This window comes from Panicum virgatum, chromosome 7K, assembly GCF_016808335.1.
Source record: "Panicum virgatum strain AP13 chromosome 7K, P.virgatum_v5, whole genome shotgun sequence".
NCBI classification, from domain to species: domain Eukaryota; kingdom Viridiplantae; phylum Streptophyta; class Magnoliopsida; order Poales; family Poaceae; genus Panicum; species Panicum virgatum.
In genome coordinates this window covers 28,040,057-28,182,583 of record NC_053142.1, presented here as the reverse complement: position 1 = coordinate 28,182,583, position 142,527 = coordinate 28,040,057, and the positions used below count along the sequence as shown (strand labels likewise).

The 142,527-nt window shown below is 45.8% G+C and overlaps 9 protein-coding genes and 1 non-coding gene across 14 annotated transcripts; 5 read left to right on the top strand and 5 right to left on the bottom strand.

Annotated features, from left to right (window-relative positions):
* Positions 1–44,880: 44,880 nt before the first annotated feature.
* Positions 44,881–54,948, bottom strand: LOC120640739 (disease resistance protein RGA2-like). Of its 3 annotated transcripts, none has more exons than XM_039916658.1 (7): positions 54,640–54,948; positions 53,974–54,179; positions 53,035–53,862; positions 48,882–48,970; positions 48,175–48,276; positions 45,665–48,072; positions 44,881–45,253 (listed from the first exon to the last, which is right to left on the bottom strand). In XM_039916658.1, the coding sequence occupies exons 2-6, from the start codon at positions 54,092–54,094 to the stop codon at positions 45,670–45,672; spliced, it is 3,543 nt and encodes a 1,180-aa protein (XP_039772592.1). In that variant the 5' UTR covers positions 54,095–54,179; positions 54,640–54,948; the 3' UTR covers positions 44,881–45,253; positions 45,665–45,669. The 3 variants fall into 3 exon arrangements, with proteins under 3 accessions (XP_039772592.1, XP_039772591.1, XP_039772590.1); XM_039916657.1 differs by having other exon boundaries at positions 44,881–45,264; positions 54,623–54,947; XM_039916656.1 differs by having other exon boundaries at positions 44,881–45,264; positions 54,640–54,947.
* An 8,815-nt stretch (positions 54,949–63,763) lies between these two features.
* On the top strand, positions 63,764–64,335 carry LOC120640738. Its single transcript, XM_039916654.1, has one exon. The coding sequence runs from the start codon at positions 63,880–63,882 to the stop codon at positions 64,087–64,089; it is 210 nt and encodes a 69-aa protein (XP_039772588.1). The 5' UTR covers positions 63,764–63,879; the 3' UTR covers positions 64,090–64,335.
* A 340-nt stretch (positions 64,336–64,675) lies between these two features.
* On the top strand, positions 64,676–64,749 carry TRNAV-CAC. Its single transcript has one exon. It is a non-coding gene; the product is annotated as a tRNA-Val (tRNA).
* Positions 64,750–76,229: 11,480 nt separating this feature from the next.
* On the bottom strand, positions 76,230–77,740 carry LOC120640737 (5-pentadecatrienyl resorcinol O-methyltransferase-like). The gene is made up of 2 exons (XM_039916653.1): positions 76,776–77,740; positions 76,230–76,660 (listed from the first exon to the last, which is right to left on the bottom strand). The coding sequence occupies exons 1-2, from the start codon at positions 77,613–77,615 to the stop codon at positions 76,364–76,366; spliced, it is 1,137 nt and encodes a 378-aa protein (XP_039772587.1). The 5' UTR covers positions 77,616–77,740; the 3' UTR covers positions 76,230–76,363.
* Positions 77,741–78,899: 1,159 nt separating this feature from the next.
* On the bottom strand, positions 78,900–85,142 carry LOC120640736 (probable DNA primase large subunit). Of its 2 annotated transcripts, none has more exons than XM_039916651.1 (20): positions 84,862–85,142; positions 84,671–84,732; positions 83,572–83,675; positions 83,390–83,471; positions 83,239–83,298; positions 83,061–83,115; positions 82,688–82,707; positions 82,502–82,585; positions 82,355–82,419; positions 82,036–82,084; positions 81,907–81,954; positions 81,705–81,794; positions 81,561–81,620; positions 81,420–81,479; positions 81,126–81,200; positions 80,965–81,050; positions 80,277–80,370; positions 80,084–80,191; positions 79,900–79,978; positions 78,900–79,287 (listed from the first exon to the last, which is right to left on the bottom strand). In XM_039916651.1, exons 1-19 carry the CDS (start codon positions 85,010–85,012, stop codon positions 79,946–79,948), a joined length of 1,386 nt encoding a protein of 461 aa, XP_039772585.1. In that variant the 5' UTR covers positions 85,013–85,142; the 3' UTR covers positions 78,900–79,287; positions 79,900–79,945. The 2 variants fall into 2 exon arrangements, with proteins under 2 accessions (XP_039772585.1, XP_039772586.1); XM_039916652.1 differs by having other exon boundaries at positions 78,991–79,282; positions 84,862–85,012.
* Positions 85,143–85,718: 576 nt separating this feature from the next.
* Positions 85,719–86,873, top strand: LOC120640735 (B3 domain-containing protein Os04g0386900-like). 2 transcript variants are annotated; one of them, XM_039916650.1, is made up of 3 exons: positions 85,719–85,958; positions 86,059–86,250; positions 86,338–86,873. In XM_039916650.1, the coding sequence occupies exons 2-3, from the start codon at positions 86,068–86,070 to the stop codon at positions 86,641–86,643; spliced, it is 489 nt and encodes a 162-aa protein (XP_039772584.1). In that variant the 5' UTR covers positions 85,719–85,958; positions 86,059–86,067; the 3' UTR covers positions 86,644–86,873. The 2 variants fall into 2 exon arrangements, with proteins under 2 accessions (XP_039772584.1, XP_039772583.1); XM_039916649.1 differs by having other exon boundaries at positions 85,723–85,958; positions 86,048–86,250.
* A 149-nt stretch (positions 86,874–87,022) lies between these two features.
* LOC120640734 lies at positions 87,023–90,898 on the top strand. Its single transcript, XM_039916648.1, has 4 exons — positions 87,023–87,305; positions 87,410–90,106; positions 90,190–90,339; positions 90,407–90,898. Exons 2-4 carry the CDS (start codon positions 87,410–87,412, stop codon positions 90,668–90,670), a joined length of 3,111 nt encoding a protein of 1,036 aa, XP_039772582.1. The 5' UTR covers positions 87,023–87,305; the 3' UTR covers positions 90,671–90,898.
* An 896-nt stretch (positions 90,899–91,794) lies between these two features.
* Positions 91,795–94,335, top strand: LOC120640733 (protein MIZU-KUSSEI 1-like). The gene has a single exon (XM_039916646.1). It carries the CDS (start codon positions 93,235–93,237, stop codon positions 94,069–94,071), a length of 837 nt encoding a protein of 278 aa, XP_039772580.1. The 5' UTR covers positions 91,795–93,234; the 3' UTR covers positions 94,072–94,335.
* A 37,448-nt stretch (positions 94,336–131,783) lies between these two features.
* On the bottom strand, positions 131,784–132,962 carry LOC120640074 (agmatine hydroxycinnamoyltransferase 1-like). The gene has a single exon (XM_039915966.1). It carries the CDS (start codon positions 132,960–132,962, stop codon positions 131,784–131,786), a length of 1,179 nt encoding a protein of 392 aa, XP_039771900.1.
* Positions 132,963–135,421: 2,459 nt separating this feature from the next.
* On the bottom strand, positions 135,422–138,817 carry LOC120640732. The gene is made up of 3 exons (XM_039916645.1): positions 138,680–138,817; positions 137,178–137,375; positions 135,422–136,991 (listed from the first exon to the last, which is right to left on the bottom strand). Exons 1-3 carry the CDS (start codon positions 138,713–138,715, stop codon positions 136,860–136,862), a joined length of 366 nt encoding a protein of 121 aa, XP_039772579.1. The 5' UTR covers positions 138,716–138,817; the 3' UTR covers positions 135,422–136,859.
* Positions 138,818–142,527: the final 3,710 nt, after the last annotated feature.

Sequence of the window (142,527 nt, the reverse complement as noted above, 5' to 3'; positions counted from 1 at the left end):
TTTGAAAGAACTGAATGCCGGGTTGTTACCTTATTCAGCTCGTCGGGCTATCAGTTCTTGGCAGAACAAGCTTGGGTACCTGTGACGGAACCGCCAAATTAAATCTCTAAATTAAGTATAATGACCGTCATTTGAACACATCGGGCGCATTAACTTAATGGTTTAATTTGACGGTCCTTTTTCAACCCACGTCCCGATCGAAACAACTCTGGCAGTCCTACGCGAAGACGGACGCAGATGATACAAGCACGACAAATACTTGAAAATACAAGAGGTGACATACCATAATAAACAATGAGTTTTACAAACCGAGTTCAATACACAAATAGCTTACATAATGTATATAAATCCACTAGTTTACAAACTTTACAAAAGAGAGCCAAGTTCAACGGAAAATAATCTACACCTACTTTACTCTACTGGTTCAACCTTTACACCACCGGTCAGACCGGTGCCCATGGAATTCCCCACGTAGCCACCGGTCAGACCGGTCCAACCAGAACAGACGGGTTACACAACAAGCCCACGCTTGTGCAACCCCGCGCCCTCCTAGCCTACTAGTCTCGGTCCACCACTTCCCACCCCCTGCATCCCGGCGGATGAACTTGATACAGCAGGGGCAGAAGTCGACGTCGGGGTGTCCTGAAATACATTTTTGGGTGGCAACATACCCTGAGCAACTAATGCTCCGCAAGACTTACCCGACCAGTGGGTATACTTAGCCCACATATCTAGACATGCAAAGCTTTCTGGCTGTAGTTTATTTTGTAGAAAATCAACTAAAAGTAGATCCTTATTTTTCATATTTTAGCTCAGTATTTTGTATGGTAACCTTCATCTAATATTTGCCTCCTAACTGGAACAATCATGGTGGAACATTATATAATAATCTAAAGTAATTCTCATCATGTATATCCATATCATCCACATTCCATCTCATTACTACGATGCGGTGCTGCGATCAAGGTGCTCATATCCGAGAGCGACTGACGGCAAATCGATTCGATTTAAACTTGCAAGGTGAACCTAACCAACACGGCACGCGTATGCCCCGTCGGACCACACGCACCAACCATTCCCTTCCCCGTCTCGAACTATAGGAACCAGCCCAACGACATATAGTCAGCCGAGCCCTACATGAGACCACCAAAAGTAAACATATGCAACCCTTTTCTCCGCGGCCACTCAACTACCCTAGGAGTTGGGTGCGGGTTCCTGTACTTTTGAAGCAAGGTAGTACTCGGCTTACCGGTTTCGACTACCTCCTAGTCCCGGCATGCGGCTAGTACAATTCAAACATGATCAGCAGGGCCAGACAACGGACGGTCCTTAACCGACACAGACGGAGCTTGTCGGGTGGTAAACCCAGCCGGGTGGCAGAATGCACCCGTCTAAGCCCTGAGGGAGAATGAACTCGGGGGGTAGCTAGGATTAGTCCGATCTAGATGCAAGAACACGATGAACACAGAAGGTTTAGAGTGGTTCGGGCCGCCGGAGCGTATTACCCTACATCCACTGTGTGTTGTATTGCCTGTGCTCACAAGAGATTGCTCAAGAGCGGTTCTAACTGGTGAGCTGAGAGTGTGAGGGAGAGAGTCTGAGTCAACTTGTCCTGAGACTAGCGTGTGCTCCCCTTTCATAGTCAAAGGGAGGAACGTACATAGCGGTTGGGACCCCGACAGGTGGGCCCAATGTGAATGTATTTAAATAACATAACGCCTAGCGCTATTATGGTGCAACGCCTGGGGAAGATCTTATTCCGAGATTTCGCTGCCTCGTCCTCACGGATGTACTGACCGGCGCAGACCCTCCGATCGGCGTGGTCTTGCCCTGTCATGTTGGTGCGGCGTGTGCAGCTAGCCGGGTAGGCTGCGCCACGCATGCTGTTCATGCCGCGTAGCTTGCGGCGTAGGCGGCATGATGGAAAGGGCCATGCCGTCGCATCCATTTAATGCGGCAGACTAACGTGCACCGCGCGCGCGGCGCCTGTGGCTGCACTGTGCACCTTGGTAATACGCGACCAACAGTGGAGTCTGGCAAAGCATGCCCCGTGCTCTGCAGCGACAGAGCACGCCTCAGCCTCCCGCATTAAATGCGGTGGGTGGGCGAGTCTTCCGGCGGAAGACTCGTGCCCGCGCATGCGGACACGTGGCGGCTCCGGACCCCTCCTAGGTGAAATGCTAGTTCTCCGCACGCCGGGGGGTTCGGATGGCATGGGGGTCCGGGGACCCCTGGCTACCTGCGCGGGGCGCTGTCTTCTCTGGGACACGTGGCGTCACCGGACCCTCCCCCGAGCAGAGAGCAGGTCCGGGGCCGCTGGTCTGGCGAGGTGGACTCCAGACCGCATGGTCCGGCTGCTCTGCTCCTCAGCGCGTAGTTTAGGATAACTACGCGAGTCCTTGCCCAAACACAGTAGGAGGGGGTACCCCGGTCCCGGAGTACCGACAGTGGCCCCCGGGCCCACCTCGGGAGAGGCTACGAACCCGAAGGTGGGGCCACTACTGTGACCTTGCTTCGATCAACTTGGTTGCTTCCGGCGCTCGACTATGCGCGTTGTAGGAGTCTTGTCCGGCTTCGACCATCCATCGGATTTCTCACTGCCTCATCACATCGCAACGGCTCACTGACTCGTGGCCCCCACACATAGTTGTACACCTAGTCACGCGAGCGACGCTCATCATTGTTGCGGTCGGGGTAAATGGAATTTTTACCACCAGCGCAGCTCCCAAAAAGTCTGGTCTTTCCAGCGCTTCATGCGCGCACGTCAGTTCAGCTTCCGCCTCGCTTAGTGCGCGGGCGACGGTTCAGATCCCGCTTTTTCACACCTTCACTTGTTACCCGCGTCTCATGATAGGTGGGCCTGGGCCCCTCTATCATGGACTAGGCATCTAACTCAAGGTATGAGTGTCGCTTGACTTCCAGCGACGGTTTCGGGGCGCGCCGGATTGGTCAGGCTTTATTAAAGGACTGTGCTGCTGAACGCGGCTTCCTTTTCGAATTCGCCTTCTTCCTTCCAAGCCCTTGTGCCCCTTTGCTTTCGAGCCTCCTCGCCCCTTGCTCTTCTGCACAGATTGTTCCTCGCCTCCACAGCAAAATGACGTCCCTCGTCCATCCCCGCCGTTTCCAGACCGAGGCAGAGCTAAACGTGGTGCGCCGCCTGCTTGGGTGGAGTCCACGGGAGACCGCCTGGGGAATTCGAGCGGGCTCGGTTCCCCTCCACGATCTGCGCATCGGGGAATTTGTGTTGTTTGTTTCGCACATTTCCACCGGCGTAGGGCTGCCGATTTCTCCGTTCTTCCTGCTGCTACTGGAGGATTTCTGCCTCCAGCTCCAGCATCTCACGCCCCACTCCATCCTCCTGATGTCGATCTTCGTCCACCTATACGAGATGTTCGTGGGGGTGCAGCCCTGCGTCATCCTCTTCCGCTACTTCTTCGTCCTGGTGAAGTCCGGGAAGAGCAAGGATGAAGTCGGGGCATACTACTTCCAGACAAGGAACGATCTGCAGACGCCCTACATCCCCGGCCTCACTGGCGGAAAGTTGGAGGATTGGCGCATGGAGTGGGTGATCGCCACCACCGACGCCAACGAGCGCCTCGTCATTTAGTGAAGTGAAGGAAGTTTCAGCCACTTGACCACCGAAAATACCTAAATATTTAGTTCAAAAGATAGGACAGAAAAAAATGAAGGAACTGAATGCTGGGTTGTTACCTTATTCAGCTCGTCAGGCTACCAGTTCTTGGCAGAACAAGCTTGGGGCACCCTGCTACCTTAAGCCTCTGAACGCTGGTCAGCGCCGTCAGCCCGTCCACCGACGAGAGCTCCTTGCAGGACCTGATCTCCAGCTTCTTCAGCGCTGGGAGTGCTGCGGACGCCGGCAGGCCGAACGACTCGACGCCGTGGAAGCCTTCGATTTTCAGAGACACCAGGGACGCGAGCTCCGGGATGTCGGGGAGCTGGTGGCCGCAGTGGAGAACCAGCTCGGTCAAAGAAGGGGCGCAGGGCAGCCTCTTCAGGTCCGGGCACCTGCTGATGCAGACCTTGCGCAGGCGAGGGCCGCAGTCGCCTTCGGACGCTTCGAACAGCTCTTCTAAACCGTACATCTCCCACAGGTTTAGCAGCTCAAGAGATGGGAACTTGGTTACGCCACATGTGTTGTTGGTTAGCCTCTTCACGTCGTACATCTTCCGTACGCCCAGGAACTTGAGTGATGGCAGCTGGGCAATGGCAGGGAATTGGGTGCAGTTGTAGCAGCTGTCCAGTGTGAGTGACACTAAGTTGGGCAAGGAAGAAGATCCCTGCATCCAAGCAGGGAATAAACTTCCCTCATAACCTCTAATTGCGAGCTCTTGCAGATTGGTGTGCGGCTGGAGGCTTTCAAGCACCTGCTCAGCCATATTTTCTGCGTCTTCGTCTTCGTCTTCATCGTCAATGTTTATGCCACCATCGTGCCATTGCAGTGTCAAATCCTTTTAGGTGATGCTTATCCTTCAGGTTAGCCTCCTGAGTCTTGCTGCCAGTTTTGACATTTTCAAGTCCTGAAAGCTGAAGGCAACCCCTCAGATTGCGCAAGTTTCCCAGCTCACTGACCGAGCAGTGTGATGGGTGACTGCTTGCATGGAAGACAGGCAGTGTCCGGAGCTCAGTCAGCTGTGCTACTCCTTGTGGCAATTGAACGTAGCCGAGATCTTTGGTCACATCAAGATGGCGAAGCTTAATCAGCTTCTTTGTGTCCCCAGGTAATTCAGTGAGGAAGCGGCAGTCTTTTGCTTCCAGTGTCTGAAGATTGCTGAGGCAGCAGAGCTCAGATGGCAGAGCCCTGATGCTTGTGTTGCTGACAGATAAGTACTGCAGGTAAGGCTAACAATGGACTCTGGAAGCTCTTCGGTGTCAGTATGGCTCAGATCCAGCGTCTCTAAGGATGTGAACTTCGGAAAGAAATCGTCTAAACCCACAAGATTTAAGGCGGGAGAAGAAATCTTGTACGGCTGCCACTCAGGCTGCACCACCAGGAATGTTTGCAAATCCTTCAACTCTTCTGTTTTGGACCTCAGTTCAACAGTCTGAAATTGAGAGGAAACGAGCGACAAATGAAGAATATTTTCAGATATGCTGGTCAGGAGATCCTCAGACTTGAAATGTTAAGTATCTATTACATCGTTTTTATGGATTAAAACATGTTGCAAAATGGCTAGATCTTCAACATCCTAAACGTGGCATCTACCTCTCTAAAACTTCCGAATGTGCCAAAGGGAAGAATCTGTTAAAGGAGAAAGCGAGCAAGTTAGTGTTGCATATCCTGTCTTTTTGGTGTGTCCACGGTATATTTTTGATCTGAGACATGGTTGGATCGAAGAGATTTCTAATCGGGTCGAAAGAAGCTTATCATCAAGATCAAAGATATTTTTAGCTGCGAGCTTTGCCGCATTGCTACCAGACCCTGAAAGGCTTTATTTATGAGTATTGTCTCATTCAACGCTTTGTAAGTTCTTTTTTTTTTAGAATATGAAAAGTTCCAGCCTTCATAATTCACAACTTTGCCGTGTGCCCAACGTAAGACACACGACAAATATGGTCTTTGCCGTGTGCCCTATATTTGCCGTGCGCTGTTTCTTTAGCACACGGCAAATAGTGTCTTTGCCGTGTGCCCGATAAACAGCACACGGCAAAGCATGAGGCACACGACAACTATCATGTTTCCGGTAGTGATAAAGTTTAGTCGTCTTCCTTTGTTTTGGAATCTACTAGAATAGACATTGTAAAACCCTAAATTTCAAATCAGGAACCCAAATAAATTTAATTAGTTTTGTTATAGGCCGATAAGGTTTTATTTGCTTTATCTTATATTTTAGAGCATTTATCGAGAACTAAATAATTTATTTAGCCTTAAAATAAATATAAGGAAAATAGGTTGTGAGCATTCATGCCGCTTTGCATCTTTTAATTGTCTGTTGTTCAACTTGAGTTTGAATTTCTTGAATTCAAATTTAATTTGAAATTGTTTGAATCAGTTTAGAAAATGGAAAACCTTTTCTTCTCCCTTCCTTCTTTTCAGCCCAGCCGGCCCGTTTCTTTTCCTCTCTCGACCCAGCCCGTCATCTCTCTCTCTTTCACTGTCGCCTGGGGCCGCCCGTCAGGGGGCGTCCCCTTCCTCGCGCCTGACCAGGACTCGGAGCAGAGTCTGAGTCCGGCTGCCGCCCGCCATCCTCGGGGGCCTTCCTTTCGGTGCGCACGCCGAGACCCCTTGCCCCCCTATAAAAAGAACCCGAGACCCCCCCTTAAACCCACAAACCCGCAGCCGCCGCCTTCGCAAACCCTAGCCCGCGCCGCCGCTTTTCGAGCTCGAGCCCGCCGCCGTCGCGCCGCCGTTCCGCTTTGTTTCCTCGACGACATCGCCGCTCCGGAGCTTCGCTGTGGTGAGAGGAACCTCGCCGACCCCCTCTCTTTTCCTATCTCGCCTTCTTGCCGGCGCATTAGCTCGTCGGAGCTAGCTCGCCGCCCCTCGCCGCCGCATTTGCTTTCCGCCGCCTCTGCTCATCGCGCAGATCCCGCTAGCGCGTTCGCCGCTTCGCGCTCTCTCTCCCCGTCCCAAAACCCGAGCCAAACCAAGCCCGGATGGCCAATTTGGCCAACGCCGGTGAGCCCCGCTGCCGCAAAACCCGCCGTCGGCGTTAGCGCCGCCGCCCGCACCGCCCCAACCCTTCTCAGCCGTCAGATCTAGATCTGACCACCCAGATCTAATCCAGCCCCGAGTCAAACTTCCAGATACCGGTCAACCTTGGCCTTTTTGCAAAAGATCCCCTCAAGTTTCTATAAATCAACCCGCGGTCCAAGCCTGTAGGAAAGTATTTCCAAAATAGCCCTGTTATTTATGTTTTCACCCCTAGAATCTTCTAAAATCTAACCCGCCATCCTAGGAGTTCTTTTTTACACCCTAGCCCCTGAGTTTTTATACAAAATTATGTTTACTCCCTCGGTCTCTTTCTGTTTTTCAAATAAACCCCTAGAGCCTTGTTTAGGCCATAACTTCACCGTTTTAAATCTGTTTTCAACGATTCTTGAGCTCACGCGATCCTTGTAATGTGTAGAATAGTTTTATACCCTCGTTTGGTACTGTTTATATTGTTTGGTATACTGTTTCTTATTTTGTTGCATGTGTTTGTTTGTATGTGCTCGTGTGAAGTGTAGACAACGCGCCATTCGAGGGTCTACAAGAGCAAGACTTTGAAGACGCCGATCAGCAGCAGCGTTTCGAGGAAGGCAAGTGGCCCCTTGATCATACCTTGTCCCCAAATCAATCACAAGTTATTCACATTTACTTTATTGCATGCATGTGTCTATAATATGATGGGAACCTAATTAAGGATTTTACCTAGATTGTTTATCCATGCCTTGATCAAACCGGGTTCTATAATTAAGTTGTGTAGTATTGCTAGTTGCTTATACATAGATCATGGTTAGTGATACTTGATACAAATGTTACACATGTTACTTCATGTTCTAAGGTTAATGTTGTTAAGCAAGATCATATGATTAATTGGAACATGGAGAACCACCCAGGAAAACAGTACAACCACAATACTATATGGCTCTGGTCTTGGCTAAGTAACTAGATGAACTATATGTGGTGTTGGGGTGGCTAGTTTGGTGGTGTTTGGGCTTGTGTCGTGGAGCAGGTGAAGGAAGCGGCGTCTTCTGAGGGACTGCAATTGTTGGGACCAACACTTACATATAGGGATTCTTTGGAAAGGCCTCGTAGCGTCCCTATGCAACCATACCTTGAAAGTGTGGTATTGTGTCTGATCAATACATGCGTGGTTGGGTTCAAAGTTCTTCGGGACTTTTACGCGAATTGTGGGAAAAGTGTACAACCTCTGCAGAGTTAAAACTAACCGGTTAGCCGTGCTCACGGTCAAGAGCAGCTTGGACCCTCACATGATAATTGAACTTGAAGATGATCTAAATCGATGCTTTATTTATGTTGGAGATGATTACTTATGATATTGATGGTTACTTTATATGCTTATTCTTGGGATTAATGGTATAAACTTACATGTAGATAATGCTTGCTTAATAAAACTTGATTAATTAAAAGTGCTTATCGCGGTTAAACCATGTCAGCTATTCCTTGTTTCAGCCTTGCATGTAATATATAGATGTTTTCTAGCCACTTGTTGAGTACCAACCATAAATGTACTCACCCTTGCATAACGCTGTTCAGACCAACATAACGACTGCCCAGAGTACCTAGAAGACTTCGAAGATTTCTAGGTGTATGTCTCCCAGTCGACTGCCTGTGCTAGAGGATTCCGCTGTTACTCCGAGACTCTATTTATTCGCTTAAGTTTAAGACATTCGGTTATGTAACAGTCTTTAATACTCTCTTTCGTTTTGACATTTTTATGATATTCGCTTTATTGTCTATCGTATGTGTGTAAACTGATCCTGGCGTACATATGAGAATACATTCGGTTTTCTTCATGAACCGGGTGTGACAGACATGCATACGTGCGGCAGTGGTTATAAAAGAAGTTCAGTTTGTTAAGCACATTCAATTTTGTTAGAGCAAGTGAAGGCCTACTTATCTCTGTAACTTCAGACCATAAACAGGACTTCTGTAACTTAACTGTTGTTTGCATGATCTTTGATGAAGACCCGACTGTTGGCTCACTGAATTAATTACTTGCTCATGCTATGCAAGTCCACAAGCATAACCTCTTCGGATGCTAGTCCGTTCTGAAGAAACGTACGTTATCTAGGCTCAATTAATCCAAGAGTTACAGACTATCAGACTCAACTAATCACGCTCACACACACGCGTGGGCATACATCAGCAGCAGTGTTTTTTTTTTTTTGGTGGTCGTGAGAGTTTGGAAAGTTGGGCAAGAGCCATGGCCGTCGGCAGCAGCTAGCAGCATGCAGTCGATCAGTAGCACTTCCTCCGGTCATCTGTCATGCGCTCGCGCCAAAGCTGCTCCTGCACCCTCGATATGTACAGCGCTCGCGCGGCGGTCCACGTCGGTTTCGCTGCCGCCGGGCGCGGCGCCGTTGCCGACGACCTCCACGGCGACCACCATGGACGGCGGCAGCGGCGGCGCCGCCGACAACACCGTGGTGGCGGCGGGCTGTTGTGCCCTTACGCCGGCGGGCTGCTGGGCCGCCTGCGTAGCGGCGGGTGCCACCTGCGCCGGTTTCCGGGGGTAGAAGGGCGGCGTCGCCGCCGGCTTGTGCTTGATGCCTGTGTGGCGCGCTTGCAGAAACCAAAATCCATTGCAATTTTAGTGGTGTTGGTTTGTGTGGTGTAGGCTGGAGGCATCACGTTCCTCCTGACTATTTATAGCAGCCTTGCGAATGGCCCGTAAACTGCACGAGCGTGCGGGGTGGTAACAGATCATGTCTCTTCACGGGCAGCTCTTATATAACTTCTGTAACATGAATAAAATATGTATCTATAAATTCTATTAAGGGTTCAAACTAGATTCAACATTTAAAAAAAAGTTCAACATTTGAAAAGAATAGATTCAGCATTTTCAAAAACACATACGTCAACATGTTGAAAAATACTACTTTCAACATTTTTTACAAACTGTTTCAAAAATAGATTCAATATTTATTAAAACCTAGATAAACATTTCTTTTCAAAATGGATTGCTTTACCGGCGGCAGCGTAGGGGAAGGAGTCATGGCGAGCGGGGCTGGCGGCAGCGGGCAGGGCGGCGGCGGAGGAGCATGCCCCACGTGCAGGGCCAGCACAGAAGGCGGCGCGAGGCAGCTGGCGATGCACGGCGAGGCCACAGGGCAGGCGTCGGCGGCGGCGTGCCGAGCAGGTGGAGGCGCAGCGAGGTCGAGGTGCATTGCGGGGAAGCACAAATGAAGGGTGTAGGGGAGGGATAAGGTTTGGGTGGAGAAGATCCAACGAACCTAGGCCAGCCTCTTCACAATACAACTTGACTCTTATATAATTTAGCTTAAAATTATATAAATTAGAGCATGGCTCTTTTAAGACCCCGCTTTTAGATAAATTATATAAATTAGAGCATAGCTTAAAACTAAATTTTAAAATGCTTTACCACGCCCTAAGCGTGTCACGTCTAGTATACAAGTCGTTCATATAGTATCATAGAGAGTTGTTGAGGTGGGCCTGGCTCCAGAAGCATTGGTGTGCAGGACCAATATAATTCTGAATCGTATTGATCCTTCGTGTGCCATGATCGATGCTCGTGATCTTTATAGTGGTAATCCTATCCAATAAAACATTATTTTCAGTAGCCTGAAGGCCTGTTTTTTAATTATTGCAGTCGCGTGCTTTGTAATTGAGCTCTTGAATCGAGAAGCTATAATGTGTTTGTGCAAAACATAAAACCAGAAAACCCGATGGCTTTTGTCTGATTCCGCGTAGATTCTGCAAAATTCTTGAGTGTGATCGAACAGGTCATGGATGATTCTTGTGTGAACCCGTTTCTATATGGAGGACGGTTTCTAATTCCGAGACTGTACATGCAAGCTACGGGTCTCCTTTTTATATAAGAAATAAAACAAACAAATGAAACTGGAACAGGAACTGAAACCGAAGGTTCACATCCGAAATTCAGAGACATGTCAGGATTTAGAGGACTACCTGCATTTAAGAACCATAACTCATTCATAGGTGATAGCAACCGATGCTGTCATTTCTCCGGTAGCAATAATTGTGTTCTACTGTGATAGGGCTGGACCTGACTATGGGCGCCGACTCGATGAACTTCACCCAATCAGCACGAAAAATATTCGACCCAACATGAAAATTATAAAAAAGCAATAATCAGATTTTACCTGACCTGATCGGAACCTAACGCGATCAAGTGTCTGGCCGGGTTCAGGCCAAAAATATGGCCAGATAATTAGTTCGCCTTAAGGAGCCAGAGACTAGAGTAGCCCCTGTGTCACCTACATGCTAGGCATCGGGTAGTCTATCCCCAGCCGGACTGCCCTCCATTCTAGCGAAAGGGCGCCCAATAGGATAATAAAAAAAATTGTCAACTAGACGAGACAAATACATGAACTTCATCAGTTCAGCGTGGGTCAAAGAAAAACAAAGGTTAAATATATTTGATGATGGTATAGGTAACAGGTATTCCTAACCCGTCCGTCAATATCTAACCACCCGAGTCACGGCCTAAATAGGGCCACGAGATTGGAGGGCTTAAGTCGAGGCCCAACAACTTAAAAATGGCCCAACACGCTAGGGCAACCCATGCCTCGTCTAAAGACTCCGCCTCGCCCGACCCTCAACCTCAGGAAGGGTTTCCGCCTCGCCCAACCCCCGTAAGGGGGCGCCATCTTCCCCCAGTGGGGCCCACTCAGCCCACAACGACAAGTCTCCGAAAAAGAGAAAATGTCTCCAGTCAAAAGGCAGTCAACAGACATGGCTCCGAAGAAAGGGGTACGTGGGGTGGGAGATGGGTCAACCCGTGTCCTCCGGAAGGAGGCATGGCCTAGCCACCCCGCCTGACATCATCAACAGTGGACATGGTGACGTGCCCACGACAGGACACAACAGGTCGCCATGCCCCGCAGTTAACGACGTGTGCAGCAGCAAGAATGCCGTGCCTCCATACCGGCACGACTGGCACAGTGCCAAATATGGGAGGCGAACACCCTCCTGTCTCTGTCAAGACAGGTTCGCAGAGCCCACTGTAGACCGTAGGTAGTAGGTAGATGACAGGCGGGGGTCGGGAATCGTCCGGCTCCCATGCCTCTCCTTTTCTTCCCCCAAAGTGTAACTGTTCCTCCCTTGGATTATAAAAGGAGGAGACGTACCCAGTGGGGGTACCCAGTGGGGGATCTGATCCAACACACAGTTCACACACACATCATTCGCCATCTAGAGACTTGGAAGCCCCGCTCTCTCTTTCGCCCATGTGTAATCCATACTGCAAACTTGAGTGCAAGAGCACGAGAGTTTGAACTGGATATAGGGACGTTCTGCCCGAACCAATATAAATCTTGTGTCTCATCCTTGCATTATTATCCGATCTTGCGACGCGCGTACAAATTTACTTGCCGGTGATTTCCGAACACCACCGACAATATTTAACTAATGAGAGTTTAAAATGACTTGTCCTAGTATGCCTTGAAACGAACGACTATTTTACTTTACAATTTGCCCCCATGCAGCGTTTAGAACAATTTGCCCCACTTATCATGCCAAAACGTTTGACAAAAAGCAGGAGAGATTGGTTTCGTTAATATTTTTCACTAAATTCCCAATACTTATTACACCAGCAATTTTTTATACCCACCTCTTGTATCCACTTATTATTATTTTTTTGGCACACACTTTACTTTGCACATGCATTCATCCATAATTCATGTCATTATTTATTTTGGAAGGATAATAATTGACATAATTGTTTATGGAAGGAGAAGAAAGATGTGCATTATTTTTTAAAGTAAAATAAATAATATCGTTGCTTGATGAAAAAAATTATATACGTGCCATACATCTCCACTAGTACAAACAAAAAGATAAGAAATTTACTATTCAGTCATGCACGAAATTTAATCGTTGTTACCACCACCTGAGCATCAGCAGGCCACGCAGATAATGAACCAGCAGGCCACGCAGATAATGAACCAGCAGGCTCGCTCTCCCAGCAGACTGCGCCACAAGGACAGAGTCAGGGAGGGATGTCACCACTACTAGAAAACGGTCTTTGGTCACCGGCTGAGAAAGGCCAAATGCACCGGTTTCCCAACTGGTGCCCCGCAACCGCGATCATTGGCCTCTACTTAATACACTGGGTTTTTCAACCGGTGCCTTAGGCTTCTATTGGTACCGGTTGGAAATACCAACCGGTACCAAAGAGGCTTCCACGCTGATGTAAGGTGGCAGCCCCTTTGGTACCGGTTGGTATTTCCAACCGGTACCAATGATCTTTTCCTTTTTTTCCCAAATCCAGTTTTGTTTGTTATATTTATTACTATTTATTCTTTTATAATTGCTAAACGCACTCAAGCTCTACAGTACTCTACGTTCATTGGTTGTTCGTGTTCGTTTTCAGAGAATATTTGAAACTAACTAAAAGTGAAATGCGAGCATATAATTAAGATAATTAGATGAACTAATATATTTACAAATTTACAAACATCAAGACATAATATTTAAAAATATTTACAAATGTACAAGTCATGTTAGCCGTCGAACTACTAGTCCCCTCAGGATGTCGATGAAAGTCCGCTATCGATGTGACCGTCGTGGTAGAACTCGCCTCTAGGATCCAAGATCTCGTTCAAAATGATTAAGCATAGGACAAGGTGAATGACACAAAGTGGAGAAATAATATTGCAAGTGGACATCAAAGGCAAAGAAGGAGTGGTTCACATGATTTGGACGGTGCAAAGCATACAAGATGTACTGGACAGAAGCAAATAATTGCACCACGAAGCCACCAGAGAAAATTGAAGTGGAGAAGAGGGAAAAACACCCTAGGCCGGCCGGCCCCAAGGCCCTAGGCCGGCCGGCCTGGCCCCTATTTAAGCCCTCTGGTGCTCCCCTTTGGCAGGTATACTCCTCACTCAGTTCCTTGTTTATGTTCTTCAAGTTCTTTGCCCAGAAACATCAGTTAGAGCCCTGAAAAAATTCGTCCACCACAATCTACTCCAAAAATCTCAGAAAGTTCACCACAATTCCTAGTTTGTTCCACTCTTCGATATATTGTTCTCCCGTCGGCAAGAAACCCCCGGTGTGTTTGTTTTTGAGTGTGTGCAGCAAGGAGTCACCATGAGTGGCCTCATGAAGTTCATCGCCGGGAGGAGAAGGACACGTTCATCAATATCCGACGCATCGGCAAGTTCTTCGCGGAGGCACTCGGTCTCCGAGTCTCCGCGGAGCATGGAGGAAGACAACCCTGCACCGAGGAGCGACATGTTGCTCCTTGGTGGGATGAGAGACCCGAGAAGCTCCTCCATGAGATTCACCGAAGGAATGCCACCTCCTCCACGGCGTTCGACAAGGTCATCCGCACCGCCACCATACAAGCCCAAGAATTCAGAATATGGATTTATTATCTTGTCGAAGGAAGAAGAAGAAAGGCTCAAGTTCATGAAGGGAAGACTACGAGCAAATTATGATTTTGATGATGAAGCATTGGTGAAGCTGGGATTTCATCATGACATCTATGAGCTATTGGAGAACATCGGTTCGAAGTTATTTTCCGATGGTGTCACGGTTGATATGCAAGAAGCAGTGCCTTAGGCTTCCATTGGTACCGGTTGGAAATACCAACTGGTACCAAAGAGGCTTCCACGCTGACGTAAGGTGGCAGCCCCTTTGGTACCGGTTGGTATTTCCAACCGGTACCAATGACCTTTTCCCTTTTTTCCCAAATCCAGTTTTGTTTGTTATATTTATTACTGTTTATTCTTTTATAATTGCTAAACGCACTCAAGCTCTACAGTACTCTACGTTCATTGGTTGTTCGTGTTCGTTTTCAGAGAATATTTGAAACTAACTAAAAGTGAAATGCGAGCATATAATTAAGCTAATTAGATGAACTAATATATTTACAATTTTACAAACATCAAGGCATAATGTTTAAAAATATTTACAAATGTACAAGTCATGTTAGCCGTCCTACTACTAGTCCCCTCAGGATGTCGATGAAAGTCCTCTGTCGATGTGACCGTCGTGGAAGAACTCGCCTCTAGGATCCAAGATCTCGTTCAAAATGAATCCGGCGAGCTGCTCGCACATGGCGTTGATCCGATCAGTAGAGTAACATTCATCCCCCATTTGAGACATCTATCATTTAGGAAAAAAAACATTAACATTATGTGCGTTAGTACAATTATGAAAATATACTAGTGAACGGTTTGGACGTACTCTCGTTTCTTCATCTGTAGCCTTCCCGCATGGAGTCATGATGTGCAAGTAGTTTCATACGTAGTACCCGCACCAATCAGTTCCTTGTTGTTGTCTCGCACACTTAAGGAGAAACAAATAAATTACTCAATTTAGAACAATTTGGGATTATATACTTAACTAGACAAATCTTTATGAATGAACATACCGGATAATCCATGTTAACGTTCAGTTCGGGCCTCCATTGACCACGTCCTTTGTTATTTTTCACAAATTTTTTCCAAACTCTGCGCTCAAAGTTAAGTTTGATATTCAGGAATTGTTATTAACAGAAAAAAGATTTGATTGTGCAAACTGAACTTACCTGTTCAAGAGGTCTATGATATGTTGGATTGCGGACTTTGGATTTCTCATTGAGTCAAAGACTATAAGATTGCCGGTCTCTACGGAAAGTATAAGTAAAATCCAATGATAACTGCAGATATAGATAGGATATATACATAAATGTATTAGACAACTTAGTATTTATTTAGTAATATAGGTTTGAGTCGATCAAGGCTTACCCAAAGTTGTATGGTATGAATATATAGGATTTGTAACTTTGCCTAGTCAACGAATCGTACATGTTTTCGCACGTTTCCTTGTAACTTTCGTTGATCAATTTCTGGTTGACTAGCAAAGGAGACATGAAGCCGATCTGATGGTGCCATCCATGTTTTCGGCTTCTTTGGATCTCCTGTCTAAACGATGCAATAGAAATTTTATAATGCACACATATAATTATGTTCTTGTTAACAAAAAGTATTAATGTAGAGGTAAGTGATACTTACAAAACCCAAATGGTGATGATAGAGGCGTCGAGGGCTTGTCGATGGCAAATGTGATATAAATTTTGGAAGTACACCCAGAAGTCGTCCTCCCCGCGGAAGAAATCATGGTAAAAAATAATGCATATGAAATGGTGCAAGTTGAAGATGGAGAGCTTGATGAATTTTGGACAAAAATAGCAAAAAATGTCAACCGCCAAAGAAAGAATATAAGTAATGTTACCCTCCAAATATTCCACTCTTGGTTGAGCAAAAGAATTCTCGGGAGGATGAGAGAATCAAAGGTCACCGAGCAGGAATTAAGTTGGATGTATGCTGCATTGGTGAAGAAGCAAGTAATTGATCCCACCAACATCATGGTTGAAAGGTGGCTTTGTGAAGCATCATCTGGCACGGGAGAAGTTGGTTCGGGATGTTATCTCACAATGATAGCCCGAGCAATGAATCCGAGGTTACGAGTGATCCAAAAATTTTATGTCCCGGGAAGAGATATTGGGATTGATCATTTGAGGCAAGGCCATTATATCGGAGGAGATGAAAAGAAGGGATTTACTATTTCTGAGATGGATATTTCCCTCCCTGATCAAAGGCTGAAATTATTTGCAAGAGGGATGACTGATTGGCGAGTTGAAAATATTGAAAAAAAGGTGAAGAAATCAAAAAGAGGAAGGTTAATTGAAGGGACATCGGCATCGGCACAACAAGAAGACTTGGAAGTAAACCTTCCACTGCCAAGTTCTGCTTATTGGAGAAATGAATTTCAAGGTGCATCAAGTGGACAGGGATACCCGCAAGGATGGACGAGTCAATGGGAAGGAAGCCAAGAACAAGCATGGGGGCACGCTGCGGCGGCACCCCCACCGTTTAGCAACTACAGCTACCCACCCTCGTCATATTAAGGAGAGATGCCCGACCCGTCATTTGGAGCACAATATTTTGACCTCCCTCAACCAGAACAAGGAATGAGAATCATGGGTGCCTATGCGAGAAGAAACATGGAAGATATAGACACCATCCGGAGGCATACAACACAACTAGAAGATGGAACTGCAGGAATTGCATATCAAATGAGACTTCTAGGCCTGGCGCCACCGGAACAATTTAATGGAGGAGCATTTCAGCAGTATTATGATCGAGGATACAACGCAAGAGCCAATCAAGGAGATTGATCGACGGTATGACCATGAATAAAATGCTCGCACGTGTGGTTTGGATTTTCTATTTCTTTTCATTTAATTTCAGCATGTGTGCAAGCTTGTGTGTGCGTAGCAATTTTCCGTTTTATTTATTTCAGCATGTGTGCAATTTGTTTTCTTTTGTCTTCATCACCATGATAAATAAATGCATCACCTATGCTTTAATGTTATGGTTAGTAATGATGATAGAAAGTTTGTGCCATGTTAAAATATGATGATCGTTGCCGCTTTGTCTACTTTCTTGTGCTTGGTTTATGCATGATTAAACTAATGGTCTCTTTAACATGATCTGAAAATTAATTAAATGCCGGCTAATTCAATTGTGGAGGTTATGATAAATTAAGACCCATATCTTTTACTCTTGCTCTCTTACTTAAGCTTGTCAAGGAAAATTTAATTTGGATTTAATTCTGAGCTAACCTTGTCAATAATACCTTTTGCAATTGCTCTACCCTTCTACAAGTCTAAATGATATATTATAACAAACCATAGAGCAAGAATTATTTTTAGGTGAATTAATTCAGGATTTATCTTCTTTGGTACGAGACTAAGAAGCTGACCATTCCGTATTTTTGCATACCTATCTTTTGCTAGCCATTCTATCCATGCATTGTGAGTTTCTATACCGGGAACATCGCAAACCTCGCTGGATATCCACCCCTAACCAAAAACATCTTTTTGTGAAACACCTCCTTGACCACAACCTATATATTGAGTATATATTTATTTCGACGGCAAAACAGTGGAATCAAGAGCAAAATTCAGTAAAACATAAGCTTGGGAAGCATCAAAGAGTTGGCAGAAGAAAAATCCGAAGAAGTGGAGGCCTACAGGCAGTAGGCCGGCCGGCTCAACACCCCAAGGCCGGCCGGCCTGCCCCTTTTCCTCCTCTGTTGGCTTCAATCTTTCACGAGGAGATTCTCCCTTGAATTCCAAAATTATGTCCAGAGAATTGATAAAGGTTTTGTGCACTCACTCCATCAAGTTATCATCACTTCAATGCTTGAGGACAAGCAAAAGTTCAAGCATGGGAGGGAGGTGGAGTAAGTGCATTGTGTTGCCAGTGGTTCTGAGGAGCAAAAATAAAGAAATAAAAAAAAGAGGAAGAAAGAAAAAAATGAAATAAATAATGATGAAAAGCTCCTCGGTTCCGTTTGCTTCATTAAACTCCAGGTACTTTGAAGATTATTCTATACTCAATTATTCCAACCATGTGCAATCCAATAACAAGGACTTCAGTCGTGCCTTGGGATCAACCGTTACCATTTTCACATGTCCACCATCTAAAGTGTGTGTTCCATTCTCTCCCTCTCCACAAAGAAATTATTTTCCAATGGTATTTTTGACGAGTCTCGGTAAATCCATAAGAAGTATTTCTTGTTTTGATAATATCTTGATTATAATATCTTTCGTTAGAACTAACCTTTCTAGAGCTCCAGATAAAGCCTCACACATACATATGAGAGAAAGAAAGGAGAGAGTTCTAGCAAGTTTGAGAGACAAGATGAGCTGAAAGTTTCCATGAGCAAATTGCAATGAGGTTTGAATTATTGATCTTGGTTTAGCATTACTTATGGAACTTACTTTCTTAATCCTGAGACTTTTTTAATTTTGAGAGCATGTGCTTAATAATTGTGGGGAAGCATTTAACTTGTATCTACCTTCCACATTGAAAAAGCTGGTTACAACTTGAACTATTAACTGCAAAATATTTTTTGGAGCATTATGTTTTCTCGTGTATGATCAAGTGCAGGGATTAGATACTGAAAGACAGCGCTGATTTTTATCAAAGACTTACTCGAGGACGAGCAAGGTTTAAGCATGGGGGAATGTTGGCGCTCCTTAAGTATCCATTTTATCCACTGTTTAACTTTGATAATGGCATGAATTTAATACCAAAATCACTAACCATCCTAATCTCGGGCCAATTATTGGTCGTTTTCACGTTTGCACATATAATTTGGAGGTACTTCGTTTTTGCAGGTTTTTGACCAATTTTGGAGCATGAAATGGCAAGGCCCACGATCACGCGATGATACGAAGAATGACGAAGGCCAAAGCCCGAACAAAGAATCGAAGGCCATGATGATTAGAGGCCCATTCATGCACATCCACCCTCCAATGAAGCCCAAAAGACAAAGCCCACAAGATAAGATTGAGATGCTTCGGGGCTAAGCAAAGCAAAGAGATATTTAAGGAAGGATTTTCCATCCTATCCTTCTCCTCAAAGAAATCTCGAAGATAACGACGTCTAAAGGGGTGCAATCGTGGAAGACATAAACTCTAGAAGATTCCAGGAGACTTGGGGAGAAAGTTGAGCACCAGCCGGCGAAGGAAAGACCCAGGCCGGCCGGCCTAGGCTCATTGGGCCGGCCGGCCCAGCCTGTTTTTAGGTCGGTTCGACCTCCCCTTTGACCGAGGGTTCCCTGAGGCTATTTAAAGACCCCTCCCCAAGGTTCACGCAGAGATCAATTCGGGAGACGACGCCAAGGAGCAGAGAAGATAGAGGGACACCTCTCGGAGAGCCGAGGGCCGTGCTAGTTGTCTAGGGTTTGCCCTAACCGACGTGGGAACCTTGCAAGGAAGACCACGTCAGAGTTCTGGAGCTAGGATAATCAAGATCAAGGTAGGGCCCCGGTTGTGATCTTGTGATGTACTATCATTCATGGTGAAGTTATCTGTGTTTCCGAATGTTTAGCGACCATGTTTTCCTCTTTCGATTTCGTTCTTTTCTTTGGGTTCGCTTCATCCTAGATCTATTATCGAGATAGATCACCTAGCATGATCTTGTAGTCATGGTGGCTAGAGGTTCATGGCGGAACTACCAAACGGGGTTCGACTTGCTTCAGGGTATTTCGTTCAAAAGGGGGGCGTCGTGACAGTCCGTCTCCACAGAGTAGGCGGAGTATCGAGGGATCGGATTGGAGATTTTGGGTTTAAAGAGGCTTTTCATTGAGATTCACATCTATCTTACTTCACTTTATCTAGCTGGAACTACAACATATGCATGATCTAGGTGATCTAGATTAGTTATCTCTAACTTTCTCTTGCTACCTTCGGTGTTTGTCGTGTTTTTAATAGATTAGATTCGTTTTACACCATCTCACACAAAGGAATCTCTATGCTAGTAGATTGTTTCTTGTCTCTTTGGTTCCGTGGATTGATAAACCTTGGGGGAATACTCTGAGGGAAAAGCTACACGAAACCGTGCGCTTGCGGTATATAAATCGGGGGCGCTAAGGAGTGTCAACAAGCTTTTCTGGCGCTATTGCCGGAGAACCATCGATTTAAGATCCAATCTTACTTGCATTCATAAATATTTCTTGATTCAGATATTCCTGGCGTCCATCTGAGATTCCAAGGACGCAACCTTCTTGTTCATCTTTTCTTCTATGGCACGAAGTTTCTCTTCCTGTTCGGCTTTGCTCTTTCGGTGAGTCTTGTAAGAGGGATCTCCGGCCCAAGCAGCTTTCCATGGGACCACGCCGATGCCGCGGGCTCGTCCAGGCTGTTCCGGATTCTTTAATGCCCTTGTCAGCTCATCATTCTCCCTTTGAGGATGGAATGTTCCTTGTTGAGTCTCATCTATTGCAGCGACTAGATCGCGGGACACTTCTTGCATATGCTCGGGCACGACCAAACTTCCATCCAACTGGTTTAGTGTCACGCCATTAGCAAATAACCACCACTTGGATCTATCCAGCCAATCCCAAGTCGTCGGCCTGATGCCTCTATCTATAAGGTCCTGCTCCATCTTCTGTCATTTTTTAACTGACTTCTTGTACCCGCCAGCCCCAAGGTGGTGGTTGTACTTCTTATTTGCTGCATTCACCTTGGCTTGTTCGGATTTTTTTTGGGCTTCCTCTGATAGTTTGTATTGTTTCAACTCCTCCCAGTATGGTTTAACCTGAGGAAGATCGTCCCAGTTCGGCTCCTTGTCCTTCTTGATGTAATTGGTGTACAACTTCTTCTTGAAAGTTGCAAAGGCAAGGGCCATCTTTCTCAAGGCACATTTCTTCACAAGTTCTTAGTCAACTCCTTCAGAAAGAGTGAACATATCCTTGAGTTCTGCCCATAGCATTTCCTTCTGATGTGCAGGCACGGTGTGTTGCTGTTCTTCGGGTTTGGTCATTTTCCATAGTCTTGTGGTGATCGGAATTCTTGCCCGAACAATAACCCCACATTGGTTGACAAATTTTTTGCTAGCATCCTCTGGAGCACTTGGACAGCCCTCTGCGTCCACTTCTCTGACGACCTGTCTTCCCTCCATTTTCTTGGTTGGCCGGCGTCTCCCTTTTGACTGGCTCAACGAAGTCGATGCGGAGGTAGACTAAATTACAGAAAAGATATGTTAATCGCAAAACTAATCTACCGAAGTCACCATGCATATAGTTTTAAGATTCGTACTGGAACATGCTGCTGTTGATTGGGCGGCGGCGCAAAGTCATCATCTTCTTCATCGGCATCTCCATACATATTCAGGAACGAATCAGCTGTCCGAGCATCTTTTTCAGCGATTGGCTGGGTGGTGTTGGCCCTCGTATCTTCGTTTATTGCGTCCAACATGTATTGCCCGGCGGCCTGCTCATCACCGAAGGGGTCCATCCTTAACTGAAACCGTAAAAATGTGTTAGAGTATTTGTCCATCCTTAAATGAAGCAGGAGAATAAAATTCTTTGAACGAATATGCGTGTTTGAGAGAGAGTGTGTGTGTATGTTAGAGGGACAGAGAAAGAGAGAGAGTTAGTGAGTGTGTGTGTGAGTCAGTGTGTGTGGGTGTGTGTGTGTGTGTTTGTGTGTTAGTGGGACAGAGAAAGAGAGAGAGTTAGTGTGTGTGTGAGTCAGTGTGAGTGTGTGTGAGTGAGTGTGTGTGTGAGTGAGTGTGTGTGTGAGAGAGAGAGAGAGAGAGAGAGAGAGTGTGTGTGTGTGAGTGTGTGTGTGTATTCGAGGGTCGAGGGTCGACGGTCGATAGTTTATACAATTACGGTACGAACGGGGTCGAGGAACGGGGTCGAGGGTCGAGGGACGGCGAATGCGTTAGTGAGTTAGAGAGCGAATACAAACAGGTTCGAACTCGAGAATTAATTTAACTCAATCTAAATTACACATGCAATACAAGTACATCTAAATTACACATGTAAAGAAAAAGTAATAAAATTGACATGCGTCGTCATTACTCGTCGTTGTCGTCATTACTATCCGTCATTATACATTACACATTGTAAAAAATTATACATGAAAATTATCTAAAATTCTGAAAATTCTCTAAAATTATACATGAAATTCTCTAAAATTATATACTATATACATATATAATACAAACTAATTATACAGAAATTATTTAAATTCTATCTAATTATACATTATATAGTATATACATATACATAACAAACTAATTATACTAATTATACATGAAACTAATATACATAAATTATATACTATATACATATATACATATATAATACAAACTAATTATATAGACATTATTTAAGTTCTATCTAATTATACATTATATAGTATATACATATACATAACAAACTAATTATACTAATTATACATGAAACTAATATACATAAATTATATAATATATACCTAAATTATATACTATATACATATATACATATATAATACAAACTAATTATATAGAAATTATAACACACTAATATATAAATAAAACAATTAAGAAAAAAAAGGGACGGCGAGCGGCGGCGCCGCCATTCCTTACGTCGTCGGCGGGCGCGGGGGCACTGGTCGGCGGGCGCGGTGTTGGGGAGCGAGTCGCCGGCGCGGTGGAGGGGGCGGCGTCGAAGTGCTCGCCGGCACGGTGGAGGGGGGCGGCGTCGACGTCGGCGTCGAGGCGGGCGCGAGGGCACTGGTCGGCGGGCGCGGTGTTGGGGAGCGAGTCGCCGGCGCGGTGGAGGGGGGCGGCGTCGTGGTGCTTGCCGGCGCTGTGGAGGGGGGCGGCGTCGACATCGGCGTCGAGGCGGGCTGGGGAGGGCGATCAAGGACGGCGCGCGGCGTAGAGGCGGGCCGGGGAGGGCGACCACCGGAGAGGACGGCCCGACAATGCGCGGCGAAGGACGGCGGCACGACGATGCGGCGGGGAGGTAGACGTCGACGCAGTAGGGCGGCGGAGGCAATTGAGATGAGGACTTAGGCGAGGAAGACGGGGATGGAATATATAGGGAGGGCCTTTGGTACCGGGTGAAAACATCACCCGGTACCTATGGCAGCCTTAGGCACCGGTTGGAACCTAACCCGGTGCCTTAATAAAGCTTTAGGCGCCGGTTTCTGTTTCACCCGGTGCCTTAGGTCCCCAACGGGCGGGAATTGAAATACCCTTTGGCACCGGGTGAGGACAACAAACCGGTGCCTAAGGCTTTCTTTCCCTTTATTTGGACTGATGACCCGCTATGAATTGAAATCTCTAAATGGCGCAATGGTTTCTCAAAGTGTCTTTGGGCGCCGAAGCCGGGGTTCGACTCCCCGCCCAGAGCACCTTTTTTTTTTATGAAAAAAGCCTTTGGTACCGGTTGAAACTACCAACCGGTACCAAAGGAGTTTTCTTTTTCTCTTTTCCCCATTCAGTTTTTTATTAATTCTTTTAATATTCTGTGAATTCGGTAATTGCCTAATAATTATATTTTGTGAAAAATAAATCATTTATTTGCCTAGTAAATCAATTACTTGCCCAATAAATCAGATAATTGTCTAATAAATCATTTATTTGCCTAGTAAATCAATTAATTGCCCAATAAATATTATAATTGTCAAGTAAATCATTTATTTGCCTAGTAAATCAATTACTTGCCCCACTTTTTTTTACCCAAATAGGACCCTAAGGTACCGGTTGGATTTTCCAACCGGCACCAAAGGTTATCTTTTCTTTTACCCTTTCTTTTTCTCTTGTAAATCTATTAATTGCCTCATAATTCGTAATAAATCTGATATTTGCATAATAAATCTGATAATTGCCTAGAAAATTAGATAATTATCTAATAATTTAAATAATTGTCTAATAGTTAAAATAATTATCTAATAAATTTGTTATTTGCTCAATAAATTTATTAACTGCCTAGTAAATCATTCAACTAATTATTTGCACAATAATAAATCATTTAAATGTACAATAATTTTAATTACTACATAATAAATCATTAGGTGCATAACTAAATATTTTAATTGCATAATAAATCAAATAATTGCATAATAAATTATTTAAATGTACAATAATTTTAATTACTACATTATAAATCATTTAGGTGCATAACTAATTATTTTAATTGCATAATAAATCAAATAATTGCATAATAAATTATTTAAATGCAAAATAATTCTAAATACTACATGATAAATCATTTATGTGCATAACTAATTATTTTAATTGCATAATAAATCAAATAATTGCATAATAAATTATTTAAATGCAAAATAATTCTAAATACTACATGATAAATCATTTAGGTGCATAACTAATCATTTTAATTGCATAATAAATCAAATAATTGCATAAGAAATCTAATAATGTTCACAGAAAATATTAAAAGACATAATCATTCAACTAAGGGAATATTAACGATGGTTCGCTTTACAATCGTCCCTTCATTATGATCATGACGTGCGTACGGAGCCTCCTCTTCGGCTAAAAGAATACTTGTGTCAACCTCCACTGCGAACGGAGTCATATCTTCAACCTTATTGTATTCTTCTTCATCTGTGACATCGTCGACTCCCACAATTTTTCTTTTTCTTGCCAGAACAATATGGCGCTTTGCCTCATCTCCGGCACCTACAAAACTTGATTTATTCCTAGACTTGTCCTTTCTCGTTTTGCTAGACATGTCCTGCACATAGAAAACTTGAGTGACATCTTTAGCTAGGACGAATGGTTCGTCTCGATAGCCAAGCTCTTTGAGGTCTACCGTTGTCATTCCGTACTCGTCGATATCGACACCTTTTCCTGTGAGTTTAACCCATTGACAATGAAATAGCGGTATCTTCAACGGCCCATAGTCGAGTTCCCAGATCTGTTCAATGTAACCAAAATATGAGTTCGTTTGGCCACTAGAGTCGGTGGCATCTATACGGACACCACTATTTTGATTGGTGCTCTTGTTATCTTGGGCTCTTGTATAAATTGTGTAACAATTAATTTCATATCCTTGGTACATCAGGATTGAATTTGTCGGACCCCTGGCCAGCCAAGCTAGCTGCTCATGAATTTGATCGTTGGCCATGACTTCCTTCTGCAACCAGGTGGCGAATGTATCGTTATGATGTTTTGTAATCTATGTCTCAGACTTCAAAGGGTATATACTTCGCACAATTTGCATGTGCTCCTCCATGTATGGAGCCACCAAGGCTGATTGTTGCAGAACTGTGAGATGTGCTTTGCTCAACGTGGCATGATCTGTGGCATTTACTGATTTTCTTCCAAGTGTGCCCTTTCCAATCAGCCGCCCCTCATGACGTGATACTGGAATCCCAATTGGGCAGAGTTCTTCCACATAGTCAACACAAAATTCAATGACCTCCTCTGTGACGTAACCCTTCGCAATGCTTCCTTCTGGACGAGCCCGATTACGAATGTATTTCTTTAGTACTGCAAAGTATCATTCAAAAGGGAACATATTATGAAGGAAAATAGGACCGAGAATACCAATCTCTTTGACCAGGTGAACTAGAAGATGCGTCATAATATTGAAGAATGATGGAGGAAATATCATTTCAAGACTGACTAAACTTTGGACAACATCCTCTTGTAGCCTGTTTAAACTCGATGGATCGATTGCCTTCTGAGAAATTGTGTTGAGAAATGCGCATAGCTTTATGATTGTTGCTCGAACATTAGCTGGTAGAATACCTCTAAGTGCAATTGGAATCAATTGCGTCATCAACACGTGACAGTCATGGGACTTTACGTGTGCGAATTTCTTCTCTTTCAAGTTCAGTAGCCTCTTTATATTCGAAGAGTAGCCTGATGGGACCTTGATACTGTTCAAACAGTCGAACATACTTTGCTTCTCTTCCTTACTAAGAGTGTAGCACGCAGGACTTAGATAATAACGTCCTTTATCCCTTTTTTCTGGATGTAGGGCGGCCCGTTGTTTCATACGTTGAAGATCTTGCCGCGCTTCCAATGTATCCTTTGCCTTACCGTAGACACCAAGGAAACCTAGAAGGTTCACACAAAGATTTTTTGTTAGGTGCATCACATCAATTGCGTGGCGGACGTCTAAGACTTCCCAATAAGGTAACTCCCAAAAAATACTCTTCTTCTTCCACATAGTTGCACATCCGCCATCACTCTACACTAATTTGTTGTTGGGTCCTTTTCCGAATACTACTTTTATATCTTTGACCATTTCAAACATCATTTTCCCACAACGGTGCCTAGGCTTGGTACGATGATCTGCCTTTCCATCGTAGTGAGCATGCCTCCTCCTTAATGGGTGCTTGATCGGAAGAAATCGACGATGACCCATATACACGATCTTCCTACAGTGCTTGAGGTACTGTCGGTTTATTCTAAACAATGGGTGCATGCCCTATAACCCTTATTGGATTGTCCGGAGACGTTACTTAGTGCTGGCCAATCGTTGGTGGTTACGAAAAGCAATGCACGCAGGTTAAAATGATCCTCTGCGTGCGCATCCCACATACGAACACCCTCATCTTTCCACAACAATAGAAGATCCTCAATCAGTGGTTTCAGATACACATTTATATCGTTACCGGGTTGCTTCGGGCCGGGGATAAGCACCGGCATCATAATGAATTTACGCTTCATACACAACCAGGGAGGAAGGTTGTATATACAGAGTGTTACAGGCCAGGTACTATGACCACTGCTCTGCTCACCGAAAGGATTCATGCCATCCGTACTTAAGCCGAACCTTATATTCCTCGCTTCATTTGCAAATGTTGGGAATGTTCTGTCCACTTTTCTCCACTGCGACTCATCAGCGGGGTGTCTCAACATATTGTCTTGCTTACGTTCTTCTTTGTGCCATTGCATCAATTTAGCATTCATTTTGTTCATAAACAAACGTTTCAGACGTGGTATTAGAGAAAAATACCACATCACCTTGGCAGGCACCCTCTTCTTGACACGCATCCCCTCAACGTCGCCTGGATCATCTCGAGGGATCTTATACCAGCATGCGTTGCATACAGGGCATGAATCCAAATTTTCATACTCACCTCGATATAGGATGCAGTCATTAGGACAAGCATGTATCTTCTGTGCCTCTAATCCTAAGGGACAAACAACTTTTTTTGCCTCGTATGTTGTCTCCGGCAAGGTGTTACCCTCAGGGAGTAAGTTTTTTTATAAGTTTCAGCAACTCCTCGAATCCCTTGTCAGACAAACCATTTGATGCCTTCCATTGCAATAATTCTAATGTGGTACCCAACTTCTTTTGGTCTTGTTTGCAATCAGGGTACAACAATGTTATGTAGTCCTCCAACATACGCTTCAGATCTCTCGATTCCTTTTCTGTTTCGCAACCTTCCTTAGCTTCGCGCAGCATCTGACTAAGATCATCTTCTACAACGTATCCTTCAGTATCTTCTTCAGGCTCACCCATTGCAGTGTCGTTGAAAAAGGAATTATAATTGGCTGCAAAGTCAGGAATCCTGTCCTCTTCTTCTACATTATTATCCAGCACAATTCCTCTTTCGCCATGCTTGGTCCAAACATAGTAGTTCGGCATGAAACCACTATTGAACAAGTGACTATGGATGGTTCTTAATGATGAGTAATCCTTCTCATTCTTACAGAATTTGCATGGACAACGAACGAAACCGCCATACTTGTATTTCTCGGCCGCTTCTATGAATTCATGCACGCCATCAATGAACTCCTTTGAACGCCGATCGGCCATGTACATCCATTGCCGACTCATCTAGGTCCACAATACATTTATATACATCATTGTAGTGTACAAATAGTACATTCATACTATAATGAATTTGAATTCAAATATATAATTGATAATGCTTATAACTATAATAAATAGATACTATTCACTTATCAAATAAATTAAATGATAACTGCTTCTAAAAACCAATTGCTAAGTTATGGAGAAAAATAACTAACCTTTTTTGAAGAAAAAAAACAAAAATTCGCCTCCCCTCCCCTCACTCAGCTGCCATGAACAGTGAATTCACGGCAGCTTGGAGGGGGGAGGGCTTGGGGTATTTATAGGCGTGGCTCAAAGGTACCGGTTGGTGCTCAACAACCGGTGCCAAACAAAAGGCATAGGCACCGGTTGATGTGACTAACCGGTGCCTTTGTTGTGGGCACATGGCGGCACCGGGCCATGGCAAAATCTGGTGCCATTGTCCACCCTTTAGGCACCGGTTGGTTCCACCAACTGGTACCTATTCCTCATTGTGCTTTTGGTACCGGTTGGTGGCACTAACCGGTTCCTATATTGAAGTTTTGGTACCGGGTGATGCTTTAACCCGGTACCAAACACCTTACCTTTGATCGCCGCTGGCCAAAGGTACCAGCTGCTTTTGCAGCCGGTACTGATGCGTGGCATTAGTACCGGTTGCAACAGCAGCTGGTACCTTTGGCCAGGACCTTTGGCCTGTTTTCTAGTAGTGCACATTCGGTTTTAAAACAAAACTGAATGCATAACTATATGGAGGTTAGGATCAAGTTTCATACATATAGTGACTTTATTAGTGAATAATCAGTAACAGTATTACGAAAAGAGACTTTCAATAGTTAAAAGACTATCAGAGTTGATCGGCTTATTCTGGAAACGGAGGCTCCAAACTTCACAGGCAAACGACTGGGGGTTGCGTACATCTAGAACTCAGCATCATCTTTAACATACTTCACACCTTCTTCTTCTGAGCAGCCGTAAGTAAGAGTGAGTACACTTATGGTTGGTACTCAGCAAGGCCACAAGAAATAACCAGAATGTGATTTAAATCCATCTTCAAATTAAATTAATCATGTGAGGGTCCAGGCCGCTCTTGACCGCGAGCACGGTTGATATATCATTTTTAAACACTCTGCAGAGGTTGTACACTTTCACCACAAGTCGCATAAAAGTTCAGAAGAACTTTAGACCCAACCATGCTGTGCTAGCTAGGCATACCACACTTCCTTAGGTGTGATTGTATAGGGACGCTACGAGGCCTTTACAAAGATTCCCTAATAAGAAGTAGTCCGCTAAGGTTTCCGGAGCAGTAGCAGAGCATAAGCCTCCCTAATGGGCATAGTGCCTTAGCAAAGCCCACTTCCCAAGAGGACCGGGTTATACCCCATCAACCGCCGCTCCTCTTGCCCTTTCGGTAAGACTGCTTCAAACTAGAGTCTCTAATTAATTAGCCAAGACCAGAGCCATATAGTCCTTGTGGTTGTACTGTTTTCCCGGGTGGTTCTCCATGTTCCAATTAACACAAAATATTCTTGTAGATAAGCATAGATAGAAATATGGTTAGGACACTTGACTTTCTCCAACGTAAAGCTACTCTTACTGTTCTTCATGTCTTGCTCACTTGGAAAACTTGATCTTTAAGCTTCGAACGTTGATCCTTCTACTCGAAGCAATCATACAAAGCAAACAAACAAAAACAACTAAGAACAATACACCAATCATATAAAAGCTTTGAAAAAGTGTACTAAAAGATCGGGCTTGAATCTATGGATCACGCGAACGCAAAGAAACGCTGAGAACGGAACTAGGGTTGGAAAGCCACAGCTATCGAAAGATTTGAATTATAAAAGAAAACAGAAGAACTATAAGCTTTATTTATTTTATTTAGAAACTGCATGTGAAGGATATTTAAAAGAAAAATATCCCTCGTTGCAATTAATCATATTACATATTTGCATTTATAAAAAGACGATGTTAACTTAGTCAAATTTTATACATGGTTATCTATGTACAAATTACACTAATTAATCAATTAATTAGAAACGAAACCTGTGAGAGCATCTAAACGGGTAGCTTGATGATTCATGGTGAACTAAACAAATTATTTTGAAAATACATTTAAGTTGGCATTTAAGCATATTAACATCAATTATGAAAACCGAGGTAAACATCTAATTAACTTTTAATTAGAAAAAAACTATATGAGAGGATATTAATCAAATTAAATCTATATTTAATTTAAAAACAAGAACTACGGCACAACGACGCTACTAAACGATAGCTTATGCTAAAACAAGACTAACACAACAAGAACGAACGAAAACAGATCTAAAACGACGATTCTATGGGAGAAACAAGGCTGCAGAGACCTAAACGCGATTAACTATAGATTGCAGGGGCTAGCAGATGAAAATTTGCAAGACACAGAAACCGTGCTCGCAAAACAGGTAAAAGGTTGGGTTAGATATGCAAAAGAACATGGCTTCGGCTGGATTGAAAAGATGTAAGTTTTCAAGGGGTTTTCTGTAGATTTAGCAAGATACAACAAAAACAGAATTATTACATCTTTCACCAGGGACCAGACTGCAAAACCTGGGCCTTCTCCGTTGCTGGCGGACAGAACGAAGCTTCCTGTTGGCCAAAATGAAAAAATTGTAATATTAGGACTGCAAACACTGACCACTTGTAAATTTGTCACTCTCAGTGAATGACACGGTGGGACAATCTGTGTCTATGAAATATGGGGCCAAGGTCAATGTTTGCGGTCCCATTTTTGCAAATTTCTCGGCCAAAATTGAAGCGATTTAGACCATGTGAGAGCAGGGGAAGATGGGGATTTGGGAGATGACATCAAGGACGTTCCGTTCTGGGGCTTACCGGCGGCAAGTACTCACCGTGGTGCTCGGTTCTTCAAGATCAGGGGATGCGGCTCTGGTTGAGGCGCTACTGCAGCAGCAACAGGCGATGGGGAAGGGCGAGCACGAGGCAGGAGGAGGTGACGGTGCTCTGCCCTGCTTCCCTTCCTGGATGCCGGCGGCGCACTGCACAGAGGCGGAGCGCTGGCCTGGGCGACGCGAGGAGGGGACGGAGACGCTACAGCAGGGGTGCAGGGGCTCGGGCGCTTGAGGAGGCGGCGGCCAGTTTCGCGAGTAGGTCGCAGGCAGCGCAGCGGCGTCGCCGTTCCGTCAGACTGCAGGCGAAGTGGAGAAGCTTGGTGGAGAGAGGAGGCGTTGGCGAGGGCGATGGCGGAGTCGGGATGGTGGTGCGGTGGCCGGGCGAAGCCGCCGACGGCGAGGAGCGGGCACGGCGCTCCGGCGAGCAATCGCGCTCGCGTAAGAGGGGAAGGGAGCAGACCGGTGGCGACGTTCTGTTCCTGGTGAGCAGGCCTGGGCGACGCGAGGAGTGACCTGGGCGGCGAGGTGTGCTGCTGGTACGCCTAGTACGGCACCGGCGAGCAATTCCCGGCGAACAGAGGCACGATGGTATACATATCCATTTGGGCGTGCCGTGCCGGCCCGGCACGGCACGCGTGGGCACGGCACGGTTCCACCGTGCCCAGGCACGGCACGGCGAGACCTCGTGCCGTGCCGGCTTTTCTGCCCAGGCACGGCACGGTTAAGCTTAGATGGGCCGTGCCGTGCCTGGGGCACGGTCAGCCCGGCAGTGTCGTGTCGTGCCCGTGCTCAGGACACACAAGAGCTCAATCAACTCCAAATAATGCAATATAAACAGATTTCATATGTTCAAACTCAAGCATTCAACAATTCATGACCAAACTCCAAAATACCAAGCATAATCATTCAATCTGCTAAACTAGATCATCCAGTCATTCAAACCATCACATAACACAGAACAGTGCATCTCAAAATGTAAATGGAGCCTTAGTGCAATGCTGCCTCATTAAAAACCTTCATAGATAAAAACTCACACCTCGTGAGAAAACCGTAGGAAGGAAAAGAGTACAGCCAGCTCCTTAGTTCATAGTTCATTGTTCATAGTCCATGTCATAGTTCATTACAGTTACAGATACATTAATAAACATTAGATAGCCAGAATGGAAAGAGAGATTGAAGTTCAAGCTCTTTTGCCTCTTGAGCTGGATGGTTCAGTTGGTGGGCCCTTGTCTTTCTTCCTAGCAGCAGCATCAGGTCCACTGCCTCCTTCTTGCTCCTTTCGCTTGGTACCAGGTGATGTTTCTTTTTGGGACAGTCAAAACATCCTTAGCAAGTATAGATAAGATAGGATAAGTCTGATTATGGCGCTGCCACCAGTTTAGAATGTTGAAATCAGGTCTAAACTTAACCTCAGTGTCACTATCAAGGTAAGAAGAGAGCTCAGATAGACCTGAACTAGCTGATGTACATGCACCATTACCAGGATTACCTGCAAAAGCTTCCTCATCACCATATATATCATCCCAGGCCTCAGTTACCATACCAGAAACAGCTGTCAGTGTTGAAGTCCTCAAGCAAGCATCACCAAACTTGGACTCATAAACTTGAAACATCTTAGTTAACTTGCAACGAATAGATGATGGGTATCTAGCATAATCTTGACCATTAAGAACACTTAACTTCTGCAATACTTTATGAAACCCCCTCATCTTAGCTCTAGGATCAAGAATGAAAGCAAATGAATACAGGAGGGGTATCTCCCTCCAGTATTTGAGGAACTTAGTTTTCATAGGAACAACAGCGGTTCTTAGCAGTTCATGGTTCTCATATGCATTTAGATGCCTAGCAATTTTCAAAATATGATGCAGCATTAAGGGTGATGTAGGGTAATAAACACCAGATAGTGCAACAGTTGAGTCATACAATAATTGAAGAAAAGACAATAACTTCTCTACAATAGTCCAGTGACTAGGAGTCAGTAAAAAAGAGCCATCCTCTTTGCGAGGATGGTTTGTTTGAATCCACACAGAGAAGGTACTTTGATAAGGAACTAAATGCTTAAGCATCAGATAAGTAGAGTTTCATCTCACATCCATGTCAACTCCAAACTTACGAGGGCGGACACCAACACTCAAGCAATACTGTTTATAAGAAGCAATACGTTGATTGGAAGAATTCAAGAATGTAATAGCAGTCCTAAAATCTTCAAGATATGGTTTCAAACGTTTCAGGCAACTCTTAACAATCAAATTGATGATATGGCAAGCACAGCGCTGATGCAAGAATACAACAGCTAGATCATCTTCAATCCTAGCAGGTTTAGGCATCAAACTACCAATGTAACCAGAGAATATAGGTTTTAGAACATCTATAGCAATTTTGTTAGATGAAGCATTGTCAAGCACAATGGCAAAGATTTTATCAGTAATACCATAGTCACTTGCAACCATTTCAACACGCTCAGCAATGTTAACACCTGTATGAGCCACTTCTATAGGTTTTAGACCAAGTAACCTCTTTTCTAAACACCAATCAGGGTTAACAAAGTGAGCAACAACAGAGATGTAGTCCTCTTTAGCTTTACCAGACCAAATGTCAGATGTAAGAGCAACAGATGAAACAGAGTTTTTCAGGACATCAGTAAGCTGTTCAACACGGTTATTATAAAGGCCAATCAAGTCTCTAGCAGTAGTTTGCCTAGAGGACTTCACAAACCTAGGGTTATGAGCATTGGTAATGTAGTCCTGAAAAGCATCAGATTCACCAAAGCAAAGAGGCAGGTCTAGCCTAGCAATCAAACGGCAAAGCTCTGTTCTAGCAACAGAAGGAGAGTACTCCCAGTGCACAAAAGAACCATCAGCATTAAACTTAAGCATAGACTGAGTTCTACCGTGTCTATCCTTTTCCTTCTTAGCAGGGCAAACATCTAGGTGACGGCGCAAGTGCCCAGTACCAGAAGAGGATTTAGCAGACAAGGTATTCTTGCAGTGGTGGCATATGGCAGATACACGAACTTCCTTGCCTCCCTGGATCCCAGTCACCTCCTCAAAGTCTAGCCAGACTTTGGAGGATGGTTCCCTCCTCCTGGTGCGGGTACCAGATGCACTCGCCGCGGCCGTGCCCGTCGGGCTCGTGGATCCGGTGTGCGTGCCCGTCCCCATACCCGTCCCCGCGCCGGCGCCATCCACTTCGATGGCAGCATCTGCACTGCTACCCAGGATGAAGCGCCGGGCATCCTCGGCCTCGTTCTGCGCCTCAAGCTCCCGCTCCACCTCGTCGGCCTCGGCCTCGGCGGCAGCATAGTAGTCGTCGTCCATGGCATCATCTTCCATGGACATGGCCGCCTCCTCAGTCGGCGTATCCGGCTCCCTCACGGCCATGCGGCATCGGATCTATGGAAGAAGACCCATAGCCAACGACCTGCAACACAAGAGAAAGAAGAAAAACATAGAGGTTAGGGTTACTGATTTAGGGTTAGGGTACGAGACCTCGTGCGGAAGAGAGGGACGGGCGGACGGCTCACCTGCGCTGCCGGAGCACCAGATCCACCGGCGGTGAGGGAAAACGACGAGCGGAGCTTGGCACAGAACTTGACCAAATCGAGGTTAGGGTTAGGGTTACGGAGGCAGCGAGAGAGGAGGAGAGGGAAGAGGATAGAGCGAGGAGGGAGAGAGAGGGGTAGAGGATCAGAAGGCGTCGATGGCGGCTCGGCGGCGTCCGTCTCCACTCTCCGGCGAATGGCTAGGGTTACGGTGGGTGAGGCGAGGTCGAGCGAGGGAGACTGCGGGCGGCTCTGCTGCGGGGGAGGGGATGGCCGAATGGCTAGGGTTACCGTGGGCCGACCTGCCGGCCCAAGCATGGCACGGACCTCGTGCCGGGCCGGCACGGGCACGCCGCCTGCCGTGCCGGGCCGTGCTCGGGCCGTGCCTCGCCGTGCCGGGCCACGGGCCGCCCGGCGGGCCGGCCCGAAATGGACATGTATACACGATGGTGAGCGTGTTGGCGTCGAGAGGAAAAAGGAGGAGACGAGGATCAATTCTGTGCAATTTATAGGGGAATGGAAGCCTGGTAACGCATGGGAATTGGAGGAGCGGGCGTTACTACCGTAATTGCAGTAACTCTCCATCAATGCACGGTTTTCTTTTTTTGGAACGGGAATGGGACGAGACGGAGGTGGAGCTTGTGATGCGCCATCAATGGCATTCAACAGGGGTGTTGATGAGGAAAACGGAAGGAACGGAAGGAGGAGGTGAAGGGGTAGGCTGCGTATTGAAGAAGGAAGCACAGTGGGGAAGAAAGCGAGCGGGCACGGGAGCTGTGCAGGGAAAGCGGAGTCTCGGTGCAAAGGTGCAACAGCCGGAGATGGAAGACGAGTGGGGCATCGCGGCCGTCGACCGGGCGTGCGTGTGCGGCATGGTCGAGTTTCTTAACGACGCTTGGAAGAGGAGAAGGTAGAGTCGGCAGCAGCATAGCATACTGGAGCATGAGAGGTGCTGCGTGCTTCTGTTTTTATAGGCAGTAGGAAATGGTGAGCAGCTCACAGGACACTGGCAGACTCTGATGGATCATAATCGTGAGTGGAGGACAAGAACAGGAGAAAGAGTGGGTTCCGTTTTGCTACTTGGTGGGCATGAGTGATCCTAGAAATGTACGGCGTGCAGCATGCACGAGCCATTGCGGCGGTCAAGCAACACTAGAAGTCGTCGTGAGGTTGAATCAACAGATAAGCACATGTTGTGGTTTTGGCTTGAGGATGGATTTGTTTTGCATGAAGACGTACATGAAAGTCTTGGATGCTAGCTTGTTTGAGGCTGTATGCTGGAAAAGAATACGGAAACGTGCTCATTGTTTTGTTAAAATAAAAGCAAAGCACATGTATTGCACGGACATGCATGGTGTAGAAGGACTAACATGAACGTGACAGCTTGCATGCTGGTTTTATTAGCTGAGATTGAATGGCTCGACACAAGGAGAGAGAAATACTCCAAGGTAAGAACATGGTTGAATAACGGATTGACGTTTTAAATAAAGAAGTTAAACGATTGCATGGAAAAGAAGAATAAAATTTCAGTTAGGAAAATGAAGTAGAATTGTTTGGCTAGATAATGAAAAGATTTCAACGAGATAAAGATCAAGGAAATGATTTTGGATTACAAGCGGGAGTAAGATCGGAGGTAAACCTAATCGTATTTAGATTCATTTTTCATCCAAAATATTATGCAGCCAGCATGTATGCAAGACAAACAGAACAACCTCATTTAATTTAGAAACACAATCAATTATTTTCCTACAGTAAATTTCCTGTAAAGAAAACAAATGTTGGAAAATTTGAAAATTATGAGAAAATTATTATTTACTTTTTCTTTCTAATCACATCCTGAAATGCAACAATTTCAAGGTGTGGCAAGGGATCGCCAGAGAGCATGTGCCACCCTGAGAGCAAGGTTTATAGCGGCGCCGACCGCCGGCTGGGAGGGAGGCGGTGATGGTGGCGGGCCCCGCCAGCTCAGCCAATGGCAGCGGACGGAGGGCCTCTCCGCCGGCCTAAGCGGGCGCGGAGCGAGACGCCCGCCTCCGTCTCTCTCCTCGTCCACATCAGCTCCCAGCCCGTTCACCGCCGGCTATAATACATGCTATGATGGAAAGGAATACCTTTTCAAACCTATCTTCCCGTGGTGCCGCCCGTGCTGGTGCGTGTATGTGCGTTCGTTCTTGGATCAAACACATGCCCCCAGTGTTAGTATTGATCTCCACCGGGCCAGTCCAACGACTGGGCCAACCTTGACTCGCGTCCTGATCGGGGACGCCCAGCCCAAGATGAGGCTGGTGGACCCCCATCGCGCAGCCCTATAAAGTGGAGGTGGGGATTAGAGGCTCAAGTCACGAGGTTCACCCGCGGTCACTATTCCCCACCGTCCTAACCCTAATCCGATCTAGAGGGGCGATGCTACGGCGGGAAGTCCACCGATGCCAGCATCCTTGACACAGCGAGGACGTCCCCGATGCCGGACGCCACTGAGGGTCTCTGTGCCACGCCACCGTCATCCTGTACAACTCGTCCACAACTCCGTCGCTGGCATTCTGGACATCGCCGTCGAGCTCGTCGTCGACCCTGCAAGGTACTTTCTTCAAGAACCAGAGAATACTCCCATTGACCTACTCCTAGGCGATCTAAAGAGTCTAACAATGGTAACAGAGCCGATCTAGTGAGTAGATCGAGATGGGAAAAGCAGGATTCGTCCACGAATCGAGAAATCAGAGAAAAGAGAACAAATTGATCTCGAATCGAAAAAGCAAAGTGTAACCCTAACCCTAGATCAGAGAAAGGACGGCGAGGAGGGGGATCCTACCTGGGGCTCACCTCACCGCCGTCACCATCACCGCCGGCGTCGCTTGACGCCGTATGTCAAAGAAAAGACGAGCCACCGGCCGAGAACATCAAGCCACCGCGCGTGCCTCCTCCGCGGACTCGGCCCTCAGGGTACCGTCGCACAGTCCGCTCGACGGTGGCATGCTCAGCCAAGGGCGAGCACGCGCACCGGCGAGGGGACCGGTGGCGGCGCCACCATTTTCCTCCGGCCGCCATGGGCGGTCACCGCTCCATGCTTGCCTCTGTGCGGCGCAAAAGCAAGAGGAAGAAGGGGAGGCCAAGAAAACAGAGAGGAAAAGGGACCGCGGCCATGCGCCGGCGGCGCTGCTCCTCACCGTCGCCGGCGAGCCGCCGGAGCCGCCGGGACGGGCCAGGCCACCCCGCCGCCACCGTGTCGGTTTGAGCAGCAAGACAGGGAAGGAATGAAGGAGAAGGGTCGCTGGCCGCTGTTGGCACTCCTTAAGTATCCATTTTATCCCCTGTTTAACTTTGATAATGGCATGAATTTAATATCAAAATCACTAACCATCCTAACCTCGGCCCAATTATTGGTCGTTTTCACGTTTGCACATATATTTTGGAGGTACTTCGTTTTTGCAGGTTTTTGACCAATTTTGGAGCATGAAATGGTGAGGCCCATGATCACGCGATGACACGAAGAATGACGAAGGCCAAAGCCCGAACAAAGGATCGAAGGCCATGATGATTAGAGGCCCGTTCATGCACATCCACCCTCCAATGAAGCCCAAAAGACAAAGCCCACAAGATAAGATCGAGATACTTCAGGGCTAAGCAAAGCAAAGAGATATTTAAGGAAGGATTTTCCATCCTATCCTTCTCCTCGAAAAAATCTCGAAGATAACGACGTCTAAAGGGGTGCAATCGTGAAAGACATAAACTCTAGAAGATTCCAGGAGACTTGGGGAGAAAGATGAGCACGAGCCGGCGAAGGAAAGTGCCAGGTCGGCCGGCCTGCATTGGGCCGGCCGGCCCAGCCCTTTTTTAGGTCGATTCGACCTCCCCTTTGACTGAGGGTTCCCTGAGGCTATTTAAAGACCCCTCCCCAAGGTTCACGCAGAGATCAATTAGGGAGACAACGCCAAGGAGCAGAGAAGATAGAGGGACACCTCTCGGAGAGCCGAGGGTCGTGCTAGTTGTCTAGGGTTTGCCCTAGCCGACGTGGGAACCTTGCAAGGAAGACCACGTCGGAATTCTGGAGCTAGGATCATCAAGATCAAGGTAGGTCCCCGGTTGTGATCTTGTGATGTACAATCATTCATGGCGAAGTTATTTGTGATTCCGAATGTTTAGCGACCATGTTCTCTCTTTCGATTTCGTTCTTTTCTTTGGGTTCGCTTCATCCTAGATCTATTATCGAGATAGATCGCTTAGCATGATTTTGTAGTCATGGTGGCTAGAGGTTCATGGCGGAACTACCAAAGGGGGTTCGACTTGCTTCAGGGTATCTTGTTGAAAGGGGTGGCGTCGTGACAGGCCGTTGCCACTAAGTAGGTGGGGTATCGAGGGATCGGATTGGAGATTTTGAGTTTAAAGATGCTTTTCATTTAGATTCACATCTACCTTACTTCACTTTATCTAGCTGGAACTACAACATATGCATGATCTAGGTGATCTAGATTGGTTATCTCTAACTTTCTCTTGCTACCTTCGGTGTTTGTCGTGTTTTTAGTAGATTAGATTCGTTTTCACCATCTCACACAAAGAAATCTCTATGTTAGTAGATTGTTTCTTGTCTCTTTGGTTCCGTGGATTGATAAACCTTGGGGGAATACTCTAAGGGAAAAGCTACATGAAACCGTGCGCTTGCAGTATATAAATCGGGGGCGCTAAGGAGCGTCAACAGCCGCCGGCCGGAGACCGGAACCAGCCGTGTGCCGGCGAGAGCTGCCGGCAGCTGCAGCGCCGGGCTCGGACCGGTGGAGGCAGGAGAAATGGATGCTAGGGTTTGGGGGCAACCGGCTGGCGGGTTTTGCTCCCGCGAGGATGACGGGCGGCCGTCCGATACTGATCCAACGGCCAGGGACGCTTGGACCCAAACGGGCTGGGCTGCCGCCGAGCTAGGCCGAGCCAGGCTAAGAGCGGGTGCGCATGGGCCGCGCGAGCGCGCATGTGGGCCGCACGCGGAAGCGCAGCGCGCGCATGGGCCGCAGGCCGATTTCGTTAATTCGGGCCGCGCGCGTGCAGGTGCTGGGCCGCCAAGCCGCGACCTAGGCTGGGATGCCTGTTTGCACAGTAAAGATTAAGAATTAGTCATATTCTTTTTAAGAAGCCTGTTTCAATGATAGTTTGATGAATTTGATTATGTTTTGATCTCCTTTCAGTTTTGCACCAACGTGTAAATTGTTTAGGAGAATAAAAGAATAAAATAATGTTTCTCGGTATAGAATATTCAAGTTTCCGCTGCAAAGTAAAAGTTTCATCCTCTATTTAAATTAGAACCAACGGGACAATTTAAATAGAGGAGAAGAAATATATTAGTTTAAAGTTAATTATGATATTGTTATTTTCTGACCAACGTTGATGATAACAATATTATAATTTCATTGTGATTTTAAGTTCAATGTTAATTCTCTGACATTTTTTTTATCAAAGTGATCAATTTTTTAGAGAATGGAGAAAGACAAAGAAAAACTTGTGAAAGAAAGAAAAGTTCTCCGCTGCAATAAAGAAAGACTCAGATGAGTTTTTTCCCTGTGGGAAAAAGGTGCCTTTAAGTTTAAAGTTAAGAAAAGCTTCCGCTGTTGTATGTCAAAGAAATGATGTTTTGGCACCATTTTGCCATTGTAAGTGTCAAGTTGAGCATTAGTTTGCTCTTAAAAGAAAAAAATTTAAAGTTTATTATGATGTTGTCATTTTCTGACCAAAGTTTATGATGGCAATATTATAATTTTTCATTCTAGTCATGTGTTCTATTTCTGACCAACGGTGATATAGAATTAAAAGTAAAGGAAAGTTGTATGTTTTAATTTTGACCAACGTTAAATTAAGACATATAATTTTTCCCAAGTAGAGAGAAATTAACAGACAAAAGTTGATTGCGATCAACGCCACAGATAAAGTTTTGAGGTTACTCAGCTGTATAGTTGAGGTTAAGAAAGAAAAGTGCTGGTTCCATTCTAACTTTTAGTTGATATGGAAGAGATGCAACTATTTTCGAGAAGTTTTTGGTTTCTCTCACTAAAGTTTTATTGTTGTTAGATTTTCTGATTAAATTGGAACCAATGGGAAGATTTAATCAGAAAAGAAAGTATATGCGCATGTTTTAGTCATTGTGACTGAAATTTTATCACTATAAAGTGTTATCTTGTCCTTCAACAGTAAAGATAATGGTTGAAATGAGTTTGACGTACGTTCAATTTGACCAACATTGAATTAAACATGCGTTGCAAATGCCTTTGAAGTTTTATACCGCCTGTCAGAAAAGTTTTTGGCACTTGTGTCACTTATATCCTGCTTGACAAGAAAAGTTGTGAAGGCTCATGTGCTACTTGAGTATCACATAAAAGTAAAGAAGTCTGGGGGAGCTTTTAAAGTTATTCCAGCAATTCTCATGCACTACTATAGTGGCATGTTGGATAGTGACTTGAAAAGAATCGAAGGACAAAAAGAAAGTTATATGCGAACCAAGATTGCAAGCATGGCTTGCAAAAGTATAGCAAAATGAAAAACTTAATGAGTTCTTTAAAGTGCAACAAATCAAGAACTCTGAGGAGCTCTTGAAAAGGAACGAGAAAATGGTACTCCCATTATTTTGTATGACTTGGTCATATGAATAAAGTTCTAGTAATGAAAGGCTCCTCGTTCATAAGTGTTGAAAATAGTTTCGAAACTATGGCAACAAAGTTTCTGCCATATTTCGAGGGGGAGAAAGATAAGAAAGATTTTGAAAGAATTTCCTCTCAAAATTAATTCCTCAAAGCAAGGATGATCTATTAAAGTGAAGATGACCGAAAAGGGAGTACAACGGTCATAATGATGATACCCAATCATACCCTCAAAGTTAATTCCTGGAGTTTTTCAGCTCCAAATAGAACAAAAGAAAGTTGAGCCTCAAAGCAACTGAAAGAAAAGGTGGTGCTTTAAAGCACCCTATGAGGCTTGTGAAGAACAAACCCAAATTAAAGCTTGAGGTGTCCATTCCATCTTTGTAATAGATGGGATAATCTGGGGGAGTAAAGTATGTCGGGAAGTAAGTCTTGAAGAGAAGTGGGATGGTATGTTCACTCCTATAATTCAAGCACTACAATTGTCTCAACATATGTTTTGGCGTTGTATGAATGACAAAAATTGAGGTGTCTCATTTATTAAAGTGGTAAGAAGCCATGGAAGATGTCATAAGACCTAGAAGGTTCAAATTTGTTTTTGGAACGCAGAATAAGTTCCTAACGGAGCAAAGACAGTAGGTTATAATGGGTCTACAAAATTAAATGTGACTCCAGAGGGAACATGGAAAGTCGGTAAGCACGACTTGTGGCCAAAAGATTTATGCAAAGAAAAGAATAAGTTATAATGAGACATTTTTATGGAGTCTCATGAAAGGATTCTTTTAGAATCATAAAATGACATTGGTCATACTATTTTGAGGATTGTATCAGATGGATGTTGGAGCAATATCTTCTAATGGAGATTTGTACAAGAAAGTATATATACATGACAGAACTAAATGGTTTTTGTTGTGGAAAGAAAGAACATAGGGATACCATCTGATGAAATCAGATCACAGAATAGTGGTATCTAAAGTTTTATGAGAACAAAGAAAGTTTTGGGTTTTAAGTAAAGCTCAAGATGACAAATTGCAAATATACAAAGTTCAAAGTTGGGAAATTCCTTTTCCAGCAAAGTTCAAAGAAGGTTCTTATGACCTCTAGTTTTGATAAGAATAATCTTGGTGAAGAGTCATTCGCTCTATGAAAGGAAATTCACCGGGATAAAAAGAAAAGGGGGTATCAGGACTATCGCAGAGAGCATACTTAGAAAAGAGTTCTAAAGGTATATAGTATGCATGCGAGTAAGCCTACGCCTGTCCTATTGTCAAGGGTAATAGTTTTGGAATTTTCAGGATTCCAAGAACCGTTATATGATCGATCAAAAGAAAAAGGTTCCATGTGCTTCAGCTGTTGGAAGCAAAATTAGTGCTCAAAAGAATTTACCCTGACATAGCGCAAGTATCTAGGAGATTTTGGCAGAAGTCCAGTCCAGCAATAGATCACTGGAATGGAGTTATAGAATGTTTCGCAATTTTGCAAAATATTGCCAGCATCATACTAAGTAAGAAACGGACATGTACTCTCAAAAGGTTGTGAGTACAAAGAATTAAGTTTTGGTGAGCTGTTTAGTGAAGCCCACAGTAGTAGCTAACACTCGCGCTTGGAGATTTATTGTGAAAAAGCTCCAAAAGCAAAATAGTTGTGATATCGTGGGTCGTGTACCCAAAGTTTAGCATGATATGAGGCTGCAAGACAGGCAAAATAGTTGAGAAAACCTATACCCGGAATTGATAATGGTAGATAACAGCAATATACCATTCGAATGTTTTCACTCCTATGGCAACATATCAAGTGTGCTGACAAACACATTGACAATGAGTTATATGTTGCAAAAGAGAAAATCTAGAATCATATGAAATCATTAAGAACCAATGTATCAAGCAAGTGCTTGCGGATCCACTTACTAAAGGTCTACCGCCCAAGTCGACATGGGTTTTACGGGAGGCCTATGATTTCTGGATTACTAAAGGGCCCAAAGAAAGGTTAAAGTCTTGTTTCAATACAGAAAGGTACATTGTGGCTGTTAAGTCTGACGGTATCTAATAACCGTCATGATGAGGCACGCTCTACGTACTGATCTGCAATGAGATGAGGCCAATAGCAAAGCAACTAAAGAGAAAGTAAAGAGTTAAGTTTAAATTGAGAAATTTTAAAGTACAAAAGTGAGATCAAGGGGGAGAATGTTAGTATTGATCTCCACCGGGCCAGTCCAACGACTGGGCCAACATTGACTCGCGTCCTGATTGGGGACGCCCAGCCCAAGATGAGGCTGGTGGGCCCCCGTCGTGCAGCCCTATAAAGTGGAGGTGGGGATTAGAGGGGGTCATGAGGTTCACCCGCGGTCACTGTTACCCACTGTCCTAACCCTAATCCGATCTAGAGGGGCGATGCTGCGGTGGGAAGTCCACCGATGCCAGCGTCCTTGCCACAGCGAGGACGTCCCCGACGCCGGATGCCACCGAGGGTCTCTGTGCCACGCCACCGTCATCCTGTACAACTCGTCCACGACTCCGTCGCCGGCGTTCTGGACATCACCATCGAGCTCGTCGTCGACCCTGGACGGTACTTTCTTCAAGAACCAGAGAATACTCCCACTGATCTACTCCTAGGCGATAGTCTAACACCCAGCAGCGCACTTGCCACCGGGATTAACAAACTCGGCATGAACAAAACGTGCTCGTCGCCTCTGGTGGCGCCAGTCTGCACCTAGAAATTGGATGAAAGAAAGCAAGGTAAAGGTTGTTGGATTGCTGGCCACATTCAGTGGGCCGACGAATCTTGAGTCCCCGGGCACGTTTCACCTCTGACTGATTCTGCTTGCCTTCCAGCACAACTCAGTGGGATATTCATCATGGTCAGTGATGTGCTTGGCAAGCGATTCCTGGCTCTGAACAAGTAGTCACCGCATTTCCTGGGAGCCACCACGTGCTCCCTTGTGGTCTTGTCGCTGATTTCATCCATGCGACAAAAGGGAAAGGATGCGCAAGAGGCCAGCGGATCTTCTCCACCAGACGTGGCTCATGACTCAGGAGGCCAGGGTCCCAATTGTCCTCTCGAACGCACAGATTGAAGCAACTGACTTTGGTACATCCGTTGGAAGACGGGGCAAGTGACTTCTTCGGCTTGCTGGCACGGGCGGCGGAGGTTATGGATGCGGATGAAGCAAGTAGGTGAGGTTGGCCTGTGGCGGTGGCTCGGCATTGATGGAGATCTGGGAACGTGGGGCAATATTGCTCACCACAACGATACTGACAAAGGAAAAGAAACCGTTGCGTGGAATACTATGGTGGGTGTGGCGAGGCGTCCGCACGTGGTGTTTGTCTGAGGCAACAAGAGCGAGGTCAAATGGCAGAAGTGACGTGGCCCGTGCGTTGTGTTGTCGACTTGTTGTGGTGGTGACTGCGAGGCATTCTACGAGAGATCTGGTTTTTGGTGGTACTCCATCAAGTGGAGGATGGTGTTGCAGCGGCACTACAGTAGAAGGTCCTGCAAGGCGGTGGTCTTTCCAGTGCAATGCAGTCTGCATCTGTTAGTTCACTATCGACGCAGAGTGACGCCTAGAGATTCTTACCAACTACATAGGTGTGGATGTCTTGGTGGGTGCCACCGGCTCCGGTTTTGTTGCGATCGCCGCGTGGAGTAATTTCCGACCCGGCAGAGTTGTCTTTGGAGACGAGTTGTGCGGTTCGTGTCGATGCTCCAATCCGACCAGCTTGAATTATTGAGTAGTGTTGAGTTTGGCGTGTGTTGATGCCCAAATCCACCTCGCCGGTGGTGTTTCTGTTGTTCTCTTTTTTTATTGCCTGGTTATGGCCTTGCAAGAACATAATTCCATATCAATAGAAAATTACTCATTGGGTGCTGTTCGTTCAACGGAAAAAGAAAGCGATGTATTGTGTCGCCGTGCGCCAATTGATGAGCAAGAAGGCCAATAACTCGTCATTTGCTGGAACAAATTTGTCATATCAATAGGCCAATAGCCACATCAACAGTGCATATGGGACATTGCCGTACAATCCAAAGGAACATGGAAACAAGCACTGATCTTTTCTACTGACGAAGGAATTGAAATCGACCAAAGGCTTCACGCCCAACTTTATTGAAAGCTTAACACAAGCGTTATTACATTCGGTCGACCAGAGTACTGGGGTTGCCAGCTTCAAAGTTCAGAGGGGCTACTCACCCATGCTTTTACGGACGTAACAAGTTCAAAAGATTTTTAGATAAAGGAATATGAATATCCCATCTTCTACATCGAAACGATATATCCAGCCATTATTACAAGTCACATTTCATAAGTATATGAGAAACAGATTACAAGCATAGCCTATCACTAAATTGTCACCCATTCCTTGCGAAGATTTCACAAGCAGTTGATATAATATCCATGTCCTCCTCCTTTTGCAGTGGCATCTACATTCTAGCTAGGTATGGCCCTCTGAAAAGAATCTGTAAACAAGTTTGTTTTTGAGACTTATGGAAAACAATATCATTTTTGCTCAGCCAAATAGCCCAACAAAAAGCACATAAACTTGCATAAACTAATTTTTTGTGTGCCCGCCTCATCCCATTTAACCAAAACCCAAACATGTGAATAATGTTACTAGGTCTTTGTAGGCCAAACGTGATGTAGATTATACGCCAAAGTAACCTAGCTACATGACAATCAAAGAATAGATGTGCAATTGTTTTATTATTTTTCAATCTTTGTTACTGATTCGCCTATGCTTAAGCGGCATACCTAAATAAGTGAAGGAAGTTTCAGCCACTTGACCACCGAAAATACCTAAATATTTAGTTCAAAAGATAGGACAGAAAAAAATGAAGGAACTGAATGCTGGGTTGTTACCTTATTCAGCTCGTCAGGCTACCAGTTCTTGGCAGAACAAGCTTGGGGCACCCTGCTACCTTAAGCCTCTGAACGCTGGTCAGCGCCGTCAGCCCCTCCACCGACGAGAGCTCCTTGCAGGACCTGATCTCCAGCTTCTTCAGCGCTGCGGATGTCGGCAGGCCGAACGACTTGACGCTGTGGAAGCCTTCGATTTTCAGCGACACCAAGGACTCGAGCTCCGGGATGTCCGGGAGCTGGTGGCCGCAGTGGAGAACCAGCTCTGTCAAAGAAGGGGCGCAGGGCAGCCTCTTCAGGTCCGGGCACCTGCTGATGCAGAGCTTGCGCAGGCGAGGGCAGTCGCCTTCGGACGCTTCGAACAGCTCTTCTAAACCGTACATCTCCCACAGGTTTAGCAGCTCAAGAGATGGGAACTTGGTCACGCCACATGTGTTGTTGGTTAGCCTCTTCACGTCGTACATCTTCCGTACGCCCAGGAACTTGAGTGATTGCAGCTGGGCAATGGCAGGGAAATGGGTGCAGTTGCAGCAGCTGTCCAGTGTGAGTGACACTAAGTTGGGCAAGGAAGAAGATCCCTGCATCCAAGCAGGGAACATACTGCCCTCATAACTTCTAATTGCGAGCTCTTGCAGATTGGTGTGCGGCTGGAGGCTTTCAAGCACCTGCTCAGCCATATTTTGTGCGTCTTCGTCTTCGTCTTCATCGTCAATGTTTATGCCACCATCGTGCCATTGCAGTGTCAAATCCTTTAGGTGATGCTTATCCTTCAGATTAACCTCCTGAGTCTTGCTGACAGTTTTGACATTTTCAAGTCCTGAAAGTTGAAGGCAACCCCTCAGATTGCGCAAGTTTCCCAGCTCACTGACCGAGCAGTGTGATGGGTGACTGCTTGCATGGAAGACTGGCAGTGTCCGGAGCTCAGTCAGCTGTGCTACTCCTTGTGGCAATTGAACGTAGCCCAGATCTTTGGTCACATCAAGATGGCGCAGCCTAATCAGCTTCTTTGTGTCCCCAGGTAATCCGGTGAGGAAGCGGCAGTCTTTTGCTTGCAGTGTCTGAAGATTGCTGAGGCAGCAGAGCTCAGATGGCAGAGCCCTGATGCTTGTGTTGCTGACAGATAAGTACTGCAGGTTTCTTAGGCCAACAATGGACCCTGGAAGCTCTTCAGTGTCAGTATGGCTCAGATCCAGCGTCTCTAAGGATGTGAACTTCAGAAAGAAATCGGCTAAACCGATAAGATTTAAGGTGGGGGAAGAAATCTTGTACGGTTGCCACTCAGGTTGCACCACCAGGAATGTCTGCAAATCCTTCAACTCTTCTGTTTTGGACATCAGTTCAATAGTCCGAAATTGAGAGGAAACAAGTGACAAATGAAGAATATTTTCTGGTATGCTGCTCGTGGGGTCCTCAGACTTGAAATATTTGTCAAGAGAGACAGACTCTACCACCTTGTATATAATCTCATGCATCACAAATCTGTCATTGTGAACAGGTGAATATTGAAAGAAGGATCTGCACAACAACTCATTGAAATATCCTACTCCGGCATCTTCAAGTTCACAGCCTTCAGCAGGCCTAACACAACCATGAGATATCCATTGGGGGACCATGTGATGTTTATCAAATATGTAACCTTCGGGGAACAAAGAACAGAATGCGAGGCACTTCTTCAGATGGATAGGCAAAACATCGTGGCAAAGCTGTAAAGGCATACCATTTCCTTCAAAGTTATCCATTTCCAATGAACTGTCTGCATGGCACAGAAGACCACCAATAGCCTTCAAGTACAGAGGATTACCTCCAAACCTGGAAATGATCCTTTGAGCAACCATAAGTAAATCAGGATTGCTCTGGATATCAGTGCCCATAACAGCACATTGTTGGAGAAGCATCAGATTGCTTTCTTCAGATAAAGGATTTAACAAAAAGAAATCTGTTGCCACATCTCTAAAAGTAGAAACGGTATAACTCTTTGTAGCCATGATAACAGCACTTCCTTTGGCACCAGCATTAAAAACCTCTAATACAGTACTCCAAAATTTCCTGTCCTCTATATCTGCATCATCCAAGAAAAGCAAGAATTTCTTATCTGTAATTTCTTCCTTAACCATTTCTTGAAGACACCCGAGGTTTGCAATGCCGCAATGGTCATTCATGGCAACCTCAACAATCTTCTTAAATAGCATTGACATGTCTAATTTATCAGAAAGTTGTATCCATATGCTTTTGTCAAAAGTATCAGTCAATACTTGGTCATTGTAAAGGGCATGGAGCAGTGAAGTCTTGCCATGACCGCTCCCAGCATTTATGCAAATTACAGTACAGTTATGTCCACCATTTCTATCCAATAATAATTTGTCCATAATCATTTGCCTCATATCATTTCTACCAAGAAGTTTAGGACCAACCTACAATAGTGAAGGAGTGCATCAAAGAAATCAACTAAAGGACGGAAAGAAGACATGACAATTACAATAGTGGCAAACATGCTTTCTGGAGGAAACAAGTACCTGTTGCATGCATGTATGGTGGTCTAGGCCTTCTCCATACCGATTTTCCATAGCAAACCATGCCCGTATATCCTCATAAAAACTAGACTGCGATTTCTCAACCTGAGGAAATTCAGGGAACTGAACTATTAGCCCAGACTTGGGTGTTCTAGACATGTACTGTACCTTTTCGTATGTGATGCATGAATTGCGTCTACAAAAGGTCAAGTACTTCATTGAAATAATGCATTGACAACTTAAGGTAATGTAATTTACTTCATTGAAATATATATAGCATTGACAACCTAAGGTAATGTAATGTAGTTTGGTATTTAACATATAAAATCAAACATAGCCTCCTAGGTAAAACGTGTAAGGAAACGTATGCGTAGTGCCAATAAGGTGGTTCGGTACCCACTACCCAGTTGTGGTAGCAGCCGACCAGGCCCAGGTTTTCAGAAAAGAAGAAAAAAGGGCCCTCTCATGGCCTTGCTGATACACTTTCTTCACATATGCTGTAGACACGTCATGGGCAGCCAGCTTTTAGGGCCTTTTCTCGACCCTGGAGAATTTTCATTTATTGGAACAACCGAACAACTAGAATCTGTCGAAGTTTCATACAGCGGGATATCAAAACCGCTCTTGACGATTACACGGTATATTATCCCAATGCACAAGATTTTTCCTGCTGCCAAATAAACTGAAACTTTTATGCTACTTACTCTTACCTGTTTATATGAATATTTATAGGTACCAATAGAATCTTCCTCGGTTAATGTGGAGCTACATGAATATGTATCCAGCCCTTTCCTCGTGACTACAAAAAAGTTGGAATCAATTAGTCCTGACAGAGTTCAATCTGGTACAAGAGTTAACGCTATTCTTTTCTCCTTTCATCAAATTTAGCTATTAGAAAACTGCACTAAATTGTAAATATAGCAAGCTTGTCAACATTTCATCCTTTTTAGTGCATATTTTGACAACTTTGTTTTGCATGGACGTAAAAAGAAATGCAGAGACCCGCTATCCCCAATGCTCTTCATCTTGGTCATGGATGTCTTGTGCAGATTAATTGAGAAAGCATCTGAAGAAGAACTCCTCCAGCCTCTGGCTCGTAGAGCGCTGCAACATCGTATCTCCCTCTATGCTGATGATGTGGTAATTTTCCTACAACCATCCGCTAGTGATATCAGAATCACCCTTGACATCCTGCAACTGTTTGGGGAAGCTTCTGGGCTCAGGACAAATGTACAAAAGAGTAGCGTTCACCCCATCCAATGCTTGGAGGAACAAAGAATGATATTGCAGAATCATCTTCCCTGCCAGACCTCAGAATTCCCCTGCAAATATCTTGGAGTACCATTATCCCCCCACAAACTAACTAATGCACAGGTTCAGCCCATTGTTGATAGGATTGCTGACAGGCTTCCTGGCTAGAAAGCTGATCTTCTCACAAGAGCTGGTAGATGCACTCTGGTCCAATTTGTGCTAACTTCTATGATGGTCTATCTGCTGCTAGCAGTGGACCTTCCTGCTCGGGCCCTGAAATCCATTGAAAAGATTAGAAGAGGTTTCCTTTGGAAGGGAAGGAGAGATGTGAGAGGAGGACACTGCCTTGTTGCTTGGCCCAAAGTCACCAGACCATGGTTTCTTGGTGGGTTAGGCATCTCTCCCCTCCAGCACCTAGGATGGTCACTAAGACTGAGATGGCTCTGGCTACAAAAAAATTGAGCCTGACAAAACATGGGCCTTCCTGCTTGTCAAAGCTCAACATCAAGTGCAAGCATTTTTTAATGCAGCTGTTGTAACTGTAGTAGGAAATGGCAAGAACACAATATTTTGGAAGGATAGGTGGTTGACTGATCAGAGTCTAGAAACTCACTACCCACACCTGTTCAATGTTGTGACTGCTAGAGGAAGAAAAAGAAAAGTATCTGATGCTCTTGAAAACAGAAGTTGGATCTTGGATATAAAAGGAGCTCTTACAGTGGAAGTCCTCGCTGAATACTTGCAGCTTTGGGACCTCCTGGAGGAAGTTGAGCTGCAATCAGAGATTGAGGACACTCACATTTGGAGTTTCTCCGTCTCGGGCAATTTCACTACAAAGTCTGCATATGAAGCTCTCTTCATTGGATCTATTCATTTTGAACCTTGGGAAAGAATCTGGAAAACCTGGGCTCCTAGCAAATGCAAATTCTTCCTTTGGACAGTGGCCCACAAGAAATGCTGGACAGTTGACAGATTGGCAAGAAAGGGACTAGACCACCCGGCCTCCTGCCCCCTTTGTGCTCAAGCAGAGGAAACAATTGATCATCTTTTAGTAACTTGTGTATTCAGTCGGCAAATCTGGTTCACTGTCTTACAAGACCTTGGCCTGGAAACACTGGCACCACAGGTTGTGGACATGTCCTTTGTGGAATGGTGGGCTGCTGCGAGCAGCAGGGTTACTGGGCAAAATCAGAAAGGCCTCAATTCCATTATCATCCTGGTTTCATGGTCCTTGTGGAATCATCGCAACCGTTGTGTGTTCGATGGAATTTCTCCTAATCTGGCATATGTTGCTGCATCAATCAAAGAGGAGGCGAGACAATAGTCTATTGCTGGAGCTCGAGGAATCTCTCATCTCCTCGCCCCAGCAGCTGCTGTCACCTAGGTGATACGGGTCTTGGTTGTTTGGTCTAGCCTGTTTCTTTTTCTTGTAATAGTTGACTAGCATTTTTTTTTGGCGAGTTACAGGCCCATTTTCCTGTAACTCTTTGGGGCTCTTTTCCCCTTTATTCTTCTTAATATATTGATACGCAGCTCTCCTGTGTGTTCGAGGAAAAAAAAAGGAATACATGGAAACATTTCCTATCTGCTGCTTGTGTGATTATTAGGGATGAAAGTTTTGCATTAAACTCCTGCAACTGAACTAATCCAGGTTTCAAAGAAAGGTAAATGTGATGCAATTGTACTAAAGTAATGATGCAAGACTATCCACAGGGCACCCACTTGATCCCTCTGATTACCCTTTTTGCCCAGTGCCTGAGCTTGGTTTGAGTAAATGTAGCCATCATCACCAACCGAACTCAACTGCTCAGTTACTGTTTTCATAGCCAGAATAAGCCCAGACATTATCTGTTCACTCCCTGATATGCTTAGAAAAATACCACCATCTTAGTTGTACTCTTTGTATTAGAAGTCTTTCCTTTCCTTACCAAGCTACTGTATTAGAAATTTGGTTTTTTGACACTAGTTGGGCTTCGCAAGTTTAACACTATCAAGATTGGCTTTGCAAAATTGACACTCTCTTCATGAATACTTTGTTTTCCTTACCATTTTGCTTTCTTAATCTATTTTATCTTCTGGCTCCATTTAACATGGACATGAACTGACCGAATTACCCTTTGGATATGTGGCCTTAATTACATGGTTGGCTCCGTTGGCAATTGTATTAAAGATTGAATCGATACTGATAGTGACCCGGCAGTTCTGCGCGCCACAGATCCAATCCGGTCACTAGGCCATTGCGACACAAGAAGCGCGCTGCTGATTGCCAGGCGCCGACCATGCCCGCCGCCGATCACTGTGCATAGGTGCAGGCTGCATGCCCTGAGCCTCTGATCACATTAGCCAGGCCGATGATCGCCGCACCATCAATGTCCAGAGGAACTATGGAGCGAAGGTTCAAGAACGAGATGGTGCAGCAAGAGGCGCGTCATTGACATGATCGTCTTCGTGCTAGATACTTCAAAGAGACATAGCTGCATACGACCAAGGTGGCTCTTAACGTTGTGGTCATGGGTTCAAGCCCCACGGTGGGCGTCAAAAACTGTTGGTGGAGAGTGTCTCTGGAATGGCCGGACACTACAACAGCTTCGGGATGCGCACGTAATCAAGAGAGAGAACACTGTTTTCTAGCCAAGACCTTCGGACGGCAGTCCAGCTCGCATTAACCCTGTATTCAATGTCCTATCAATGGGCGGTTATATCAGTATTTATAGGTCACTGTTCAACTACCATAACTGTCAATTACAGCTTCATACCCTTTCACGACCCCTCGAATATTTCAGAGGTATCTAGTAATTACACACCAGAACCTCATCTTTACAACTCAACTCCTCATGACGTCACCGCTTTCGCGGGTCTTCGGTCCCTAGCCGAAGGGTCCATCACTAAAGGGTCCCAGGCGCGCACTCCAACCGTCGTTTGTGCACCTCACCTTCGCTCCTCTTCGACGCATAGCCGAAGAGGTAGAAATCTTGCTTTGTCTGCTTCGCCCCCCTTTGGCGACCCTTCGGCTAGTGTCCGGAAGGGTGTCCGAAGGTGTCCTCCCCAAAAATCTCCATCTCCCTCGGCCTCCTCTCATCTTCCCGAGGCATCCCCTTCCTCCTTGGGTGAGCAGGCAGACTAAACTCCACAGGGCTAGTGGCCGAGATGGGTGGAGCGAATGGCGAGGGCGAGAAGGCGGGCAACGGATCAAGCAGCAACGGCGAGCAGGAACAGGAGAGAGCGGCTCGGTTGAAACCAGGATGAGCAGGCGAGATGTTTGGTCAGTTCAGGTGCTTGTAAAATGGAAAAGGGAAATTAAATGGATTAATAATGCAAAATGGCAAGGAAATCAATATGTTCATGAAGAGAATGTCAATTTTGAGCAAGGTTTCAAATTGCTGGATAAGGCGTTTAGCGAAGGGGCTATCGTTACGCTGTCTAGCGGGCTATAGCTGAATTTAGATGACTAAATACAATAGCGGCTGCCCTTCCTAGCAGCTATAGCTGGTTATTTAAAACCTTGATTTTGAGAAGCCAATCTTGATGATGTCGAATTTGTGAAACCCAACGAAGAGAGTGTCAAAAATCCAAAAACCCTACCAGAAGTGGAGCTGTGAAACCTCAAATTACCTCGACGGGGGGCGCCGAGAACCTCCAACAAGAGCAGTGCTGCATCCGCCCACAGTTTTGAACTGTGTATGCGCAGCTGATCAATCGATTTCTGGTCAGGCTTCTTCCTGGCTGGAACCCTGTAGGCGTAGGAGAGAACAGTCCAACAGGAGCCGCACTGCAGTTTGTGCACTGTCTTGGTGGAGACAGCGAAGCCGGCGGGCACCTGGACGAGCTTGAAGCAGCCGGAGCAGATGATGAACGGCGCGCCCTTCAGGATCGGACGGCAGTGGTTGCGGGCTGGCAGGCGGTGCTTGGCCTCCATGGCTGCCGGTAGCTTGTGCGTCGCAGATGGCTCTAGTGCTCTGAGCGGGAGATCATCGGCTGTCTTCAACATCTGCTGATCCCACAAGGGCCCCGAGTTTTCTGATTGAATCTCCGGCACCTTTCCTCTGGCAGCAGCAGCGGCGGCGGTATCATCTTCCTTTCGCGACACATCTCGTGCAGATTGTGCGGCTTGAGCTGATTTGGGTGCAGGTTCTTCGTGATCGTTGAATAGTGGTTGCGCTGCCACTTCACCTGAATGGTGCATTGTTGCAGCGTCGAGTAAGGCAGCCTGGCCTTTGCTCGTCTTCTTCTTCTCATTCTGCAATTCAGAAGTAGAATCGTTGCTTCCTTTGGTCAAGTGGACACTGCCGCCTGGAGATGTAGCACTGCGCTCTGCATCACTGCTCCATCTTTGTTCGCGAGCTTCAGAGATGTCAGAGACTTCAGGATTGGCACTCTGATCACGTCCCTTCCTTGAAGAAGCACCAGCCGATTCTGCCGTGCTGCCGGTGCGGATTTTCGCTGTACAAGCACAAGAGAATTCATCAGAAACCTAAAACAGTGACAAAACATCCAGATGCTAGCAACAGAAACAAGAGTACAAATGTACAATTAATCTGATAATAATATTACCTCGAAGAATAGTACCGCATCCACCGCATCGGTAGACAGCTGCTACAACGGGTTCCGTAAGAATGCTGTGGCATCTTGGACATCTGACAAGGCGAAACGCTCTGGCATCTGAGTTTTCCATGAGCCGGTAGGACCTAGAACATCAGTGCCAGCACGGGTACTTTTTGACGCTGTCAATGGTCAAACACGCTGGCACGCTGCCCTGCCTGTTGGAAAAAAGTTCAACATATAGACAGATTGGCATTCTGTTCATCTAATTTGCACCTTCTGATTGAGGAACAAATGGAGTATGACGGTAAGCATGTAAAACCGATCCCTATATTTGAACCTTTTTTTTTTCAGGAAACGTTTTAGCTGCTCTTTGAAGTTGAGTGAACAAACAAGGGCCTTCTGAGACTCTTCGCTAAAAAGAAAAGTGGACTACAAAATATTATTACTGACAATAGTCCTTTTGCGATAAATCAGGCGCTACAGGCTCAAGATTCTTGCTCATTCCCACCACCAAATTTACCAAACTTAATATTGCCCTATATATACAGCATCTATCCACTACGAAACCGAAATTCCCGAGCGTTGAAGAATGAAATTGCAAACTGAAGCACGAAACAAGCAGAACAAGATACAGACACGAGAAAGAAAAGGATGCTACCAGAGGCGCCCGCTAACCTCTCGTTTTCCCTTTCCCCTGGACTTGAGACGCTTCTTCTGCTGCTTCCCCAAAAATCGCAGGACGAGGCTCCGCTCCTCCAAATCCAACTACCGGGTGCTGTAGGCCTTTAGACGTCCCGGGGCTCCAATTCTCGCTGGTTCCTGTGCTTGACCGGGTGAATAATTTAAGAACAGGACGAGGCACACTGGGCAAGATCTGGTCAGGGGGAGCAAATTAATTCTAGGGGAGGGGATAGGGTCGGCGTACGGGGGAGGCTAGGCATGTTTGTCTGAGCTTTTGGATAGCTTTTCAGTTTCTCAAATAAACAATAAGATTCTCATATAATTTTTGGAAAGCTAAAAGCTCAGAAAAGCTGAATTTATATATAATATTGAAAAACTAAAGGATATTAAGAAACAAAAGGACATCAACAGTTTTTAAAAAAACTTCAAAAGCTTCAGCTCAAACAAACAAACTCTCTATATAGCTTTAGGAGATGAAAAATACTTCCATTGCATGAAGTTCTCTGCTCGGGCAATATATTATGGGCCGCATGACTACATTTATAACACCGACTAGTGTAATGGGTTACGTTGCACTATTATAAAATATGAGCTTGTGATATATCATTATATAGTAGATTGTATACTTTTCTAGCCAAGTGATATATAGGCCCATCCTCATGGGCGTGAGGGCTCCCAATTTGCAGGGGCCCAAGATCAGCAGCTCATGAGGGTGTCATTTGCTTTTGCATTAGGAAAAGGGGCATTTGTGTTTATACTCCTATTTGAAGTGTAATTGTGATGTTTCTTTTATTTTTTTTAATTTTGTGATTTTGCTGTTTGATATTCACGATTCAGTGCGATTTTACCCTTGGTCAACGTTAAAATAGGGGCAAATACGCAAAAATTAAGGACAAAATCGCAATGACTTATAAAAAATAAATGGTAAAATCACAAAGTAAAAAAAAGTGAGGGCAAAACCACAATTACACTTCAAAGCAAAGGTAAAAACACCAATAAACCTTAGAAAAACTTGTTCCGTCGCTCCTTTTCCGCGGCCGCAACGGCGCGAGCGTCGTCTTCTCGCCGGCGCAGGGCGTCGGCGTACCATCTGAGACAGGTTGATTGCCTGCCGCGCCGCCCGCTGCTTGCTTGAAATGACGCCTGCCGCTTGTCAATCGACTGACCGATGTTTGGACCAGCACGTGATCAAGCTAAACTTCCAGCCGTACCTGCTACAAGTCCAGGTACTATTTCTTTTTATTCATTTCTTTGATGGATGACGAGAATTGATTTTTTACGCGTGCATTAATTGATCTAGGCCTCTATTGTTTCAAGATCCAAGTAATGTCTTCTGCAAATCAGTCTAGCAAATATCACTTAGATTATCAAAAGCGCAGGAAAAACAAGCAAAGAATTGAGAATTTACTCAATCTTAGAAAAGGAGCTATAGATAGGTTTATTATAAAATAATTTAACTATGATAGCACTTGAGAGTGATATGTTGGAGAAGATTGATTGAGTCTGTTATTAGGGGTGTCAATGGATGACTCTTAGGGGCACTTGAGAGTGATATTGCTGCTCTGGTCACGCGTATGACCCCAAGTGGACATGTCACACCACTTCCGCCCCTCTAGGATTCTGTGTTTTGGGTTTAAAATCGATCATCTTGTGTTTTATTGCTATAACATATTTTTTTGCTCTGGCACAATATTTTTATTGCTCGAACAATAATAATTGTTTCTGCAAAAAAATATTTTAAAACAAAAAATAATTATTGAACCTCATTTAATAATTTAACTACCAATCACACATGTAACTTCTAAAAATTGTAATATTTGGTGCGTGCATGTACCAATTTTTATCGTACATGGAGGAGCGGGCTAGCTACCGGAACATGTCAGTTATTGGGCCGGATGATTCCTCCCTGCTCGGACGTCTTCAGATGGCAGCAGCAAAATTTGTAGATTTATAGCTGCCGCCCCACGTATGGCTGGATGAATACTGTATATCTTCTTCAAGATTTTTTTTCTTCTACATTCCAGTATCTGAAATTCATGTGCATGTTCCTGATCCGTCCGATTTGATGCTCAACCATCTCATAACGAAGTAGAAAGATGTGGAGGAGGTGGATATTGGAGAAGAAGGGTCTAACTGGTAGAACCAGGGGTCAAAATAGTTACAGTGGTTAGATAATCGTAGCGACAATGATTCGTATGGTAAATGAGCCGGCGAAGCCAACTACCAAAATCAGAATGAGGAAGTCGCCGTGGTAAATAGACGAAAAGTTTAGATGCCACTGGATACCCATCATCCATACCCAAATCCATACCCGTACTTACTCCTGGTAATGGACTGCCATCCAAAATCCAAATTCTGGAATCCAACAAAAAGTCCAACTAAAACAAACCCAATCCAATCCAAACTCAAAACAAAATTTGTAGCGTCCAATCCAATCCAATCCAACAATAAAAAATCCAAATCCATCCAAGTTATCCTTTTCGGCGTGCCCCTCCCATCCCCTTCCGTTCTGGCTTTCCCGGCCGCCGCTCGCCGGTGACCCACCCGGGCCCGGCGACCACCCCTCGAGATGGAGCGCTCCTCCTCCCCTCCTCTGGCCTCTTCTCCTGGCCAACCTGTACCCGTACTTCGTCTACACCAATACGCTGGGCATGGACATGAGCTTCGCGCTGTTCACGTCGCCGGGGACGGTGGTGCAGGACGGCGAGTACGGGTACCAGAACCTGTTCGACGCGACGGTGGATGCGCTGCACACGGCGGTGGCGAAGCTCAGGGGCGGCAGGGTGCGGGTGGTGGTGTCGGAGACCGGGTGGCCGACGGCGGGCGGCGTGGCGGCGTCGGTGGAGAACGCGGCGGCGAAGCACTCATCAGCGGCGAACAGAGCACACCCGGTGAGCATGCAGATGGCGTGCGGTCCCAGACTCCCAGTCGAACTTCTTCATGGCGAGGTCACGGGACACCTGCTTGGCTGCTCCCTGGTCACCTGTGGGTCGTAGATGCTGACCACTGGCTTGTCCCCGAGCAGGCCTTGCAGACGTCATTCGCCGCCGCCGTCTTGCGGGGTAGCGCGAGGACTGCACACGCAAGCACGGGAAGGCAAGGGCAGCACAGCGATCCGGCGGTGGATGGGTGTTACTCGGCTCCTATTCGTCTCTCCAGGGAAGTCCAATTCAAGTTGGGTTATCCATTACTTTTGTCCTACGGTATCCAACACTAATGGACTTTCAAATCAGTGGATGTCCAAATCCAATTAAGTCCAAATCTAACTAATCCAAGTGCTTAAATCCAATTGGATATTGGATTTGACCCAATTCACTCCCAGGAGTACCCGTACTATTTGGAGAGGGTATGAATTACCCGTTTCAGTGTGAATACGGGTTGGGTATGCGAGGATAATATCCATTTTACCTGTTACCCGGTGTCTTTCGGACTCCGGTGGCAGCAGAAGAGCAACCTGCGTTACTCACGCCAGGACACCATGCCAATCCGATCGATCTGGGCACCGCGAGCGGCGACGACGGCCATGGAGGCAGCGGCAGAGGTGGCGCTGCATCTGGACGACCGCCTCGCACGCTACGAGCCGTTGGCACTCGTCGCCGCACCGCTCCTCGCGCTCCTCGTCGCGCGCCTTGTCCACGCCGCCGCCAGTGCCATCGCGGACCGGGGCCTCGTCGCCATCGCCGCCATCAAGTCAGCCCCCCCTCCCCCGCGCCGCGCACTCCTCCCTCCTTCCTTGTTGCTTGATTCCTCACGCGGTCACGCCTGCCTGCTGGCATGCACTAGCTAGCATTGCTTGATGCTCATCCCTCTCTGATGCTCTGCTCTGCTGCTCTGTGATACGAGTGATGAAGAAGCAGAGCAGCATCGCGAGCTCGCCGATTGAAGTAGAGCAACATATCGACTGCAAGCTCCATAGAGAGACTAGCGGGCGAGCTCTCTCTCTTTGCGGCTAGCCGGCGGAGTGCTTAGCCTTCTTTTATCCGTTGGGTTACCCACAGTCCCACACCCATTGGATAACTACCCTTGTATTTGGGAATGGGTAATATGGAGATAGATGATTACGGGCATGGACATGGGTTTAACCGCAGCTTATCCAACGGCATCGCGAACAAAAAGCCGGTTGCTTGGTTGGCAAATCGGTATAAAAAAAACTATTACGACGATGCACTTATTACAAAATAATCAGCAGCCGCTACCGGGTGCCCACAACCGGCTATGCCAATTGTTAGTCCCAGGAATAATCAAGTCCACGACCACTGCGGCTAACTGACTGTAGCCAAGAAGCGCTCTCTCTCTCTCACACACGCGCAAACACCCCTAATCATAAATCAATCAGCAGAAAGATGAACAGAGGCTTTACGCATAGCCGCCGGATAGGCCGCCGGCCGTTAACTAGCTAGGCGAGCGTAGTGTGGCCGGTGCACAAAGACAACACTGGTACGGTGGTAGTGACGAACAGATAGCGATGAAGAGGTAGGTCCGACTCGACGAGACGACCGTCAGCAGCTAGCTGTCGTCGGGCGGGCGGCTAGGTGTAGATGTGGAGGTTGCAGGCCATGGTGATGATGGCGAAGAGGGCGAAGAAGATGAGGGTGTGGATGGTGGCGGCCTTGCCGGTGACGCGCAGGCTGCCGAAGTCGACCCAGCGGCGCGTGCCGGGGAACTCGATGAGCAGGCCCGGCGACAGCACCACGAAGAGCGCCACGCCCACCACCACCGGCGCCCAGTCCAGCATCGCCGCGTGCTCTCTCTCTCTCTCTCTCTCTCTCTCTCTCTCTCTCTCTCTCTCTCTCTCTCTCTCTCTCTCTCTCTCTCTCTCTCTCTCTCTCCCCCCGGTTACCTTCTTCCCCCTGCCGCCGCGCCTAGGCTACCGAGCTGCCTTTTCAAGGTCGCTACGGATAGTTGTATTGTTTGTACACTGGTGCGTGCTGGCTCTACACTATACTACGTGGCTGCATTGTTGCGGTGTGTGGATCGGACGGAGGAGGGAAATAAAGCGGGAAATAATGGAGCGAAAAAGAGAGGGATATTCATGGGGGGAATGGGACGTCGGCCTGATCTGGTCCTGATGAGAAAGCGGGGAGGGGAATCGTATCGGAGGAAGGAAAAGCATCGGGATGAGCAATGCTGCAATTGGAGTCGTTGTTGCAGATGGAACAGGGCATCCGATTGACTGATTGCCCTTGCTCGATCAATTTCATTTCAAGTTGACCAAAAGTTGCTGCCGGCGGCTGCAGGTTTTTCCAAAGAGGAAATTTTTTCATTTTTATATTTTTAAAAAATTAAAATTTCAAAAATATATGTCCGTTTTGAAATATTTCAAAAATACCCCCCGGTCGCCCCCTCATAGGGCGACAGGCCTTAAGTGAATTTTTTTTTTCAAATTCGCAATAAGATCCTTGGAAATAAAAAAAAACCTGTCGCCCGTTGGGGGGGCGACAGGGCCTGTCGCCCAGCCCACGGGCGACCGCCGCTGGGCCCAGCCCACAGGCGCGGCAGGGGGCCTGTCGCCCCCCCCCCCCCCCCCGGGCGACCGGGGGTACCCCCTATATAAGCTCAAGGCCTCCCCTTCCCTCCTCATTTGAGCCCGAAAATTCCACAAAAAATCCAGAAAAAAAGAGAGGAGTGAGGAGAAGGAAAGCGGCGAAGCCCTGCCGGATTCAGCACTTGTGATCTGCAGGTTAGTACATTTAGTTTAAATATTGTTATATTTAAGTACTACGTATTTTAATATGAGTAATTTGATTTAATTAGTGCTATAATAGAACCATTTAAGTAGGAGTTCAATGATACTTTAGTTTGTAGTTACGTAGTAGTAAATTAGTTTAGAAAATTAGTAGAACCATTTATGCAGTATAGAATTTGAGTGTCATCACGTAGTTATGAATACTTATACGTTGTAATTGAATTTCATACTTAGTTTTTACGGATTATTGAATAAGGTAGTGAAGTAAAGAGTATAACTCGATAAGTATTATGTGATATACAGATATGTCGAGCAAGATGCAGTTTCAAATATTTTATGGTGAATACAATGTTATGTATGGGCCAAATGGAGTAGATCTTTCTGCCTTTAAGCGCACATCTAGCGGCATAGATAAACCTCTGGAAAAGAGTTTTGGTTCCATATGTAAGTGGCTGCAGCGTGGGTTCCATGTTGATCCGTTGACACATGTGATCACTGTCCAGTCTCTTGTTAATTGGGAGGTAGAAAGTGAATTATGGGAATTAATGATGATACACAACACTGATAACTGGCAGAAGTACATGCAAGCAGCTCTAGAGCGTGGGTGGCCTCTGGCCATTCTTGTTCAAATCCGGGAGAAGACACAAAATGAAATCCAACATTGTGCAGATCAAGGAACTCCGAGTATTCGAAGAGAGACCAATTATGTTGAGCAAGATGAGTCAGAAGAGACAGAGAACCAAAATATGGGACCACAGGGCCTTGCTGATGAGGGAGAGAGGATACATAGCATTCTGGACGAGATGGAGGCAGAAGACCAAACCGCAATAGAGATGGAAGAATATGAGGACTCATCTGATGACGAGCAGTACTCATTGCCAAAAGAGTGGAAAGAGCATGGTTTTGGCAGTCATGTCGCAGAAGATGTACGAAATCAGGAGTGGGAGTACAGAGGGAATGAGGTAGTGCAAGGTGCAACATATCCAAACATTGAAGCCGTAAAAAATGCTGTGAGACTATGGGCAATCTCATTGAAACGAGAATTCAGAGTCGTAAAGTCTGGCAGTAAAGAATATGAGGTGAAGTGTGTGAATGCTGGATGTCCATGGCGAGTACATGCATTCAAGGGAAAATGGAAGTCAAACTGGAAATGTTCCATTGTCACAGAGCACACTTGTTTGCTGTCAGAAGTTCTTCCCTCGCATCGCAATATATCATGCGACTTTGTTGCAAAGCAAATGTATGGGTTTATTATGGACAACCTAAATTATGAGCCAAAAATGATTGTTCGACACATTGAGCAGACTTACCAGTACACCATCAGTTATTTGAAGGCATGGCGGGCTAAACAAAGGGTGTTCGAGATGCGGTTCGGCACATACGAGGCATCATATGATAACCTACCTCGTATGTTATCCCAGGTTGCTGCTAGAAATCCTGGAAGCTTTTATGACACATACCTTTTACCAGCCGTGACTAGGGGACAAAGAATTATGCAACGAGCCTTCTTTTGCATAGGTGCTTCTGTTAGAGCATTTCAGTTTTGTCTTCCGGTGATCTGCATTGATGGCACATTTTTGACTGGAAGGTATAAAGGTCAGATACTCACCGCAATCGGTGTAGATTGCAACAAACAAATTGTTCCGCTCGCATTTGCATTTGTTGAGAATGAGAATATAGACAGTTGGTATTGGTTCCTTGAACGAGTGAAGAATCATGTTGTTGCTGCACGTCCAGATGTGTGCCTTATTAGTGATAGGCATGCAGGTATCCTGCAATCAATACTGAAATTGCAACGTGGAACTGCGACAACGCCTCCATTATGGCCTGATGTCCAAAACAGGTGGTGCATTAGGCATATGGGTGCAAATTTCTATGAACACTTCAAGAACAAGGATCTTAAGAACCTGTTTAAGAGATTGTGCACCCAAAATCAACAGAGAAAATTCAATACATTATGGCAGATGCTTGATCAGTTGACTGCAGAGCTAGTGAAGGTAAGGGCATCAGGAGCAGGCACGAGTCAGGCTGCAGAGGCTAGGGATTCAATTGAGAAGCCATTTTCACACTGGATTCGAGGTGCACCTAAGGAGAAATGGTCATTCCTTTATGATACCAACGGAATACGGTATGGTATTCAGACAACGAACCATGCAGAGTGTTTCAATTTATGTTTCGTATTTCGGTTTCTACATGTCATTACGAAATATACGAGCGTACGCTAACATCCACATTTTTTGCGTAGGATTCTACCCCGATGCGGGCGCCGGACCTTCTTCTTCCTCCTTTCGACCAGATAACGAGACATTCACCTTAGACGACTTCGACAGCTTGAGTCCAGAAGAGCCTGCCGCGCAAGGTGACCCCGATGTCTTGGGGTATTCACAGCTAGGAGGAGCACCACTTGTGATCTCTCAGCAGCAGACACCGCAGCCCCTTGCGCGTCCTGAGCGACAGGTGAGGTCTCCGGATGTTCTCACCTACTCCGAGGGACATGTCCGTGCCCAGCAGAGGGCTAAGAGGGTCCGACGCCCTAGGGGTGGTTAGATGTATATGATGTTTATTTGTAATGAGATAGCTGTGGACCGCTTATTTGTATCCGATGTTTATGATTGTGGTATGTTACTTGTCATTTGTTTCTATAGATATTATTGATGTAAACTTATTATGTTTGTGGGTTCCATAATGCTCGTGAAATAAGGGAAGTTCTTGCGATTTTTTCCCGTGATTTAATGAAGGACAAGTTACGTGCGGTAGGAGTTAGCGGCCGAGATCTTGCCGACGATGATGACGAATACACGCTCGAATAGCTCAAAATAGGTCCCTGGAAAAAAAGGGGGGCTCTGTCGAAAAAAAGGGGGTCTGTCGCCCCCCCAACGGGCGACAGGGGCCTGTCGCCCGAGGGGTGGGCGACAGGCCCCTGTCGCCCGTTGGGGGGGCGACAGGTCCCTTTTTTTTTTCTCCAGGGACTTCGTTGCAAATTGGAAGAAGAAAAAAATTACACTTTGGGCCTGTCGCCCTATGGGAGGGCGACCGGGGTATATTTTTGAAATATTTGAAAACAGACATATATTTTTGAAATTTTAATTTTTAAAAAATATAAAAATGAAAAAACTCCTTTCCAGAGGATGAGCTGCAAGTTCCAATGGGCCTCCACCCAAAAACCAATTCTGCTGGGCCTGCGAACGGCTCGGGCCCAGCAGCAGCCTGTAAGGTAGTAGCAGTAGCACGCACTCGCGCGGGTGTCACGTGTCACGTTTCCACCGCGGCGCAAGCAAAGCAAGGTAGCAACGGCACGATGCAAAAAGGCGAGGAAGGAGGTGCCCAGCCCCGCGCCCGTCCCACTGACGCGTGGGCCCCGGCGTCGCCCTCTCTCTCGCGTGGGTCCCGCTGTGCTTGTCATCTTCCATCTATGTATGCGCTGGCTGCCACTGGCAAGGCAAAGCACTCCGCGGCAGAGAGGGTTCGAGAAAGCCAAAAGGAAGGGGCGAGCAGATTTGGGGAGGGCGAGGCGAAGGAAGCCAGCCAGCGAGCCGGGGCAGGCATCCATGGCGGACTGGGGCCCCGTGATCGTGGCGACGGCGCTGTTCGTGGTGCTGACGCCGGGCCTGCTCTGCACGCTGCCGGGGCGCGGCCGGGTGGCGGAGTTCGGCAGCATGCACACCAGCCCCGTCGCCATCATCGTCCACGCCGTCCTCTACTTCGCGCTCATCACCATCTTCCTCATCGCCATCGGGATCCACATCTACGCCGGCTAGCCGGCACCAGCAGCCGCCGGCCGATCGATCGAGCCGGGGGGGGGGGGGGGGGCGTCAGGCGGCGGCGGCCGCCGGCGTGTGATTCGAAACTAGATCTGGCTTTTCCTCCTGTCCCTCTCTCTCCTGCTGATCAGTTCCTCCCCCCGCTGCGGGAGTAGGACTCGATGATTTATTAATACTGTGCTCTGTGCTGGTTGTTATGGATCAAGACTTTGCATGTGATCTTGTTTATCTGCCTGCCTGCCATGAGATGGGGATCGATCGCCCTTTTGCTTGTTGGCCGATTTGATTTGGTTCTCTGTATTGCTCGTTCGCTCCCGGTCTGGCCGCTTGCTTGGTTGGTGGGCTATGCTTGCCTGCCGTGAGCACGTTCCGCGTCACTGATTGGTGAGTCTTCTGCGCCATTGAGTTTCGCTGCGACGAGACGAGACGAGGTCCACCGGATCGGAAATGGAGCGCGCACTCGTTTCTGCTGGCGGAATGGAAGTCAAGGATGTCCAACGCCCAGAGAAGGCGACGGGTTGCCTTGAGCTGTTGTGGTTAGAGGATACTTTATGAAGGTTTTGCTCAGCATTACTGACACAAAGTCTGGGTGGTGTAGTTGGTTATCACGTTAGTCTCACACACTAAAGGTCCCCAGTTCGAACCTGGGCTCAGACAAGATATGTTTTTTTTTCCTTTTCTTTTATTTTTTGTTCTCGTGCTTATTTCCACCTCTAGATTTTGGAGTTACCCCTATGCTGCTCGTTCTGTGGCCTTTCTACTTCCATTAATTAAGGATCTAATATCACGCAAAAGTACCGACTGTCACTCCAGACACAAAGAAATGCAGCTTTAATTTGGAGCTACAATTCTTCTGTTAGGACCTTCATTCCACCGTACTGACTGCACTGAAACATAGCAGTACACTAGTTTCTGGTTAGTGATTCTGATAGCAGCTTCTTATTTGGGTTCAGTTCTCTCAATGGAGCATCTAAATTTATTTGCATGCGCGACATATATACCACCAAAGTAGAGCTGGTGCCTTTCACAAGTAGCAGCTAGCTTCTTCAGGCTTTCCCCATGGCTGGCTACATTCTCGCTTTGCTTGAATTCTGAATAACACAACCAGCCATCCAGCTGCATGTCTCAAGCACCAGAAATCAGGTCCCATAGCTGCGGTCTCCAGCATCTCCAAGGCCCTGCTGGATCATGAACCTGTGCTTTTTTTATGGCAGTAGGCAAGTGATCGCGGATAACTGAAATTGTAAGAATGGCTTATCATGTCATATACTGATACTCATATATATTTAGTAAAAGGACGAATTTACTAGTTGGCTGAATGAATGAACTAACAAGTAACAACTGTTATTTGTACGATGTATGCGCCACAATCCTAGATCAGGTCGAGTGCTGCCGCCATTCTTCCACCTGATGATGTACACAGAGGAGATCATTCGGAAGTGATTGCTCTCTCCTGAAATTTATGTATTTGGATGTAGGAGTAAGATTGAAAATGAATTACTAACGAAAAAGAGAGGAAAGTTCTTGTATTGTTCAAGTCTCCGTGACAGGGAAGATAAAAAAAGAAGATATTGGTCACAACTCACAAGCATCGGATCCATGAGGAGAATGTGGCATTCATCTGGGAAGTTAACAGGTAGCCTGCATACATGAAAGGGGGAACAAAAAGGGTAAATGAATGACTACTATAACAGTTGAGCATCTAAAATTCTGAACTTGATTTTACAGGGACGAACAGTACCAGTAATGGTGGAAGGAAATCATTTTGGTAGTCACCTACTTGTTGAGGTAAACTGACGGCTGCAGCGTTTCCTCATCCCTGCTCATGCCTTCATTGAGAACAGAACACAAAACAAGATGAGTGAACAAGGCACCGTAAGCAAAATAAGGATGAAGGAAGATGAAAACGCACAAACAGTTTGTTGAAATAGATACGTGAGGCTGCAGAAAAGCTGAAATGTCACGGAGGAGGATCAAAGAGACGGCGGACCATGATATGATAGGCTGCAGGGCCGAGGGACGTCTGCACCTCCCTAGCTCGTCAGAGTTGGCTGCCAAGAGACACAAAAGTGCTCACTATGGGCTTGTTTGGGACGGCTTAGCCGGCTCCCGCTCCAGCTTCTGTAGCTTCCTGTAGTGGCACTGTAGCGTGGAGCAGGTGAAGCCGCGTTTTTCCAGCTCCATGGGCTCTTCCCCTCCCGCAGTTCACTGTAGCGTGGAGACGGACAGTTTCAGTTCGCGCTACAATGCCCCCACAGTGCAGCACAGTATCGATTACTATAGCGCTGAGTTGGAGCGCCTCGGGACGTAGCCGTCCCAAACATGTCCTAATATTTGGGCTCACAAAAGGACGTGGTGGGGCGGCATGGGATTTGACGAATAAAAATCGATTGACGATAGAAAACAATTTTCAGCCGGATGATGGTTAGGAATTCCGTTCATTCGTGCGGGAGCGAGCAAGCTACCAACAGGCAACAGGCATGTGAAGTTGGGCCGTATTTCCCTCTGGGCCTAGGCAAGGAAGGCCCGTATTTCTCACTGCTAAGCTGAAGTATGCCACTTTTTTAGAGGAAAAAGTAGGCCAATCTATCTATCCTTGGTCCACAAGTGGCCCAGCTTGAAGATCATCCGGCCCGTCCAATCTGTTGTGGTTCTAGAACTGCTTGTTTGCCTGAACTTGTATATAGTTTGACTATCAACTCGTGCTCCCGCACGGGCTAGTTAGAGATATCTAATAATTTTTTATCTCACGCTCTCTTTAACCAATTAAATATTCTAATTCAGTATTATAAAAATACATATTTATTATTATGTAATTGTAATAAATGTGATAGATTTAGTTATTAACAATTTTTTCACACTTTGCATCATACCTCCATATATATTTGATATGTATTTAATTGAACACTTTGTTTGAGATATGTGGACAACATGAAAATTGGTATTCTTATCTCTTCTCTTATACATGAATATATGGTGACACACACATTATGATTAGTATTTTTATATAAATAATAATATAAATAATATACTAATAATGATAGAAATAATAATTTAGAATTTATATTGATGTGCTTTAAGATTTTATTATAATAATATAATTTTGATTCAGGTTTGGGGTTTATTTCAAATTTTTATTATGATATCATTGGATAGTATATACAAAAATTTAGGAGGTTATTTGATATTATTTTATAATGGCATAAGTGGGTAATTTACATGAAGATTAGGGGGTTACTTTAGATTATTTTTTATAATGGCAGAGCTGGGTAATTTAGATACATGTGTAGGGGGTTACTTTACTTTATTTCACAATGGCAAATGTGGGTAATTTATTAGAAAAAGATATCAGATCCAATGGCTATTATGATCCAGTTGTCGAACTGATGGCTAGATGTTTCTGAATTTTGTGAGAATTTGTAGGATTTCTCTATTTTTTTAGATTGTCCACCTAGGATCCTAGTTGGCATCACCCGGAAGCTTCAAAATGAGCCTCCAATTAGTAATAGTAAGATGCCCTGCATTGATGCACCGAGGGGCACATGGTGTATGTTTGTTGTACTATAACAAAGTTAACCGCTGGGGGTTCAAAAGAACGTGAGTAGTAGGTTTGCAGTCTGCAATCCATCATCTCAAGAGTCTTGATGTGCTTGGAATGGAGAGGGATATTATATAAATCTCTAGCTTCAGATTCAAATCATACTAAAATTATTGCAAAACATGGTACAGTTGAAGACACTCACCTACAAACAAGTGTTTCAATCTAAGATGCATTCATATCCAGCCATGCGGAAAAAAATTTCACCACGAACACGCCGATTAACATAGAGGATTTATAGGATATATGCAGCAGCTGCTTGCTTTTTCATTTAGCCGATCGATTCTCCCCTTTGGCACATTCGGAAATGATAGAGATTGCAACGAGGTAGATGCCACGCATTTGTTTCGGAATGATGCTGTTCTTTTGTCCAGCTTCCTTTAGGCAGAAAAGACTATCATTCTCGGTCGGTTCCCTTTATTCTCTAGCAACAAGGACATCAATCTTATCGGTCGATCTGCATGAACCTTCCTTATGCACTCCCCAAATATATATGTATATAATCCAAGTGATTAATTAGTTTGGTAGGTGATATGGATCGAGAACGGGATGGCACTTGTTGATTAGAAGGACTGCGTACGCATCCAAACATGAATTAGAGTATCAGTACACAAGCAAACCCAAGTGGTGAACATATATTCAAAGGGATCGTGGATCCATGACACTGCAGGTATCGTCCTCATGTTGGAGGGATTAGTGCAGGATTCCTTTTTCGCGATCGTGCCTGAACACGTTTTTCATTAAAAGGAAGAGTGCAGGATTCCTATGGCTCTAATTTCGCACTACTTTGGAGACAGAAGCTAAGCTTGGTCGACTAAATGTATAGCTTAGTCATGGTGTAATAAGCATATTGTTGCTTCTCAAAAGTTTGATGATTCGTTTGCTGGGTATGTGTTCATTCGCAACTGCAACTCGATCGATCGGGACATGCATATTCGACAACTAGCTGTTATATGGTGTACTCCTACCAGGCTAGTAGAGAGATCACTGGAAGCCATGCAATGGGTTGTAAAAAAGCTTCCTTGATAGAACCATATATAGTGCGTGTGGCATGGAAATAAATGGGCCTGCACATCTCAAAAGAACATAGACTTTCCATCCAAAGAACAAAGATACATACAATTGGCAGCATGTGCAAGTTGCAGTAAAAAGCTTTCAAAAAAAATTGCAGTAAAAAGATATTTTTGATAGCCGCCACCATCTCAGTTTATAAACCGGCCGGCAGCATATTAGGCTATTAGCTGCATATATGGCCTTCACAAGAGATCAATATATATGCATGCATACTGCAAAAAGATGGCGAGCATCTTGGCATACTCTGCTGGAACTCTGTGAGCTAACTTGCTTTTAATTTTACATGGCAGACGAGGCATCTTCTCGCACTGTCAGTGAACTATCTACTTGAGAAGCTAAGCTTCTCAAATAAATCTCCTCCCCATTATTCTAGCAACAAGGACATCAATCTTATCGATCCGTATGCGCCTTCTTTCTGCACTCCCCGAATACATAAATAAATCTAGCTAATGATTATTAGTTTGGTTGGTGATATGGATGAAGAACGGGATATATGATGGCACTTGCTGACTAGACGGACTACTGGTTCATTCCTAAATCAGAGTATCAAGCAAAGCATTCATTGAGTCTCACTTTGGAGATGAAGGCTCATAGCTAAATCTTGTGTACTATGGCTCTCCTAGAAAAAGATGCAACATGACCAGTAAAAAGCTTCAGTGAGTCACTTGAATGCATGTGGCATGGAAAGGAAACTTGCACATCACAAGAGAATATAGTCATTTCAAGATACAGATCACAAAATCTTGATTCTTGGCAGGATGTACAGTTGCAGTGGAAAATTTTTTCTGTGGCCTCATAGTTCTACCAAAAATGCATGAGCCCATAAACCGGCAAGATACTAACTACATACATACATAAACCTTCAGAAGAGATCAGCAGAGTTTTTTTGTTTCGAGGTCAAAGATCAGCACAGTTGCATTCACAGTTTCACCAAGGTAACTGGATGCAGCGTCGTTTAGGATTCCCAGTGCAATCCCACAATAATGTTTTATTGGATAGGTATATATAACCACTATAAAGATCGCGAGCATCGATCATGGCTCATGGAGCATCGATACGATTCAGAATTATATTGGTCCTGCACACCAATGCTTCTGGAGCCAGGCCCACCTCAAGTCTCTGTGATACTATGAACGACTTGTACTAGACGTGGCACGCTCTCGCAGTCTACGGGCCATTTGCAAGGCTGCTATAAATAGTCAGGAACGTGATGCCTCCGGCCAACACCACACAAACCAACACCACCAAAAGTGCAATGGATTTCGGTTTCTACAAGCGCGCCACGGGCATCAAGCACAAGGCGGCGGCGCCCTTCTACCCCCGGAAACCGGCGCAGGTGGCTCAGCAGCTCGCCGGCGTAAGGGCGCAACAGCCCGCCACCCCCACGGTGTGTTCGGCGCAGCCGCCGCCGCCGTCCACGGTGGTCACCGTGGAGGTCGTCGGCAACGGCGGCGCCGCACTCGGCGGCAGCGACACCGACGTGGACCGCCGCGCGGCGCTGTACATATCGAGGGTGCAGGAGCGGCTCCGGCGCGAGCGCATGACAGATGACTGGAGGAAGTGCTACTGATCGACTGCTGCTAGCTGCTGCCGACAGCCATGGCTCTTGCCCAACTTTCCAAACTCTCACGACCACAAAAAAAAAGAAGCACTGCTGCTGATGTATGGCCACGCGTGTGTGTGAGCGTGATTAGTTGAGTCTGATAGTCTGTAACTCTCGGATTAGTCGTTGAGCATAGATAACGTACGCTTCTTCAGAACGGACTAGCATCCGAAGAGGTTATGCTTGTGGACTTGCACTGCATGAGCAAGTAATTAATTCAGTGTGCAAACAGTCAAGCCTTCACCAAAGATCAGAAGTCCTGTTTATGGTCTGAAGTTACAGAGATAAGTAGGTCTTCACTTGCTCTGACAAAATTGAATGTGCTTAACAAACTGAACTTCTTTTATATAATAACCACTGCTGCACGGATGCATGTCTATGCTGTAGATTCCAAAACAAAGGAAGACGACTAAACCTTACAAGGTGTTGAATGAGACAATACTAATAGCTAATGCCTTTCAGGGTTTGGTAGCAATATATGCGGCAAAGCTCGCAGCTAAAAATCTCTTTAATCTTGATGATAAGCTTCTTTCGACCCGATTAGAAATCTCTTTGATCCAACCATGTCTCAGATAAAAAAAATACCGTGGACACACCAAAAAGACAGGATATGCAACACTAGCTTGCTCGCTTCTCCTTTAGCAGATTCTCCCCTTTGGCACATACGGAAGTTTTAGAGAGGTAGATGCCACGTTTAGGAATGATGCACGCTGTTCTTTTGTCCAGTTGAATGACCATCGACTTGAGGAGTTGCTCCTATCGATCTCCTCTCTGCCTTTATTCTCTACCAACAAGGACATCAATCTTATCGGTTTGTATATATGCGCCTTCTTACCTTTGCTCCCTAACTATTTTTTTTATAAACCGATTCGTTTGGCAGGTGATATATATGGATCAAGAGTGGTGACACTTGTCGATTAGACAGACTTGTCCATGTTTAAACAAGAGTATCAATCGAACCAAGTGGTGAATATAGTGGAGATCATCAATGATATATATGAGGGGGAACATAGGTTTATATTGTAGGTCCTATATATGTAGTGCGTGTAAGGACTGAGGAGGGGATTACTGGTGCACTCACTGCAAAAGGGGAGAATAATTGATACTAAACAATTGGATTATTCCATCGTTTCTAGATTGATCCTTACTCTACTTAATTTGGAGATCGAGGCTGCAGGTGAAACTTAACCAGTTAAGAAGTACAGAGACCATTGGAAACTGGATGATACAATGGGGCCTGAAAGCTTCTCATCGACTCGACTCCAGATCAGGGTGCATGTGGCATGGAAAGGAACCTGCGCATCTCGAAACGACAGAGACGTTTTCATCCAAACATAAATCTAAGATCTTGACTCTTACAAAGATATTGATTCCTTGAAGCATGCACAGTTGCAGTACACAGATATTTTTTCTGTGGCCGATCGAAACAACAGGTTCTCCACATCAGCTCGGTCGCAAACTAGCCAGATATATAGGACCGTAAAGCTTCAGAAGAGATCAATGCCCAACAGGTCATGGCGCAAGAGCAATGTTACCAGTGTTGATAATTGCTTATCTCTGTAGTAGAGTATAGACTCCATCTTGCGTTCAGAAATCTGCGTACAATTTCAGCATTCATTTGCAGCAGCCAGCAGGCATAGCACCAAAAGTCTAAAAGATCGCGAGCATCGATCATGGCACACGGAGCATCAATACGATTCAGAATTGTATTGGTCCTGCTGCACACCAATGCCTCTGGAGCCAGCCCCACCTCAACTCTATGATGAACGCGGCTTGTACTAGACGTGGCACGCTTGCGCGGTCTACGGGCCATTTGCAAGGCCGCTATAAATAGTCGGGATCAGGAACGTGGTGCCTCCAGCCTACACCACACAAAGCCAAACCAGCAGCACTGAAAGAGCAATGGATTTTCGTTTCTACAAGCGCGCCAGAGGCATCAAGCACAAGGCGGCGGCGACGCTGTAACACCCCGATATTTGCCGGGGTCGCCAAGGCCAAATTGGCCACGGCACCGCTCGCGCGCGCCGATGCGTTCAAATGATGGCCATTATGCTTAATTAAACCGTTTAACTTGGCGATTCTGTCACAGACGCCCTTGTACCCCCGGAAACCGGCACCTGCCGCGCCGGCCCAGCAGACCGCCGGCAGCAAAGCCAAACAACCCACCGCCGAGAAGGTGCGGTTGGTGCCGGCGGCGTCTGCGGCGGTCGCTGTGGAAGTCGGCGGCAGCGGCGGTGACGCTGACGTGGACCGCCGCGCGGCGCTGTACATATCCAGGGTGCAGGAGCGGCTCCGGCGCGAGCGCGTGGCCGACGACTGGAGGAAGTACTACTGATCGACCGTTAGCTGCTGCCGATCGGTGGCTCTCGCCAAACTTTACAAACACACAATACTACAAAGAAGGAAAAAAAACCTGGCGCTGGTATAATATAAGCGTGTGTGTGTGTGACCTAATTAATTAGGTGACTGACAGGGTAAGTGATCGGTGAAGTAGTGCACTCTGTGTGATGTGCTAAATGCCTAAATACAATTTGTTTCTCCTGCTTCCGAAATACAATATAACCTGTCCACGCTGTTCCCACGGCAGCTCGGTTGAAGTTGAAGCACCCGCGCATCACACGGTACTGGTACAGATGAACGAATGGACGGCCCAACACGACACGGTCCAAGACCAACACCCGCGGCCCAAGCCCAACACCAGGCACGCCGGTCGTGCCGAGTCCACACATGCATATGCACCGGCGTGCCCACGCCGGCCCAAGCCCAAGCCCAACACTAAGCTCACATTGACGGCAGGCTTGCACGCGGGCCGTCTGCCACATGTTCTTGCCATGCGCCACGGGGAACAGCGCCACGTCATGGAATCAACCACGCATGAATGCCCATGCCGAGCGGCGAGATGGGGAGAGGGGGTTGGGCACTTGCTTTCACGAGATGTGACTATGTTTCAAATTATAGGTTACTTTTTTACATACATATATTCTTTCCATCCCAATAAAAAATGCAATAATGTATCTGGACAATGTGACATCTAGATGCATACCTAGAAATACAGCTAGAATCATACTGCACTCTTTTGCGAATAGAGTAAGTAGTATATTATGTATCTAGACATAGCATATATTTAATTAGATGCATAGTAAAAATTTAAATACCTAGAGAAATAAAAAACGACCTGCAATTTGAAATGGAGGGAGTAGATGGTTTCGTCCACTCGGAGAGCATGGCAAAGGTGCCTGCGACGGTGAGCATGTGCTTGTGAGTTGGAGCAAGCCTGCCCCCTCCCCATGGGCTCCGTCCCTACCTCCGCCTGATGGCCTCCCAGCCGCCGCCGGCAGCGGCGCCGGCGCCCACCCCCTGCCCTCCCTCCCCCTCCCCCTCCCCCTCCCCCTCCTCCCCTACCCTTGCAGCCCCCAAGGTCCCAGCCGTCGCAGCCCCCAAGGTTCCAGCCGGATCTGGTGCGTGTCCAACGCCGCCGCCTTCACCGTGCTCCGTCACCTCGGCCACCGCCACCAACCCCGCCAGATCCGGCGTGGTGGCTCCTCCATGGCCATCCCCACCCACACTGTCGCCGACAGGACAAGCCACGCCGCAGCCCCCGGATCCCGCCACCTCAGCCTCCGTCGCTGCCGGATCCGGTGCGGCATGGCCCTCCACGCCCCCACCGACGGCGCCAGCGACGACGGCCCCGCTCCCACTCCCGACGCGGGTCCCGCGCCGCCGCCGCCGCCGCAGCCAGCGGTGAAGACGGCCGCCGAGCACATCCCCGCAGGAACCGGCGCGGGATCTCCGCGGGCCCTTCTGCTGCCGACGACGTCGAGCCCCAACACCGCGGATTACTAGCTGGTGATCGTCAAGGACGTCTCGGATGTCGAGGACGAGGCTACTCCGCCAGCCGGCGGGCCCTGACCCCCTCAACCTCTTCTCTGTCAATGCCGGCCGCCCTGATTTGGCTGCGGTGGGGGCTGGGCCGCAGGCAGCCAGGGGAGCCGTCGCGCCTGATGGCGGCTCGTCGCCCTCGTCCGGGTCTAGGGGAGCGAGCCCTTCCTCTTTCTCATCGGACGCGGCCCCGTTCCAACCATGTCGTTCCGATGGACGCACGAAGAGTCGTCGATGGGCGGATGAAGACGGAGAGGGGTCTGACGATGACCACCCCACATCCTACCTCGATGCCGTGCGTCGCCCAGCATTGCCGGTGGCTGCGTCCCCATCGCGCACCCAGACTCGTCCAGTCATGGCGCGAGGTCGAGGTGGAATGGGCGCTGGACGGCAAGAACCAGGGCGAAGACGGAGGAGACGCAGCCAGCCGCGCGCCCAGTTGGTGCACGGCTTACCTGCCCAGCCGGTGGAGGGTCGTATCCCTGCCCGCCAACGCCTTGGCCGCCGTGGACGAGTCTCCGCCCCCAGCGCCGATGGGTGGCAGGAGAGTCTCCCACGGCTAGAGGCGCAACCTGCGGTCGTGAAGGTTCAACATCGCCAAGAACAGCTGGTACAGGGCTGAAGGATCCCTGCAGTGTTTCGCGACAGATGCTTCAACTGCCTCTCCTACTCGCACCGTGTTGCAACTTGTCGGTTGCCACGGCGTTGCTTGCGCTGCCATGGCTTCCGCCACATCGCCAGGGAGTGCAAGCGACTGAAGTCGGCGATGAAGGGAGGCGATATGCCATGTTGCCCTGTTCGTGGCATCAACTCTTCGGCCTCCCAGCATGCGACCCGAGGCGATCAGATGGTCTCGGATGGGGCCGTGCAGGATGCCGCGAGGGGCGCTGGCAGAATCTGACGACGACACTGGCGGCGCCGGAGTATGCCGGCAGGGGATGTCAGCATGGGCGCGCCTACCGACTTCTCCGACAACACCGACAGCGCCACTACTACATACCTTTACTCTATGCCTGATCCACTAGAGTTGGAGTTGTGCGCGGGTGAGGGGCCTCTGGCATGGGTTGACCCCATGTTGGAGGAGCTCGTTGCTTCGCTCGCACTGACAGCTGGAGCACTAGCGGTGGAGTGCTCGCCTCCTCATCCGCCGGTCGCCTCTAATGGGGTGGATGCATCGCTGGGGGGCACTCAGTTCCCCGGTGAAGGGTGCTCGGCAACCCGGCACTGCGGTGGCCGTGACGGACGTCGAGGCTGCGATGGACGTCGCCAACCGCACTCCACCTCAAATGTTATCAGCTGATGAGCTGGTACGTGACACCATTTGCGGGACGGAGCTGGCACTTCCTACCTCTTTTTCTCGTCGCAATGTCACGGTGGCGCGGGGAACACGCGAGGCTCTGTTACAGCTGTTCCCCGATGCCAGTTCACCGGTAAAAGAAGTGGTCGCTAATTTTGCACATGATGTTTGTACGGAGACTCCCCCACCTGTGCTGGTCGCTTTGCCGCTACGACGGCGCTCACGACAGCAACCACAAGACTTCACCATCTGCCGCAGCGAGAGGTTGGCAAAGAAGTCGCGCCATCGTGCTACAAAACCAACGGTTCAGGTGCAGAATGTGATGATGAGAAAATTAGGCCTCACTTCAGACATTCACTCGCCGGATGCCTCATCCTTCCAGCAATTCGAGGAAGCTTTCTCTTTTCCCCTCACTGTGAGGCCTTGGATGCTTTGTTACCGGCGGGGATGGATACTTTGGCAACTGGAGTGTGACACCCATGACGGTTCATAGATATTGGGTAGTTTACGGGGCCGCACGTTCACTATCGTGTAATAGTCTAACTCTGTGTATTAGATTGGTTTCCATTCTCCGAAACCAACTTGTTGTACTTTGCTTCTCTTCTTTTTAATGAAAAACGTGCTCAGGCATGGTCGCGAAAAGAAATCTTTTTTTAGGATTCAATTTTCAAATCTGTTCCATTCATCATTTCGAAAGAGGACCTTATGTTCGTTTACAAATTCACGCCTTCACGTTTAGTCCACTACTAGACAATCAATTGCGCATCCAACAACACTTATTCTCTTATTTTTAAGACGGGATCGATTGTTCATTGAGCTCTCATGGATAGAGCTCGATAACCGACCGGACACCAAGAATGGGCATAATTTTGTAGTCCTTAAACCCCGCTTCAAAGAAAATCTTCCACTCTTGCTCGTCTCGCTCGACACCATTGATACCCATAATAAGGAGATCATACAAAACTTGCGTCTCCAGTTGCTTAGCGTCTGACGATCCAGATCCAACTACCATATCTATGATTATCACCTTTCCTCCTTCATCTCTTGAAGGTATGGCTTGCTTGCAATTCTTCAAAATCTTGATACACTCGTCATCGCCCCAATCGTGCAAAATCCACTGAAATAACAAACAAGCATTAAAAAGTTACTCAATGTTTGCCACATTATCGTGTATTTTAGCTACAAAGAAAATGAGAAGCTACAAATATGGATGGGGTTTCAGCCTCAGTTACCTTGAGAAAGACAGCATCTGCCGGCGGGATGCTCTGAAACATGTCGCCCTCGACAAACTGCACGTTGCCGCCGCCAGAGGGAGCACTGGCAACCACGTGAGGGAGATCCAGCACGCTGCACCTCAGCTCCGGGAACGCCCTGGCGATGGAGGTGGCGGCGCCGCCGAGCCCGCCGGCGACGTCGACCAGCGAGCCTATCCCGTGGAACACCTCGGCGCACTCCCTGAGGACGATCCGCATCAGGAAGCGGCTGTCGGCGGCCATGGCGTCGTTGACCAGCGCGTTGAAGGCGGGCTTGCGCGCGGCCGTCTCCCACATGTCCCTTCCGTGCGCCACCGCGAACGGGGCCACGCCCGGCTGGTCATCCCGCCGGAACCACGCGCCGATGCCCATCCCGAGCGGCGAGACGCGGAAGGGGTTGAGCACCAGCCTCAGGACAGGCGACAGGCTCGCCGCCGTCGAGCCGTCGCCGTCGCCGTCGCCGTCGCCATCGCCGCCGCTTACGCTGTCGCTGACGAGGAGGCGTGAGGCCGGCGTCAGCTCGTAGACGGCTTCGCCGCCGGAGTCGTCTTCAGACGAGGTGGTATTGGCAACGGTGAACGTGCCCGCGACGGTGAGCGCGCGCATGAGGCGGCGGAGGCCGTGGAGCTTGCACGGGCTGAGCGCGGCGTCGGCGAGTATCTGGGAGAGGGTGGCCGCGCCGCCGCGGCGGTGGATGGCGTCGGCGACGCCGAGGTCGAGGGCGACGGCGAGCGCCATGGACTTGACGTAGCCGAAGGCGTGGTGCCAGAGCTCCAACTGCGCCTGGAGCAGCTCCTTGCTCTCCTCGGCGATGGCCATTTCCCACTACTCTTCCGTTGCCGTCCTCGGTGATGAGGCACACCATGCCGTCTTTATAGGCCGTCGGAGACTTTGCTCCAGATCTCGGTACGTTGAGTTCTTGATTTCTTATGCAGATTGGTAGCCCAAGTTGTCCAACTGAAATATTATCGTTTGCTTCAGATTTGATGCCGACCTGCTGCTGTGATTCACTGGTGACTGATTGGAGATGTTGGCAGCCTCTGATTGAGAATGTGTTGCACTACTTATTAAATTGAATTTTTGCAAAAACAAGTAAATGTACTTTCTCCCGGAACAAACTAATTTATTGTACTTGGATTAGTCAAGAACTTCGCTCCCACGCGGAGGATCGATCAATGGACCATGACCAATGGAAATACAGAATAATGCCTTGCATTCATCACCGTATCTTTTTCATCTCAACAACTGCAAACAGAACTGAAAACAAAGAAATTGCATTTTTTTTTCCTGATAACTTGACTGGGCAACCATTTCATTAAGAAAAAAATAAGCAAATAATTGCGTGACAAGCAGGCACAGAACGATCTGTTAAAACTGATCAGAGCAGTGCAGGCAACTCCTACGGTCAGAGAATCGAGCGCTTGCTGACACTCGCGCGCAGAATTGGATTTGCGTTTTCTACCCCCTGCTGTGGCAAATAAAGCTAGGAAATTTGCTCTTAGAGAATCGACGGAGGGACAAGAACACGTGGGTGCTCTGCTATCTGTTATGGAAAGCTGGGTATTCATATTTAGAAAATAATAACAATAGAAGATGGGCAATCCTTCAAACGAATCTGGGATGCAATCAAAGAAGTCGACCATCCAACCAATGAGATGCAAACGGCACCATCGTCTCACTGTGTAACTGTAGGAAACGCTTCGTACATGAACTAGTACACTCAGTTACAAACTGTCAGATCTTGATATGTATCTTATAATCCGATTCTCATAAGATAAGATTATATATAAAAAGCTCAAACTATATTAAACCACCATGAATTTTAATTCCATAGAATTATCAATTATGATCATACGTGAGAACTATACACGTCCCATGAGTGGTAGGACTGTACGTAGGATCCTCATTTTGACAGCAAATGTTGTGCGCCCTTAAACTTAGGCAACACCGATGCTCATTTGAGCTTCATTGGTTTAACTTAACATTTCTTTTACTCTTTGCAGCTCCAACTATACTTGGACGACCCACTTAAGATAGTAACCCCAATGACATCCACAATTATCTAAGGAAGCAAAACAAAGAACAGAGATAGCAATGCGAACCTAAGGGGTGAAAACACTTCAGCTTGGTTAACTACATACATAATACATAGACAAAATCACGCAATTCTATTCTACTTAAAGAAACTTGACAATAACATAACATCACAGCAAAATCGGTGCTACTTTAATTCAGTATGTTTCTTGATTCGCTCGAAATTTACAGGAATACACACACACAAACACCTTAACCTGCAGTTGTTCGCAGCATTAGGTAACCCTTCTAGTATACAATGTGGCACCATCGCTTGTCTGGTATGACAGCGGACAGCCACTAGCTGGAGTTTGGAAACATCAGGTACCAATAGGATTCCAGCTAACAATCAAAGATCAGCCGGTAACCATCACATGATTGCATCAAGCGTGAATCTTTGGTTCAGTGCTGACCTGATCTATGGACAAAAGACAGCAATATGGAATTATCAGTGAGCGTGTAGTACATCTAGTGTAGAAAATCGGAAAGTTTATGCATGATAATTGATAATGAATTCTCGTATGGTGCTCCAAATCACAAGTTACATGTTTGATGAAAATTCAGTATCCATAAATAATCTTATTATTACCAAGAAAACAGACTGATTCTTGTTCTACACTTACAAACTGACAGGAGAACTAGATCACTTGCATTTAACATAAAAATCACATTAAATCAGAGCTGTATGTTTAAACAAATTCAGTAACAATGAGCAGCCTTGGCCCTTTGGATGAGGCAAATAAAAATATAACATATAAAATAAGCCACACTCTTGGACAGTTTCAAATCATGCATAAACAGAATTTTACCGATGGATAAGGTGTTACCAATAAAAAAAGGGAAAGAAAATATTTAATAGAATTGTCAGAAGTCAAAGGGGGAACTCAGCATCACATATGCCGTAAACAGCAAGTGCTGTACCGCATGTCTATGCTATGTATCATTGCACATTAGAAATGCATCTATTCATGAATGAGTAGTGGTTAACAATGGAGGTAAATATAAAGCAAAAGCTGAGTGGTATCCAGACCTGGTAACCTTGTGCAGATGGATGCTTTCTGCATCTGCAATACAATTTAGGTTGTTGATTGGCTCTCCACTGTTTGGTTCTGCGCATTAAATCCCCACATGTTAAATTGGAAGATTAGCTCAGCTAGATAATAAGAGCAAAGCACAAGAAAAACAGTCAGTGTATAGTAAATGACAGCACCCACTTTGGCTCGCAAAACTTTCTGACTTTCGCTGAAATACTGATTTGGATGGTTGATTCCAGAATCACAGGAGACACCGTGTGTTGCCTCAAAGGTCAATGTGCAAGCTAGCTGTATATTTCATTATGCCACATAAACTAGTTAGTTCAGGGATAGCATATTGCTCAGTTAAGCTAGTGGCAATGAACTACAGCACCTGGTAATGCCTGTTCTTCACTTTATCCATTATCTCTTCCAATGCATGCCCACCGACACCCATTTTGTTGAGTGCTGCCCGCAAATTTTCATCACTGCAAATACAATAAAACAGAGGCAAATACATGGATGCAAACATCAGGTACAAAGTAGGGTAATTATGGTTATGTTGCAACATCACAAATTGGCATGGCAATTGGCAAGTGAACTTCACAAAAGAATGCTATTTTGTATTAACCATAATCAACGAAGAAACTATATCATGGACAAGTATGAACAAGGAGACTAGACAACACTATATCAGCAATGATTACAAAAGCATATCTCACTGTTCTGCTTGGTAGATTAGCATTGTACAATTTGGTTCAAGCTGGCCAGGTGCACTTAATGATTAAACAAAATGTTAATTCTCATTCACCTGCTTTTTGCTAAATTAAGCTTTTTTTGTCAGAAAACTATAGGTTAGTGGGCACTTGCTCCATTCAGATTTCTGGGCTTCGAAATGAAACCTTACTTCGACCTCAAAGTTCAGGAGTAGATCTAGCGACAAAAGGAGAGACTGGAAGAGAAGGTACAAACTGCTACTGCTAACAAAAAGTTTAGATTACTTATTAAAATATTGAGCACTTATCTACTCTGTTAGACTGTTTAGTAACTGTCTATAGGGAAGACTAAGGATGAGGTGGTACCCAAAATGTCGATAAGGGCATCCATGATGATCTCCAACACCTGGTGTTGCAGAAATGATCTTTTGACATGAATATGGAGTGTAATCCTGGAGCAGAATTGGTAAGAGTAAGTAATAACTCCAGTGCAATTTCATGTCACACAAGTAGCAGGAGGGGCTTACTGTCCGTTTTCCTTCTTTTCCGTAATTATGTCTGATGCTATAGGCATATTCCTTGTCAAAACGCTCAGAGCCAACCTTATCCAAAGAAGATACAATATCAATGAGGCAATAGAAAACTGGGATAACTTACATGTTCAGCTCATGGAAAATTAATTGCTTAATTTTGCATTTCTTTAATCATATTGGCTTTGTGCACTGCTAGCATGCTACAGGCAATAAGGTAGCGACATACTCCTATAAAATGTTTGCATGACACAATATATACGTTTACGTTATCTACAAAATGATAGATACCTTCTGAGAAAATTCCGCTCTCCAAAATGCCAGGGCATCCTCTAACTTTAGTCCAGCACCCTAAGTCATAATTTTCATAAGTCGTGAATGTGACATAATTGTAGGTAGATCAAAGTTTAGTTTAATTCATTTAACTGTTACCTTAAGGAAAAGTCCAAATTGCATTCTACCCCCATGCTTCAGATGATGGTTTTCTCTCAACTGCAATATAAAAGAAAACACTGAGCAACCTGGCCACAAGGTATGCATATCAGTATATCACCAAGAACATATAAGGTGCCTCACCTTATCTAGCATATGTCTCATGCAAAGAGGGAAAGAACTTTTAGCCAGTTGGTCAATATCCTTTAGAGATATTTCAACAGCATCCTTCGGCTGTATGAAACATTATAGTTTAAGAAACGTTACAAGTCCAAGCAACAGCACTGGAGGAAATGTAGTTAAATATCAGGAAATCAAGCATAACTGCAAGGGTGAGACAGCACACCTGAGAGTAATCAGGTCCAAAATACGCATTGCTTAATGCCTCGACAATCTGTAAAAAATTCAGCATCACTGAAGATATAAAAAGATCAGTTCTGAAAGAAAGGTAGGGAACTGGTACTCTGGTACTCACAGGAGTCAACCTGTCCTTTTCCTGTTCCTTTATAGTTGCCGTCCATTTTCTGTACAATAATAACTAGTGAGCACTCAGTTTAGAACTCAATCCCAACTGCTGCTGGAAAATGTCACCGGAATGCAACAGCTGGATTTTTTTGGGAAATGTGATTTGTTTTGCAAGAAAGTATGTGAATTAAATCCTATCCTAACATATAAATGGTGTGGGTACAATATTTAAAGCCGCATGACACCTTTCTGACATAAAAATCAACTAAGCAGGCTTCCAAAACATGTTACATAATAACTGAGCAAAGTAAAATTAATGTATAATTTACCTGTTTGTTAAAACAAGTGCCTTTGAGATATTGCACCGGAATTGAGTAACCACTAATGAAACCACCTAGGAAATCATACAGGTATGTTCATAGAGAGCACCAATCAAAACAATAACTAGAATTTTTATTATCATATTCAGTGCAAACCTGGCTCATCGCCACATAAGCATAGCCTTTTGAAAGAAATACTCGGCGGCTGGCCACAAGATCAGGAACTTCTTCAAAAGGTACCTTAAATGTATTAAAATATGATTTACTTCGAGTTATTATTTGCACAAAACAAAAGTTTAAATGGGTACAGAAATAAAGACTAAAACAGGTACATGTACATACCTTGAAGAACACGGACTCAACTGCCAAAAAAAGAAAAGGTACCAAATGAATTTAGCTTTCAGTGAAAGAAGAAATAATAGAATGACACTCTACTCAAAGAGCAAAAGGCATAAATGGAAAATTATGACAAGGTTAACACAGTAATGGTTTCATATGATTGTTCTATACAGTACAACAAATTTACTTTAGAAAGAATAGAAAGTTCGGTCACAATGGTACATTTGCTGCTTCAGTACGCTAACCGCCTAGATGGTCGACAGAAGTATGAATCATAGAGAAACATCCTATTCTGTAACTGATCCTGACACCCAGTTGGAAAAGAAATCTGCAATAAATTGAGTGGAAAGAAGCGGCGATAAGAAATGGTGCGTACCATTTGCAGATTGACCAATGGAACGTGCAACTTGGCTCAACTTGTCTTTCACAACCTAAAATATGTGACATTCATTACTTCACAAAGCAAACAGGAAAAAGGAAAAACACTACACGTTTACATTGCAAGCATCAAAATCAAAGTCCTCAGCAATAATAATAGTGGAAATAGTCAGTACCTCAAATTCTGAGTGTGGCAATGCTTTGTAAGGCAGTTGAAACTCAGTCATAAGCATCCTCTGAAACAGAATGTGCAACATGCAACAGTTAAAGCATAAATGCAATGTTATTTTCCTTTATCAATTCTATGATAAAGAGATAGGAAGTCACCTGTGATTCAGGACTCTCAAGCCGAAAGCGATACCGGAAAAGTGTAGTCTCCATGGAGAGAAACCACTTTCGTAATTCTTCCCTGGGTGGTGTATCAAATATAACTTTTGATTAAGTTGGTCAAAAGAACCATCAGTCTTAATATAGGGCACCGAATATGACCGTTTGAATATTAAGCTTACGTTCTGCAATAGACTAGGCGGAGCACAAAGTGCGATATTATATCCTTGTTCAAAGTCTCTGCTGGATCCTGGTGCCTCATGTGTGTCTTCCACAACTCACAGACCTGATGTATCAAGAACAATGCATTTCTTTTTAGGAAAAAGTCTAAATTACTCCTCTCAACTATAGCCAAAGTCTGGATAACCCCCTAAACTATTGTTTGGTTCATTTTACCCCCTAAACTATACCATCTGGTTCAAATTACCCCCTACTATAATTTATCTTTTTCATTTCTCCATGCATAGGTGGAGTTTTGAGTTGAAATTTTATAGCATATAATAGTACACACCATAACGCATGTTAGAAAAAATAGATCATATTTTTTTTTTATTTTGATAGGTTACAATATTTAATAATAAATTAATCATTGGAGTACAAACTTATATGAAAACTAATGGAGCAAATTATAAAACTTTTCCTAAATATGCATTGCGATGTCCACTACTACTCTGCAAAATTTGAAATTAAAATCCATCTTGTGTATGAAGAAACAAAAGAGATAAATTGTATTAGGGGATAAAATAAACTAAATGGTATAGTTTAGGGGGTAAATTGAACCAAGTTATAGTTTAGGGGGTTATCCAGACTTTAGCTATAGTTGAGGTGAGTAAATTGAACTTTTTCCTTCTTTTTAAATACAATTTGGACAATTGTCAGACTACATTGTTAAGTTTATAACAAGGGTTGATGCTATCAACAATTCCAACTACAAAATCAAATCCAAGTTAAGGCCAGAAATAAGGAGAAAATACATATGACCGATACGGGGCACTCAACATCTGCATGAACAAATAGTAAATTTTTTTTTGGAGATTTCAGAAAGTAGCACGTTAATATCCAGAAGAGCCTAGCTACTTTCTTCCCATTTTCTCTAGCAAAATCCAACTTAGAACAATGTTTAAATCTACACAAGACCGCAAAATGCTTTGAAACTTTCACCTACTTCTGCGCAAAATGAAGTTTTCGCTATAAAAAAAGGGTCCAAACTCCAAACATAGTCCCATTCCCAAATTTCCCTGCAGTAACGAGAGAGCAGCCAGGGAGAATCGAATCGCTCACCAGCTTCTCCATCTCCTCCGGCCTCTTCCCCCGCGAGAGCCCATCCGAGATCCCCTTGAGAACTGCCCACCACAGCGCGGCGAAACGCGCCGCACGCCAAACCGTTAGCCAGATCTGAGGAAGCAAGGCATGATGCATTTTTTTTCTTTCTTTTTTTTTTTGCTAGATAGAAAGAGGCAGGAGGCCCGCACCACGGAGGCGGTCGATGGCGAAGAGCTCGAACTCCTCCAGCCGCACCTCCAGCTGCGGCGCCGCCCGGTAGGTCGGCAGGGCCCCCGCGCCGCCGGCGGCGGCGGCGGCGGCTGCGGCGGCGAGCTGCCGGTGGGACCGCACGATCTCCATGCGGCCTAGGCTGTTGCGCGGTCGCGGAGCATGGCCCTCGCACGGAAGGGTTCGGTGACCGGCGCACTGGTGTCGGAGATTACGGGGCGGGCGGGCAGGCGGCGGCTGTGGGGAGTGGGGAGTGGGGATGGAGAGTGGGAGAGGAGAGGGCGGCGGGAGAAAGAAAATTGGGGAAGCTTTGGCGGGAAAAGGACCTGCTTTTTCCCGCCGCGGCGCCGGTGGGCCGTAAACTAGCATGGCTTTGCGCAGATTTCCAAACTGGCCTGGCCCAAGCCTGACCCGGGGTATTTTTCTTACTGTACCATTTTTATGGTGCAATAATTCGTGAGAGGCCCATCCCGAAATATGCCGAAATGTTATCCACTGGGAAGATGTCCGTTTGAATAGTGGACAACTATATATGGATGAAGTTAAATATCATCAATTTTTCCACATGTCAAGAACAGAGAAAGATAGAGTTTTATAGAATGTGAGAAAAGTTTCGTCATCACGAAACCCATATAACACAGTTATCTAATTCTCAGTCTAGATAAATTGTCTATAAAATTTCTTCCAAGACTGACCTTACATAAGCATAGTCTTAAGGAGGAGGTAATAGTTCAATTGGTCCGGTAAATATTTGGTAACGAGCATATCTTCGACGTGTATAGCCTGAAGCGTTTAAACAGGCCAACCCAAAGTATCGTGCGAGCTCCACTGTGATCTCGTGACCCATGCTGCCATGCATAGCTGAGGATCGGACGTGTTCTCTCCACTGTGATTCTCGTGACCCGTGAGCCGTATGCCCGTATGTTAAAAAGCAAAGCTTGGCACTGTGGTTTCTTCCTCCCCCCTTCAGTCCTCCCGTCGTCCAGCAGAGGTAAAAAAGAAAAAAGAAAACCACCAAACCCAATCCCAATCCCAATCCCCGTCGTGCGCATCATTTCTTCCTCCGTTTAACCGCAAGGCAAGTTCTTGTTGACTCGAGGCAAAAGGTTCGCGGCTCCCGGTTGATTTTCTGTACATGCGGAATTGCTGATGTGATGCTATCTTCAGTGTTCATTCAGGCAGAGGAAATGGCCTCGGATGCAGCTCCCAAGGGTAAATCGGCGGCGGCGAGCTCCTCCGCCGAACGGAGCGCCGCCGCGGCCGGACCTGATGGCGGTGATCAGCTCCAGCCCGGGATCCTCCCTCTCCTGGGAAAGCCCTACTTCGCGTGCGTCATGTGCAAGCCCCATGTCCGCCCGCCGTTCCAAGTGGTACTGCCACTCTGCTCCTCGTGAATCATCTCCCTCCAGTTCTCTGCTCTAAAGGGTGTGTTTCGTGCCTGGTTGCGTGCATCGCAGGTGGTCCCCAGGTCGCTGGCGCCGTTCCTCCCGGCGGCCACGGCGCCGGCGACGGTGGCGTGGCGCGGGCGCTCCTGGGGGATGCGCTTCACGGGGGGCCGCCAGGTCCAGCGCCTCGAGGCCGGGTGGCGGGGCTTCGCGCTCGACGCAGGCCTCCGCCTCGGCGACGCCTGCGTCCTCGAGCTGCTGGACGCCGGCCCGGACCGCGTGGCCTTCAGGGCGCAGGTCCTCCGCGCCGACATCCCCGCAGCGATCCGGGGGCGCGCCGGCGGGGACACCTCGGCCAGCCCCATCCTCATCGACTGAAATGTGGGCACAACTGAAACCTCGTGTTTCTTTCGTCATCATAATTGTGCCGTGCTACTCTAAAATCTTTGTGGCTTCCATTTCCTTTCATTTCGAGGCCGAGAAGTCTTCTTTGCTCTTTCCATTAGCTGGGAACGAAGAACTGAGAACTCTCTGAGAGGGGGAAAAAAACTTCACCACCATGGCTCAGGAACGCAGCCACGCAGGAGTTGTACTCGCAAAAAAAAAAAGGCAGAAGTCCACATTACACCCCTCATCTCTCGTCAGAGTCTAACAATCAACCTCAAACTGCAATACCGTTTATCCGTCACCCCTGAACTACATAAACCGTACATGGGAACCCCGTGCCTCCCCGACAGCCTGGTTTTGAGCCACGCTGGACTCCAGGTCAGAACTCGGCGTCCACGTCGGACTCGTGGGCGTCTTCTAAAAGCCACCGGTTGGCCACGCCCTCCCACCCCACTCTTTCTCTCTCTGTCGGCGCTCCTCTGTTTCATCCTCTATATCTTTCTCCGCTCTCCATCTCGTTGTTGTTTTCTCCTCTCTGTCTTTCTCTTCACAGGCCGCCTGAACCACTGCCGCTCCTGCAACCTTCCACCTAGGTCTGAGCATCTGGCGCATCACCTAGATGAGAATACGCTAGGATTGAAGAAGCTTCTAAGGTTAGTTATTTATTGTTTATTTGATCTGGATCCATGCATATTCTTCATATTAGGGTTCGAAATTGAGATCTACAGTTGGTTTTTGTTCCCTTTTTGTTTCGTAGATGGGTGATGTGGACACACTTACTGTTAGATTTCATTATGGTGGAGAGTTTTTGTTTGATGGGAAGAGGATGCATTACGTCGGTGGATTTGAAGGATTGTCCTATATAGAGCGGGATTTAATCTCTTTACCTGAGATTATTGGGCATCTAAAGGATCATGGAGTGGTTGTGGATGATGTATTGCTGCATTGGTTGCATCCTGGTAAAGACCTCGATGATGGGCTTAGGTTGCTGCATGATGACAGTGTGTGCCTGGCCATGTCAAATTGCATTAAAGGCTGTGGGGTTGCAGAGGTGTATGTTGAATCGGTAGCAATGCAATTGGAAGCACTTGCTGAAGATGACACAAGAGGTAGTGAAGCAAATGAATTTGCAGAGCAAATGGGAGGAAAAACACTTATTCATATTGATGGAGATAGTTCTGATGAAGTTCAATATATAGGGGAGAATAAGATTACTGCCTTCCAACTTGCTCCTATCAAAACTGAGGAGTGGCAGCAGCTACAGATTGCTAGCAAGGTGGGAGAAGCACAAGAATCACAACAAATCCCTAGCAAGGTGGGAGAAACAGAAAGCAGTTCTGATAGTGAGTACCTTCCTGGTGGGTTTTGTTCCTCAAAAGAGGATGAGGAAGCTGCAGACATTAACCAAAAATTCAAGGAATTCAAGAAGAAGTCCAAGTGTGGTGAACTCAAAAGCCTAGATGATGTTATGTATGCATATGCTCCTCAGAAAGAAATTGGACAAACTGATGGTGAGCTTGTAGTGGGATGTGACCTTGTTGATGGTAACTCAACACCATATGTTGACTCAAGCGATGGTGAAGATGAATCATTTGAAGAATGCTCTGGTGATGAGGTCATTGGGAAAGAAGACCATTTCCATAGGTTTGACAGGAAGGCTGATGTTCCAGTTTTTGCTCTAGGAATGAAGTTCAGCGGTAAGAAAGAGTTTAAGGAAGCAATTATTAAGTATGGGCTTGCTACAAGGAGGGTTATGAAATTTGTCAAAGATGAAGGAGACAGGGTTAGAGCTATATGTGAGTGGCCTTTGTGTCCTTGGGTATGTCTTTTGAGGAAGACCACTCTAGCAGAGAGCTGGCTAGTGACAAGCTTAAAAGATGAGCACACGTGCCCAAAGAGAAGAGACAACAAACTGGTGACATCTAAAAGAATTGCAGATAGGTTTCAAAGTTTGATTAGAGCAAACCCAGCATGGAGCTTACAACACCTTCAAGCCACAATTCAAAGGGAAATGTTTGCTAATGTCAGTATATCTAAGTGTAAGAGAGCAAAGTCTATAGTAATGGCTAGATGGCTGGATAGGGTTCAGGGTGAATACAGTAAAGTGTATGATTACCAAGAAGAACTACTAAGGAGCAACCCAGACAGCACGGTTGTTGTTAAGACGGACCCAGAATTTGATGTGCCCGTGTTTCAAAGGTTCTATGTGTGCCTTGATGCTTGTAAGAAGGGGTTCTTGACAGGATGTAGGAAAGTAATAGGTCTTGATGGTTGCTTTTTCAAAGGGGCATGCAGTGGTGTGCTGTTGTGTGCCATTGGCAGAGATGCAAACAATCAAATTTATCCGATTGCTTGGGCTGTGGTTGAGATGGAAACAAATGAAACATGGGACTGGTTCACTTACTTGTTGTGCAGAGACTTGAATATTGGAGATGGAGATGGTTGGGTAGTTGTATCAGATCAACAAAAGGGGATACTAAATGCTGTTCAAGCATGGCTTCCTAGATCTGAGCATAGGAATTGTGCTAGGCATATATATGCTAATTGGAGGAAGAAATTCAAGAAGAAAGAATACCAAAAGATGTTTTGGAAATGTGCTAAGGCCTCTTGCATCACTCTTTTCAATATAGCCAGAGCTGAATTAGCTGAGAAGACACCTCAGGGTGCACAAGCTATAATGAACACAGCTCCACATCATTGGAGCAGGGCATGGTTGAAGCTAGGATCAAATTGTGATTCAGTTGATAATAATATTTGTGAATCCTTCAATAAGTGGATTGTTGAACCAAGGCATCTCCCTATAATCAGCATGCTAGAGGCCATTAGGTGCAAAGTAATGATTAAGATCCATGACATGGCAACTAAAGCTAGTAGGTGGCAACAAGCAATTTGTCCTAACATATTGAAGAAGCTCCAGACTTGTGTGAATATATCTGCTTATTGCCAAGCTATCTGTTGTGGAAAAGACCAATATGAAGTGCAGCACAATGACCACAGGTGGTCAGTAGACCTTGAGAAAAGGACCTGCTCATGTAGGTATTGGCAGCTATCTGGACTGCCATGCCCACATGCAATTTCCTGCATATACTATAAAACCAACAAATTGGATGATTACATTGCTAAATGTTTCACTGTGGATGCCTTTGAAAAAACATATGCTCACTGCCTGCAACCTGTAGAAGGCATGCAAAATTGGCACCCCTCTGAAATGGCCAAGCCATTGCCACCCAAGCAAATGAAGATGCCAGGTAGGCCAAGAAAAGAGAGGAAGAGGGAACCACATGAGAAGCCAAAAAAAAGCACAAGGTTGTCAAAGAGGGGCACTGTGATCACCTGTAGGAAATGCAAGCAAGTTGGTCATAATAGGAGCACTTGTGACAGGAGGAACAATAACAACACCTCCAATACGCCAGCATCATTTAACCAGGCCCCTGTAACTTCACCAAATGCACTGGTAAGTAAATGTTTTTTGTGCTTCTTATGCAAGTGCAATTCAGTGTCTTCTATCATAGTAATGCCATGACTTCTGTGGTGCAGCTTCCTGTTCCGGCCTCACAGCAGAGTGTAAGAAGTGCTAAGAAGAGGAAGGCTCCTTCGACTAATGATGCAAGTGCTTCCAAAAATAAAAATAAGGGCTGTACTTCAGGAGTCGCATATTCAGAGAGGAGTGCATCCACAATTCAAACTGTAAGCTAATTTCAGCACCATCAGAATTATCTTGTAGCATACCTCCTAACTTGCTTCATAATTGCAGCCTGGACAAAGGTTTATTAGGACAACTGCTCAAGGAAGGGTTGCAACAATACCTGGTGGAACAGCTTCCATAAATTTAGAGGCTACTGTGCCATCTTCACTAGCTAGAGCAAAGGTCTCCATTCAGGTCACCTCTGGGACTGCTAGTGCACAAGCAAAAGCCCAGGAACCATCAATGAAAGGACCTGCATTGAAGACCTCAAGGCGCCTTCCACAACTTCTTTTGTCACCGAAGAGGACTCATCTGTTCAACAATACCCAGTAATTTTTTCGGAGTTGTATGTGTTAGGTTGTGGTGCTGAGTCATGTATCCAGTATTGCACTATACATTATGTATGCTGAAATATCAGTCATATGTTAGGCTAGACCAATGCCAGTTCTATGTAAATTTAGTTAAGCTGTACTCTATGCCAGTAGTTCCTCATGTAATATGCCAAACTAATGGCTCTTATGCCAGTGCAATGCATGTTTAATTCTCCAAGTTATTTTGTTATGGCAGTGCAAGCATAAATAGTCCATTCATAAATAGTGTAACATGTATAGCTTATACTTTTCAGATCGACATAATTTTCATTCATTAACATAAGAGTTTACATGCATCGAGGACGAGTTTACACCTTACATTGGAACTAGCATTCGTCCACCACTGCACCTGGCTAATTCACTTACCATACTACTTAATTAACATTCCAATAATAACACAAATACATGCTAATATTGCTGACTGCAGCAATACTCTTTCTTTCTCAAATTTCTTGGCTTTGTCAATGAGTGCAACTATTTCTGCTTCCTTTTCAGCCACTAACTGCGTCTTCTCAACAAGCATCTTCTCTATCTGCTGTCTCTGAACAATCATTTCTAGTTGTGGTCTTATTTCTGAAACAGTAGCTCTCAAATTTTGGTGCCTTTTGCCCGCACTTACAGTACACGGGTGGCTGATACTGCAGTGGCCCCTCTCCGTACGACACAGGGGAGCAGGAGATCCTATCCTCCCCGATGTCGTGGCCTGAAGACGTGCTTGACCAGGATGAGCTCTTATCCCTCGTGCTCATCACCTTCCTTCACAGATTGAGCCTAGGGTTTACAGCGAGATGGAGAGCGGAGAAAGAATGAGAGGATGAAACAGAGGAGCGCCGACAGAGAGAGAAAGGGTGGGGTGGGAGGGCGTGGCCAACCGGTGGCTTTTAGAAGACGTCCACGAGTCCGACGTGGACGCCGAGTTCTAACCTGGAGTCCAGCGTGGCTCAAAACCAGGCTGCGGGGAGGCACGGGGTTCCCATGTACGGTTTATGTAGTTCAGGGGTGTCGGATAAACGGTATTGCAGTTTGAGGTTGATTGTTAGACTCTGACGAGAGATGAGGGGTGTAACGTGGACTTCTTCCAAAAAAAAAAGAATGGAGTAGGGGTTGAAAGCAAGACCAGAGCACAGCCGGGAATGTCACGCAGGGAACCGCAACTCGCGCACAAAAAAGCAGAGGAAAACTTGTCCGTACCAGATTTCACAGAAAAGCACTTGAACTATCCATGAATCAATTTATTTTTTTTTAAAAAATCCATGAATCAACTTACAAATCTACAAGCTTCGTTCTTTTATAGTATCTAGATTCGTACCCGTGCGTTGTTACGGGCGATAAAAGATTTATAGTGCAATAAACAAAGTATTCAACAAGACAATAGCAGGTTAGAATGAACATATCAAATGAAAGTAGTCGATTTAGGAACATAATTAATGTTGTGCGATGAAATGGTCCAAGACCTTTTAATCTTTTAAATAAATGGCATAGTACTTACAGTAGTACTTTAGCAAGATGAAAACACAAGCACACATACAGACATGATCTGTATAATCATTTACAGGACCCGAACAGACGATGGATTAATCATCGACAAACATATAGGGACAAAAAAAATAATCAAAGGGCATTTCCGCTCCATTAGGGAAACAAAGCTTAAACCTTTGTGCATTGGATTAAATCATCGACAAACATATAGGGACTCACACAAATGAAAGGGGAGTTAAACTTTTTTCCCCTGCATTTGTCAAGATTCTTAGTTGTTGTCCAGTTGGGAGGCAATTATGTGCAATACAAACAATCAAACATGATGTTGGGTATTACGTAACCACCCTATCTACAAATCAAGCACATATGGGTATCCCTCTGTGGGCTTAGTAGTAAAACACCAATAATTAGTACCGGATTGTGCCACCATCTGGTAATAATAGCCCTCTCCGGAGATATGACCTCCAATCAGTACCGGCTGCCACAACAATCGGCTCCATAGGCCGTTCTCTAGTAGTGACAGCTGGCCTTCGAGAAATTGATTGGATCGGTACCTGCAGATATGAAATCTGGAGGTTGAAGGTTGGATCGTTGTCTAACGGTTGATAGTCGAAGTTAATTACTAAGCATTCTCATTTTGAGTCGACTAGGTAGCGTCGCCCCTATTTACAGTAATTATGCAAGCAAGCGCTGCGCCGTTTGTCTGGTAAATACGACGAACAAGACGCATCGGAAGCACAGCTACCGTTTCATCCAAAGAACAAAGCTGATCAGTAAATTTGGCATCTGCCTAAGAATACACTGAGTAAATAACTCAATATTTTTGTCTTCTTCCATGCATGTGACGACGCATGAGAAACAGCTGCTCCTATGTTCGTCGATCCCCAACAGCTTCGAGACTCATCACGCCTGCCTATAACATAACAGCATTTTGCTCGCCATCTGCCAAAAACAAGAGACACCAGCCGTAAATTGCTTGCACAAAAATTGCTTGCCGTCTGCCAAAAACAAGAAACACCAGCCGGAGGAATTAATCAGCAATTCATCATGAAGAAGAAGAAGTCGGGGGCATCCAACTACCTGTGCATCGCACCCATCTTCAACTCCTGCCTTTCCTCGGGTAATAAGCAGCCGTCAAACGACGCCGCCGGCAGAAACCGGCTGAGCTTCTCCTTCCCGGACAGTCTCGCCGGCGGCAAGACCCAGCGCCAGCAGCAGCAGCAGCATCAGCAGCAGCCGGAGGAGCAGAATTCGGAGAGCATCATCGACCCCGCCGCCTCGATCGTCACCCGGAAGGACGGCCGGCACTGCACCGTGATCGTGGGCACCATCTTCGGCCGCCGCGCCGGCCGCGTCACCTTCTGCGTGCAGCGCGATCCCGACGCGCCGCCGCCGTTCCTCTTCGAGCTCTCCGTCCCGATGCAGTCCCTCGCCGCGGAGATGGGCTCGGGCCTCCTCCGCATCGCGCTCGAGTGCCACCGCCCCACCAGCGGCGCCGGCGCAGGCGGCGCCGCCGCCGCGACGACGGGCGGAAGCGGCGCGAGCAGGAACGTGTGGAGGGCGTCCTGCAACGGGTGCGACGTGGGGTACGCCGTGCGGCGGCTCCCGACGGAGTGGGATCGGCGCGTGCTGGAGAGCATGCGGACGATGACGACCGGCGTCGGCGTGCTCCCGCCGCCCACGGTGGCGCTGGAGGAACGACCCAACGATGATGGGAACCTGCAGGACGGCGGCGGCGGGGAGGTGCTGTACATGCGGGCGACGTACGAGAGGGTCGTGGGGTCAAGGGATGCCGTGTCCTACCACCTCATCAGCCCCGGCGGCGGGGGCGGCAGCCCGCCTCAGGAGCTGAGCGTCTTCTTGCTGCGGACCAGGGGTGACTGATGAGACCACCGACATAATGTGTTCTACGTATATATGCATCGTGATTCGTGCACGTATAGTCAGTGGCTCGATGCACCTTTGTTGGACGAGCCGGTCAGTATAACGTGCCTTTTCTTCATTTTTACATGTAAGTAACTAGTAAGATGCAGGTACGGCACGCACGTGTTTAATAATCCACTTGTCAAACCACATTTGTTAATATCACAAACTTGTGCTCACAGCTGTGTATTAATGTAAGCAATGAGTGGAATTAGGAATTGCTTCTGCATGCAAGCTTCTATGAAAAAGCAGAGGTTACTATCCAGATCCACTGTGTCCGTGAGAATACGGAAAAACACAAGGACAACTGTCATCGTAAAAGCTTCTGATAAGTATTAATATGAATAAATGCAATAAAGAGTATATGTTTAGAATATTGTGTAAACAATAAGCACAACTCTTGTCCTTAATTTTTTTAGATTATACAGTACAACTCAGACACTCACAATGTATGCACGCACACTCACACCCCTATGGACATCTTCGAAGCCGGCAAATCCTCGAGATTGACGAAGTCACTACAGTCGTCTCGCTGTGGATGGGAATGTCACCAACCACTTAATGCACAACGCCGTTAAATCCCAGAATATTCGTTCCCATGGGGAGTCAAACCTAGGACCTCAGGTGACCACTAGTCTACAGGCTCTTTCGCAACTCTCTATGACCATGGGGAAAACTAGACAATGGAAACAAAGCCCAACATCGCTAGTAACACCAATCACGTCTACGATTTTGATCCATGTGGGCAACTCATGGCTTCACCAAAAGAAACCATATATACAGCCCATCATCTCTCTTGAAGCTTTTTTGATCTAAACACAACTCCAGCATGGCCAAGTATGCTTGTATATATACCTCTGGAGACAATATATATGGTTATGGTAGTTTACATGTTACAAGGTTTTAATTTTATAAACAAACAGATCTAACTTCATAGGAAGGAAGAAAAGGAATTGTGCTTCAGAAGGACAATCGAATGCATATGGGAGCTTCGCCGAGCTGCAGCGCGCGGCTAGAGCCGCCGCCGCCGCCGCCGCCGCCCACACATCGGAATCAGGTTCTTTGCCGTTTCGGTAGTGTTTGCACCGGCTCCAGCCGCCGCTGCGTCCGCACGCTTCGTCTCCATGTCCTTCTACGCCTGCAAGCTAGATCTAACGGCCAGGAAGAACGACCGGCCGTTGGCGCGAGACGGCCGTTACGCCGGCCCGCGAGCTAGTGACCCTGCGCGTAGTGGAATTTTTCGACCACAGGCATATGCCCCACTTTAATTGAAAGCGTAACAACATATTACAAGCGGTCGAAGCCTGATCACTAGGATCAGCAATGTTCCAAGGGATCTCAAAAGATCCAGCACAGATTTTTGTTCAACCAAGTAACATGAAACTCTCGACAGGGAGAGGAAAACGACAGACAAGGAAGAGCAAAAGAGAAACGACATCCCCTCTGCAAAGGCTCTAAGCGACACAGAGCTAGACGCAAATCAGCTACGACAAAAGTAGCTCTTCCGCAGCACACTTCTGGCGGATTTCTCCCAACATCTCCTCCACCTTTTGTAGATTTTTCTCTGGCAAGAGCTTCTTCCAGTGAGACAAACACGCCGTCAGTTTGAAAATCAGGATGTCACTTTGTCGTCAAACACCAGCTCGTTTTGAGTCTTCCACAGTGTCCATAGTGTATCTGCACACAAGAAAAGCATATTTGTTTTTCCTCTCTCACAGTTATTGGGTAACACGTCAAAGAATAGCTCTTTTCGAGAGGTAGGAGAACAGTTGAGACTTAGCGCGTTTTCTAGAAATATCCACAAAAACCTCGCCGTCGGGCACCGGAATAAGATGTGGTCGGCAGTTTCTATCTCTCCACACATTTTTACAGTTTACCTCACCGGCCCATCTCCTTTTCTTCAGTTGCACAACTGACTGAATTCTATCATGATAGACCATCCAAAGAAAAATATGAATCTTCAATGGAACTCGGCAATTCCAAATGTCAATCAAGTCCATCTTCTTAACTCCACTAAAGGTGATGAACCTGTATAAAGATTTCGTGGAATACTGTTTTTTGTTCTCAAACTCCCATCTCATAACATCTGCTCCTTCTCCTAGCTGCACACTCAGAAGTAAGTCTGAGAATCTACTTCAATCTTCCATTTCCTCTTCAGATAAGGATCTTCTGAAATGCAAGGCCCAGACACCCCCAGGTTGAGCCTCCCTCACACTCATGTCTTTGTCTGCACAATAGCTGAATAATTTCTGAAATTGCAGTTTCAGAGCACAATCTCCTAGCCAGACATCATGCCAAAATCGTGTTTGTATTCCACTCTTCACCTCCATCCTCCTCCCCCATTGGAACCAATCTCTACATTCTAAAAGCCCTCTCCAGAACTGAGATCCCGACTTCCTCTTTAATTGGAATATGCTCTTTTCCCCCAGATACTTCTTTCTTAGCAGATCACAGCAAATGTTATATTGTCCCGATCTCTAATTTGTTTATCCATTTTCCAACTAGGCATATATTCATAGCTCTGACATCTATAAATCTCAGTCCACCAAACTCCTTGGGTCTAGCTAGGTCCTCCCATTTGACCATATGATATTTTCTTTTCTTATTTGTTCCTTGCCAAAAAAATTTTGATCTCACAACATCAATTACTTGGTAGTTACCCTCATATAAAATGTAGACCCCCATGGTGTAAATAGGGATGCTAGACAAGCATGATTCAATCAGCACCGCTTTACCTCCTGATGATAGAGTATCTCCTTTCCACATTTCCAATCTCTTCTTGACTTTGGCGCCCACATAACTCAGTTGCTCTTTGGACAATTTACAATCATTGACTGGCAGTCCTAGGTAAATGATAGGGAAAGAGCCCATTTTGCACCCAAATATCTCTGCAATCCGTTGGTGTTCCCTAGAATCCACTCCAACTGTGAACACTTCACTTTTATTAAAATTGATTTTCATTCCAGACATAGCCTCAAAGCAGAATAAGATAAACTTCAGATTCCTTATGCTTGTGTCTATCTTTTTCAAAAAGATTATTATATCATTTGCATACTGAAGGTGGGTAAGGCCCCCCTCAACCAACTGTGGGATTACCCCTTGTAAATCTCCAGCTCTGGCAGCTGAGGATAACATGGCAGATAGTGCATCCTCCACAAAATTGAACAGTAAGGGAGAGAGTGGTCTCCTTGCCTCAGGCCCTTGTAGCTTCTAAAGAAATCACCTCTTTCACCATTGATATCTATTGCCACTCTACCACCTTGTACAGCTTTCATGACCCACTCAATCCAGGTAGGTGAGAAGTTTCTAGTGGCTAGAACTTCTTCCAAGAAAGTCTAGCTAACTCTATCATAGGCTTTTTCAAAATCAAGCTTCAAAATAATCCCTTCTTCCTTCTGCATTTTCAGGGAATGCAAAGTCTCATGGAGGATTACTATTTCATCAAGAATATTCCTGCCAGGGATGAATGCTGTTTGAAAATTGCTGATCACTCTACTAGCAACTTTTGTTAATCTCATAGTTAGCACTTTGGTGATGATCTTATAAATAATGTTCAGCAGGCAGATTGGTCTAAATTGCTTGACATTGTTGGGTAGTTTGATTTTTGGGATCAAAATTATCACACCATAGTTCAACCTCCATAGGTCCAGATGTCCAGCGTGTCGATCATCTAACATTTCCTTCACAACCTCTTTCCTCTGAGGCAAGAATTCCTTAAAGAACTCAACAGAGAAGCCATCTGGTCCAGGGGTCGTGCCATTTTTCATGTCCTTCACTGCAGCTTCTAAATCTTTCATTGAAAAAGGTTTAGTCAGCTCCTTATTCTCTTCTAGAGTAATCTTCTGTGTTTCAAACCATGAGTCATTATGTAAATGTACATTGGTAGGTTCCTCTTGGCCAAATAATTTCTTGTAGTATTTTGTGATGTGTCTTCTTAGTTCATCATTCTCAATCAGAACTGTGTCACCCTCTTCTAATGTGTGGATGGTTGATTTTCTTTTTCTCCCATTGGCACATTTGTGGAAAAAGGATGTGTTGGAGTCTCCCTCCAAGAGCCATTTGACCCCCCCTCTCTTCTACCAGTATATTTCTTCTATTGAATATATATGTTACAACTCTTTCTCTGCAGTATACCTTTCTCTCCATTGTAGAGATGAGAGGCCATTGATGTCAGCTTCCAAGTCCAACCTTTCCAATCTCAACAGAAGTTGGTGTTTATGTTTTCTCATACCACTCTCAAAATTGGCACTCCATCCTTTCATAATGCTTCTTAGTTTGTGAGACACCACATGCCAGTGGTCCAGACAGTTCATTTTGAATCTCAAGGGCCATTTGTCAATAACCCAACATTTGAAGCCCTTATGTGTAAGCCAAATGGGGTCAAATCTAAAATATCTGCAAGGTTTGGGCGCCTCCTCTACCAAGCTGACCACCAAAGGGTTGTGGTCAGAGCCTACCCTTGTAGCAGAGTAGACAGTCACCAGATTGTAATGATCTTCCCAGAAGATAGAAACAAACACTCTATCTAACACATTTTGGATAGGATCTTCTTGCTTATTGGACCAAGTGTACCTAGTACCTCCTCTATGTAATTCTTTGAGAGAAATGTCATCAATTGTATCATTAAAAGCTTCCATCCATCTAATATTCACATTGCCTGAGGATTTATCCTCCACTTTCCTAACTAAGTTAAAGTCTCCTCCAATGATCAGAGGAAGAGTACACTGTGACACTAACTCTCTTACTTCCTGCAAAAAGCTTGGCTTCTTATCCTCTTGTATAGGGCCATAAACATTAATCAGTCTCTAGGTAAAATGGTCTGTCACATTCTGCAGCTCCAGATATTGGCAAAACTCTCCTTTTACTTCGTTCAGAATCGTCACTAAGTTTTGGTCTGCACCCATCAGCAGCCCCCCCCCCAAGTGACCATTTGAGGGAATCCAACTCCAATAAAAATTCAGACCTCTACTGAAAGAATTCAGCTCTCTACTTCTAAAAGTTTCTTTAATAGTTTCTTGCAAACAAATGAAGTGAAAGTCATGCTTCTTACATAACTCTACTAGTTGTCTTCTCCTACCAGCATTACCCAGCCCTCTAATGTTCCAGAACAGGATCTTCATAGTTTAACTTTTACTTTCTTCCTCCTCTCGCCTCTCTTTGGGGGAGAAACATCAGCAGTTGTCCTTTCTGAAATATTGTTTACTACCATAGTTCCCACTATCTCTTCTCGCAAATTGTCACCCAGCTCTCTTCCATTTAAATTAGATACCTCTGCCAACTCATCTCTTCTCTTCTTTGATAGTTTTGCTTGCTTAATAGCAGCTTGAGCAAGTTCTTTAGCTTTCAATAGAGTGATAACATCCATTTTACTGTTAACTTCCTCTCCCAGAATAACACCACAATTTAAGGCAACATTGTTTAAGATGTTATTATCAACATCTTGCAGAACGGAAAAGGAGTTGGGGTTAGGGTTAGCTGAGTCTTCAAGGTTCTTTTGGGCTGCCCTTGCTTCCCCAATTTGCATCATTGTGGCTCCAGATCTCTTGCTTCTCTTGCTGTACACTTGTGCCTGTGCAGGCCTCAGAGGTTGTTTATTGGTCACCTCATCCACTGAACATTGTATGGGTTTGTCCTCCTTGCTTTCTTCAGAACCTGAATCATTATTGTCATTTTCTTCTAGTGTCACACTTCTGGTGAGTAGTGGCACAGAGTTTGATTTTTTCCCTAGCTGTTCTATCATTTCTCTTTCCATCTATTCATCCTCTTCACTCCAGTCCTTTACTGTCACTAGCACATCTTCCATCCTTGATTGGGCCTCCACATTCTCAAGCTCCAGTGTCAGACTGCATGTAGTTTCCAGGTGATTATTTGTGAGGGTGACCACTTTGTTAGCTTTTCCTCCATGAGAGCCTGATTTTGGGGTAACTGAGCTTGTCTTCATTTCTGGGGGAGGACCATCTTTTATCAATTCTTTTGCTAGGTCTCCATATGAGTCTTGAGAGTCTGGGTCTTCCTCATCAGTTTCCTCCTCTAAATCTTCCTTGTCCAATGGATCTTGACTAGTTTTAGGAGGGTCCTTGTCAGAAATAGTCCATGAAATCCTGAAACCTTGTTTGTTAATGAATACCTCAGAGGAGCCATTGATTTGGGAAGAATTCTTGCAGGCAAATTTGATCCAGACTTCTTTCCATTTTAGTGATTCAACAAATACCTCTTCTGGGTCACCCACTAGGTAAGCTACACTACTACAAAACAGACCTTTGTTCCAGGCCATTTGTCCCGGCAGCCTTTGGGCCCGGGACAATAGGTGGCTTTTGTCCCGGGTCCAACGGCTAGCCGGGCCAGCGGGGGGACAGGGGCCTTTTGTCCCGGTTGGAGACACCAACCGGGACAAAAGGGGGGACTTTTGTCCCGGTTGGTGGCTCCAACCGGGACAAAAGGCCCGCGTAGCCTTTTGTCCCGGTTGGAACCACCAACCGGGACAAAAGGCCCCCCTTTTGTCTCGGTTGGTTCCTCCAACCGGGATAAAAGGCCTTGGCCCCCTTATCCCCTTCCCTCTCCCCCCGCCCGAGCCATTCAGCTCACTTGTTTTCTTGCTGTTCTTGGCTCGGGATAGAGGAGTTCTTGCTCATTTCTTCACCATATTTGTGAAGATCTTTGATTCCCCATCCATCCATCGGCGCTAAAGGTTTGGGGCTTGTTTTTCTCTTCTTCCTTGGATTGTATAGCTCATTTCATGCTTTAGAAATAGAGAAAATGTGTAGTTAGCTCATTTCTTGGACATTTAGCTAGATTGCATATGTAGGTGTGATTTTCTTTTAGATTTAGATGAGTATGTGGATAGTAGAAATTTTTAGAATGATTGTAGACACTTCATGTGATGTACTTGTATATATGACCATATTGTGGATAGTTGATTTTTTATTCATTAATGAATTAATGAAATGAGTATATTAGAATTTTTTGTATTATGAATGGATTATTTTGACACTCTAGTGATGTATTTAATCAGGCTCACATTGAAACCATCTAGAAGCTAAAAAAATCTTTATTTCGTAACAAGTATACGTCGTTAATCTCCATCCAACGGTGATGGCACTACCTTTCGGGGATACACGATGCGCTATAAGGACATCGCAAATCGGTTGGTCGCATCACCAGCACTTCCGATTGATAAGAAGACAGCATTTGACGCAGTCAGCATGCCCGTTGTTATACTGAGAGCATGTCAACGAGCATGATGCCTGTGCCAAGTGCTGTGCCTATTAATCGTAAATGTTGGTGCTGCGACTGGCCGATTGGTGACATCCTTGTACCGCACCGTGTCCCCCCGAAAGGCAGTGTCATCAATGCAGGGTTGAGGTTACTGACATATACATTTTCAGAAATAAAGGTTTATTTTTCTTCTAGAGGGTTTATGGATATTGAAAAGAGTGTACTCCTGGAACTGAATGGTGTCAAAGTAATTAGAAGTTATAGAGATTTCTTTCAATTAATTAGAGATTTCTTGAGGATTAATGATACATTTCGTCTTTTTTATATGATTTCATTGTTATTTGCAAGAGTTATTAATCTGATCATTGTAATTGTAATAGTAAATAATTTTTGCTTTGTAATGGTAAGAATTTATAATTTTGTGGAAAATAAAGGTATTTTTCAGTAAAATATGGCTTCAGCAGCTGGAGGGAATGGCGCCGGTGGGGGTGATCGTTGTCCTTCTGGAGAGAAGGGCACAACTCGAGTAGGTCATCGGTCCAAAAAACCTAGTGCTTTTCATAGGGCAGCGCTCCGTTATTTGGAAAAAGAATATAGAGAATGCATGGCAAGGGGCGAGGAACCTCCGTTTGATCTTGAGGATTTATTGCGGCGTTACGGTTCGTCACCACCAAACTCGGAGGTTTCAGCTCCGCCATCTTCTTCTGCGCCAGCAAGAAATCCGTTAGAACATTCTGCGTTCCAACGCAAGGACGGTTGAAAACCTATGTGTTGTTGACCAAATTTTTAAATTTCATGTATAGTACTCCTTTGTTAAGTTCTGTAATGGATTAAGTACTCCTTTTAATTAATCAAGATGTATGATGGATATTGCATATCTTTTAATTATTCATGTTATGTTACATTTAGTTTAATTTAGGTTTGATATATTTTATTTATTCGATACGTGTAAAGAATTCAAATCGATTTATTTAAAATGCAGATGGACCGGCAATGGATGTACAATGCTGACCGACGTTCGAAAGAATTCATTGATGGCCTGCATTATTTTTTGTCTGTGGCTGAGGCAAACAAGCAGAATGGTTTTATGTGCTGCCCGTGTGTTCATTGCAACAATAACAAGGATTACTCATCTTCAAGAATCCTACACAGCCACATTTTCGCAAATGGTTTCATGAAGAAGTATGTTTGTTGGACGAAGCACGGAGAACAGGGGGTTACCATGGAAGACAATGAAGAAGAAGATTTTGACGACCACTTTTCTGGGAATGCTGGAATCGGTGCATTCGATGACGATATTCCCATGGAAGAGCCCGAAGTAGATGTAGCAGAAAATGATCCCAGCGACGATCTGGGGCAGGCATTGCACAATGTGCAGGCAGACTGTGAGAGTGAAACGGAGAGGTTGAAGTTCCAGAAGTTGTTAGAGGACCACCATAAGTTGTTGTACCCAGATTGTCAAAATGGATTTAAGAAACTTGGCACCACCTTGGAGTTGCTGCAATGGAAGGCGACAAATGGTGTATCCGACAAGGGATTTGGTGAATTACTCAAACTTGTTAAAAAAATGCTTCCTAAGGACAATGAATTGCCTACCACAACGTATGAAGCCAAATAACTTGTTTGCCCTTTGGGACTGGAAGTGCAAAAGATACATGCATGCCCCAACGACTGCATCCTCTACCGAGGCGAGTACAAGAATTTGGATGCATGTCCCGTATGCAGTGCATTGCGTTACAAGATTAGAAAAGATGATCCTGGAGATGTCGAGGGGGAGCCTCCCCGGATGAGAGTTCCTGCGAAGGTCATGTGGTATTCGCCTATAATACCACGTTTGAAGCGTCTGTTTAGAAATAAAGATAATGCTAAGTTGATGCGATGGCACAAAGAGGAACGCAAGAAAGACTCGATGTTGAGACACCCCGCTGATGGGTCGCAGTGGAGAAAAATAGATAGAACGTACCCTAAATTTGATTTGGATGCGAGAAACATAAGGTTCGGTTTGAGTACGGATGGCATGAATCTTTTTGGTGAGATGAGCAGTGGTCATAGCACTTGGCATGTGACTCTTTGTCTGTACAATCTTCCACCATGGCTCTGCATGAAACGAAAGTTCATCATGATGCCAGTGCTTATCCCGGGTCCAAAGCAGCCCGGAAATGACATTGATGTATACCTAAGACCATTGGTCGAAGAACTCTTATTGCTCTGCGGCGATGAAGGTGTACGGATGTGGGATGAATACAAACAGGAAAATTCAACCTATGAGCATTGCTGTTCGTAACGATCAATGACTGGCCTGCTCTTAGTAACTTGTCAGGACATTCGAATAAGGGATACAAAGCATGCACACACTATTTAGATGATACCGATAATATATGGTTGACTCACTGTAAGAAGGTTGTATACATAGGTCATCGTCGGTTTCTTCCCATCAGGCATGCGGTACGAAAGAAGGGCAAGCATTTCAAAGGCCAAGCAGACCACCGAACAAAACCGATGCACCGTAGTGGTAAAGACGTCTTCAACATGGTAAAAGATCTAGAAGTTATTTTTGGAAAGGGGTCTGGTAGCCAACCTGTTCCGAACGAAAACGGAATGGCGCCCATGTGGAAGAAGAAATCTATATTTTGGGAGCTACCATATTGGGAAGTCTTAGATGTTTGTCATGCAATTGATGTGATGCACCTCACGAAGAATTTTTGCGTCAACCTGATAGCATTCTTGGGAGTGTACGGAAAGACAAAAGATACAGTAGAAGCACGTCAAGAATTGCAACGTATGGAAGAACGATATGCCTTACATCCACAGCAGCGAGATAATGGACGATAATACTAAGTCCTGCCAGCTATACTCTTAGCAAGGAAGAGAAAGAAACCATGTTTGACTGCTTGAGCAGTATAAAAGTTCCATCTGGATACTCATCCAATATAAAAGGAATCCTAAATTTGGCAGAGAAGAAATTTACAAATCTCAAGTCCCATGACTGCCATGTGCTTATGACCAAACTTCTTCCGGTTGTGCTGCGGGGGATTCTGCCTGATAACGTCCGGTTAACCATCGTGAAGATATGTGCCTTCCTCAACACAGTTTCTCAGAAGATAATTGACCCGGAGAATTTGATAAAGCTGCAAAACGATGTGGTGCAATGTCTTGTTGGCTTTGAGCTGATATTTCCATCATCTTTCTTCAACATCATGACACATCTTCTAGTGCACCTTGTCAAAGAGATTGATATCCTCGGACCAGTATTTCTACACAACATGTTCCCATTCAAAAGGTTCATGGGGGTACTCAAGAAATGTGTTCGTAATAGAGCTCGTCTAGAAGGAAGCATCGCCAGTGCCTACGGAACTGAGGAGGTCATTGACTTTTGTGTTGACTTTATTGATGACCTTAAACCGATTGGAGTCCCTGAATCGCGATATGAGGGGAGACTAACTGGAAAGGGTACTTTAGGAAAGAAATCTTATGTCTGCACAGATGATTTCTCATTCAAGAAAGCGCATTATACGGTTCTTCAACAATCATCCTTGGTTGACCCATATATCGAGGAACACAAGAAAATTCTGCTCTCCAATTTCCCAGAAAAGTCTGAGGCATGGATTACACGTGAGCACATGAACACTTTCTGCAGCTGGTTGCGGAAGCATCTAATGCATAATATGGATATAAGTGAACAACTGTTCTTATTGGCTAGGGGACCATCTTGGAATATCTTAACATACCAAGGGTACGAGATAAATGGAAACACATTTTATACGATAGCCCAAGATAAAAAGAGTACCAACCAAAACAGCGGTGTTCGTATGGATGCCACGGACAATAATGGAAAAAAGGACACATATTACGGCTACATTGAAGAGATATGGGAGCTAGATTACGGTCCCAATTTCAAGGTGCCTATATTTCGTTGCCAATGGGTTAAGCTATCTGGAGGAGGGGTAACAAAAGATGAGTATGGGATGACAATAGTTGATCTCAACAATCTTGGGTATAGAGACGAGCCATTTGTCCTAGCCCAGGATGTTGCTCAGGTTTTCTACATTAAGGACATGTCCAGCAAGCCAAAGAAGGGGATAAACAAGCAAAAGGATGAGCCTAAGCGACACATAGTTCTATCAGGAAAGGGAAACATCGTTGGAGTGGAGGACAAGACAGACTTTTCAGAAGAATATAATAATTTTGTTGCCATTCCACCTTTCGAAGTAAATGCTGATCCATGCATCCTGCTAGCCAATGATGATGCTCCATACTTGCGCCGTGATCATAATCAAGGGACATTTGTGAAGAGAAAGTCTGTTACCGCTAATCCTTCATGTACTTGAATCATTTTATATTATTGTATAAAAACATAATCGCAATTCGAATACTTTTATTATATATGTACTGTACAATTATACTTTATGTGTTATATATATTATTTTATATATTTTCACTTAATTACTAGACTCAATTATAATTTTCATTCAATAATGGATTACTCAACAAATTTTATTTATTTCATGAAATTACATTCACATTAACACACTATACTCTCTCACTAACACACACAATCTCACTAACACACACTATCTCTCAAACTCACACACTACTCATTAATATCATGAAATTGCTTAATTTTATCTAAAATTCACTTTTTAAACGTTAATATCATGATAGAATCCACTTTCTGACGAAAAGCAACAGTTTGAAAAAAAAAATTTCACCTAATATATTTTTGCATGGTCAAAATAACAAATATGATTTCAAAAAAGTTAGATATTTCATTGACCCAATCACTTGAATGAAAATTAATTATTTTTGTTGCGTGAATCAAGTTTATATAGAGATAAGAAATTTTGTTCCATAATTTTTGGAATCATAATTTTATTAACTGAATTAACAAATGAAAGCCAATTTTAAAAGAGAAGTAAAAAGAAACAAAAACAAACATAACAGTAGGCGGGAACGAGGGAAAACGGCCCCTTTTGTCCCGGGTTGTAGATCTACCCGGGACTAAAGGTGGGCCGCGGGCTGGGAATTTTCCCGGCCCGCCCAAAAGCTCCTTTTGTCCCGGGTGAAGCCACCACCCGGGACAAAAGGTCCTTTTGTCCCGGGTGGTGGCTTCACCCGGGACAAAATCCCCCCCATATATTTCCTAGCTTCCTCCCTCCTTCGCCCTTCCTCCCTCCCGCCGTCCGTTCCCCTGCTCCCCCCACCGCTCGAGCTCCCCGAGCACCGCCGCCGTCGACGTCGCCGCCCAGAGCCCCGCCACACGAGCCCACGTCACCGAGCGCCGTCGTCCCTGCGAGCGCCGCCGCTGTTGACGTCCGCCGCCCTCGTCTTCGCCGCCCCCGGCCTCCACCCCGCGCGCACGCCCCTCGTCGGCGGCCTCCACTGCACGCCGCCGCGCCGCCGCCCTGTTGTGTGGGTATTCTTCTGTTCTTTTGCAGATCGGGAGTTCGTGGCACATAGTTTCTGCAAAGATAGAAGAGTCATTAAGCACTATTTTTTATGTCGCTTTGGAATTTGATATTATTGTTCTGTAAACTGATATCACCTTATTATGTGATTCCTGGCACCAAAATCCAACAAGAGCTCTCCATTGATGTTCATTTACAGTTGGTGGTTTCCCTTTTATGATTTCATCTAGAGACCTGTCTTCACGATTGAAATACTGTTTCTTCAACTTAGATTTGTAGGCTCTCCATCTATTGTTAACAGTCCTTAGGATCCAATCCCTTGAGAGCTGTTAATTCGTCTTTCATCGTATTGGTATTGCGCAGTCCTATTTTGATGATCTTCAAGGTAGAAAAAGCACACTCAATGCTCCCTGTTGAAACTGGTAGAGACAAGAAGCAACCGAAACAATATATCATTCAAGTGTGCCAAAATAATATCTACTGAATATTTGATTCGCTCTATATGTTCTTCTATGCAATGCTTTCTTGGTATAATTAGTATTACTTTAATTAGATGAATCTCATTACAAGCTAAAACTACATTATTTGTGGGACAAAATTTGGATGCAAAAAACTATACTTATTTTGACATGGAGAGAGTATCATATACAACTTATGGACCCAATTCAATAAAGCCTAGCAAGGAAGCCCCAAATGCAAAAGAATCATTCTCTCCGTCTCTGCTCATAGCTCGCCCTGAGCCCCCGTCCCCCCCGGCTCCGCGTTCGCCCCAGTGCGCCTCCGGCCCTCGGCTTTGAGCCCTTCGCCTTCGGCCCTCGGCCCTCCGCCTATCCCCTGGATCGGCTTTGGCGGCACTCCGGCGACCGGCATCCGGCTCTCTCATCCTGATGACCTCCCCAACTCGGCCAAGGCAACTCCGGCAGGGGCAAGCCGCAAGCCCCTCGCCGTCCCAGTGCCAGTACCCCAGCATCAGTGCGAAGGAGGCCGCAACCAATTATTATTCGCACCGTTCCACAGCGCATGCTGAGGCAGCGCAAAATGGCGGTGGCAGCTGTAACAGCAGCCGAACGGTGCGATTATGGATTTGTTATGCAACTTATCGTCAACTATATTGCGTATTAGCTTCAATTTTTTTTCTATATTCGGCATACCCAGCCGCAAATTTCTGGAGTGGATTATTTAGATAATTTTTTTAAGGGTTTTATTTGTATTCATATTTTAGTTACGATGGACCCGCGACACACAGACGCGGAAGACGAACAGTTCCTGTTGAATATGATTGGCGAAGGTCAAGGAGATATCGCTGAACAAGCTGATGATGGCAGCAATACCGACATATATTTGAATATGTCCGGTGATGGAATTGAGGCACCATCTATTCAGGATGACGCTGCTGCTGAACAAAGTGCTAATGTACATATCACAACTATAATTATTTGTAGTGACAATCATATTTTCATCTGAATCTATATGAATACTATGAATGTTTTTTTATAGCCGTCTGGATCATCGTCGCAGCAGAAAAAGACGAAGCGAGGCCCAACAAAAAAACTGGAAGGGCGGTTCATTATAACGGAAGTTGGTCCAGATGGCGAATCGATCGCTCCAGAAGCTGCCGCCAAAAAATTCATAAGACAATCCGGATGTATTGTTAGGGACAACATCCCGATCAGCTTCAGGCTCTGGAAAGCTTCCAATCCAAGCGAGGAACGGGATGTGGTACCCGAAAGAGAAAAAGAATGGTGCTGGCGGGAGCTTAAGAAAAACTTCACGGTTCCAGCTGAATCCGAAGAGATATGCAAGCGCTGGACCCTGAGTAATATGGCCGAACAGCTGCGATCATTCAAGAAAATTTTGACGAAGAAATATATCAAGACCGGGACCACACCCGTATTTACCGGCGTGCTCGAAAAGCTCAGGGGTCACTGGGATGCATTTGTGGAATACAAGTCTTCAGAGCTTGGGCTTCAGAAGGTGCAGAAGGCCAAAGACAACGCCTCGAAGAAAGTGTACCATCACACTCTAGGCCAAGGAGGCTACAAGCTTGCAGTACCCAAATGGGAGAAGATGGAGCAGGATCTGCTTGACAGAGGCATCCAACCTGCGACCATGAACTGGCCTCAAAGGTCAAGGACCTGGTTTTATGGTCACGGGGGAAGCTTGGACCCAATGACTGGTGACTGCATCTATGGGCCAAACATCCAGCGAGCAGCCCAGAGACTACAGGAGGCCATACAAGCAGCGGCCGAGGGAACATTCCAGCCGGATAGAGAGAGGGACGAGCTGACTTACGCCCTTGGGAATCCAGAGCATCCGGGCCGCACAAGAGGCAAAGGCGTGGTTCCGTGGAAGTATGGGTTCAGGGATTACATTAATTCATATTGAAGCCGGCAAAGAAGAAAGAATGATGAGCGGGAGCACTTGCGAAGGATAGAGAAACGGCTCATGTCACACGATCAAAGACTGGAGGAAGAGGTTCAACGCCAAGTGGCCGTAGCAATGAGCCAGCAACAGCAAGCGCAAACGGTGCCTCCAGAGCCTAATGTCGCAGCCGATCACCTGTCTCAGCGGAAAAGCAGCTGCGCTTCCACAGACGTCGCCATCGCCGAGCCCACGGGGATCCAGGCCGCAGTTGAAGCGTCGGCCCCGCAGTGATTTCCAGTGGATGAGATCACCCACCGGACACCTTGTGACCTGCAGACTGCCGTTAAGAACTTAATGTTCACTGTTGCGTACGGTACCGCCATGCCAACCGAACCAGGGGACGTGTACCACGGCCAACAAATTCCGCCTAGATACACAAGAGTTGGCGTGGAGCAGGTGTGCCAGGGTTGGGAGACGCTCGAGCTTGATATTCCTGGAGGCGATGGGGAGAGGACACTAGCAGAAGCCATTCATGGCTACATCCTATGGGATAAGCGCTACATTGTCCTAAAGTCGGATGATCAAACACCAAGACCGGCATCTCAGCATGCCTCTCCAAGACCGGCATCTCCGCAAAACTCCCAAAGGGCAGCACTGTCTCGGCAAGGTTCACCGACACATTCTCCATCACCATCATCTCATGCGCCGATGAACACTCAAGCGTCACCGTCGCCTCCATGGTCACCCCCTCCGCCGCCGGCAAAGAAGCAGAAACGGCCGCCGGCAAAGAAGGTAGCTGCACCGGCTAATGAGCCTCCAAAGAAGAAGAAGAAAAAGGAGAAGAAAACCAAGGAGGCTCCTATTAAACCCTGGGACATGAGCCTTGAAGAATGCGATCGGATAACTCAAGAAAGAGTTAAAGAGCACTTCAAGCCGAAGCCGAAGCCGGAGCCCGAGAAAGTGATAAATCCGATAGATTTGAAATTTTTTAAGGGAATGTGCGAAGCAAATAAGAGAAAATTCATTCCGAGAGACCCCCCTTCAGACTACGAATGCACAATTATCAAAACTACTGAGAAAAAGAAGAGACAATCAAAGTCGTCGTCGTCCGACATTCCACAGCTCGGAGCCCAAAAGAAACAATCAATAGAGCCTCTCGTAGTGGGACAGACGACGCAAGAACAAGACTTTGTTACATTTCTGAAAGAATCAAACCTGACGGCCGCTCAGATTGCAGGGGGAGAAGATATTCCAAAGGCCGATGTGGTCGTCAAATGGACGTTTGAGATCGGCAAAACTCTTGTACCCCCCGAAGTAGTGTCTGTGCTTCCAACGCAAATGTATAAGCTGCACCAGCACTACATGCGTGCGATGGCCGATTGCATCTTCATGCAGGGCGCAAAGATTAAAGATGACGATTTCTTACGGGGGGAGGCCATTATATGGATAAACTGGGAAGAAATTTACCAACTATTCCATCAGGAGGCCCTCGACATCTCTATGGTCGGCTTGTGGGTTCTGTAAGTATTTTACTCTCCTTACGTATTGTTTTGCATGATCTCAACATACTGATCTCTTGATTTATTCGGTATCATGTAGAATGGAGATACATACTTGCAGAAGAAAGGGATACTCTCACCTCGGCTTCATCGACCCAATTACTTGTAATTGGAGGCTTCTACGTGACAATCCCGATGACATATTCCAAAACTTGTTCAAGTACATAAGCGTTCATCACAACAAGCAAATGATATTGTTTCCTTACAACTTTGCATGAGTGATTCCTTCCGTCTAACTCTTTCTATTCTGTAATCGAATTGTTTAAACCTTAACTACCAAGAACTGTCTCCGTATAATCTTGCAGTGAACACTTTGTCCTAATTGTCATAATTCCCGAGAAGAGCCTACTCGTGGTTATGGACTCATTGAGGAGACCTCCAGAACAATACGAAAATCTTCTTAACATGATGAAAAAGTAATTCTACCACTACTCCGTCCATGACCGATAATTTGAATCACTTTGTTACTTGACTATAATTGTTCTAATCATGCACAGGGTTTGGAAAGAATTCGCTAAAAATCATCCAGGCAAATTTGACAAGGAATTGAAGATCAAGATAGATTTTCCGGTACGCGCTTGGATGATTCGTTGCATGATTCATTAGTTTTATTATATATTCATGTAAATACCTGATAATTTCTTCTCTCTTAAAGTGTATGAGGCAGAAACCAGGCACTGTATTGTGCGCATACTATGTATGCGAGAACATTCATAGTCTGGTAGGTCCTCCAAAGGGCTGGACAGATTGGGAGGAGGAAGTAAGTAAAAAAACTTGTTAATATTTGAACTTGTATTTTAATTAGTCGAAATTAATTATCCCCTTTTTCCATAGGTCGGGGAGATGCGCGATAAACTCATACCGGAGGAAAAGATTATGGCGATTCAAGAACAATTCTCCGGATTTATTGTTGAGCAAGTCCTCGATCCAAAAGGCGAATTCTACTATAATGGAATATCTAATATTGACAATCACAGCAAATATGACAATATACGCGTATATATGTAATTAAGAACGAATATAACTATGTAAATATATATGTGTGTCTATGTATTAAATTTCTATTTATGAGTATGTATGTATGTATTAAATTTCCAAAAGACGAATTCTACTATGTAATTAAGAACGAATATACCTATGCAAATATGATGGAGTATGTATGTATTATATATATAAGCACTCCAATAATATATATGTGTATATATATTTATATAATATTGGTCCTAGACATTTTCATATGTAAAGGAATTCACATGTATAGATATGTGTATACATATATATATATATATAAGTGAATTAATTTATATATGAAAACTATCTAGGACAAATATTATATAAGTAACTATATATATGTATATATTAGTGGAGATCATACACACTGAATTCCAATACATAAGTTTAATTGAAATGCAAAAGTATAATTGAAATAGAAAAAGAATTGAGAAAAGAAAAACATGAAAAAAAAGAGACCTTTTGTCCCGGTTGGTAACACCAACCGGGACAAAAGGGTGCGCCAGCCACGTGGGCGCTGGCTGCACCTTTTGTCCCGGTTGGTGTTACCAACCGGGACAAAAGGTCCTCTTTTGTCCCGGTTGCCACACCCGGGACAAAAGGGCACCCCCTTTTGTCCCGGACAGGCGTTCCCGGTTGGGAAACCGGGACAACAGCGGTTTCCCAACCGGGACAAATCAACGTTTTTGTAGTAGTGCTAGCTCTGTCACATACAATTTCTTCCTGGCAATCTTTAGAATGCCTGTTGCTTTGACCCATGTTTCCTTCAGCACAGCAAAAGATTCTGGGCTCATGTTAGTTTCTTCAATGGAGGCAACTATATCATAACAAGTGAATCTGATCTGCCCCATCTTTTTGAGTAATTTCATCACAGCCACTGAAGGGATAGTCACCATGAATTGATCAGAAGAGATTCTTTTAACCTACCAGTCCCAGTCAGAGTCTACCAGATACTTCAACTCAGTGTCTATCCTGAACTTGGTTCTTCTCCCTTCAACTACTATTACAATACCTCTAATGGTTTTATCCTCCTCCACCCATTCCTCTGGAATATTCATGCTGTAGAATAATTGCCCCGGCATCCCAAACCCACAGAGCTTCAAGCCTTTGTTAACTTTTGCATTGGGACATTTTGGCGCAATGTGCCCTGTTTGTTTACAGCTGTAGCAGTATAAGGGGTTGGGACACTGGGATTTGTGGTGCCCAGATTGGTGGCAATTGTAGCAAAGCATACCTTGATTTTCCGAGCCCCCTTCTTTCCCTAGTCTCCTAGGTTCCTCTCTTCGCATCTGATCCATACGTTGTGGTTGATAGGCTTGGTTGAAGGATTGTTGGGGGGGAGGGGGACGGCGCTTCTCCTCGTGCTCTCTATTAAGTTTGTATCTCAAATCTTCTTCTGTCATCTGGCGTACCTCTCTTTCAGCCCCTCCTTCACCCGCCCTCTTTTGGCCTGTGTAGGTTCCACTGTCCGATCCACCCTCTCTAGGCCCTTCTCTAGACCCCCATTGTCCTTTGAATTGGAAACCCGGGTTACCTCTACCAGCGTTCTCAGAGCGGTGACGAGCATCTCTACTATCGTGGCATATAGTAGCTAGGATCGTGGCGAGCGGAATAGAGAGTTGAGCACGGACGGAGCTGCCCCGCAGCGCGCGGCCTGCGCCGCGCAGGAGAAGGGAGTCCGCGGACAGCAGATCTGGCGGCCGCCATGGCTCGCCAGACTGCGCGCGGCAGATCTCATCCTGCTGAGCACCAGGCCGTGCAACAGGCTCACCCTCCTCTCCTGCTGGTGGCACGCGTTCTCACGCCATGCAAAATTTTCAGTCGCACGCCTGCCTCTCTCACGCCATGCATGTGTTCCGTGCATGCAAATCAATCATGAAGCAAGGCATGCAATTTCCTTTCTCCTTCTCTCCATTTTCCATTCCATCTGTCCATTCCCATTTAAGGGCTGTTTGGATGCTGCATGCGCCCCCAGACGTTGGATTTCAGGCGCCTGGGGCTGAGATTGATTGCCTAGCAGACAAGCCCAGGCCAGGGCGCCATCCAAACGAGCCCTTAGTCCTCGAGGCAATAATTTAGGCATGATATACTAACTAGAAGTATTAAATGTGGATAATTGACAAAACTCATTTCATAACCACGGATGTAATTGAGAAACGAATCTTTTAAGACTAATTGAATCATGATTAGACAATGTCGTGCTACAGTAAACAACTTCTAATGATGAATTAATTAGGCTTAATAGATTCGTCTCTTGATTACCCATCCATAAGTGTAATTAGTTTTATAATTAGATCATATTTAGTTCTGATCTTCGGTTGAAAATTGCTACAGTGAATTTCGTCCAAATTAAATAGCAGTTTTCATGACAGCGTATGCTCTGTTTCATGTTCCTTCTGCTACCCCGTCATATATAGTAACACAGCGAAAACCAGAGTTGATCGAGAACAACATACAGGAATAATCTGAAATCGATCGCAAGTTCACAACCAACGGATCGGAGCATCGGGCCATCGGCAGATTATTTCAGATTACAAAGCTACAAGCTAGCCACGAGCATGGTAACAATTAATCATGTAGGAACTAGATACGCTGCACAACCATCGTCCACGCTGAGCTCCAAGATGACCATGGCTCCGAACACCACCACGACGACGAGAGCAATGGCGGAGATCCATGCAGCCCTGCCTGCCGCCCACCACCTCCCTCCATCACTCTTCCTCTTCCTCGCATGTTCACCGGCGGTGCTTCCCTCCGCCGGCGAAAACAGGGGCGCGACGGCGCCGGTGCACGAGGAGCTGGTCGAGTAGCTGTGCCAGCAAACGGCGCACCGGCACCGGCACCGGCACCGGCAGGGGCACAACGAGCACGACGACGAGGAAGCCGCCACGGGGTACCCGCCTTCAACGGAGCAGACGCTGGATGGTCCGGTAGGGGAATAATCGCCGCCGCCGGCGTCTGAGATGGTTCTCTTGGCGGCACGGTCGCTGTCGGCGCTGCTAGTCCGCTGCAGCGCCGAGACGAGCCTCCTTGGCGAGGAGCCGCGGTGCAGAGGGAGGAGGAGTCCGTTCGCGTCCGGCGCCACGACGGTGGTGACGGCGGCCGAGGAGGGTGTGCCGCCGGTGGCTGAGCGGCTGCGGCGGTGGCGCGGGGTGCCCGGGCGCCCCATCTTGTAGGCGTCGCAGTCCCGCTCCAGGTCCTCCACCAGCCGCCTCTCGAGGCGGCCGTGGACGGCCTCGACAACGACGCCGGCGGCGTCGCAGGAAGGAGGGGCGGCGCGCCGCCGGCGGCGCCAGATCTCGTGGCCGCGGAGGGCGCTCGCTGCCGGCGTGCTGCAGGTGCTCATTGCCGCCCCGCGCCTCACGCGCACGCGTGACGTGACGTGTGAGCCAACACGCGCCGGGCTGGACGCTCACGAGTGCGCGCTCGACGGCAGATCAGCGATGAGATGCATGGCGGGGGAAGGAAGCCGCACGCTGAAATAGAGGTGGCGGTGGAGGTGGTTGCGGCAGCAACCGCGCGCTCGCACCAACGTTCGATGGGGATGCGGCGCGCGGCACCTTCAAATTTGAAATGGCGTGCGCGTTCAAACAGGACACCGGGGCGCTGCGGATGCAATCGTTGCTAATCCAGCGAGACAGCAGCTGTAGTGACCGCCGGCCGGGTAAGAAAAACAAGAGCCATGCTTCCCCGTCACTCACAAAATACGTAGTACAAGTTATTTTAGAAATTTTATGACAAAATAATAAGAAGGTAAAATAATCATGTTTGTCCCTATTACCCATATTTGGTACTAATTGTAAATAGGGTAAGATGATTTATTTTTTAGGATAATAACTTTTAAATACTAGAATGATTTTTTTGGGCGGAATAGAAGGAGTAAACTAAAACTAGTTTTTTAATTTAAGCATCACATCTATTAGAAACATATTAGGTGCAAATAAACCTCTCCGTGCAAACTATGAAAACTTCAATCTGTGTCATCGGATCAACATCCAGGAGGGGCATCCCTGTGCTATGCTAGGCTTCCTTCCCTCCTACCGCCCTTACCACCGGCGCAATCAACGTTGCCTCCACCGCGGCCGGCTGCCAGCCTGCCACCTACGAATTCCAGTCCCCTGCACGGATCATGGTGCTGACCGCTTCTTCTCCTCCTAACAGGTTCGTCTGTTTGGTTTGTCATTATTGGCAGCGACATGCCCGTTGAGTGTTTGTTGAAACGCTAGAATGCTTCACCTTTCGGATGCTGCATCTATAATATATGGGTTGTGCCGTGTATCTGGCAGCACATGGTGCTAACCTGGTGAAGCATACCGGTAAAAGAGGGAGTGGTAGATCAACAATCTTTCACGGCGGTGCAACACGTGCTGTTATGTATGTTTTCTCACGTCAGATACATTATGTGCGGACACCTAATAATTGGCAACATCAAGTCAACAACTTGCTCGGTCATGCTTGCTGTCCGCTAAACAAGAGGTTCCGCCAAATCTAGCGGATTGGAGCGCGTCCGCTACCTCGCCTCAGGGCCCACTCGCAACTGCCGCGCGCCCGAACCTCCGCCCCGCTGCGCGCGTCCGCGCGGCTAATCCGCTCGAGAGAGGAGCAGATCCGCACCGGGGAGGGGCCACGTCCGGCGAGCCCAAGCTGCATGGCGTCGTCGACGACCTTATCTCTGGTGCCGCCTCCTCTCCGCCTTCGCCTCCGCAACGTGGTTCAGGCCCCATGCTCGCCGACCACCAGCGCGCCCGCTCCGCTGAGCGGATCCCCTCCGAAGAGGGCCGGCCGTGGACGTGGTGCGAGGCCCGCGACACAGCTTCTCCTCCGCGTCCGCCGCTACCGCGGAGTCGGCGTGGAAGGAAGAAGAAGCTGCAAGGGGGATGGAGGAGGGGTGCGCACTGAGGGAGGGGGGAGGGAGGAGCGCAGCGCGGCAGGGAGGAGGAGTGTGTACTGAGGGCTCGCCGGCAGTGGGGCGGAGGGAGCGAGTAGGGCACGTCAGTGGTGTGGCCAATGGGGAATGGGAGTGGAGAGAGGAACGGGAAAAAGAAGAAAGAATCTGATGGGTGGGTTCCACTTGTGGTAGTTGGTATAGAGGGAGATATAGAGTATGGATGGGTGCGGAAGAACTGTGTATGGGTAGAGAATCTTGATGACCAGGACAAAATATTTTTTTAGAGGATAAAAATATAGAATGCTAGTGCGGATAGCCTAAAAGATCGTTTCACCTCTCATTCTTTGCTTTATCTGCTAGCTGGATCAATGGGGGTGGAGAGTATAGGGAGAGAAGGGGGTGCATATGGGGCTGGGGTTAGAAAAGTATAATTAAAAAATTGTTTTGAGGGGGTGCATATGCACCCATTTATGGTGCATTTAGCTTCGCCCTACCCATTATTTTATATAATATATCATCTATAACTCAATGCCACAACTACTGTATACACTATCGACAAACAAATCTGCATAATATATATTACCTTCAAAATTTAGATGTATTTCTCTAAATATATCTAAGTTACTTTTGTAAATAAAAAAAATTCAAAACTAACTGACTTGTGTTGAACTGACCTACGAGCTTTTTCTTCGTCTGTCCACTCCTTCAACGTAACCTCTGTCTGTTCATCAGAGCTGTTAGTTAGTTTTAATGACTAAACTTTCCATCTAACACCCAGAGGACTACTCTGTGTTTCTTGCGATGTTTTGGGCTCGCATCTCCTGAAAACACACAGTCAATAAAATAAACGCATAACTAACAAATTGAAGATTTCAATTTTTTATTCACCGCCATCAAAGGCGTTTGCTGGAAGGCTAAATGTGGGGCTGCCATCGAAAAAATGGTGCAATCCATATCTGTATGAGCACCAAAGTGTGGTGGCCCTCTCCGCAGACTGCTCATCAGAAATAGAGAGCATGGCAAGCAGCCATGATAGGCATATATCACAGTCTTCCGCTTTCAGGTCTAGGGAGCATTGCGCCAGAAATAGAGAGCATGGCAAGCAGCCATGATAGGCATATATCACAGTCTTCTGCTTTCAGGTCTAGGGAGCATTGCGCCAGTGTGGGAGTTGGGGGCACAAGCCCCCCTACCCCAAGAACTGCATGGAAATTAGAGGAAGGAGAGAGGAAGAGAAAAAAGGAAAGTTGGGCTGGAGGAAGAAGGGAGATTAGTTAGAAGTATTCACCTGCTTCTGCCCCGTGGCAAAGAATCGCGGTGATATCACCGCCCTTTGTGCCATGGCCCTCCCAAACTCGCCAACAGCTTCTTCAAAGGCCTGGCCCAGGACTGTAACATCCGTCTTGTCAGACCTGCTCACTATGCTGTGGGTCGTGGGGTTCTCAAGCAAAATCTTCATGTCTCACTTGTCCTTACTGTAGCCCACTTTGCAAGCATCATGGAAGACGAAGGCGCCATCACTGAAACCACTGGTAGAGCTTAAACACTAAACGAGGGGGGCCATAGGCGAGGGGGGCCAACCTATGTAATTTAGCACTAAATATTTATTAACAGTAGCAAATTACTATTCATGTAGTGGAGATTACGTTGAACCATGGGGGGCCATGCCCCTTTTGATCTCCACTAAGCTCCGCCACTGGTTGAAACCGCAGACCAAGCATGCGTCCTTCATCGCCATTGTGACGCAGGTCTCACAAGGAGACCTCTGTGAGTCATGCTGGCACTGTGCCACCGCGTACACAGTCGTGTTCGCGTCCCCACCATGGCTGCTAGCGGAACAAACCAAAAGCTTGCTTTATTTGGTAAGGTTATAAATTAACAAATAAGACAGAAAAGAGTAAATATTCACCCATAAAAATCTTTATTGGATTAGAATACTTTGTCACAATTCAATATGAATAAAAATAAGGAGATTCAAAAAAGAAAAAAACATTGTTCATAAATAGAGAATTTGGATATATTGTAGATCTTGTTTCTTGACTATATATTTTTCTATTCTAAGAAATTCAAAAAACCCAACTTTTTCTATTATATATTGATGTGTATCTATCCCTAACATTTTGGAATATTATGGAATTAGACAAATTCACACACTTAGCCGTTCGCGTCCACGCCATGGCTGTTGTTCAGGCTGCTGAACAGCGGAAGGGAGGACGCCGCCCTCCTGGGTAGAAGTGCAGTAACAGCATCCACGCTGCTACTGTACGGGCTGCCCTCGGTGAAGTTCCTCCCAGTGCAGTAGAAGCCTCGGTAGGGGCTCGACGTGGCGATGGGGTAAACTCCCCCGCGAGGACAGCCAGGACGCTGACTAGTCTAATTAAACATATGTCTATTGCACATATACTATTGTAAACAGAGGAGCAGTTTTACTGGTTTTATTAGCCACTTGAGTGAAATGGAGTATACTGCCAAACTTAGCACATGGTTAGAATCATATCAATGGGCCCTATAAGTTCAGGGAGGGTGGTGAGCATCGTCTCAAGTCATTAGATTACATTGCCGCTTGTGAGATAATGGCCATGTTCGGTTCGCTGGGACCAGTTGCGGCTGGCTTATTCTACAGGATTTTGTGAGGGGGAAATCACTGTAGCTCCAGCCGTTTCACTATAGCTCCAGCCACACTCTCTCACGTTGCATTGTAGATCCAGCCAGCGCTGGCGGATTTCCCACCCAGCCGAACAGGCTGAATTTTATTACACTAAACATGACTCCCAATATCATAAATAAAAGCCGCAGAGACAAATGTAGGGGCTACGCTGACTAATGAAAGATTTTGCTAATTCATGATTGCTAATTCATCGTCGCCAGCTGAACCCTCCTCCAGGTAGATACCACCCCTCAGTTCATCGTTGATGCATGCATGGAATGCGTCAAATAAAGATGCAAACCAGCTTAGAAGAAGCAGATTACCTTTTCATGGATTCTTTCAAAGGCAGCACTTCTCTACCAGATTTGGATATTTTGGACCGTTGCGAGATCATTTCCTGAAAGCGAATCAAAACGAACTCTCAATTATTTTACGGACCCACAAAATCCAAAGCTTAGAGAAGTGCCTGCCATTAATTGGTAGCATCCAGGAAAAAGGCCATGTGCTTCTTACAAGCTGATTTGCATCTTTAATATAGATGCTTTCCACGCATCAACAAAGAATGCAGGGGCATCTGTGGATTGAAGATCTGGAGGTGGGGTTAAGTTGGCAATGCTTCTCAGTAGCATGAATACGATACCATGTGAGCTGCATGGACGAGGTAACTCGGATTCACTAGTTAGAAAGGTGTTTGGATGTAAGTGCTAATGTTCAAAGTGCTAAAGTTTAGCTCTAGCTCATCTAAACAGGAGTGCTAATGAGGTGGACTGAACTTTAGCCGAGACTTAAAAATTTAAGAAAGAATATAAATGCTAAAGTTCAGCACTCGACTTTAGCCCATCCACGATTAAAAAAAACAACTTTAGCCCTATCCAAACAAGACCTAAATTGTCATGCTTTATTTGAGTAGCAAACGTCAACCGAGCTGCTGTAGAAATGAGCCATGGATGCAATCGCAATGCTCTACCAGCCCCCTTGCACCATGAAGCTGCGGAACATGAACACCCTCAGGCTCAGGTTGGACACCCGCACACACATCAAGCTTCTTGTTAACCATCAAACAACTTACATATTTACTGTTATATCAAAATAAAATGCGGTAAGAAACTTTTCCACTACATGATTCAGCGTATATAAAGAAAAAAGATAAGAAAACAAAATTTAATGTCAGATTAACAACTAAATCAATTGGCATTGCCAATTTGAAAAAAGAAATCAATTGGTGAGTGATAACTAAGCGAATGTATATATCTACATTCTACACGCATATATCATCAAAATTGGTGAACTTTATATGGAAACACATCATCATTGAAACGGTACAAGCATGATCTTTGTTTTACCAAAATTGTTTTTAGTAAACTACAGCTTAAAATTTGCAAATGGCCTACAAAGTCTAGTTATGTTCAGTATCAGATTTTATTATTTACTTCCTTTCTTTCGCAAAAAGGCACGTCCTACAAGAGTTACCAACTCCCTCCATTTAACAATAATTGTCCGATATATAAATATCAAGAGAGCTTAATAATACTATAGTGAACAAATAAAAACCTTAAGATGTAGCAACCATTCGCTTTGACCTTTCACTCCCTCCCTAGTTGTTCCCTTCATGCGTGGCACGCAATGATAGGATTTTTCCAAGCTGTGATTGCCATCGTGGTAAACTTTTAGGTCAGTCTCAATGCAGTTTCATGGGAGTTTCATGGACATTAAAACTCTTGACACATCACCATTTTTACTGCCATGGCAGTCTAATAAAGAGGAGAGAGAAAATGATCGTTTCCACGACACGGCTCGGGCTCGACTACCTAGTCCGATGAAACGGGATGAAACGTAGTCTGAGACATGCCTTATTTATTTGTGTTCTTTTCCTAGCTGTCATTATGCCATCATGCTAAGCTATCGAATGCGCTAGTGTTTATTGCTCCTAACAAGTAGTAGGCTAGTAGCAGTACTCTAGCAGTTGGTGAAACATCACGCAGCGAGAATATACCATGGAATGTTACCTACTCCCTGCATTTCGCAATATTGTTCGATATACATTCTCTCTAACCTTTCACTCCTCTCCCTAGTTTATTTATTTGTTCCCCTCACGCATGGCACTGGCAGGAATTTTTCATAGCTGTCACTGTCAATGCCATCGTGGTAAACTTTCCTTGTTACATCCTATTCTCTCTTGCTGTATGTTCTTCACAGTTTCTCGCACTTCAAATGTAAGGCATATTAGCATTGCGTCGGTCAAACTTTTTTCAAATTTCGATAATTAGTGTATAAATGATTATGTAGATTGAGAACACAATACCTCATCATAAATGTTCTCACAATAATTAGTTTATTTATTTGAAATAGCAGTTGCTTAAAAACAAAACTCTCTATCCAAATTAAACCGGCAGCTGCTTAGCAAAGACGACATAAGATCTGAACTAAACAGGTTCATTTATTTGCCGAAGCAATCTCTTTCTATTTGGAACCAGAGTACGTGCATGCATGCATGGCCCTTTCCGTTGCATGCAGTGCAGAGTGCAGACGGATCAGAGCTAGTCGTCGAGGGAGTAGCAGCAGGTCTTGAAGGCGTCCATGTCGCGGCGGAAGAGCGGGACGTAGGCGTCGACGCTCCCGTCCCCGTGGCCGGACGGCACGAGGATGAGGAGGCCCTCCACCGGCAGGTAGCTGGGCATGAAGAAGCACGGCCGGCCGCCGCGGAAGTCGAGGTTGTAGTTGACGTAAAATCGCGCCAACACACTCGAATGTGCTAGAACGCGCTGACGATCGTCAAAACGATCAACACCCGCGAAACCTTGGGCAGGCCGGTCTGACTGGTGCCGCCGACCGGTCTGACCGGTGCAAGTAGGGCGTCGCCGGAAACCTAGAACAGTGAGCTCGGGAGGGACCCGTCGGAGCTCGTGAACGTAGGGTTGCTCTGAGGTCGGCAGGCCACTCAGAACGTCTTCAAACGCCGTCGAGACGAAGGAAGAAAGCAATCTAGTGTTGAAAAAGGCTAGGGGTTGAGAGATAAAAAGTAATGCGATTTTTGTATTGATTCGATTGGTCAATCCTCAATCGGCCTTAGCCTTTATATTTATAGGCCGGGGAAGACGTGCCCCTTCACGAGTAGGATTACATGAGGACTCTTTACAAAAAAAACCTAATTCTACTCGGACTGTACAGACCAGACCGGTCTAACCGGTCGACCCGACCGGTCAGCCTCGGCAGGTGCCAAATTTGGCTGTCAACATATACCCCCCTGCTTTTTAGTGAGTTTACAAGCTAAAAAGCAAAACAGAAGTACTCTATACAATACTAGGGCCTAAAAAATACTGCTAAGGACGATTCTCATAAACCGGCCATCTTTCTTCATACATCTTGCCAAACGCTTGGATAGAATTTCTTCAAGTACTTCCCATTGATAGCTCTAAGTAGTCGATCTCCTTGCAGCGTCTCCATCATGTAGGAATTCCCGAAGATAACTTTAACAACTCTATATGGACCCTCCCAACTTGGCGACTACTTACCAAACTTATTGCTTTTCATCCCAAGAGGTAATATTGTCTTCCAAACTAAATCCCCAACTTGAAAAAATTTATCTTTTACCTTCTTGTTGTAAGCTCTAGCAACCCGAAGCTTGTCCTTTTCAATCTTCTTTAAATCCTTCATATGCTTGTCGGTCATCTCATCAATATTGTCAATCATTGAATTATAATAATCAACAGCAGAAAGATCATTTTGCTTAGCCAATCTATAAGCGTTCAGATTTACCTCAATGGATAAAACGACCTCTTGACTATACACAAGCTCAAAAGGAGTAACCTTGGTAGCACCATGACGAGATATACGATGAGCCCACAATGCTTCGAATAACACTTCATGCCACCTCTTAGGATTTTCTTCTATTTTCTTCTTAATAAGCTTGATCAAAATCTTGTTACTTGACTCGGCCTATCCATTGGCCTGAGCATAATATGGAGATGAATTGAGCAACTTGATCTTGTAAGATTCGATAAATGCGTGTATTTCCTTTGATGTAAATGAAGAGCTTTGATCCGTAGTCAAAGTTTGAGGAATACCGAATCTATGAATAATATGCTTAGTTATAAACTCAATCACCTCTCTATATGTCATATTCTTCAAAGGGATCTCTTCGGTCCACTTAGTAAAATAGTCCGTAGCAACCAACACGAAACGATGCCCCCTTTGAAGATGGAGGATTAATTTGTCCAATAAAATCCAACCCCCATCCTCGGAATGGCCATGGTTTAATGATAGGATGCAACGATGCAGCAGGTACCAATTACAAATCTCTAAACCGTTGACATTCTTCACATCCCTTATAATACTTGAAACAATCCGAAATCATGGAAGGCCAATAGAAACTGGCTCTCCTAAGCAACCACTTCATTTTAGGAGCCGATTGATGAGTACCACAGATGTCTTCTTGAACTTCTCCCATAACAACCTTGGCCTGATCCGAGTCCAAACACTTGAGAAGCAAATCTTCGGCGGTTCGACGATAAAGCTCATCATCAATTAAAATATACTTGAACGCTGCACGCCGAATATTTCTCTCTGCACCACGACCAGTATCTTTAAGATAGGAGATTATAGGAACCCTCCAATCTTGATTTTCGGCTTTTTTCATGGCCGAATCAGTGTTTTCTGCTGTCTGGTCGGTTAGACCGGTCTGGGCGGTTAAACCGTTCGCGTCAACCGGTTTGACCGGTTTGTCCAGAAACTGCAACTCGGCTATCATCTGCATTGATTTTCTAATGTTAAATTTTCCTTTTCTAACATTATAACTAGATGCTTGCTGAGCCAGAGCATTAGCCCGTCCATTTTCTTCTATTGGCAAATGTCTTATAACGAATTCATCAAAAGAAGAAATAATTTCGAGGCACTTATCAAGATATGCATTCAATGAACCATTATAACATTGACATACCTTGGATACTTGCTGCACAACGAGAAGTGAATCACCAAAAACTTCAGCATGCTTTACGCCCATGGGTTGTAAAATTTACAAGTCGAATAATAATGCTTCATACTCAACTTGGTTATTTGTGTAATATTCTTTTAATCGGTTTGAGAACTCAAAAATAGCACCACTTGGAGATATAAAGACAACACCAATCCCTCTCCCATCATCACAAACCGATTCATCAAAATAAACCTTCCATGGTGTGCAAAAAATATGGCCGATTTCTAAATCATGCTCATCATTAATCCGATGCTCAATAATGAAATCCGCTACAATTTGGCTTTTCATAGATTTCAAAGGTTCACAAGCCAAATCATATTCTATTAAAGCATATGCCCACTTGCCGATTCTACCACTCAAAATCGGCTTTTGCAACATATGTTTTATCACATGAGTTTGACATACTACTATGCATGTACTAGATAATAGATAGTGTCGCAATTTAGTACAAGCATGATATAAAGACAAGCACAACTTTTCAATAAAGGTATACCTTGTTTCCGCATCAATAAGTCGTCGGCCTATATAAATAACAACATACTCCTTTCCTTCAGTCTCTTGAGTCAAAACAACTCCAATAACTTTATCTTCGGCCGCTTGCCCAGAAACTTTTGCAAATCTTTCTTGCAAGTAGGAGCCTCAACTTTCCTTATAGCTTCAATTCTATTAGGATCAATCTCTATACCCTTTTTATGAATGAATTTTCCCGCCGATACTCCAAAAGCACATTTGAGTGGATTCATCTTCAAACCATACCGACGCATCCTTTCAAGAGCAAGTCTTAAATCGGCTAAATGAGAATCCAAACTGGCCGATTTAATAACAATATCATCAATGCACACTTCCAAGATGACACCAAGCAAATCATGGAAGATTAAATTCATAGTCCTCTGATAAGTTGCACCGGCGTTTGTAAGGATCACCGGGGTGTCCGACCCTAGAGGGGGAGGGGGTGAATAGGGTCGCTAATCGCTTTCTAACCTAGGGCTCAAAATACTTGCATAAGATAAACCTAACACGTCCTACACATGCTAGTTATGACTAAGGTTTATCTATGCTACTCTCTACTTACCCAAAAAGACTTGCAACCTATAGCCAATCCTAATCAAACTAACTAGGAAAGTAAAGGTATGTAAGATAAAGTAAAAGCGGAAACGTAATATTGTAAGTAAAGAGGTAAGTGCAAGAGGGATGCAAACTCCCGAGTAGACACAGTCATGTAACGTGGTTCGGCACAAACGCCTACGTCCACGGGACACCGAGGCTCTTCCGATCACCATCTTGCACTACGCCACCAAGGCGATGCCAGCAAGCAAAGGCAATTGCCCACAAGACACCGAGTCTCGTGCACCACCACCGTCTCTCTTGGTCACCCAGCCGAAATCCACTACGGAGCTTCTCCACCAAGGAGGGGGTCTCCTCTTCCCCCACATAAAGTGTCGTTGCCACACCACACCAAGTCGGAGGGTCACACGACGGATCACAAGGATTGCTTGCCGCAGCAAGACTTCTCTCAAGGGAGCTCTCGCAAGAACTAATCCCTATTACAAGTACTAAGCACTCTCACAAGTGTGCTTAAGCCTATATGATGTAAAATGAAGCTCTAAGGTGGTTGGAGATGATCTTTGGCTCTTGTATACTTCCTTGGTCTCCAGCACTCTCAAATGAGCCGTGGGGTGGCATATATATAGCCCACACACCCCAAACTAGCTGTTAGAAAAAGGCTGACAAAAAGCGCTATCACCGGTTAAACCGATGCTCCTGTTTTTGTCATCACCGGTTTAACCGGTGAGTGCATTTTCCAACTAGTCGTTATACTTCAATGGCTACCTCAATCGACCGACGTAATCAACCGATGCAACGTCGGTTTAACCGGTGAGTGTAGTTGCTGAAAAACTAACTCTCTGGACAACTGCACCGACGTTCACCAATATCTAGCGTCGGTTCATCCGGTGTATAGATTTTGCCTCAGCTGCTAAGTTCATTGCACCGACGTATTCAACTTTCCTGGCGTCGGTTCAACCGGTGTTACCAAAACTCCCAGACGTGCTCCAAGTCAATGCACCGACGTATGTAATTTTCTTAGCGTCGATTCAACCGGTGATACTAAAATATCTCTGTCTTGATTGTTTTGACTTGGTTTCTTCACGGTCTCTTCAATCTTCGAATCCTTTGGACCGAAGCGGAACCCCCGTAGGGGCGGCCCTTCGGGCCTAACTACGCATATCTTCTCTTTGTCATCACTTGAACCTAAAAACCTGAGAATGGTCATCTTGACAATCATATTAGTCCAAGTATTGTGTGTGTCATCAATCGCCAAAACATTATATTGAAATATGGCATGAGAGGCCATTTTCGCTACAGCATTCTTTAAGCCAAAAGTCATAACCACCCACTCAAACAAACTAACAAATCCAGGACACACAAAGGCCGTTTTAGACGTATCTTCCTCGGCCATGAATATTTGATTATAACCCGCGTTACCATCAAGAAAGCTAATAATACGATGTCCCGACGCTTCATTAATTAGCATATCGGCTATAGGCATAGGATATTCATCCTTGGGAGTAGCTTTATTGAGATCTCTAAAATCAATGCAAACACGAATCTTGCCCGAATCTTTCTTTTCAACGGGCACAATATTAGAGATCCAATCCGTATAACGACAAGACCGAATAAAACCAGCATCTAATAATCGATTAACCTCCTCTTTAATTCGGTCATAAATACTAGGATTGAAACGTCTAGCCGGTTGTTTATAAGGTTTAAAACCGGCTTTGATTGGTAAGCGATGTTCAACAAAAGTCGGCCTAGGAAAAGTACCATCACCAAGATCTACCTTTTCTAAAGGATCAGCCGACGAAAACCTTGGGCCAGCTTGTCCATGTCTTCTGATTCTTTAATAGTTTCACACATATCGTTCGTACACGCCCGATAGTGCTCAATGCATTGCTGGAGCCACTCTGCGTTGGACCGGTCTGACCGGTCTGACCCACCGGTCCGACCGGTCGGCTCTGATGGCCGATCCGAAGAGGACCGGTCTGACTGGTCGTGGGACCCGGTCTGACCGGTTGCGCCTGAGTCGCCTGCTGGACTCATCTTTATAGCATTAAGTGATTTAGCCGATTTTCCATCGGCTTTAGAGTTGTAGGAACGAAACCCTCCTTGGTGCAACTGATAAGCTCATAATCGGACAGATCCAAGCCCGATAAGCACTTGACGTTGTCATTGGCACCAATGGAACTGGAATCGGCGGTAGCTATGAAGGAAGAAGTGTCACCAGGCACTATCTCAACCTCATCACCGATCCACTGAATAAGAAATTGATGCAAGGTAGGCGGAACACATTGATTGTCATGAATCCAATCACGCCCAAGTATTAAACTAAAGTTACCTTGCACTTCTGAGACGAAGAAGGCTGTGGCAAGCGTCTTGCTTCCAACGGTCAACCCCATGGATGCAACCCCCTTGGCACCAATGGGATCACCTCCACCTACACTGCTAACCGTCATGTTGGTCTTGATCAGCTCCTCGTCCTTCCCGCCAAGCTTCTTATACAATGAGTAGGGCATAAGATTTATAATAGCCCCACCATCCACTAACATGCGAGAAATTGGCTTTCCATTAAGATGTCCCCTCATGTAAAGAGCTTTCAAGTGGTTATCCGATTCCTTGGGCTTCTGGAACACAGCATCACGAGGCCCAAATTGAAGATGAACCACCTCCTCTTCAGGAATTATGAGATAATCCGAAAACATATGCATAACGTTGATCTCCAAATTGTTGCGCTCCGGGGACACCTCATAATCCACCAGTTCTTCTTCTTCTGCTACTGGAGGAGCTGGTTCCACTTCATCAACTCGAGAAACCGAAGCAGTCACTGCTGATTCGGCTGTACTCTCTGCACTGGGTTCAACCGGTCTGACCGGTGGCTCGGGGCGGTCTGACCGGTCGAGAGAACCGGTCTGACCGGTCGCCATAGTCGGTTTGACCGGTTCTTCTGATGGCTGGTCAATCATCTTGACCTGCCATACTTTGCCTTGAGGGATCATGGGCCTGTACTTGTTGAAGTACTCATCCCTCGCCTTCTCTGCCTCCTGCTCCCTCTTTTCCTTATTGCGAAGACGTTGGAGCTTCCTCTTCCGGGTATGCGTCAATCCCTCGGGACACCAACGGGGTTGATGGTATTTGTCCGCCACCTTGCTGCCACCAGCCTCATGATTGTTAGCAGTAAAAGGTTTCTGGACAGGAGGAGCAGAAGAAGTAGCCGATTTATCAATCACCATCGGCTCCTTACCCTTATCTTGCACAACCACTTTAATCTCGCTGATCTGAACAACAGTATCGGCTTTAGCCTTCTCTGGAGTAGCTTCTGATTGCACTTCTAACTTCTTTTCCTTCACGCGGTATTCAACCTGCGGAGGAACAAATCGTGCCGGTCTCTGCTGAGACCGGTTTGACCGGTCATAGGGGACCGGTCTGACCGGTGGCGCCTGCTGAGCTGGACCAGATTGGTGTGCTCCCAATCGGTCGTGTACTGGCATCCTTGATCTTTCCTCCCTCTGATATGGTGGTGAACATGGCATTGGAATGCACTGGAGCCAAATCCCCTCATGTTCCGACACCGGATTAACTGCATTTGACGTTGGTGGGGACCAAGGCTTAGTAGCATACACCTTCTGTGGAGGAAACTGAGGATAATCACTCCTGCGCCTGATGAATTCCCTCCTTGGAGGCGAAGCATTGCCCCGATGCGGTGGTGAATGAGGTCTCTTTTTTAATGGTTGATCTTGTTGAACGGCCTTAGTGTACTTGTTCAACAACTGCCCAAAGGTAGGTCCCTAATTTGTACGCCTACCCTGCAGTTTTGGCACATTTGTTTTCCAAGTACCCTCTTCCTGACGTTTCGGCTTGAAAGTTCGGGGCTGCTCCCTGGGCCGGTCTGACCGGTCGTTGTACCCGGTCTGATGCAACCGGTCTGACCGGTTGCGCCTGGACAGCAGGCTGACTGGAGGAACTTGCTTGCCCCAAGGCTTAGGAGCATTAACAAAAATCCTCAAAGTCTGCTTCCCATCAGGAGTCTTTTCAGCAATGACTTCTCAGGCCAGAATCTTATTATTTGCATTCATCGGCCTCGGATCTCCAATCACCACATTCTTCCCTTGAGCCCCTTCGGCTTGCTCCGGCCAAAGGAGAACCTTTAGATTATTCAGTTCCAAAGTATGGACAGGGAAGGGAGTCTTGTCTACTTGCATCTCAGAAAGCACCAATCGTCTTTCATCTACAGCCGATTGGATCTGTCGACGGAAAACATTACAATCATTTGTAGCATGTGAGAAAGAATTATGCCACTTACAATATGCATGCCTTTTTAGTTCTTGCAGCGACGGTATAGCATGAGACAAACGAATGTTTCCATATTTAAGTAATTCATCAAAAATCCTATCGCACTTGGAAACATCAAAAGTAAATTTCATCTCATTTTGCCGATTCTTTTGAACTGGCTTAAGCGAAGGACACATAGATGGTTTGTCCTTCGACGGCCAAACAAATTCAGCGGCGTACACTCCATTTTCCTCATCGTCCGAACAGTCGGAATCATTCTCAACAACATACGTGTTGGACCGATGAGGCTTAAAGGAATCTTTAGAATTTTTTTACTTAAATTTTACACCAACAGCTCGCATTTGCAAATGATTAACCGTAATGAAATCAAAACCTTCAAGTTTCTCTTTCAAATAAGAACGCAAGCCATTAAATGCCAAATACGCCAAATCTTTTTCCGAAAGAGACGAATTGAAACAACGGTTTTTCAAAGCTTTAAACCTCTGGAAATAATCCAAAACCGATTCATCTCGGTTTTATCTAACCGATGTTAAGTCTATTAATCTAACTTCGGCTTCCCCACTAAAGAAATGATCATGAAATTTGCGCTCTAATTGATTCCAATTTAAAATCGATCCCGGCGCAAGCGAGGAAAACCAAGAGAAAGCGGTTCGGGTCAAAGATAAAGAAAATAAGCGAACGCGCAAAGCATCGTTAAGACCCGCTTCTCCCAATTGCAAGACATATTGGCTAACATGCTCCCAAGTCGTACAAGAATCTTCACCATTAAATTTCACAAACTCGGGAACGTGCCAACCAGCAGGATATGAAACAAAATCAAACTCTGGAGGATACGGCTTTTGATATAAATGCGACCCACCCATATCAATCCCAAGTTTAGATTTAAGCACACCGGACAAATCCTCTTTAAACCTGTTGAAATCGGCCTGATAAGTACCGCTGGCCGATGCATGTGAAGAGGACGAAACACGTTGCGTGGTAGGACCGGTGCAAGTAATGTTTGTGTTAGGAATCGGCCCTCGGTGAGGTCCAGATCCCTGCTGTGATGTAGTTGAGGCCTGGCATGCATCACTATTTCATTGGTTCGGTTAGGGACGGCCGAACCGGGAATAGAAGCGTGCGGTGCAGAGGGCACTGGACACTGCCCCGTTGGACCGGTCTGACCGATCGTGTAACCGGTCTGACCGGTCGAGGAGACCGGTGGGACCGGTGGCGCATGGACAGTAGATGGCAACGGTGTTTGCCCTGGGAACAAGTTCGGCGGCAGCCCAAAGAATTGATCCTGGGTAGCAGATGTGCCAGCCGAATTTGTTTCTGGAATATAAGTGCCAGCCTCGACACTTTTGCCCTTTTTAAATGCCTCAATCTGATGATTGAGCCCAGCAAAACTCTCTCCTACAGCTACTTGCGCGGCGGATATTTTCGAATCTACCATAAAAGAGAATTGCTTGACTAATTCAGAAGGATCATTAGGAAGTACTTCGACCTTGTCTTGGTTTAGCTTGAATGATGGCATCACGAACTCCCCAACCCTCTTGAATAGGCCTCCTCGCTCCTTCTTGAATCCTTGAAGGAACTGCTCTTTAAGGTGCTCTTCAGCGATGAGGTAGGCCCTGCGCTCGTCTTTAGTGAGTTCCTCCATGGTCGCCTTGATGATGTTGTCGTTGTGAATTTTACCATGAGTACCCATCTTTCCGGAGAAGTTAGATTAGATCGGTTTTAAAAATCAGATTAATCTATTCCCCAGCAGAGTCGTCAAAAAGTATGTTGACGCAAAATCACGCCAACACACTCGAATGTACTAGAACGCGCGGACGATCGTCAAAGCGATCAACACCCGCGAAACCTTGGGCAGGCCGATCTGACCGGTGCCGCCGACCGGTCTGACCGGTGCAAGCAGGGCGTCGCCGGAAACCTAGAACAGCGAGATCGGGAGGGACCCCGTCGGAGCTCGTGAATGTAGGGTTGCTCTAAGGTCGGCAGGGCCACTCAAAACGTCTTCAAACGCCGTCGAGACGAAGGAAGAAAGCAATTTAGGGTTGGAAAAGCCTAGGGTTTGAGAGATAAAAAGTAATGCGATTTTTGTATTGATTCGATTGGTCAATTCTCAATCGGCCTTAGCCTTTATATTTATAGGCCGGGGAAGACGTACTCCTTCACGAGTAGGATTACATGAAGACTCTTTACAAAAAAACCTAATTCTACTCGGACTGTACAGACCAGATCGGTCTGACCGGACGGTCTCAGCAGGTGCCAAATTTGGCTATCAACAGTCGTAGAACGGGATCCGCAGCCAGCTGTCGACCTCGATGTCGGGGCTCAGCACCATCTCCGCCGCGTCGGCCGCCGGCACCAGCCCCTCCGCCTCGACGGCCCCGATGCCGCCGCGAAGTCGACGAAGGACGCGAAGTAGCTGGCGCCGCCCACCCACGCCAGCGCCCCGTCGATGAGATCCACCGCGTGCCGCAGCGGCCGCGCCACAAGGTCCCGCGCCGCAGCGGCCGCGCCACAAGGTCCCGCGCCGCCGCGGCCGGCCGCGCCACAGCACCATGTTGCCCGTGTAGCCCTCCGGCACCGGCAGGCTCATCCGCGCGCGCCCGTCCACGGCGATGTGCACGCTGGTGGTGGTGGAGCCGTCGAGGCCCCGCGCCGCCGTGATGCACCGCCACAGGTGCGCCACCACGCACCGCAGCGTGCTGCAGGGCCGGCCCGACCCCGGCGGGGAGGACGCCAGGACCTTGAGCCGGTAGATGAACTCCTGGCTGAAGTGGGCCCTGTGGACCTCCACCTTGTCGGCATCGTCGTGGGCGTCGCCGGCGGCCGGCTTCGGCTTCTTGAACTCGACGCCGCTGTGCTCGAACTCGACCCGCGGAGGGTCGCGGGGCTGGAAGAAGGCGGCGCGGTCGTGGACGGGGGCGGGGTCGAGGGCGGCGCAGCGCGTGGCCTGGCTCCACGCGACGAGGAAGTTGCCGGTGGTGCGGCCGTCGGAGACGAGGTGGTGCGCGGTGACGCCCACGGCGAGGCCCCCGCACGCGTAGCGCGTGAGCTGGATGAGCATGAGCGGCTCCTCCTCCGCGCCGCCGCCCTTGCCCGGCGCCGGCGGGTGCAGCCGCGTCATCTCGGGGGTCGGGCGTAGCGGCAGGGCGGCGTCGAGCGGGACGTCGGCGGCGGCCTCGACGAGCTGCGCGCCCTCGTCGGTGAGGAGGATGGCGCGAGCGCCGGTGTGCGGGTCCGCGCCGAGCCGCCCCGCCCACTCCCGGTAGCCGCCAGCGCCCGGGCCAGGCCGGCCTCGAGTGCGGCATTGGGCGGCGTCGGCGGGCGGAAGGCGTAGACGACGAAGACTACGTGTCAAGTTGGCCTTGTCGAACACCGAGAGCGGCACGACCTCCGGGGAGGCGGCGGCGGCGGGCCTGACGGCCTTGGAGGACAGGATGGTGATCTTCATCTGGACTCTGGAGAATGGTAAGACGAATGCCAATGCTTAAGAATGATAAGTCTTGCTCGATCGATCAGCTGATGATGAGCGCGTGTGGTCGGAGTCTCGGAGAGGAATGAGGATGCAGTGCAGCAAGGTGTGGCACAGGGTCACCAAGTATATATAGGGTGAAGCTAGGTCGCCGATGATGGGGTACGAGAGGATGTATGGTGGCCGATGCGGACGTGCAGCTAGGCGCGCGGCGGTAGGTGTAGAACCGGCCGGCGGATGGCACCGGCCGAGGATGTGCGACCGCTAACCGGCCGTCAACCGGGCGGCCATTATTGTTGGATAGAATATACTGTAGATGTGCGAGCAGTGGACTCGGAATTGCCCCGGCGTTTTGACGGTGACGCCGCGCTCGCTGCGAGATGAACGAACTAATTAGGGCGGATCGAGCTGAGCAGGAGAGGAAGTGGTCAGGTGAGCAGGTAGGTGACTGAATAAGCCGACGGATTTGCCGTTAGGTAGGGCCGTGAAACTGGAGCTTGCCTACACGGTTCACGTACGCGAGCCGCGACGAGACGGTTTCTTGGTCAGATGGGACGCGCTGCTTGTTGGCAGCCTCTCTCTCGCTCGGCAGTTGCTGCTGGCGCTCTGACAATGCAAGCAAGCCGCGGCGCCGTTTCCAGCCGCTGCTACGGCAAACAGCAGGTCGATATTCCATCAATATTTCGCCCACCCCGGCCCCTTCCAGTATTCCAGTTCCAGCTCAGGGTTCGGTTGCATACGGTTTCATTCCGAGCCCGGAATGATAGAAATAATAAAAGATATAATAAGAGACCCAGATTTATTTCGAGTCAGAAACTACTTGCAACAAAATAAGCTCACAATAGATACAACAAGAGACCCGGACTCATGGATTAATCCGGGTCTCTTGTTGTATCTATTATGAGATTATTTAGTTGCAAGTAGTTTCCGACCTAAAATAAATTCAGACCTCTTATTATATTTCTTATTGTGCCTATCATTCCCGGTCCGGAACGAAACTGTATGCAACCGAACAAGCCCTCAACTGGAAGATTCAAACTTCCATTCAGAGTTTGCGACTGTTTCGTACAGTGTATCCTTCTTCAACGTCTCCATCTCTCCTAATCCGCAATTGATCTTTTCTGTAGGGATCGTTTATTCCACATTCTTGGCATGGTTCACTCTGCCCATGCTGCATCCCTTGATTCCATTCAGTCATGCACTCCGTAGAGATCAGACCGGTTCACTCAAATCACCCTGCACCCCATACAACAAAAGAAGGGTCAAACGTACCTACAAAATATATATGAAAACAAACAGTCAAATCTAGATATGATAGATATCATGATCCAATGGAAGAGTCAAGATATATTTGCATAGAGAAAATAGGGCCACTAACCATTCCATAATATCATGCAGCTGTCAGCTCAACTTAGATCACATTTGGTGTATTGTGAAAAGAAGCCTAGCTCGTACGTGTACCAATCGAGGATCCCAAAGCATCAGTCGTCATGACTAGAGCAAAGAGACTAGCAGGGCCGGCTCAACATATTTTAGGGCCCTAGGCCAAAAGGATACTATGGGCCCTTTATTAGACTAAAAAGTTGTTTACATTTGCAAAATCATAAAGCATATAATACTAGTAACATATACTCAATTCTTGAAAAACAGTGTCCATATTAGAAACTAAAGGAGCACAAAATGTGACTAGTGTGATTACCTCAAACATGAATAAATTGTAACAATTCCATCAAAAATAATGTTTCTGTGGTTCAAAAAAACTCCTTTGGAAATTATCAGTGCAAAGTCATTAAGGATAATATTGAGGTGAGAGCTCTAAATATTCACTAATGTTATATTCCCTCTATTCTAAATTATTACTTTTTTGCATTTTTAGATACATAGTCTTTGCTATGCATTTAATTTATACAAAGTTATATCTAGATGTGTAGTAAAAGTTATAGATATAGAAAAGTCAAAACTAATTTTTAGGTCTCTATGGGGGATGGGAATGAAATTAATTATCACTATCACTTATGGACTGATTGAAAAACAAAGGGAAGAAGTGAGAAGATTGCGGACTGTGTGAGCCACCTGATGACCTGATCCAGGACAGGATCCAGGACTAGGGCGTTCATGAGGAACGGAACAGCAGCACACGGTCACCTTGTTGGTGAATCGGAGCACCAACGACCACAACAAGTGCAGCAAGCGGCAATCGTCAAGACTAATTGTTTCCCTGATCCGATTTGATCTTGTGAAGAACGCCAACATGCAGCACAATCGCCAAGACGCCACTAAACATTATTACAATTTCAGCGTCTGTTCACGCTTGCTAGGTCGCGCAGTTGACGTTTCGCTATTTTGCCTTTGCGCTGCTAGGCCTCGGTGCTGCCCTGCATGTACATGAGATTGGGTCCCTTTCCAGCCGGGGCCCTAGGCAATTGCCCCTCCCGGGGCCCTAGGCAGTCGCCCCTCCCGCCTAGGCCTAGAGCCGGGCCTGGAGACTAGCATCAAGGGGGAAATAAAACATTATTAAGCACCGGCTTGATGGTGTGTTTTCCATCATTCAGCCTAATCAAATTCTATCTAGAAAAGCTTATGATGTAAAAAAGATACAAGAGCAACATAATAACATTTTTTCTTTGAAATGGGCCAGTGGGCTCTAGGAAACGCTTAACACGAGGATATTGTAGACAATTTCTGGCCACCGAATCAACGAGGAATGCACACAACCAATTTATTGGACATATTCTAATCATGATGTTTATATTTAAATGAACAATATATGACCACGTGCATCTCCATTGGTGCAGAGCTATAGTTGACCACCGTTGTTTTTTTTTGTAAAAAAATATATAATCAATAAGAAGAAGCCCTGCCATGAGTAGCAACTTGGGGTAGTTAATAGGATCATTGTAGTGCAGGGTTGCTGACTGCAACCACCCTTTGGGGGTGAAACCATGTTTTTATGAAAATGGACTCAAATGAGAAGCCAAAACATGTGAATTCAGAGTTACGTGTAGGATGGTGACGCTGTCAACCCTTTTTCTAGAAAATAATTAGGTTAAGTGCAACCCCTACATGTGAATCTGGATTTAATCAAGTACCTCAGCAATCCTCTGTTTCGCAGTTGTGCTGTGTAAGTCAATGACTCCAGCAGAGCAAAGTTTCAGAGCTCAAGACCAAGAAGATGGCCGAATTATAAGTTGTACCATACCGAGATTTTGAAGATCAAAAGAACAACGACACATCACTAAACTAAGATGTGCATTATTGTAGTATGCAAGTTTTTGCTGTAAATTGAGCACAGACCAAATGACTAACGCACGAGCTTATATTTCCGAAGTCGCCTCGTTTGGATCATGTGATTGAGCTCAGAAATTGCAGAAACTAGTTGAATACTCCGCACGTTGCTGCGGGATTTGTGGACAAAAATGTTGAAGTTGAGTGTATTGAAAAGATAGAGATATGAAGTTGTAGTCAATTTTAGCATTGGAGATATATGGCATGGTTGTATATAAGATATGCTTAAATACTAAAATTGAAGTACATATAAAAAATTCAAGTTGATGAAACTGATAAAAAGAGGAATCGTAATTGGTATGGTAAGATTGCTTTAATTTTATTCTAGGAGAAAATAGAAAAAGTCTGCATCATTTTGTGAAGTGATTCGACTTTGTATCGACTCTTTGGCTAAGCGAAATTTATGCAAATATTTTTTTTAAATGAAATGTGAGGAATGCAGTTGTGTGTGAAATGTTTATAATTAGAAATATAGTTGTACAAATATAATTGTATGAAACAGTAAAATATTGAGGAACCAAACATAGTATTAATATCAGAACATAATGAATGAATGTGTAACATTGAAGAGAAGAGACCTGGAACAATCCTTCACGGTGCTCTTCCTGCATGCCACAGTGATGCGAGTGTCATATGGAAGTAGGGCTTGTACTTCTTTTCCAGGGCTTGAATCATCTCTTCGATAGAACCATATTTGTAAGGATCTAGAATTCTTGGGTTATCCTGCAGCTCAATAGTTCCAGGAAAAAATTGATCAGAAAAAAAGACTCAAACTTGATCATCATGAACACGAATCAATTGGATATGTATCAGGTACGATGGATCGCGTACGCAAGCAACGATAAATCTATTCAGGAGGGGTGATCACTTCCGAGGGGAAGGGATCGAGATGGTAGATGGGGAACGAACCTTGTGGACGAAGGTGCCAAAGCCCGAGATCGAGATCCGACGCGGGAGGTCCTTCAACTTGACGAACAGAGAGCGCATCGCCATGGCAGCGACGGGTCTGCGGAATCTGGAGGACGGCGTAGCCGCGTAGGGAATCGAAGGAGGTGTATGCGGTATGCGAGCTCGTGGCTTGGGTTGCATGAACAAACTCTTGGGCTCCTGGTAGATGAATGGTCTTGTGTGAGATGGTGGATTAACGTACAGCAAAATAGACATACAGGAGAATAGGGAGGATGAAATCAGACGGTGTAGACTTAATTGATGACGTGGCTTCATGTGATTGCAGCAAAATCAGAGTTAATGATGTTTAGTGGGTTCCATCTATATAATATATATAGATTGGAAGGCTACGTGAAATATAACTGTCGCCTGAATGCTGCACGGGAATCGGAATCTGAATCAATCCTCTTTCCCAGCTGAATTAGACTGCAACTATCCTAGCACGTCTCGTGGCCAGCCAACATTCTCGCCATCTCACCCACCCAGTGGCACCAAAGATCTCGCAGCTATAGTTGGCCGTTTGGCATGCGGCCCATGGCCCGTGGGCCGACCTGAAGCATGAAATTTTAGCCCAGTCTAGGCACAGACTTAGACTTTGGGTCGTGACTGACAGGCTATGTTGGGCATAGCTTTAGTTTCTCTTGGAATAGTTTGTGAAGCATTTTTTTTTAAAGCTAAAGCTGTTTTGAAAAATGTTTGGCAAAATAGCTTTTTCTAGTAAAACTAGGCAAAGCCACGTTTTTTAGCTTCACCCCATTAGTGGAAGCACGTGAATGGCTTCACAAGTTGCTTTAAAGGAGAAGCTGCTGCAATTTTACTTCTTTGACATAGCTTCACAAAAAGCTGTTTTTGAAGTCTGTTTTTGAAATACTTCTTGAAGCTATGCCAGCAGTGCTCCTCTGACACGTCGTGCTGGCACGACACGATCCAGTTGGAGCTAGCACGAAGCGGCACGACAGGCCGGCACAGCCGCACAGGTACAGCAGGCTCGTAAAGCCCGCGATCGGCTAGCCTATATTTTGTGAGTTGCAATGAATTTTAGGAGTTCTTATGTTCTATTTGTGAAATATGTTGTCTTCAATTAGAGTACTTGTAATTTCAAATACGTTGTTAGTTGTGTTGCTCGGATATTTGAATTATTATAAAACTTTATGTTAAAACATGTGGTTTTTGAAACGGCGGGCTGATGGACCGGCATGACCATTGTGGCCCAACAGACCGGCTTGGCCCAACGAGCCAGTACAGTATGGCTAACAGGCCGCCGTGCTGTTCCTAAGCCGCTTGGCCAACCCATGGGCCGGCACGGCAACCATACCGTGCCTAATCAGGCCGGACCCAAATCATATGCGTGTCGGGCTGCCCGTTTGGCTAACTGTACTCGCAGCCATCGTCCAGGCCAACTGGCCAAGCCATCTGCCAGGCTGCTGGACAGCTGGAGCGCGAGGAGAGGTGCCTGCTCTGACCTTGACGCCGCCGTGGGAGAGAAGCCTCGATCGCATGGAGCAGAGAGGGAATAAGTTGCCGGTGAAAGCTAGCGGAGGAAGCCCAGGGACGGCTCCGAGTGGTGCGACTGCCGGGGGCTCACGGAACCAGAAGGCCTAAGATCACATAGGTAAGTAAGGTAATTAGAATATATAATTTTTTATTTAAGATAATTAGTAGAATATATAATTTTCTATATGGCATAATAGTCATCACAAATAAGCTCATGAGGCCGTAAGTTACGGGTGCTAATGGATCATGGCTCTAGTACTCTATCACAATCCCCTAGCCATGACGTACAACCGTAGAGAAGTCTTTCAGCTCATAACCTAACCATTGGCTGATGGACTCACTGTGCGCTCACATCGCCGCCCCGCCGCTATCGCCGCTCGCACCGCGGCCCTGCCATGGGCTCACGCCGCTGCCGGTGCCACCACGTTCGTGCCTCGCTGCGCATGCTCGCACCTCCGCTGTAGACAAGGTGACGGGAGGGGAGCCAGAGGCAGAACGGGAGAGGTGAGAAGTGGAGGGGGATGACGGGGGAGAGACCGAGAGGGAAAGAGAGTCGCTTGGGAGAAAAGGAAGCGGAGGGAATAGGTAAGGAAGAGAGAAGGCTGGTGGGCCCGACGATCCTGAATCACTTGATTCAGCCAATGGTCATGCTGCTCTACTCATCTTGTGGATTAGCCGGACACATTTCAGCTCCATTTCTAGGGGCGGTGATAGGGTCACCTGACATTCCCACCCGCCCTTAAAAATAATTTTTATTTTATTCTAAAATTTTGTTTAAATGAAAACATATAAAAAAGTAAATTTTTTAATATAAACCTATTGTAACATGTAGAACTTATAGAAAATATTAAAATCATATTTCAATGTATATAATGGTTAAGAGTGTGAAACCATAATATATAACTTACTCACTCTACTCTTTCATACAACTCAAGACACACTTTGTGGTTTTCACACTCATATCACTATATATATGCTTTTAATATTTTTTCTAGTATTGTAGATCACAATAGTCTTACGATACAAATTTCATCTTTTTATGTGTTTTATTATTTTTTTAATTAAATGAATTTTTAGAATAAATTTGAAAATCATTTTTACATTTTAAGAGAGATCAGTGAGATGGTGACCCGCCCCAAAAAATATCATTTGTAGGGGCGGGTCACCCCTTCACCTATTCCGACACATTTTTAGGGGAGGGTGAGGGGGTGACCCGCCCCTAAAAATGCATTTTAGGGGTGGATTAGTTGATACTTAGCAACGGGTCACATTTTATCCGACCCTAAAAAAATTGAGACGATCCTAGAAATTGTTTTGGTAGTAGTGATATCTATGTCTAAATATTACTCCCTCCATCTTGAAATGTAGGGCATTTTAGAGTTTAAATTTTGTACTCAAATGTAAGACATCTGGGTTGAGAGTGGACCCAATCTCTAAATTATACATCATTTTTGGGGTTTTTCTAACAGAAAGATGTGCATGCAGCTATTTAGAAGATGTGCATGGGAAAGGGTGTGCTATTAGTAATATTTAGTTACCCAAATAGAGTCCCAATACGTAATAATTAGGGATAGAAAGGTCTTTTTTACACAACTATAATCTGTTCAACTCTAGAACGTCTTATATTTTGAGACCGAGGGAGTAGTGCTTTGCTACAGAAGCAGCACCCTTTGCCTTTTCGCGTCAGTTGGCAGTATGGCTGTGTTTAGATGTGAAAATTTTACGAAAAGTGAAGCTGAAAAGAACTGTAGTACTTTTCGTTTGTATGTGGTAAATATTGTCCTACCATAGGCTAACTAGGCTCAAAAGATTCATCTCGCAACGTACATCCAAACTGTGCAATAAGTTGTTTTGTTTACCCACATTTAGTATTCCATGCATACGTTATTTGTTATATTTAATATTTGCCTATATTGTCACTGACTCAGTCAGTGTTGGTCAAGCCTTTCCTGATAGGTGACCTCTCAGCTCCTCCCTCTCGCTCTAGAGTAAGAACAATTCAATACGTACTGATCATTCATGTGTACGGTCGATAACATTGACAATTATTCAAGCTCCAATGACCTGTGTAACCAGTAGTGTAGCTTAATTAATCATCATTCATGTGTATGGTCGAGAGCTTTTGACATTGGAAGCTCCCGATGACATTATAACCACCGAAGTGTAATTAATGGCCATTCATGCATGTGTATGGTCGAGAACTTTGAATTCTCGTCAGTTGCACCCACTACTAGAAAACAATCCTTAGGTCCACCCCAATAGTACCAGTATAAAGATGAACCGGTACCTATGCCAGTTCATCTTCATACCGGTATTTTTGGGTGGATGAAATTCATGGATGAGCCTTAAATACCGGTTGGTATTATCAACCGGTACCTAAAACTCTCTATAGGTACTGGGTGGTAACTTTTACATTGGTACCGGGTGGTACCACCAACCGATACCAATAGACGAGCCTTAGGTACCGGTTGGTGGTACCTTAGAAGCCTTAGGTACCGGTTTGTATTACCAACCGGTACCTTAGGATCATACATGAGTTATTTTAAAAGGAAAATATCTCTTCCTCAATCAGAACTGCTGTGTAGTTGAGATGGTAAAGGAGTAGCACGTGAGTCTAGAGGTCGTGGGTTCGAATTCGAGGCAAAAAATATTTTGCGTGATTTTGGAGGCCATAAGTACCGGTTATTTTACCCGGTACTAAAGGCTCGAGCCTTTGGTACCGCTTTTGGGGTACCGGTTCAAAAAACCGGTACCAAAGGGCATCTCCAACCGGTGCCTATGACACTTTTTCTAGTAGTGACCCTCCGTTCCTTTCTATTTGTCGCCGTTAACTCTTGATTCAATATTTGACCATTCGTCTTATTGGAAAAAAAAACATGCAAATATGAAAGAACATGAATTATGCTTAAAGTATCTTTAATCATGAAACCAGTGGTGGTAAAATAAATTATAATTACACACATTCTTTTAATAAAACGAATGGCCAAACATCATGTCGAAAGTCAACGGCGATAAATAAAAAAGAACGGAGGCCGGGAGTATATTCGTCAGCAGCTGACATACATACTGCTGCGACATCTATTTTGAGAAGCGTTCGCCTAAACTTCCTTTGAAAAAAAATGACGTTAACTACGTTGACAGCTGAATAATCAAAACCAAGAGGGTGAATAATGAGGCAGGTTCGGGAGATCGATGCGGCATAGGACGACCAGGAAGATGCACTGCATCGATGGAGAATTATATTGGCGCTGTCGCTGAGTACTCGGTATGACGATGGTGACGAGCTAAGGTTACTAGGCTTCGCTCCAAAGTAATCCCGGCCTCATCCCTTGGTTCGGAGATGCTGTTGACATTTTCCAAAGCAAATTTGACTACTCTTGGCTTATTATCTCTTCTCTAAGTTTATTTCATAACTATGTAAAAACTATTGTTGGGTATATAAATCATTATTATCTCTTCTCTAAGTTTATTTCATAACTATGTAAAAACTATTGTTGGGTATATAAATCATTATTTATGTGTTATATTTGAAAAAGAACAATAGTCTTTTTTTATGTTTGGGAGTGTTTGCTTCAGCTAAAAGCAATGGCTGAGGCTGCAGCATCTTAAGTTAATTGTATTGCCCCGCTGCTATCGCTCTCTGGGGCAGGTTGTGCATAAGTTGGTCTCCTGCGGCGACACGCACCCGCCAGCCTTCCGCCAGGCCCCTTTCCTCTTTGCCGCAACCAAGTCTGGATAGACATATCGTCCTCATCTTGCTCTGGCAATTGTGGAAAGCCCAAAATCTTCTCATCTTTGAGATAAAGTATCGTTCGCT

Coding starts and splice junctions, on each gene's coding strand:
- LOC120640739 (XM_039916658.1), bottom strand. CDS start 54,094: ATGGAAAACTCAGATGCCAGAGCGTTTCGCCTTGTCAGATGTCCAAGA. Junction 48,277..48,881: donor ATAAATATTCATATAAACAG/GTAAGAGTAAGT, acceptor GAATTTCCTCAG/GTTGAGAAATCGCAGTCTAG. Junction 48,073..48,174: donor ACCATACATGCATGCAACAG/GTACTTGTTTCC, acceptor TCACTATTGTAG/GTTGGTCCTAAACTTCTTGG.
- LOC120640738 (XM_039916654.1), top strand. CDS start 63,880: ATGGCGGACTGGGGCCCCGTGATCGTGGCGACGGCGCTGTTCGTGGTG.
- LOC120640737 (XM_039916653.1), bottom strand. CDS start 77,615: ATGGCCATCGCCGAGGAGAGCAAGGAGCTGCTCCAGGCGCAGTTGGAG. Junction 76,661..76,775: donor CAGATGCTGTCTTTCTCAAG/GTAACTGAGGCT, acceptor TTGTTATTTCAG/TGGATTTTGCACGATTGGGG.
- LOC120640736 (XM_039916651.1), bottom strand. CDS start 85,012: ATGGAGATCGTGCGGTCCCACCGGCAGCTCGCCGCCGCAGCCGCCGCC. Junction 83,116..83,238: donor TGCCACACTCAGAATTTGAG/GTACTGACTATT, acceptor CACATATTTTAG/GTTGTGAAAGACAAGTTGAG. Junction 81,051..81,125: donor GAAAAGAAGGAAAACGGACA/GTAAGCCCCTCC, acceptor ATTCTGCTCCAG/GATTACACTCCATATTCATG.
- LOC120640735 (XM_039916650.1), top strand. CDS start 86,068: ATGGCCTCGGATGCAGCTCCCAAGGGTAAATCGGCGGCGGCGAGCTCC. Junction 86,251..86,337: donor TCCGCCCGCCGTTCCAAGTG/GTACTGCCACTC, acceptor CGTGCATCGCAG/GTGGTCCCCAGGTCGCTGGC.
- LOC120640734 (XM_039916648.1), top strand. CDS start 87,410: ATGGGTGATGTGGACACACTTACTGTTAGATTTCATTATGGTGGAGAG. Junction 90,107..90,189: donor TAACTTCACCAAATGCACTG/GTAAGTAAATGT, acceptor TCTGTGGTGCAG/CTTCCTGTTCCGGCCTCACA. Junction 90,340..90,406: donor GTGCATCCACAATTCAAACT/GTAAGCTAATTT, acceptor TCATAATTGCAG/CCTGGACAAAGGTTTATTAG.
- LOC120640733 (XM_039916646.1), top strand. CDS start 93,235: ATGAAGAAGAAGAAGTCGGGGGCATCCAACTACCTGTGCATCGCACCC.
- LOC120640074 (XM_039915966.1), bottom strand. CDS start 132,962: ATGAAGATCACCATCCTGTCCTCCAAGGCCGTCAGGCCCGCCGCCGCC.
- LOC120640732 (XM_039916645.1), bottom strand. CDS start 138,715: ATGCGATCGAGGCTTCTCTCCCACGGCGGCGTCAAG. Junction 137,376..138,679: donor TCTCCCACGGCGGCGTCAAG/GTCAGAGCAGGC, acceptor TTCATCTACCAG/GAGCCCAAGAGTTTGTTCAT. Junction 136,992..137,177: donor TTGGCACCTTCGTCCACAAG/GTTCGTTCCCCA, acceptor ATTGAGCTGCAG/GATAACCCAAGAATTCTAGA.